This window comes from Carassius auratus, unplaced genomic scaffold, assembly GCF_003368295.1.
Source record: "Carassius auratus strain Wakin unplaced genomic scaffold, ASM336829v1 scaf_tig00217098, whole genome shotgun sequence".
Taxonomy (NCBI): domain Eukaryota; kingdom Metazoa; phylum Chordata; class Actinopteri; order Cypriniformes; family Cyprinidae; genus Carassius; species Carassius auratus.
In genome coordinates this window covers 118,066-262,244 of record NW_020528894.1, presented here as the reverse complement: position 1 = coordinate 262,244, position 144,179 = coordinate 118,066, and the positions used below count along the sequence as shown (strand labels likewise).

The 144,179-nt window shown below is 36.8% G+C and overlaps 6 protein-coding genes across 10 annotated transcripts in view; 3 read left to right on the top strand and 3 right to left on the bottom strand.

Moving 5' to 3' along the window:
- The window catches only part of LOC113099994 (integrin alpha-3-like), a 38,576-nt gene extending 6,692 nt beyond the window's left edge, over positions 1–31,884 (bottom strand). The window contains exons 1-20 of the mRNA XM_026264857.1: positions 31,457–31,884; positions 15,132–15,259; positions 14,411–14,508; positions 14,066–14,303; positions 13,883–13,975; positions 11,989–12,205; positions 11,702–11,898; positions 11,406–11,494; positions 10,639–10,775; positions 10,387–10,464; positions 9,970–10,037; positions 9,666–9,808; positions 9,402–9,551; positions 9,193–9,290; positions 8,785–8,953; positions 7,468–7,539; positions 7,137–7,216; positions 6,186–6,260; positions 3,246–3,348; positions 695–871 (exon numbers count right to left, since the gene is read on the bottom strand). Of these exons, the coding sequence (XP_026120642.1) occupies positions 695–871; positions 3,246–3,348; positions 6,186–6,260; positions 7,137–7,216; positions 7,468–7,539; positions 8,785–8,953; positions 9,193–9,290; positions 9,402–9,551; positions 9,666–9,808; positions 9,970–10,037; positions 10,387–10,464; positions 10,639–10,775; positions 11,406–11,494; positions 11,702–11,898; positions 11,989–12,205; positions 13,883–13,975; positions 14,066–14,303; positions 14,411–14,508; positions 15,132–15,259; positions 31,457–31,650 (2,604 nt within the window). The 5' untranslated portion in view covers positions 31,651–31,884. The remainder of the gene's footprint in view (positions 1–694; positions 872–3,245; positions 3,349–6,185; positions 6,261–7,136; positions 7,217–7,467; positions 7,540–8,784; positions 8,954–9,192; positions 9,291–9,401; positions 9,552–9,665; positions 9,809–9,969; positions 10,038–10,386; positions 10,465–10,638; positions 10,776–11,405; positions 11,495–11,701; positions 11,899–11,988; positions 12,206–13,882; positions 13,976–14,065; positions 14,304–14,410; positions 14,509–15,131; positions 15,260–31,456) is intronic.
- An 8,181-nt stretch (positions 31,885–40,065) lies between these two features.
- Positions 40,066–45,977, bottom strand: LOC113100001 (cyclin-dependent kinase 5 activator 1-like). The gene is made up of 2 exons (XM_026264870.1): positions 45,105–45,977; positions 40,066–44,416 (listed from the first exon to the last, which is right to left on the bottom strand). Exon 2 carries the CDS (start codon positions 44,377–44,379, stop codon positions 43,456–43,458), a length of 924 nt encoding a protein of 307 aa, XP_026120655.1. The 5' UTR covers positions 44,380–44,416; positions 45,105–45,977; the 3' UTR covers positions 40,066–43,455.
- A 1,421-nt stretch (positions 45,978–47,398) lies between these two features.
- Positions 47,399–54,901, top strand: LOC113099995 (26S proteasome non-ATPase regulatory subunit 11A). Its single transcript, XM_026264858.1, has 13 exons — positions 47,399–47,555; positions 48,805–48,906; positions 49,045–49,241; positions 50,661–50,718; positions 50,827–51,021; positions 51,957–52,101; positions 52,198–52,258; positions 52,685–52,747; positions 52,850–52,975; positions 53,063–53,098; positions 53,240–53,291; positions 53,913–54,055; positions 54,165–54,901. Exons 1-12 carry the CDS (start codon positions 47,468–47,470, stop codon positions 54,053–54,055), a joined length of 1,266 nt encoding a protein of 421 aa, XP_026120643.1. The 5' UTR covers positions 47,399–47,467; the 3' UTR covers positions 54,165–54,901.
- An 804-nt stretch (positions 54,902–55,705) lies between these two features.
- Positions 55,706–73,726, top strand: LOC113100003 (vesicle-fusing ATPase-like). Of its 2 annotated transcripts, XM_026264874.1 has the most exons (22): positions 55,730–55,762; positions 60,367–60,384; positions 63,031–63,116; positions 64,467–64,566; positions 64,862–64,901; positions 64,997–65,163; positions 65,248–65,355; positions 65,512–65,587; positions 65,684–65,839; positions 66,008–66,207; positions 66,326–66,491; positions 66,860–66,934; positions 67,043–67,230; positions 67,324–67,419; positions 67,543–67,699; positions 68,465–68,598; positions 68,733–68,799; positions 69,900–69,979; positions 70,125–70,259; positions 70,640–70,753; positions 71,087–71,142; positions 72,742–73,726. In XM_026264874.1, the coding sequence occupies exons 1-22, from the start codon at positions 55,751–55,753 to the stop codon at positions 72,761–72,763; spliced, it is 2,253 nt and encodes a 750-aa protein (XP_026120659.1). In that variant the 5' UTR covers positions 55,730–55,750; the 3' UTR covers positions 72,764–73,726. The 2 variants fall into 2 exon arrangements, with proteins under 2 accessions (XP_026120660.1, XP_026120659.1); XM_026264875.1 differs by lacking the exon at positions 60,367–60,384 and having other exon boundaries at positions 55,706–55,762; positions 72,742–72,806.
- A 6,829-nt stretch (positions 73,727–80,555) lies between these two features.
- On the top strand, positions 80,556–116,818 carry LOC113099998 (thyroid hormone receptor alpha-A). 4 transcript variants are annotated; one of them, XM_026264867.1, is made up of 9 exons: positions 80,556–81,262; positions 102,627–102,843; positions 107,848–107,909; positions 108,602–108,702; positions 108,784–108,931; positions 109,793–109,998; positions 112,028–112,171; positions 112,599–112,857; positions 114,758–116,818. In XM_026264867.1, the coding sequence occupies exons 2-9, from the start codon at positions 102,794–102,796 to the stop codon at positions 115,006–115,008; spliced, it is 1,221 nt and encodes a 406-aa protein (XP_026120652.1). In that variant the 5' UTR covers positions 80,556–81,262; positions 102,627–102,793; the 3' UTR covers positions 115,009–116,818. The 4 variants fall into 4 exon arrangements, with proteins under 4 accessions (XP_026120652.1, XP_026120650.1, XP_026120653.1 ...); XM_026264865.1 differs by having other exon boundaries at positions 108,581–108,702; XM_026264868.1 differs by lacking the exons at positions 80,556–81,262; positions 102,627–102,843 and adding an exon at positions 105,819–105,891.
- A 7,904-nt stretch (positions 116,819–124,722) lies between these two features.
- LOC113100004 (homeobox protein Dlx4a) lies at positions 124,723–130,390 on the bottom strand. Its single transcript, XM_026264876.1, has 3 exons — positions 129,908–130,390; positions 128,678–128,871; positions 124,723–125,294 (listed from the first exon to the last, which is right to left on the bottom strand). Exons 1-3 carry the CDS (start codon positions 130,209–130,211, stop codon positions 125,046–125,048), a joined length of 747 nt encoding a protein of 248 aa, XP_026120661.1. The 5' UTR covers positions 130,212–130,390; the 3' UTR covers positions 124,723–125,045.
- Between the last annotated feature and the right edge of the window lie 13,789 nt (positions 130,391–144,179).

Sequence of the window (144,179 nt, the reverse complement as noted above, 5' to 3'; positions counted from 1 at the left end):
CATTGTTTGTATAAAGCCTACGTTTAGTTTTTGACTTCTGGCAGTTGTTTTTTGGCTTCATAAAACAAATGTTTGCAAAGATCATCATTTTGTAAGAATCAAAAATGTGTGTTGGTCACAGAGTTTATTTTCTAATCCAAAAAAAAAAAAATGTTGTCGAGCGATCCAGGGAGATACTAACTTCCAAGTTGGCCAACAGAAATATGTAATTCCTGCAGCACTCTACTGGATTACTTTCCACTACATTATGGTTTTATATGCCATATTAATATGCCTAAATCACCTTGAATTAGAATATTTTGATTGACTTGCTTAGTATAACGTTAAACGTTTCTGTCTTAGTTCATTCTTTTTTGAGTTTTTGGATTTATTTGTAGAGCATCTAGACCTCCTAAGCACATGTCAAACTGACTTATAGGCACAGAGAGATAGATAGTCTCCAAACCACCCTCTATTTCATATTAGAAGATGGCCTTTTTCTGAAATAATTCCCACTCGGCTTTGTACACTGAACTAGACTGCAGTGCTAGCTGTGGGTAATATAGTTCTGGGAAAGGAGGAGGTCCCAGTCCCAGCATGATTTCTTCTGCTGCTTCTCACAACGATTCAAAGGCTGTATTGTGCTAAACTGCTCTGTCATCAACACCATGATGCAGAAAAACAATCAGTGACAATCAAACATCTAAGCACTTACATCCAGATTAAGGGGGTTTACAACGTTATTTTCAGGGACACAGAATGGCTTGGAGGTTCCCGTCATCTGAATCTCTGACAGATAAAGCAGCCACTTCTGATTAGCTACAGCATAAGGCCACTGAAAGACCACTTCCAGATACCCCAGATTTCCCAGAGGTTTTTCAGAAAGAGACACCTGCAGACAAAACAATAAACAAAACAATTACTTTGAGTAATTGCAAACTGATTGTGTCAAGAAAACTGATTATGCCTACTGACTTACGTAGTAAAGAACTTTAATTTTTATATTTTTTTTAAACCTAAAACGAGTCACCTAGCACCACAGCTAGGACAAGAACAGGTATCACACATAGGGCACATCACAATTAACAATGACCAAATTGCCAAACAATTTTACATTCTGGCAAAATGGTGCCTAGTTTGTGTGTAATTCATATTCTCATATATCTAACCTTTACATTTTCGTACATTCTACTTATGCCTCAATGACGATTAAAGGGATAATTCACCCAAAAATGGAAATTCTGTCATTATTACTCACCCTCACGTAATTCCCATAAGACCTTTGTTCATCTTTGGAAAACAAATAATTTTTTGATGAAATCTGAGAGTTGACTGACCCTCCATAGACAGCAATGAAACTGATGCATTTAAGGGTGTACTCACACTAGGCACGGTTGCCATGAACCGGGCCCGAGTACGATTGTCCCCCCTCACCACTCCCCCTCTGGCCTGCACTCACATATAGGGTTTCAGCATTCGTGCCGGAGCACGCTTACGTCATTATGGTGCGACGGTTTCGGGATAAACAGGAAGAGCGGCGCTCTCTGAACACAATGGAGTGCATCGTTCTGTTTTCTTTGTGGATAATTTTGTGTTGTTTGGTCCACAGCCTGTTGTTAAAGGGGGGGTGAAATGCTATTTCATGCATACTGAGTTTTTTACGCTGTTAAAGAGTTGGATTCCCATGCTAAACATGGACAAAGTTTCAAAAATTAAGTTGTACGTTTGAAGTAGTATTTCTGTTCCAAAAATACTCCTTCCGGTTTGTCACAAGTTTCGGAAAGTTTTTTTCAAGTATGGCTCTGTGTGACGTTAGATGGAGCGGAATTTCCTTATATGGGTCCTAAGGGCGCGTCTGGCGGAAGAGCGCGCGCTCCCGTATAGCAGAGCAGAGAGAGGCTGTGCACAGACAATAACTCATCACAGCGAGAGCGTCGCGAAATGTCACAAAAGAAGTGTGTTTTTGGTTGCCAGGGCAAGACAACCCTGCACAGATTACCAAAAGAGAAACAGCATTAAGGGACCAGTGGATGGAGTTTATTTTTACAGAGCATCAACAGAGTTGTGCAAGTGTTTGTGTTTGTTCCCCTGCATTTCGAAGATGCTTGTTTTACAAACAAGGCCCAGGTTGACGCTGGATTTGCACATCGTTTATTTCTTAAGGATAATGCAGTCCCAACGAAAAAGGGTCACGATCGTGTGTTGGAACCACAGGCGGTGAGTAAAACTGCTTCAAATATCTCTGTGTTATTAACTTAGCTATCAGCGCGTAAGCACATCAAGTAAACAACATGCGATGTTGTCATCAAACTGCACTTTCCACATGTACAGCTTAAAAAAAAAAAAAAGACGACAAAGTGGAACTTAGTCATTTTCCAAAACCGCTAAGCAAATATATACAGTTTCAGTACATACCACATAGAGAAGCCTTTGCTGATGCTGCTCTTGTTAAATTTCAGCCTCTGGATCTGTGTCACAGCTTCCAGACGCGCTCAACACAAAATCCTACTCGAGCTCGTGATTCTTTAGCTCCGCCCACACGTCATGCCTCAAGGCGCTCGTGTTTTTCCGGGAAAAATCGGTACAGACTATCTTTCTCTTATGAATATAATAAAACTAAAGACTTTTTGGAGTTATGAAGGATGCAGTACTACACTATAGGTACTCAAGATTAACAGGATATTGAGTGAAAACAAGCATTTCACCCCCCCTTTAAACAGATGTGTCGCCTTAGTGGCGCGAAAATTTTCACGTAATCGTGCTGCTCGTATGAGGATGTTTGCAATGTAAAAGGCTGAAGTGCAGCAAGGACTTTGCAGTTTTTAGTTTTTATGCGTTTTGCACCTCAGCCGTAGACCAAAGCGACCCTTTCCCTGCCATGTTGGTTTTGGAACGTCGCAAAACCGTGATGCAAAGCGTCCTTTTCCGTGCTCCGGCACGGTTAGCGCTCACACTGCATGCGAACCGCGCCCGAGTCCAACTGAACCGTGCCCTGGCCCACCTCTTCCAAGCGGGCCAGGGCCGGCTAATCGAGCCGCGCCCGGGCACGATTCAGAGCACTCACACTAGTCAAACGAACCGCGCTTTGGTGGTCAAACGCACTCGGGCACGGTTCAAACTGGCAGTGTGAGTACACCCTTCCGCTTGGAAGAGGTGGGCCAGGGCACGGTATTGTTTCTTTATGGTGTGGACAGACAAACTGTCCAACACTGGAGACTTGACACATCACAGCTAGTTAGAAATGTAGGCTGTAAAAAACATCTTACCGTCAAGTTGAATTCCACTGGGCTTCCAATGTCACTGGTACTTTTCATGGCTGATTCTGCTTTCACTTTCCCACTGAATTCTGTGTTAAACTGGTTTGAAAGGCTACAAGAAAAATAGAAATGTTCTGATTAATTTATTTGCAAAATGATTTGATTTTAATGTCAGACAAAAAAGAAAGTGAAATGTCTATAATACTGAAGTGTAACATGAGTCATTATTATGTTGGCTTGGCAACAATGTTATGCTATTTAAACTTCTTCTTCTTCTTCTTTTTCTTCTTATTATTTTTCTGACAGAAATTCTGAACGCTACTCCTCCTAGGGCTTTAAAGCCACAAGCCCCAAACTCGGCAGACACCTGCGGGATAGAGCGGTGCTGGTTGCTATATCTTTTCAGACTGATCAGACTTAAAGTTTTTTTTTATATTAATTTTTAAATGTAAAAATACATTACCCATAGACTTACATTATCTGAGAAAAATTGCGCCCCTAGTTGCAATACCCGAGATTAAGGGAGGAGTCGGGTTTCGTTTCACTTTTAAACCGGTTAAAAATACCGAGTAAATAATACAATTTCCCTCAAACTGACAAGCTAAACCAACATATCTAATTATTACAGGGGTCAGGGCTCATTAATAATTTATTTCTGGGCAGAGAGCAGTCAGAAAGATGAGAGAAGAATCAAGGCTGGTCAGCTCAGGCACTGTCTCCACGGAGCTCACAACAACAAGCGAATTCATTCTTATTTAAGACCTTTTTTAAACGGCGATAGCACGCAATCCACACGTTAGAACACACCAAGAGCTAAAATCAGATGTTTCTGAACTGTTTAAAGTAATAACATGATATATTCGCGGCAGCGCAACTGCCCGCGAGCTCGCGATGTATTTCTCTGAACACTTGAAGAGAATTTACAGCCTGTCACATTAAAACACTGCAGCGAAACGGCACAAAACAATTAGAAGAATACATTATACACATGAAAATGAGTGTTTATATGTGATTGTGAGATTTTATCTGTCAGGCTGAACCTCACATCAATTGCTATCCATCGTCACAATGGTAAAGTCATTTATATATATTTTTTAAGAGCTTCTTAAAATAAATATTCCTGCGAATGCACACAATCCACCCATTAGAACACACTAAGAGAAAAATCCAGGGGTTTTTGAGCCGTGTTTGTGTCCAAAATGCAATATTTGACATTGCAAAGGGAAAAAAAGTCACATGACAGCCGCATCCCTTAAGAAAATTAACCATGGTTTCACTACAAATAAAACCAAAAAACCATGGTTACTGTAGTTAAACCATGGTAACCACAAATTAACTATGGTTTTGCTATATTAACCATAGTTCAACCATGGTATTTGTAGTAAATCTGTGGTTTTACAAATGGCAGTCAATACGCCAAAAAACCATGGGTTACTACAGTTTTACTAGAATAAAACCATGGTTATTTTTCGTAAGGGATTTCGGGGCGAGATCAGACAAATAAATAGGCTACACATTTCATTCACACTGACAAGCTAAACCAACATATGTTATTATTACCGGGTAAGATATCTCATTAATAAATTATGTCTCTGACCAAAGAACAGAGAGAAAGACGAGAGAGAAATGATCACTTTATCAGCATTTTTTAAGAGCTTCCAAAAATAATATCACAGCCACCCATTAAAACACAAAAAGAGCAGAATTCAGGTGTTTTTGAGATGTTTATGTGTGCAAAATGAAATATAATTTGACAGCGTGATACAGCTTATGAATACTGGAAGGAAAAAAAATCACGACAGCCTTTTAACTCTGGAGTCGATGTTTTGAGTCATATTCTCCTGATAACCCCGACAATTAATTAAATTACACTTTCAGTTTTAATCGTACAGATAAGAGCAATACATCAATCGAAACATAATAACAACAAAACTTTGTGCACTTATAAAATAAAGATAACAAACAAGGTGTGCTGTCTTCAACCTTGTCTGCGCTGATCTTCATTTACAAACACGTCATTAAAATGAACTGTAACTCCATGAATACTCAACGAAGAGACATGAGAGAAAAGCGTTGAGATTTAAAGCGTTAAATACGTGTTGTTTACTCGTGAAAAATCAGCGTGTATTTAACGTGTATTTCACGTTTTAAATACACGTTATATACACGTGAAGTACACCTTAAAAATCAGTTTGAAGAGGTCAATGTCATTGGCTGCTGAGGACTTGGGTCAAACCACTTCTGTGAGCTTAGACAGGCAACCACCATTTAACATGCTATAGATCAGCTTATTCAGCCTTATTATTTAGTCTTTTTTCTTTTCTGTTTTGTATAGCCTATAGAAATAATATATTTAAGTTTCAGTTTTATGAAATATTTATTTTATAATAAATATGAATTAAAATTTTGTGGTGATAGTATAAAGTTTATAAAAGTTACAGTATTTTGTAATGAAACAGGACTTTTTGTTTAGCTCTTGACTCGCCGAAGTATACTATATATAGTGTCCCTTCTTTAATTTTTCAGTAATGTGTGATAACTTAAAATATGTTGTCAGTACTATTAAAATAAGATTACATTGAATGGTATTTAGGAGATTATGGTTTTTGCATGACTTATTTCGCATTCAACTAGACAACCCTGTCGTAGCTGTTATCATAGCCTAGGCTTTTTATTAAAAAAGAAAAAAGCAAGGGACCATGGAAAAAGACTGTTGCAGGTGTATTTTTTTATGGTATTATTATTTTATTTTTTTGCAGCGGGGCAACTCAAGAATGTTGGGCACACAAGTACTGTGGCTCTTTTGCCCCATGGCCAAGATGGCCAAGCCAACATCAAAGTTAGTTCACTAACTTTTAATTCTAGTTACATTCTGTAGCTTTGAAAAGCGGTAGAGAAAAGATCTGTTGAAATGCTCTAAGCCAAGGATAGAAATGGCACATAACTCACATAAAGAAGGGCTTTAGTTCGTAGTCCACCATCAGTACCCTCGACAGGGGCCGTAGATCATTCTGATCGCTCCGCCTGAGAAATAGTAGATGAAATCATCAGCCAGAGTCCAAATCTGATTCATACTCTTTGAACAAACCTCTTTTACAGACAATTGTTCTTTCCTATGCATATAAGCCATATGCTAGCGGTTAAATCTGCAGATCTGCATTCAGTGAATCACTGAATGCTTTTGACCCTGTTTTAATGAACTGGATTTCTTCCTGTGGGTGGGTTAATGATATTATTTCTATATACAGTTCTGCTCAACTTTACCTTCTCCTTACAGAATTGTGTTCCTGTAGCTCAATTGGTAGAGCATTGCGCTATCAAGTGCAAGGTTGGGGGTTCGATTCCCCGGGAACACATGATATGTAAAAATTGATAGCCTGAATGCACTATAAGTCACTTTGGATAAAAGCATCTGCTAAATGCATAAATTTAGAATTTGCCAGATGTTTATGTTTAAAAAGAAAAAAAAGAAACTTGAAAAATAAGACAGATTTGTATATAGTAGTTCCCAGAAGCTATATTTAATATAGTGACTGAAATTACACAGACTCATACAAATACAAGCTACATATAATGTTAAGAAAAAGGACATGTAAACCTTTGAACACCATAATTCAAGTGATTTTTTTGTATTTTGTATAATATATAAATACATTTTATTTAGCTTCTTTAGGGAATAGATTATCGAATAAGGTAACATTTCATTAGATTTTCTCTCTGTAATTTAAAAATGCTAATCATCTTAGAGATCCTGCACAGGTTATGTAACCGTCTGCACATAATATTTTATCTTCAGGATTCTGTGTCTTTAGAAGAGATATTGATTTTTTTGCACAGCATCTCTCCCCAAACGTTCAGTCTATTTATGAATCTGAAGAAAATCATGGAGATTTCTCATACGTTGAGAGCCGCAGTTCAGTCTGAATCTCCTGCATGCCTATTGTGATTCCTGTCGTTTCAAAGATGATCTCAAACTCCACCTGTGAATGACAGAAGTACCCACGAAAAATAAAGACATCCATCTTCAGATTCATTACATCTGCTTCTACAAATGCACTTCATTGCAACGCTGTTAATTAAATTCACCTCTTATTATTACATCCTGTATCCAATAAATAACCCTGAAGTCTCCCATTTAATATGGTTGTTGCAGTATGTCTGGTGTTAAATCCCAGGGTAAGTGTGCTTAAAACCTATGAATGTCAAGTCACTGATACCAATGAAGACTTACGCTCTGATGACTTTTGAAGGGGTCCCCCAGTGTACACAGAACCGCCCCATCAGACGGTTCACATATCAAGATCTACAAGAAACAAAAACAAGAACCAAACAAATTCAGTTTGCAGTATAAATTTACTTATGTACAAAATGTTGGGGTTTTCTAAGAAGTTCCTGAAAGTTCCTTATGCTCACAAAGGCTAGATATATTTTTATACTGTAAAACCAGCAATAATGTGAAATCATTTAAATCTAATGTAACTGTTTTTTATTTTCATTTATTTTAGTATATTGTAATTTATTTAAATGATGATAAAGCTTTTATTATTATTATTTTATTTTTTAGCATCATTACTTCAGTCTTCAGTGTGCACATGATCTTTTAGAAATCACCCTAATATGCTGATTTGCTGCTCAATTTTTAAAATCATCAATGTTGAAAACAGTTGTGCTGATTAATATTGTGACGAGTGGGGCAGGGCCGAGAGATGTGGGAACGAGCGAGGCCGGTAGAGTGATTGGAGATGAGCTACACCTGCGACCCACCACCGGTCTCGAGTCCCACGTAGGAGATGGAAGGATATAAAACTGGAGCGACGACCATGAAGGACGAGAGAGGACCAGGCCTGGGATTTTAGTTTATGTTTTGCTTTTTATTTATGCGCACCAGTCGTCCGTGAGGGGCTGGTGCGCTGTTTTATGTTTATTTTTGTCATTAAAGTTTCATTTTGATCACCTTCTTACCGATGATTATGGAGTTTTAATATTATTACAAATATTTTTGTGGAATCCGTGATACATTTTTTTTCAGGATTCTTTATTGAATAAAAAGTTCAACAGAACAGAATTTATTTGAAACAGAAATAGAAATATTCTGTAACATACAAATGTTACTTTTGATCAATTTAATGCAACCTTGTTGCACATCCATTAAATGAAATAAGCAATTTGTATGTAAGGAACACGTGTTGTAAATGTCTAAACTGATAACAGCAGTATCCTAAATAAATCCTAAATAGCCTCTTCACAAAATACTGCTTTGTTTAGTATACACTGCAAAAAGGAAAAAAAGGGTACAGTTGTTGCTTCAAGGAGCTATAATACAACTTTTGCCTATACAGAAACAAAAGATTAAGACTGCATATGCTTTGTTTTATGATTATATTAATTTATGAGAAACATTACCAGACATTATCAATTTAGGGTCTAGATCTGAGTCGTGGTCTGCTAATTGGTCATCTTTGATACAGACTATTACCTGAGAAACTGTCATGGACTGAACCGCAGAAGGAACTAAGATGACATTTCTGAGGACATCTATTGATCTTACCTTGGGGTTTACGCTGGAGAAGCTGAGCGAGGTGGGAAAGGTGACATTTAGAAAAGCACTGTAAGCATCTTCTGCTATCCTGTCCTGTGATGGGACATTGGACACATTCACCATCAACTTCAGCTTCTTCACATCAGTAGTGTAAAGGAAGATCTGCTGGCCATTCCTCCTGTAGAAACACATATTAGTAGTCCACATCACATCTATCACCATTTCCATTCAAGTCCAGTCCAGGTGATTGGATCATTGCTGAGGGTTCATGAGCAAAAATGGGTCATACTTGAAAGGACCTAAGAATTAAATTTGGTTAGATTCTTCCTTCGTAGCATGATGGGAAATATTCAATTAAAAATGTCTGCACTATTCAGTCATCTTTCCCTTTCACATGAAGAACGCTAGTGAGCTTACGTGGGAAACGGTGTGTTCTGCTCATCTGTGAATGCAGCCGTCATCTGAAGGTTGCTCTCACATTTGTTATCTGATCCACAGGCTTTCTGAATGTGAATCTAAAGAACGAGATGACATTGGTGCAAAAGAAGCGAGAATGTGAGCAGGTTCTGAAGGGCAATGAAAACATAATTTGTGTTTGAGCAAACATAATATGCCGTCAAATGTACCTCAGCTCTTTTAGGCTGAGCGTCTTTCTGGCTGATCACAGGAAAGGCATTGATGTCTTCTAGTTTCTGCCCGCTGGAGGGTACAGGCTCCACCAAAGACACGCTCAGCAAGAAAACTATCGGAGCAACCTTGTCTTGGATCGTCTTGGACTGTGAATACAATTAGCACAATCTGATCACAACCCAAATAACCCACTTAATAAATATGAGTCTTTCAGTCATAAAGAATAAAATGGCAATTGAAAGAATGGTCTTGTGTCTTACCACTAGCTTGAGTTTCAGAGAACGACAAACTTCAGAAGCAGCAACAGACATTTCGCCAGTGTGTTTGGAAACTTTGTCGTCAAGGAATTGAACACGAGGGCTCCGAGACGATTGCTGATCGGCTTCCACTGTATATTGAAAGGCTGAGGAAACAACAGATCTTTCTTACAGATACTTCGTGTCGGACCTGAAGTCTGACGGTCAGAATGTGGAACAGCACACTGAATCGTACATTTTGCATGACAATAATATCTAGAGAGTTTGCCTTTATATTTAGAGTAATAAAAGGAGATTCAGGACTTACTGATACTCTTCTGGGAACTGGCACTGGTAGTGCTGAATGTGTAGGACAAACAGACCTTTGCTTCAATACTGCAGGAGGAAAACAAAGCAGAATTGACTGATTTTGACATTACAAAAGATTTTCAAATACATAATCAGTATTACGATTAAAACTGTTGCGATTCAATTATGAAAACTAAAGATTTCAGCATTAAATTTAGATCTACTTTAATTATGCCAATGGTTTTTATTTACAGCCAGATTTTTTTGGACATGCAGTGATTAGTTTTTAAATTAGTCTATAAACAGTCAGTGTTGTCAACTGGTCCTATTGAGAGAGTCTGATCCATCTCAGATCCATCCATATTTTACATTTTGGGAAATAACTGACAGTTATTATATCATGAAAGTTGGAGTAAGATGTTGAAGGATTCATTACCAGTCATCACACTCCTCTGGTTTGATAACCTCCGGTGTCACAGTGAGATAACTCTTTAGGTGAATCACAGGACGTGCTCTTATAAGACCGAAATGAAAGAAAACAGAGTGAAATAAAGCTTTGCAGGTCTACAAAAAAGTACAATAATTTACAACTGTGATATAATAACTGTTTTATTAGTTTGTCTTGTACCTTGATGCTATAGAACTAAAATAACTAAAACAGTAAAATATTGTGACACGTTCAAATAACCTTAGCAAGACCACGCGGTCATCTAATGATCCAACCGCTATGTCTGGGTAACTGTTCCTGTCCACATCCACACCACCACTGATGGAATAACCAAACGTGTGGAATCCGCCACCGGGGATGTCTTTTCCATCAATGACCTGAGGAATTAATATCAGAGCAATGAACTGACTATCTACAAAACAATCATACAAACTGACAGTCAAATAATCAGTATTAACCTCTAAGAGTGTTAAACTTACACTGCAGTTTGTTTCAGTTTGAGGTAAGTACTATTTTTTAAAGGATTTAATACTTTTATTATTTTTATTTCAATACTTTTAATGCAAGGATGCATTGAAATGATTACATTTACAGTATAATGTTAAATGTTAAAATTGTATTTTCATTATTTTAACTGAATCATTCCTCCATCTTGAGAAAACCTCTTTAAAAGTAACAGCTCAAAAACATGGTGCATTACAAATCTCAAGCTGGTCGTGATGAAATGCTTATTAAATGGTTATTGGATGCTTATTATGATTATTAGAGTAATCTGCAGGCAGCGAAGACAAGATGTGTTTTTCTTTGAGTCTAATCAATGAGACTTCAGCAAGAACCCCATTTATTCATTCATTACTCACTTTTATTGATTTATTCATTCACATAAAGAGTTTCATTTTCTGCTTGAGAAAAAAATAACTTCTTAAGACTTTTAAGTGCTGCACTTAATTATTTTTAGTAATTGTACATCTTAACACACTAAATGCTTCTTTATATTTCCATCTCACCTGACTAGGTGTTTGGGAAATACCCAGTTTGCTGCCCATCCATATCGATACTCTGCCTGTACTATGATATGGAGCACCAACAGCAAAATCTGTTAAAGAACAGAGGATTGAGAAACGATCACTGGCAAATACTTCTCAGTAATGCCACAGGAAGGCAGCAGAGTAAAATATCCTTGACTGTTAACGCGCTGCTCAGATGAAGTGTTGCACACAAAAGCAAATTTTGCATATAGCCACAAATAACTACATGCATGTTATATTGTACAGAGTGCAAGCAAACAAACCCACAAACCTACCTTGAAAGCCATCCTGGTTAACATCACCAATAGCAACAACAGCCATGCCGAAAGCTGAGTCCTTTGGCCCAGTGAGCACCACGTCAGCTTTGTCACTAAAGGAGCCGCCCTGGTTCATATAGACATACACTGCCCCCCCTTTTCCATCGTTTCTCCGGTCGAAATAGAAAGGGGCTCCAACAATCAGATCCTTCCAACTACATGGATAATAATGAAGACAAGTTACATCTCCACTTTATTAGTGACCTCTAGTTGAGGGGAAACAAAAAGCCAAGAATTGTCTTTACCCATCATTGTTAAGGTCAACAATAGCAACGCTGCTGCCAAAATAGGACCCAACTTGTTCTCCCGTGACAGTGGCTTTTATTTTGACTTCTCCTTCAGGAGACCCTTTATGAACTTCACCCATCATCACAGATCCTCTGGCCTCATCTCTTGGAGCTCCTGTTACCACTGTTATTTTGTCTTTGCTCAACACACCTCGACCCACAGCTATAGAGTAACCTGAAGAGCAATCAGTCAACAATGACCCAGAGCAGTTTCCTATCTACATATTGACATAGTTGACAAAGGAAATGTAATATTAATTAATTAATTAAAAATAATTGTGTGTTTCGGGAAAAAGGTAAAACACAGGAATTCGTTATGTAAATCGGATAAAGGTCAGTCAACTGCTGACAACAAATGCTTTTAAATAAGAAAGCAACATAAATAGTACAACTGCATATAAATTAGGGCTGTCAATTAATTGTGAAATTTAATTGTCCAAAATAAAACTATGTGATTACATATGTGTGCGTATTGTTTCTTTTTATATACATATATAAATACACATACATATATATATATTTGTGTGTGTGTTTGTATATATATACACATATACATATATATATATATATATATATATATATATATATATATATATATATATATATATATATATATATAGACCGATATGGATATTCACACATGTACCACATTAATTCAACTTATTAGTTTAGGAAAAATAATGTGATTAAAATATCCCAACACAGTTCAGCCCGTTCTCATGAAAGTACAAACAGAAAATCGTGATACTGATACGCAGAAATGGACTTTGACATGATATGCACGTGTTTGACATGAATATAATACGCAATTTGTTGGCCTGGATAAACAAGTCAAGTCAAGTCACCTTTATTTATATAGCGCTTTAAACAAAATACATTGCGTCAAAGCAACTGAACAACATTCAGTAGGAAAACAGTGTGTCAATAATGTTAAATGACAGTTAAAGGCAGTTCTGGGTAACTGAAAAATGGGTAAACCTCACCTCACAATCCAAATCCTACCCACTGTGTATCATATGCACTTCAAAGTCCATTTCTACATTTAAATAGAACATAAAATCGAAAAACTTGTACTATTGATAAGCACTTTCATGAGATTGGGTAGTGCACTTAATGCACCTGCCCCGCCCCGCCCCCAGACCTGTACATCATCTTACATTTCATACAATAAATGTGAGTTATTGTCTTATATTTATATTATATGATAATTCTTATTCATAATTCTTATTCTTATTTATTAAATAATTTATCGTCGCCTACTGGCAGTTTTAATTTATTATTTAGAGTTTCATTTGATAAAAAAAAAAAAGAAGAAAAAAAAAAGTATATATATATATAGATAGATAGATAGATAGATAGATAGATAAATTATGTATATATTTATATATATTAATATATACATATGAATAAAAAACTAATTAAAGGGATAGTGCAAACAAAAAAAATTTATACATAAAATGAAATAAAAGATTCTTTCTGAAGCTATTTTTCATTATTTATATTTCATGCTTTTCTCATGTAACACAATAATGGCTTTAAATTATCTTTTGTGGCTAATTTCTCAGTCAAATTGGATTTGGCTGAGTAATTAATTAGATTTAAAAAAACATTATCGATTGACAGCCCTAAAACATGTATTACATATATATCATAAATACATGTATGTGTGTGTTTTTACATATGCATATAAATATATATGGTACATACAATTATATTACATATTTTGGCTGAGATGAATCGTGATAAATTGATTTGACAGCCCTGAACTAATAACCGTTTGATTGTTGCTGTTGTTTTGAAAACTGAGTAAATGCCAGAGAATCCAGAAAGCAAAGTTGTAGCACTGCCTCACCAATGTAAATATTCCGTCTGTCCAAGTCCCGAATCTTGTTCTTAATGTCATCATAATTATCTGCAGGGTTATGCCACTGTGAAATTGTGTTTCCTGCAAAATATTGAAAATGATTAGAGGGGAATTTAACATCATTCTTGCATGTAGAAACAAAATGATTACAAGTAAACAAATTCGCCTCACCTTGCCAGTCGAAGCATCCAGGTGCACCCAGGAAGATCTCGGTCTGAGTGATGGCAGCAGACATCCCAGCAAGACACATGCCTTCCCTCTCATGATTATTTGTGGGGTCACACACCTCCTTGTTTGACTGCCACTGATGGTCTGCCTGGTTATATTTTAAATCATTTCCACGAACATAGCACTTCCCAATCATCCGAAGGTTGGTTGACATTTTTCGTATATAACGATGGCCACAGGCCTAGTAAATAGAGCGATGAATACTATGTTAAGATGGTAGGAGGAATGCTTTTTATGCATGTATTATTTATAGACCCAACATAAGAGAGGTCATTATGATAAACTCACCAGGACACGTCCCCCTGGTTGACTCTGACTGGCTAACGACACACCTAGCCACATCCCATCCATCATATCATTTGCATGGTTTGGTATGCTATCAGGATCTGCATAAAACAAAGGAAAATACAGACATGTGGGACACAACAACAACAACAAATATCAATAGTAATAATACATGAATGAAAAAACAAACAAACAAAAAAACAAATTATTACTAATATTATTTATAGTTGTAAGGCATGTATTACGATCTATATAATTATAATAATAATACATATTATGCTATTATATTATTATAAATGACATATTTCTTAATACTTTAAATATTATTATGATTATTTTTTATACTATATTATTATTAATATTATTTATAAAGGGAGGAAATAAAGGCATGTAATTCACAAAAATCAATAGATAAATAAAAAAACATTTACCATTCATTTATTTAATTTATTTTTCTTTAATAAATTTCATAGATTTAATAATTTTTAATTCATCATTTTTTAATTTACTTTCTATTTTTCATACATTTCTATAAATTATATAAATGTAATATAACCCATCCTTTATTAAATATATGAAAGTAAATATATTCTCTCATATGTTTGTCATAACAACAACAACAATAGTATTTATAAATACTTTAAAAAGTGAAGCCACCCCCCCCCCCCCACACACACACACAAAAAAAAAAACGTATGTCTTGTATGAATTTCAGGAAAGTTACCTGAGCTGAGAAGGTTCAGTCTTTTGCAGTCTTTGGGGTCTATGGTGATTGGGCAGGCATACACATCTCCAGTCTCATTGGCTGACATTTGCGACTCTGCTTTCTCCTTCGGTGCTCCTACAAGAAGTCTGAAACATGTGTAAACTTGATTGAGCTCAAGTCTGTCTTGAAAAAGCATAAGGCCAAAATGCCAGGTATTGCTCATATTTTACCTTATCTTCAGAATTTATTGGACACTGTGTACATGTAATGTGAAACCCTTGTGCAACTCCTGCATGTGTGTAGGCTTGTGAATTTATTTGGACTGGAAGGACTTGTCAGAACCCATTACTTCCAGGACCCAGTTAAACATGGTACAGACAACATTGTTTAAAAAGCAACATGATTTTATCTATCTGCAGAACCCTGCTGGTAAAAGAGATTAACATAAAGCAACTGAAAACCACAAGAGATAGCGATCACATTTTACTCAAGTGTTCACTTTCAGACATTACGGTGAATGGATTTGCGCAATATGCTTCATGTGTTTCTCTTCCTCTCTTTCCACAGGAAAGCTATTATGATACATGCATTCTTTATCCCTTTCAGGGAAAATTGCTTACTCAAGCTCCACCTATGTAACCGATTTGATTTTGATCATAAAAATGAGGCAGCCGTAAAGATAAGAGTCAGGCCTAACATACCTACATCAGGCACAGATGAACAGATGTAATCCTCAAGAGCCATTGAGGAAGGTGAGCAGAATTAAAGCGGCATTTCATTAAACCCTAATCACAAAATCAATGGATTTTATTTCAATATTTGTGAGAGCACGACAGATATAATAATGACTAAAGCGGTGCTGCCTGCAAGCTCGATTCATTAATGTTTCATGATTTTTGGAGACACGCTCCCTAGTTGCGGTTTTATCCACCTTGCAGCCCGAGGCCTCATAAATATTCCACTCATGAGGGATGAGATCTCATCAGATCATGACTCGTGTCTAACGGGATTATGAATGGGCTTCAGTGGGCGATGCGGTCATTTCATCTTTAAAATTCTGTTTGGTGAATTTCAAGAGGAATGTATTATGTCTGACAGTCTAATCATTACAGGTTTCATTCCTAAACCAGAGAACTTGGGTTAGAAGTAACATATTTGCCACAGTGGGTGGTATTTTTTTTATTTTTTTATTTAGTGCCAGATCACTATGCAGAGACAGTTAGAAGTAAGCCATTTGTAATGCTGAGCTCACACAGATTTTAGCCCTGACTTCCACTCACCGACAGGTTTTGCATAGGGCTGGGGTAAACGATTATTTTTTAAACGATTAATCTAGCGATTATTTTTTCGATGCATCGATTAATCTAACGGTTCATTTTTTCAGACCGATTCGATTTCGATTATCTCCCCATTAACTGACTACTAACAATTTATACATGTTGATTTACATATCTGAATGAAAAAAACATGAATTCCTTAATATTGCAATATATGTTTATTGCTCTTAAAATTACAAAATAAAAGACTGACTAAGAATGCATTACTTTGCACTTGTATAGGGATAGCATTCAATAAAACCTCGAAGCCTTGAAAACACATAGCTTACTGAAACAAGCTTACTGAACACATAGGGCCTAGCTTACTGAAAAAAAGTTCTTCTTTCAGATGAAAATAACAACAACTTGATGTCTAGCATTCAATAAAAAAGGTCACCCAAAATACTTGTTTAGAGCAATTGAAAGAATACAGTAACCAATGTAAACTTGAAGGCTTTAATCTAATACAGAGAGTGCTTTTCCCAAAAAAAAAAAAAAAAAAAAAAAAAAAAATATTAACAGTGGGAGCCAGCAGCCTGTCATGGAGAAAAAAAATCTCTGAATGCTCCACGTGAAACTTTGGCGTTCCGCCCTTTTTCTATCATGTCTAATGATTTTGGTTAATATGCACGAGGGGGAGAGAGAGAGAGAGAGAGAGAGAGAGCAAGACAGCGCTTGTGTAGTTTGAAGACTGTGAGTGCGCGAGCGCGCGAGAAACTTTGGTGTTTCGCCCTTTTTCTATCGTTTTCATTGATTTTGATTAATATGCACAAGGGAGAGAGAGAGCAAGAAGCGCTCGTGTTGTTTGAAGACTGTTCAAGACTGTTGCGGGCAGCCGGGGCTCTCTCTCGTACGCGCCCTGTCAGGCGCAGCAGTCATTCTATTCTACATCACTCAGCGATCAAATAAGGCTTTGACAGCCGCCAAAAAAAAAGATCAATGCAGAAAACCCCCTGGATTGGTTATATAACGTTGGACAGAATGTTGATCCGGCCATCGCGTATATTCAGCACACACAAGGTAAACGTTTTGCAAACGAAAAAAACAGGTTGACGAATCTTTGCGCATATTTTGCGTCTACGTATTTTTTCATCGATGACCTCTACGCGTTGTCCCAGCCCGTTTGCAAAATCGCTGTGTGAAATGAGTTCGGACTGAAAAATACATCGACGATGACCTAAAGCCTATGAGAGAGCGAGACACGGGGCAGCCAGAAGTTCTGAGAGGAGTTATATGAAACATTATATGAAACAGAGGCAGTTCATGATCCCTTTAAGAAAATGGTAAAATAAAAAAAGTAAAGAATTGTGAGAAAATACACTGCATGTCAGATCTGTTCAGAAGAGGCAGCTCTTAAAGTCATAGGAGCCAAAATAACCTAACAAACCAGCTAATGTGATGTCTCTTAACCAAAGAACAAAAGAAAACAAGGGAATCAGTAACTTTTGTAGCTTTAAGGATTCATTTATATTTAATTTTCGAATTTACTGTTCACAATACATTATTATTTTTTTTATCAACTTACAGCACTCATTTCAACTTTTTTTGTCCATTTAGTGAAAGTCAGTGGGGTCTGTTTGGTTCCATTAAATTGACATGAAAATATATTTTAGAAAAAACAAAGTCATAGAGGATTTGAATGACATGGGTTTGAGTAATAATGTTTATTTTGGGTGAAAATCTCAACTGCATGCCTGTCATATAAACACAAATGCTACAGGTTAACATTTTTACTAAAATAAACTGGCCCAAGTGAACAACAAAGCACATTCTGAGGATTCCTTTGTGCTCGGAGTGACAACACTCCTTCCATTGCTGATTTGTTTTCATTTCTGTACTTGTTCATATGCATCACACACACATTGTGGTGAGGTAGACTGTGATGAGTCAATGGAGGGAGAGAGAGGGGGAAGACAAGGAGGGACAACGAAAGACATAAGGTGATGTGAAAGACGTCCCTCCCTCTCCCAATGATCGTGCCCCTCAAACCACCATCACAAACAATCAGTCATGTGACTCCAAATGTGCTTTCAGCAAGGACAAGACAGGATATGAGAAAGTCAAGAGAAGGTGAATGAACAAGAAGAATGTCAGACTCTTTCTTGTTGCTGCATGTCCACCACCTTTTACGGGGGTTGTTGCTCATTTTATATGCAAAAGGGCCTTTACTTCTGCTTAAGTCTTAAAGGTGCGGAAGCAACAAAATGATCTATTTGATTCTAAGCAGAAGTGAGAGGGTGCTCATTAAAATAGTGATTGAAGACCAAATTATAATATATGTGGTGCAAAAAAAAAAAGTGTGATTATCTTTATAAATAGACAACATGGTATAAGTCTGACTTCTAACATAGAACATCTGCAGAGAAGTGTAATTTGTTTGTATAGAGAATCATACTTCCAGTGCATTACGCCTGAGCTTGTTTATGCTTAAACAGTCACATGACAAGGATTTTACCACTACAATTATCTTCAGGTCTGGTGGTGAGCGGCACATACCTCAGGCAAGTTTATGAACCACAAGCTGGTTGGGGCTTCGCATTCACTGGTGCTTCATTTCATCAAAGCTGCTCTGTTTGAGAGCCTATGACTCAACCCGAATAGATTAATTTAATCTTTTCCACAGCATTAGTCTTCATTTTGCTTTTCAGTCAGATGGAAACATCCTGCAGCATGTTTGAACTGCAAATCACACTGAGATTTCACTTTTTTTTATTTCCTGGTCTAATGAATCTTTTGAAGATATATACACTGACATTTGCCATTTTCCTTAAGAAGTTTAGAAGCTGGAATACTTTAATAGAAGGACTCTTTTAGTTTTTAAAAACCTTTCCTGCCCTATTTAAACCTCTTTTTGATTCACATGATGATTGTGAATGTTTTTGACTTAGTTAAAAAACAGCTATAAGTCAGATCACAGGGTTCACCACTTCCTATAACCTGCTGAAGAAGGTGTGTTTATCAGCTTCGACTGTTTCACTGAATTCATATCAGTTCCAGAGTTCACATGTTGCACCTTTGTTTGATATGTGTGCCACCAAGCTGTTCTAAAGGCCAGAACTTTCACTAAATAGTCCTTATAGAAAAAGTTCAGGCAGGTGAAATTCACGTACCTCAACTCCCACATTGCTATGAATGGGAAAGCAACCAAAACAGAATCAGCAGTATGCTGCACAATAAATAACATGCCCATGCCTAGCTCATTACACCTTCAAGTGAGTGGGTGAGCAGAGATCATCATATTGAGGCATTATATTTGTTTCAAAACTTCATGAAGTCAACTAAGACACCTTCTCTAGGTAGCACTGCATGTCCTTTGTAGAGAAGTCAGTAAAATAATGCACTGCACTCAGTGCAAAAAACAAATCCATCATGGTGGATAAGAAAAAAAATGCAACAAACAAAACTGAAAAACATCAATAAAACAGTTGAGTCTCATTGAAATTGATTATTTTACCCCAAAATTTAAATGTATGTGATATGTATTAGTATTTGACTCTTAGTTTAGCAAATATGCTAACATTGTGTGATTTGCTATTTGTTTACAAACTGTTCACAATGCACATTATCATTCAAAAGGGGAAAGTTTTTTACTTTTTAATCAGTACAAATTAAAATAACCAAAAGTGACAGTAAAGACACTTTTTATATAGAATATCACAATCATTTCTTAAGGATCATGTGACACTGAAGCCAAGGTCATGACATTTTAAAATATACTAAAATAGAAAACCGTTATTTAAAATTGTACTAATATTGCACAACATTGCTGTTTTTACTGTACAAATAAATGCAGCCCAAGTATGCTTAAGAGACATTTTTCCAAAACATCACGAATCTTACCAACCCTAAACTTTCCAAAACCATTCCTTCCTTGTGTTCATGGTGTGTGTGTGTGTGTGTGAGCGTGTGTGTTCATTGCTGTGTGTGTGCACTTTGGATGAGATAAATGCAGAGCACTAATACAGAGTATGGGTCACCACACTTGGCCAAATGTCTAATAACTTTCACTTTATAATTTATCACACACACATTTAAGTCTTTCTTTACAGGAACCGCAAGAATCAGAGCTGCTACGGTCACTAAACTGACAATCGCCCTGCAACTAGAACATTCACAAGGTGACAAATCTCATTCCTGACACTCCAGCTGTTACAGATTAATGGATAATATCTAATCCAAAATCCCAGGATGCTCCACACGCACAGCAAGTCATTATCCCTCCATGCTTTTCAGCCCAGAGGTGAGACAAACCTACTCTACCTCAGCTGAAAGTGGTTTATGACGTGCTGTCTAGACCACTCAATGATCTCAAAGTTGTTGGAGCCCAAAGTTTTCACAGTGCCTACCCTACTCCATTGACACCTCAAGCACCACAATGACATTTTTAACTTATACTCAGACGTAACATTGTTTTGTTGATTAGTACTGGACTTTTAAAGACTTATCACAATTCACCCGTAGACAAGATGCAAGACTTGATGGACGGGCCTGCCCTGTTCACCATTGCCATTAACGATAACAATTAACGAGTGCAGTCAGTGTGTTCGATAGATTGTAATGTAGTTTAACAACATATAGGATGTTCAGCTGATGAAACATCTTTCTTAAAAAAAAAAAGTATTCAATAGACAACAACTCCATAAAACAATTTTGAAAGTTGCGAGTTGGGAACATAGCATGAGCTGACAACAGTGTGTGCCATTTTAAAGACACTAGGCATATTTAGTGTATTTTAGTGTGTTTAGTGCATTTAGTGTGTTTTGCTTCATGTGAAAGAGCACTTAATACCAATTCAGGCAAAGCTTTAAATACCCGTTAATCTGAGTTTAATCCATTTCACTGTGTTAAAGTGAATATAATTGCAACTTTGTTTACATTTACATTTATTCATTTAGCTGACGCTTTTATCCAAAGCGACTTACAGTTGCTACGGTATATATATTTTAGACAGACAGGTAATTTGTCTAACACCTAGTCATGACCCAGATCACCTCAGATGCTAACAGAGCAGATACCACACGCTAAAACAGACAGGAAGTCACACAGGAAATCCACATCATGTCTAGCTTAATTTTACACTAGACCCTGAAAACTCACCTACTGACAAAATCCAGAGTGCAACAGTTTTCACAGGGCCAGAACACTGTGATTACAAAATACATAAATTGAATATAATTATAGAGCTGTTAGTAGCACCCCTCTAATTTGAATGGCAAAGCAACACGTCAGTGAGCTAGTGTACTAACTGCAAGCTATCTAAAATGACTTTGCAGTTCTTGGAAATGTGAAAGAATTACTTGTTAAATGGCACATAGATTTATATTTCTCATTCATTAATTTCCATATGTGAATAATACCTGAATAAAAGCAGAACACTCACAGAGAACTACAAACTATGCAAGTTCTGTGTCTAGTTTTGAGTGATGGGAAAGAACAGTAACAGAGGAACTAGCTCAGAGAATGGTGAGAGACAGTGCTATTTCCTCAACAGCATATTACAACAAACAGTCTCTGTGGTCATTTTACACAAAACAGCACATCAGCTGATCAGACCAATGATATGACATATATCTACTCGTTAATCATTCAAATAAAAATGTTTTATTAAGTATTATATACTACTATTACATACAGTATGCTATGGTTTAAACATTTGGGGCTGTAAGGCTTTTTAATGCTTTTGAAAGATGTTTTATTTTTGTTTTATTTTCATGTGTTTTACAATGTAATTTATTCCCGTGATAGCAAACTAGAATTATGAGCAGCTTTTTCTCCAGTGTCTTCTTCAGTGCCACATGATGTTTCAGAAATCCTTCTAATATGCTGAATGTATGATCGGGAAAATTTCTTATTATTATCCATTTTCAAAACTTTTGCTTAATAGCAGTTTTTTTTTTCAGGATTCTAAGATTTTACAGCATTTATTTAACATTTTTTAGAGTCTTTACAGTTGCTTGAAAGAATGTATTTATTTATATTTATAATTTTACCACAAATATTTGAACGGTGGAGTGAGTATATTTTCAGCCATTATTCAGCACCAGCCATTGAGGTCAATAATGGTCAACAAACTAAAATAAACCATAAGACCATAAGACCATAGTTTCACATTTGTAGCATATTTTGTGAGAAGTTGAGGTGAGGAGCCAAGAGCGGCCGGTTTATTAAGAATGGGAAGCAAAACAGGGAAACACACAAAGAATCCGAGAGAATCAGATCAGTTTTATAAATTTGTAGACATTGTTAATGAAACATTTGTGTAACTTAAAGAGGAAATCTAATGCTATTTTATGCTTTTGTATTTACACTGCTAAAGCGTTGGATTCCATCATAAACATGGCCAAAGTCTCAAAAAATTAACTGGATGCATGACAGCGTATTTCTGTGCCAAAGATACTACGTCAGGGCTTTTTACAGAAAGTTTTTTGGAGTCTGGCCCTGTATGACATCATAAAAGTCAGATTTCCCTAAATGGGCACTTTCCCGGAGGAGTGCGTGCATATCAACCCGAGCAAGTGCACAAATGAGGATTAGAGCCTGTAGAAAAAGTTATAACGCTTTGACTTGGATAACTCGTTAAATCCATCAATTCAAAGAGATAGAAAATAATGAGTTGGTGTCCCACATATTTAATGGCTGCTACACGACAACGCGCTCTTCTCATACATCAGAGATTAACTCTTTCTTGGCTTACAAATAAAGACAAAATAATAACAAGGGGCAGAGTAAACTTATTCATACTGGTTCTCACGTAGTCCTTCTCTTAAAGACTGATCGCTTAATTTATAGCAAACACTATGACGCAGAAGGACTACGTCAGAACCACTATGGATGATAAATTTTCTCTGCCGCCCTTTAATGTGGTGCATGCAAAATACATAGTTTTGGCCGTTACAAAGTCTCCATCCACAAACAGATATACTGTACATCGTCTGCAGATATAAGGTATTCCATGGCACTTTACGAGTAATCTGAACAGCCTATATGTGCAATATATGAGCCCTCACTAACTAAGTTTAATTCTACAGTTATGTTAAAATGCATCTCTTTCTTGCTCTCTCTCATGCACCTGCAAGGTCTAAGACACAAAACAGTTATGCTATGACAAGAACAAGGAGTCTCTCTCTTGCTCCACCCATGCACGATAATATCGTGTATCGTCGATCTCACGGGCTGACGATATGACGATTAGAAAAATGATCATATCGCCCAACAATACCACGAAATCAACAATGTCACCAAAGAAGTATGTTTTTGGTTGTGTGGTAAAGATAACCTTGTTCAGCTTCCCAGAAAACCTAGCATTAAGGTATGAGTGGATGCAGTTTGTTTCTCTCGGCCAGCAATGGATTTGTGCAAGAGTGTTTGTTTGTTCATGACATTTCAGTGATGAATGTTTTATAAACAAGTTAACAAATTTTTTAAATCAATACGGTTTTTGTTACAGCTTGCAGACAATCACTATACAAAAGCTTTGCATGCTTGTAACTCTTTAGCTCTGCCCACAAGCATCTATCTTCAGTATTCATCTGATAAAACAAAATACTATTCAGAGATATGAAGGATGCGGTTCTACTCTATAGGTACTCTAGATTCACATGAGATTGACAGCAACTGTGTGTGTGTTACGTCCACTTAAGGAACATTTAAGTAGTAGTTAATAGTCTCTTATTGGCCAAGGCTTCTATAAAACAAACAGAACAAGCCCTGCAAATTAATAAAAGAACACATAAACAGACACTCCATATTTAAAGGTATCTGATGACATGTTAAATGCACTCAATAAATTAGGTACACTTTCTATAAAACATTAGCTTTAATAAGCTGTTTAACGCTTTTTCATAGATATATGTTAAACACGTCTGTACAGGAGCTGATGAGCTGATGATCAGATGAGAGAGAGAGAGACAGAGAGAGAGAGAGATGCAGAACATGGGACGCGAGGAACAGAATTAAAGTCATTTTACAACATTGATTTTGAAACTTGTGATTCTATTAGAATCGTTCGAAGACAGATATGCGATTCATATATGAATAGATTTTCATATATTCTCTTCCTCTACTCCAAAGCAGCGTGACATGGCCCAGCCTCCTATGTTGCATGTTTTTGGGGACGGGGTTTATCAGGGGTTTGTGACATCACAAACCTGGGAAATAACTTGTTGTAGTCCCTAAGAGACTACAGCAATGTAGGCATGAAACTGACATAATTTTAAAAGACATCTCCATTTGCATTGAACTTTCAGCATCGTAATTTTGTAGATACTGCTACAAAAAAACAACAACACAGTAAAAAAAAAACTAAGCAATATAAAAGGGCACTGTGCACCACCCACACTGACTATGTGTTTTCTCACATCATCACCACACAGGCTTTAAACATTTTTTAAACATTTGCTGCTGTTGTTCAGCCAGTAACTAGATCTCAGTCATGAGAGTTTTATCTTGTGAATTTGCAGAGAATTTACAGTAAGTATGATGAGAAGTTGTCTGTGGTCATGAAGACTTGAGAACCTTCAGCACATCGGCAGCACTATCTAATGCCATCACAGGAAGGAAACAAGTTTTAGTCTATGAGAGTGTGTGAGAGAGATGACCAAAGATCACAGAAACACAGGACGTCCTTGTGTGCCACTGGCCCAGTGCTCTATGGCTTCGACAAGATAATGAATGTCTAGCCAGTTTAATTAATATCATCATGACTAATCTTGTCTCTCAAGTTGTCGGCGCAGATAAGATCAGGAGGTCCTCTGAACAGTTTATGTGTACATAAAGCATAAATCAGGAGCAGGGACATTTTTTCTCAACATGAAAAGCACAAAACAAACACAAACTACAATTTACAACAGCAGCTTCCTAAACAACTTAGGAGTTTTCTTCAAAATGCAGGGAAGCAGATAACTGCAGTGCTCTTCCACTGAGGTTCAATCAGGAAGTCACCAGGAAATGTATTTAGCAACACAGACAGCCTCACATTAGCTTGGGACGACTCCTCTAGCACAATGACAAGGGCAGACGCAAACACTGAATCTGTTTTTCTTTTGCATGAACTTAGTTGCATGATATATGACAAACAGCAAGCATTCACAGACCCCTAAGAGATATGAGCCAGACCAGACACCACTACTCTTGTGGTACAGTTTCCTACATCTGATAATAATGAAAAGACATGTCTTATGATTAATTTAGTCTGCTTTATGTATACTCCATTCATTCTATGTCTGCAGTGTGTCCAGTACAGTCAAAACAAAGTGTTATCAGATCAAATCAAATCAAATTTCATTATCTCCATTGTGTTTGCAGAAATGACACATGAAACATGTCATAGTAGTGGTTTCATGGTGTATATAGCTTTAGGCCTTTACACATATATAAGGCCGTAATGTGTTTTTAACAGGTTTATAATAATGCTACCTTGTTGCTTCATCATGTGCTGAGGACCTGCATTGAAAAGTCAGGGTGTTTTGTTATGGCACGGTAAAGCTGTCAACAATTAACATGCTTCAGGAGTACCTCAGTTTTAAATTATTAAAACTTTAAAGTATTATGCTGGAGCAATCTGAAAACCAACTGCAAATTGTTATTTTGCGCTGTAATGGTCATATTTACTGGTTATACGCTCAAATGCTATTTCTCAATTAAAGTTGGGCTGTGTGTTGTGAAGGGCATCATATCCATTCATTATCAAAGAAAACAGCCTGCGTGAGTCAATGCAGTTACGCAGCTGGCTTTCAGTGTGAAATCTGTGGATCTCTAATTTCCTGGAAAGAAAAAAACAGCATTGTGTGCAAACCACAGACTGTATTAACATTGTGTTCAAACCAGTATCTACCTGCGTTATCATCCACACTCAAGATTCTCTGCAAAGCTGGTGTTTTTTTCTACGGCTATCTTTATGTCCCACTATAAAATAAATATATACATAGATAATATGATATTGTTGTTGAGCTCAGTCATCTTGCATACTAGTGACTTACTCTTTACTAGATTTTGCCTTAGGCTCCAATTCGTTTAGTTCGAATCATAAATAAGTGAACTACAAAGCAAAATCTACTGCTTCAGTCAGGAGCAAATGGTCCTCAGAAGAACTGACAGACTATTGTAAATGATCAGTTGGTTTATAGTAGGGGTGCTCCGATCACGATCGGCTGATCCTTATGCGCATCTCATCAGTAAAGCCGGTTTTCTAATCAGCCGCTAATTCCATCAGGTGCGTGATTTCACATAGAGCAGCTGTTACTACACAGAGCCGTTGTTAATAGAGAAGATGCGCAAATCCACTTCATTTTCAGCGTTTTTTGGCGCATCTTCTCAGTTAACAACGCCTCTGTGTAGTAACAGCTGCTCTATGTGAAATCACGCACCTGATGGAATTAACCGCTGATTAGAAAACCGGCTTTACTGACGAAATGCGCATTAATGATCGGCCGATCGTGATCGGAGCACCCCTAGTTTATAGAGATTTTTCACTGCGGCAGGGGGTGAGGGGTCAATGTGTACAGCTCAGAAGGCCTTAAGCAACTCTAGTTATTGTGCTTTGTTTATTCAGTTTCTATTTCCATTTCACAGCTGTTGTGCCTGACTCTTTAGCCAGCTGGACTTTTATTCGTCACTTTTGGTATTAAATCTCACACCCATTTGGACTACATCCCTTTAGTTCCTGCAGTAATGATGTCACTAAAACAGTTTTTTGACTAACCTCCGGCCACATAAAAAAGGGGGCGTGGCCTTGTTGTGTTTCGTCGGAAAGAGGAAGAGTTGCGTTTGTGTTTGTCGCCATGTCGTCGAAACTAGTCCAGTCATCTTTGTTTGGGCTCCCCAGGGACACTGTACTTAGAGATCAATGGTTACAATTTATGTTTAACTCGGTTCCAGAAAATTATAATCCACATGAAAAACTATGTGCAGCACATTTTGCTGTGGACAGCGAGCTTCCTCAATCTCAATAAGTTTAATGCCAGATTCGCACAAAGATTATTCCTGAAAGATGGAGCAGTTCCCTCTTTGTCTGGAGAAGGCGTTGTTTATGGACCACAACCGGTAAGTGTATTTTATTATTTAAGTTGGTGCATTTAACAGTTTCTGTAACTTACTACACAAAGGGCAATGCTGTTTAGCTTTGTTAACTAGATTTTAGGGCTGTGCAAAAAAACGAATGCGATTTTCATGTGCATCTCATCAGTAAAAACGCTCCTGTGATTATAAGTACATCTCCAGCACATGCTCCTGCCCACTTGCTTCTTAAAACTAGCCCAATCGTGTTTCCAGGAGGGCCGCGTGCTCTAAGCTGCTGTCAAATCACAACACAGGAACCGCTGGTCCAATCAGAAGTCGTTATGTATTTCTGAAGGAAGGACTTTATAGAACAAGGGAGTCATCAGTCCGTTTTTATGACAGTGAAAACAGCGGTATACAGATAGGTGAATTGTGTGAAAAATACTGTTTTTTTTTACACGCAAAACATGAACATGTTATATTGCACACTGTAAACACAATCAAATCTTCAAAAAAAGCACGAAGAATGGGACCTTTAATCATAAACCTGAATTAATCAAGTTAATTCAGCACCACTTTTAGCAGCTTAGTCGTTGTGAAAGTGAAACCGTAACGATGCATAGTGCATAAAGCCACATTACAATGACATGTTTGCGGCAACAAGCAGCTGTTAGAAAACATATAGATGAAGGATTTTTTAGAAGCAAGGATAAAATAACATTTAGTGTACTCACCCTAACAAAACGATAGCTGAAATGTGGCATGTTGTTCACTTAAATAAGTTTAATTTTACCATATCCAAAAACTCGCTTACTCTGCTGTTACTTAACAGTAAATGCACTTGAATTGAATTGAATAGTACGTGGAGACACGCTTTTAATCAAAGATTTACTTACTTTTAATGCGGCTTATTTCTAAATGTACAGAGATACATGCTTTCATATGTCATTTAGTTATGATTATATCATTTATTCACTATATTATTTATTATTAATGTCTCATTTCACTTTGGCTCTAGTTTTTTATTTATTCCAGTTAATATGAAAAGATTAATGTAGAGTGGATTATAGAGATTAATAAATATACAGACTAAATCCTTTTCACTGAACGTGTTAAAATAAGTTGAAGAAGTTGTGGGAAGTGTGGTTGTGGTTACACCGTGGTGCTGTAGTTTATTGCCTAAGTTTAGCTTTTCAGTTCTGGCACTTTTATTTAGGCGACAAAGTTTATAAACGTTATATTATTTTGTGAAGATTATCTTGATGCACAAAAAATCTAAGTTTCTTGAAGTATGATATGGAATAAACCTTGACACAAGACATGATGATGGTTTAAAGGTGTAGTCTTGAAGCTATCTGTCACTGTAAAAAGCTCTGAACAATTACACCGCCTTATTTTATATTTATTTGCACTTTTTGTACCATGGGCGTAGGTTTAGAGGGGGGGGGGGGGGGCGCTAGGTACTAGTCCCTATCAATATTTTGAGATGACAAATTTGTCCCCACCAATATTTAGCAAGCTCCTTTGAACTGCTATTTGGATCTTTGCACTGCTATTTGGATCGATTCTATCGGCCAGGACGACGACAGTACAAGAAACGCCGTAATTTGATTGGCGGCGGGGTATCTGACAGGCTACACGCGCGGGCCGGGACTACTTTTGTGCTTGCACTAGCAGCGAGCGGGTGGTTTGTGTGTGCGCGCATGTTGACGATGCCGAAGGTAAGTTACAAGGGCTGTCTCTCTGCCACATACAAAGGCCAGAGCACCGGCGGCGCCAGGGGGGGTCTTGGGGGGTCTCAAGACCCTGCCAAAAAATGCCTTGACCCCCCATTTGACCCCCCAGCCTCTTCCTGATTAAAAAATATATATTCGGGATACAGATCCAAAAATGTTTCTCTTCAAACTACGCAGAACAATAATAAATAATAATTATTTCGACATTTATTCATACACTGAACCGAGAACCGTTTCTGTCGGATGCGTCCGATTCGAGAACCGATGAGCTGATGATAACTGCGCATGCGTGATTCAGCGCGAAGCAGACTGACACAGAGCGCATCTGAACCGAACTGATTCTTTTAGTGATTGATTCTGAACTGATTCTGTGCTAATGTTATAAGCGCGGGTAAACCAAAGGCTTGAATGAAGGGCAATCATCGCCAATGACGGCATTACATCGAGCGCAAAAGAACCGGTGAACCATTTTTTTTTTTCAGCTGGTTTATTTGATCGAATTGTCCGAAAGAACCGGTTCACTTGAGCACCTGCTCCTTTGCCCCTTAAGTGCCCTTTTGTCAAAGCAAAATTTCCTCAAATTTTTTTTGTAATAACATAAACTTTTGTGAATGCCTGCCCACGCCCAATCATAATATTAGTACAATTTATTAATAATAATTTAGCCGTAAATAAAATGACCAACATGATGACAGTTCACCTGACTACGACCTCATCCAACCGGGAAGATTCCTCATGCTGCACGCGCATTTTTTAATTGCTAGAGGATATTTTCAACATCGTGGCAGCTGGTAAGTGGTGTTTCATTCTCAGCGAAGTGATTTTGGTGTTTATTTACTTATTATTATTTTACAAGAACGATGTGATGTGAGAACATGCAGATACGTTGTTTATATTGCTGTGTGTAGGCTGTAGTGTAGAAGTAACACAAGCGTGTTGTTTGAGGGAGAAAAGTTTCACAGGCATCGAGGGGTCTGGTCTTTTTTATGTTATTTGAATAAACTTTTATTATATTACAGTATTTATTTATTTTTAACACGTAAAAATAATTATCACAACACTGGTAAGGCTTATTCAGATTTTCTCATTCTCTGAATTATCATTATAAAAATAAAAACAATTCAGAAATGAATTAAAATATAATTATATTTTAAATGTGATGCAAATATTTTTTCTACAAAAGCAACAGTGTTTACAACAGCAAGACCACTTTAGCCTGTAAACTCAATAATATCTATCTGGAAATAAATGTAAAAATATCAATGTCAATAAAAATGCATAATATACCTGACATGAAAGTGCAGTGTGAAGGATATGAATAACAAATGTAGCCTGTCATTTGTTTACATTGCAAAGGTGTTTTTGTTGTTTAGTAGCAGAAATATGCAGTTATTAGCCATGTCCACTGTATGTTTTGTTGGTTTTCATGAGACCCCCCTTGAAAAGACCAGGAACCCCCATTGCCCCCCCAATCAAAATTGTCTGGAGCCGCCACTGGGCCAGAGTAAAAACATTTTAATATTCCGGGTTTTTTTTTGTTTTTTTTTTGCCCCTTTTTGTACTTTGTAGATGCCACCCGAGAAGAAGAAAGGGGACATAAGAAGCTTTTTCATAAAGCAGAGTCAGAGTGTGAGTAGGCAAAATAACTAGCTAGCCACAAAAATAAACTAGCAGTAGTGACTTTCAAATGCATATTCTGTGGAAAATAGTATTAACTGGTGATAGTAATACCCATGATGATAGAATGCTACGTTAGCAAGTAAATGAATGTCAATTAGCCTGTAAGTTACCTCAACTCCTTGTGGCAGAGTTATTTTTTGTTAGTGTAAATAATGTACATAATAATTTATCTTAATAAAACGTTTGGTTGTTCAGCATTACACAGTCTCAGATTTTTTTTTTTTTTTTGAGAGTGCATTTTTGAGATTATACAGTTATACTAAATCACCATTAAATAACTGGTATCTTTACCATTAAATCACTGGGGGGGTTATGGGGGTGTCCCCACCAAAGCTGAGACCAAACCTATGCCCATGTTTTGTACACTTTTAACTTATAAAAATAAGAAAACATCAAAATGACTTTCAAGTCAAAAAATGACAATGTGCTCATCATAGAAAAGGTCATATGAATTGCATTTGTGATGAATCGTTGACCCATATAAAAACAAACTGGATTATAAAACCTCGTCAGTGCAGAGGTAAAATGATCAACAGGTGCACAAACGTGAGAAGATCTTCTTTCGTGATTTCACCAGGGGTCAGGTAATAATAATACATAAAAAATAAATACTTACAGGTGTCTTTTCTCTCCTACGAGCTGCTCGTGTAGTGCAACGGAAAGTCCAAACAAACTGCCAGCTGTTTTTCCCTCTTTGACGACTGGAAACCTCACATCCAAGTTGAACGCTTGACAGCAGCGAGCGGCGCTCATCACGAGCAGCAGGACAACCGCGTTTTTACCGAGTCTTTGCCGGTGAAATTCGTTCATGTTTCACTCCAGTGTTTTTGTTAGGCGAGACAGAAACAGAGAGCGGGGGAAGATGAGTCCGCCAGCGTCTGGACAGGAGCGGATTTGTCAGACGCTCTGAACTGATTGCTCATTTTCGTCATTCTTTCTTCCGGGGTTCGCGCCAGTCATCGGTGAAAACATTAACTGGAGGACATTGAAATACAGAGAGCGCGCAAGAGCACCTTGATAGAAGACGGACTGGCTCACACTTGCATTCTGTTATAATAATGTCGACAAAAGGGCTTGTCTAACTTTTTTTGTGTGTGTGGTCCCTTGAGGAAGGCTTTCTGGAAGCAGTATATTGTCAAAATAGCCTATATTTTGTGTCAATAACTTTATAATATTGTAAAAGACAACATGCTTCTTTTTCAAATTAAATAATTAGCTTTTATATTTTCACTATAATAAAAATAAAAATTATTAATCTCCTAAAAACTATACTTAAATTGACAGTGTATCCGATTTGTATACTGTACGAACCAGAAGAAAAACATTTGAATGTCTATACTTACCTGTATAGTGCTTTTCAGAGTAGGATAAATATTCTTCAGAAGCAAGAACAAATGAAAAACTACCAAATGAAAACTATTCTTGAAAGGATGCACATTTGGAGGAAGGAGAGATAATAATTATTTGTTTATTTATTAATGAATTCATTTACATTTTATTGTAGCCTAAAATATAGTTATATATTTCATATATAGTTATATAGAAAATATATAATTATAGTTATATTTAAAAAAAAAAGAAAGTGAAAATTTGATTCAATTACAGTAATTGTTTGTTTTTGTTTTTAATTGAAGGTTAAATTGATCATTCACATCATCATGATATCATGTGTAATCTTAATCTTTAATCAGTAAATTACTTTGAATGTCTGCTTGAGCTGAATAACAAAACCTTTAGCTGTAAAACACTGAACTTCTTCTATTTCCCAGAATATTCCCAACTATTTTACATTTTGGTGGATTGGTGGCTAATTCATATAAATTTGTACAATCTCATTTCAAATCGGCATGTCGTAAAATAGTTAAAGGGCACCTATTATGCAAAATCCACTTTTAAATATTGTTTGGACAAAAATGTGTCTTGAACACAATCACCCTACAATGATAAAAATCCATCCATCCCTCATTTTTAAATACCCTTTAAACCAAGTCAGTCTGACTTGGCCAGCCTTTCTGATTCTCATGCAGTGTGACGTCACATTGCATGGGGCGGGGCCATGGGGGTTGATTGACAGCCCTGTGTTGTTAAAGTTTCCGCTCTCAGTGGTTATTCACCATCCTCAGCTGTAACATTAACAATGTCTTGCAAACAATCCTGCTCTGTGTTATGATGTAAGACTGAACAAAATAGTCTTCATTTTCTCCCAGCATCTGAGCTACGCTGTAGATAACTTTGATTTTTCAAGGTAATGCGCCTCAAAATTAAATTAAATTAATTTAAATTCAAGTTTATTTGTATAGTGCTTTTTACAATATGCAGCTCATTTGCATTTACACTACAAAACAGCTCTTTTATTGATTTATTCCTTTTATTTTTAGACACACTCCAAAAATGACATTTTCCAGCTGTTATAATAAATGATCTGTTGGGTATTTTGGGCTGAAACTTCACAGACACATTCTCAGGAAACCCAAGACCCAAGATGTGCCCTTTAAGAAAATGGTAGCTAGGTTCTATCTAAGCATAAACTGGTAAACCATTTATGACCAGCAACAAACCGGCTACCAGCTTAAGGTTGTCAGAGTGGTTTTTGGAACAGTTTTCTGGATTTTTCAGCATGATCACCAGCTTCTGTCGCATAATAAATGATTCATTATCTCTGTTTTGAAAGCTCTTTTGAAAAATAGAACTGATATGACAACAGATCAAAGCTTCCACAATAGTTGGTGGAAGAAGACAAACCATCCTAAATTGTTACTAAATTGCATTAAATCAATAAAACAGCCTTCGAAGCTGCAAATATACAGCTACTTGCAGTGCTTGGAGATCTTTAGGCCCGCTGAGAGTCACCAGCTGTCCAAAAAGTGTCAGAAAGGAGCCATTGGAGCCAATGCATTTCATTCATTGTTCATGTAGCCATTCTGAGTTATCAGCCCTCCACATTTGCTGACTTTGTCTAGCATGCTCCAGGCTACTGACCTAACGAGACCAATGTGCCCTGTGTCCTGGGAATCTATGACATTTGCACATTTTAAAGAATCAGTCATAGCTTGTGCTTCTCACTTGCCCTCTATTCGGATTCCTTCATGCTAAACAATAGATGTTGCCATAAAGGTATAGACAAAAATGTGGCCCTCGGTTTGCAATTCATGCAAAGACTTCTGTACTACTGGACATTTAATAAAGATTTGAGTTATAATTTCACCTGTATATTATGTTGAGTCCATTAAAATGTACAAGACAACAAGGCCCAGCAAAAAGACAGACACTGCACCTAGTGATGGGTACACTGCTTCATGAAGCTTTGAAACCTTAACTAATATTTTATTTTCAATAAGTAGCAGAAATAGTTAGAGTTGGAACTACAAAACAAAAAGTATAAAATAAAACTACAAACATGGTGATGTAAGACTATGCCGTATATTTAAACTGGTTTGAGCGTTTAATAATAAAAATAATCAAGATGATAAAAATATTATACAAAAAACAAAAAATACTTTTTTCAACAATTTCTTTTGTTCTGTGTCAAACAGTACCAGGACGCTTGCATGTGCGTTCCTCTGCTCGTAAACAAGGCGCAGCGCATCTGGGTTCTACATCAAAATTGCCGGCTCTTGCGTTAGCAGCACCACACGTATGCGCTCTGATACTCTTGAGAACGCGTGTTGACTGACACAGAAGAGAAGAGTTGTTGACTGATGTCACATGGACTGTTATATATGTTTTTTTCTGCTGTAAAGTTGGGCATTTTAACATTGGGAGTCTATGGGACTGACTCCCTTTTGCAGCCAGCCTCAAGTGGTCAGTCGATGGAATGCAGTTTTAGTCACTTCCTTATTGGCCTCACGAGAGAGAGCGGGAGGTTGGCGCTCGGTTCTCTTTTGAGAAACTGATGATAATAGCGTTCTGCTCTCGTACAAGGCTACTGTAGTGGAGTGCGACCAAGTAATCACATTATACGATAGACAGCTGGCTAAACTGGCCGGGCTTTCCAAGGTATTTGCAGGTTGTTTTGAACGTGCTGTAAAACGGGGACATTTCCAGGAACAGGACACCAAAATCGGGGATGTCCCCGGAAAATGGGTACGTCTGGTCACTTCATGTTATAGTGATCAGTGTGCTAAGAGCGCACATATACACGGTTCTTTTGCGAATCAATTATAATGGACACAAAGAACGCTTAATGCACGATCTGTCACTGTAAACATCTTTACCTTGATTACAATCATCGTCCATCAAAATTTTAGGCTGCTTTTGTGACACTGGCTTCATTTATTCAGCCGAGATCTGTAGTTTGCTTATCATATGCCGTGGTTTTGAGCTGCCATTCAGTCCGTTTTCACACAGCACGATGAGAAACTTCACATTTGACCAATCAGAATCAAGTATTCCAGAGAGCTGTGTAACGCAAACACTAAACAAAGAAAAAAAAATGATAAAGAGTATTATTAATTTTAGATTAAAAAACAGTCAACATTGAGTACTCGTGTGAAAATCTCTGCCTTTACCCTCTCTAAAATGCAACATCTCACCATGTTGACAGTAATTAGACTGTGAGGATTTTAATTTTCTTTATGTGTCCTCAGGATACAAAGTCAGGGATTAGAATCAATGCCGTGTAAAGGCTGCTTGATTTACTCACTTGTCCCAACATGCGAGATTGCATTGCAGTTGCCAACATGTTTTTGTGCATGCCAGATGTGTTCTGATATTTCCAAAGTCTGGTCTGGTCTTGAGTGTAAAATAACAGATACTGTACCTGCTTTTCCAAAATGTTTTAGTTTTCATGTTGAGATGAATGCAGAGCTAATAAGAAACACTTTATTCATAATCCTTCATTATTGTGACTATAGGCTAATATACAGTACAATATTTGAGTTTGTAAGAGAATTGATACTGTACTACTGCTTATTTTATTTTATAGGTGAAATACTTTGAACGTGTTAGCTTTGAGCACATGAGCTGGCCAAGTGTCAAAGTCTTTGTTTATTGTAGTTTCATTGTTTTTTATGATTTTGTCTTATAAAGGTTAACTTAAGGAGAAGAAACTGACAGCAACAGTAGGCCATAAAAATGTGAAACCCAGTATGAAAACACATTATATCTTAATAAATAAAAAATGTAGCAGATTTAGACAGGACACAATCAGAGTGTGCTGGGCCAAGCAATGACATCAGAGTAAAGCAAAAGATTTGACGTTGTCATAAATATTTGATTAATTAAGTTTGTCATTTCTTAAATGACAATACAATTAAACTTTGCCATTACTTAATGTAGCATACTTTCAGTGATGTTTTAACATTTCATCATTCTGGCAGAAAGAAAAGAAAATCAAGTTACAACTTGAGTATAGTGATAAAGGATGCTGTTTGTCTGAGGTAAAAGCACAGAGTCTGTCACATCCAAGGTTTTCTGGTATCGATCTCAGTCTATCTTTAAATTACTGTCATGCAAAGTTGAATAAACAACTGTGAGGACTCAGAGTAACAGACCACAGCCTGAATTAGACTGTACTGTGAAAATGACTTCCTCGTATTCATCTATTTTACATCTCACTCCTCTTGATAGTCTAGTGCTGTTGGATAATTGCGATGACAGGCTGGTGAATTAGTCAGTTTGTTTTGTGTGTGTTTAAAAGTCATGGCTAAAATATTAATTTTAATAAACAAAGTTGTTTTTGAGATATTACCAGAATAATCAGGACAGAATAATTAGAAAATGTTAATTACAGACAGTATTACTGAGCCCTGAAGTCAGCGACACACATTATTCACCAGTAATTTATCGGTTCAATAATTTAAAAAGTGATTACAGAATTGAGTAACGAGTAATATTTTTTCATTATGAGGGTTCGGCTTTTCTGTGAATCTCTCCAAAAGCACCCATACATGCAACAAATGAACAGACTTTCATCTTTTCAGTGACTATATTCGTCTCACTGACAAACTGACAGCCGGTTTAAATGTAAATGCAGTGTCATCAATGTTAGACTGAGTAAGATTTGACAATGAAGGTTCATTATATGTTATTATACAGCTATATTATAGTCCAGCGAAGACATGTTGAGTAATTTCTGATTATTTTAGGAGTACCATGTCTGTAAGTGTGAGGAAAACACTGCATGTTTGAGTGACACCTGCTGGCCACTGAATGCATTATACAGAAACGGGTCAACAAGGTACCTATTTTTTTTTTAAATAAATATGTTACATACATCCATATTATATAAACATGATTTTTAAAGCCTAATAAAATGAAGTTACCACTATTTTAAGAGAATGAGTCTGCCATGTGCCCGGTGTAGTGGCTGTGCATTGCCTGCTGTGACAGTTATTGCTCTATGACAGTGTTGTGTGTCTCTTTGATGTGGCTGCAGCTCCATCTGTGTTCTGCAGTGTGCACATGGTAGGAATATTCAGGAACAGCTGGTTGTTTTAACAGCTGGCTTACAGTGTCCATGCTCTTAGATTTTAAATGCACATTCTGCTTACTGCGACTTGGTCAACCTGTCATAAAGTGTGTGCATAAGCATGCAAGCTACATTAAGAAATATTTCTTAAAGGGGTCATAACTTTTCCTTTCTCTTTGGAGGGTTACAAGCTCTTGTGGCATAAAGAAGATCTGGAAAGTTGAAAAGACTAAAGTCTCAAATCCAAAGAGATATTCTTTATAAAAGTTAAGACTCGTCCATGTCCTCCTAAAACGCCTCTTTTAACACGGCCCCACATCTCTATGTCACTATGTGGGAAGATTTGTATAACGCTGCCCAGATGTTCAAGCAAAGAAAGAAGGTGTACCTTTTATTCTTGTTTTAGTATTGTTGTTGCCGCCGCTGCCATGTTGTGTAGACGTTGTGTGTTTCACTGTGAAAGTGAAACTATTTTGTTTGTCCTTCCAACAGAGGACGGTATCTGCTTCATCATGCCTGGAGCTGATCTTTGCTAGTAGCTGAGGAAATACATCAACTTTGTACTGTGGATCACTGGACTGGCTTTCTCCATGGACCAACCTGGGGTCGTCACATTCCTTTCGTAGAATCCAAGCTGGCCTCTGCTCACTCAAGACAGCGGTGTGTGACGCTGTTTCATTGAGAAAGTGGATCTACTTTGTTTGGCCTTCTAAAAGGTGACACGACTAGAAATCATGTTTATATCACGTTTATAATGGGTTTTGTGTCTTGTTGCTCTGGACGGACAGGGCATCACAGTATGTTAAGGGGCATAACATTTCCGTCACACGCTTGAGGTATTTGGCCAATCACAACACACTGGATAGCTGGCCAATCAGTGCACACCTTGCTTTTTAGACCGATGAGCTTTGTAAAAATCAATGCGTTTCAGAAGGTGGGGAATAGAGGAGAAACAATAATAAACAGTATGTGGAAAATAATGTGTTTTTTAACCGTAAACCACAAAAATATATTTAATTACACCAAATACACAAAATAATGTGTTTTTTTAGCAGCATCATATGACCCCTTTAATGTAGCTTGCATGCTTACACACATATTTTATGACTACTGACATTTCTTTGATGTTGATAGCTGATGTATGGTAAGAACAATGATGTCAATAAATGAATGTGAACCGAAATCAATATTTCTCTGTGTAAATTCTTGATAATATTTCTTTAATATTTTCTTTATTGATTTTTATTAATGTATTATTGTTTTTGACATTGTGTGCAACCATAAGTTACCTGAAATCAAAATAAAGAGAAATCACGTACAGCTATTAAGGTCCAATCAGAAAGAACAGAGAACCCGACCTTTGTTTTGAGAGACAAATTCAGAATATTACTGAATTTTAAGAGATCACTGATATCTGGCCATGTGTAATTTGGATACAAGTGTTACATGTGTTATTTGAATAACTGCTTTTGATGAAAGTTATTATAATTATTATAATTGATAATTTAATTAATTTAATTGTTTTATTTTAGTTTTATTTTACATTTTAATAATTTGGTTATTTGTTTTGTCATCAAAAAAAATCTAAATATAATATACATATATATTGCTGCATAGCTTTGACCTGTTTATTTCACTTCCCCGGGCGCCGCAGCATAAATGGCTGCCCACTACTCCGGGTGTGTGCTCACTGTGTGTGTGTGTGTGTGTGTTCACTGCTCTGTGTGTGTGCATTTCGCATGGTTTAAATGCAGAGCAGAAATTCTGAGTATGGGTCACCATACTTGGCTGAATGTCACTTCACTTTCACTTTCACTTTTTAGTTCTAGTAATTTTAGGCTACTTCATCTTTACCTTATTTCAGTTTATTGACAATGTATTATTTCAAATTTTCTTTTAGGTTTTAAGTTTTCATATATATTATTTATATTTAAGTTAAGCTGTATCTCAATTACCAAAAAACTTTTAGTTAATTTTAGTTAACAACAACACTGAACACTCTGGGGCGGGACAATCTCTTTGCAGACTAATGACATGCAGGGAATCTTCCTTCAGGAAACCTGTTTGTAAACAGTAGGCCTAATAATTTTGTGTTGGCACCATTAACTCGTCCTCACTGTGTGTCAATAGCGTTTGAAGTTTACAGATAAGCCACAGGACACTATGAACCTGGCAAATTAGACAGTATTTAAGTGAATGGAATACATTTAAGGCAGAATAACATATGCATTAACAGCGAATCCCTGATTAATTTCTAACGGGAGAAAGATGACCGGTAGCAGAAGGAGCCGGCGCTGAAAGCCCATACACACAAAAATACTGTACATAGCCTAAGCCTACTCATAGGAAAATCCTCTTCACTTAATCTGTGAAATATTCTCCAGCAGATGGCAGTGTAGCGCATTGTGAAGTGCACCCTATTGCATTACGTAATACTGCGGTTGCCCCTCATTACTAGTCAATGAAGTTCCCGTGCTTATGTCTTATACGTGTACACGTGTCCTTGAATTAATACAAAGAAAATGAAGAAAACAAATATATATATATATATATATATATATATATATATATATATATATATATATATATATATATATATATATATATATATATATATATATATATATAGGAGAAATATATTACAAAAATAATAGAAATGAAATTATATTCTGCAAATTTATAAAGCAGTTAGCCATTTTTATACATTTTAAATAAGTGTGTGTGTGTGTGTGTGTGTGTGTGTGTGAATACAGGAGATGCAAAGGTATATAATAAGCCATATGTAACTTAGAATCAGAAACATGACACATAATCAATGTTTTTGCTTGCAAATGCACATTTTTATATAAAGTAGATAGAAGAGTTGACCAAAGTCATTGCACAAACTCACATTCATACACACCCATATACTGTAAGAGATTGCTTCTTTAAATATATCAGTTACATATCATTTTTGTTTCATTTTGTTCAACAAAGTTCACACAACGTGAAACATAAAGAAAAGAGAAAATCATATTTCAGTCTTTTGTTGCTGTACAGTGTTTTTTTTTTCCTGTTGAAGGATGTTACATCAACCACAAAAATTGTATAAAACATAATAATACAACTTTGCCTCTTTCATTATCTATGACAAGAACAGAGTTGCTGTAATTAATGGTCTTTCTCCACCCCAATCTGTTGGTCCGTAATCATCACATCCAGTATCCTGTTCTAACAATGGAGCCATTGTAGTTGTAGCATCAATGCAAGTACAGTCTTTCTGCCCTATGTACAAAACTTAACTACATTCAGCTAACCAATGAGCAAGGTCTTGTTATGGGTAAACGTGATTTCTGCATTAATAGCACCAACAGAATGTTTTATCAGAATGAGGCCAGACACAAAGGGGGGACATGTAAATGCATTATCAGCAAATGATCAGAAATATGTAAATAGCATTGTGTTTAAATGATCCCATACATCAACTGAAAAAAAAAAAAAATTACAAGAGAATTTATGTAATGAAATAAATGGGTTTAAAGACTATGGTCTGACTGTGTTAACTTTTGTTTGCCATTGATCTTTAAAACTGCATATTGCGAAACTGCCATCTGAGTTGATTTGATCAGTTTTTGTGTGCTACAGATAATTCGTCTTAGTATCTAACATTTCATCAGTATATTTATCACTTGCATATTGAAAAGCTGCTGTACTTCTATAGAGGCCTGTTAAGACTCAAAAATCTATTCAAACGGCCCTTTGCAAATGTCAATATTATACCTGTGAACTTCTTCAAAGTCCCTCCTTCATCACTTTTCATCACCTTTAACAAAAACTGTGCTTGTCCTCATGTCACATACTGAAGCTTGGACAGTGAGAGAACAATGTAGCGAGAGAAAGCTGATGAAAATCTCTCATTCACAGAATGACTGCACCTCGTCCACAGGATGGTTACTGATTACATCACTTCAAAACATCTCATCAGCAACCAATCTACTAGCCTACTAACACTGGTTTGCAATGTGTGTCAAATTCTCGAAGTAAAATCAAATCAACCGTGCTGTCAAATTTGTTAATACTCTTTCTCAGATATGTGAGAGTGCATTACATTGCAGAAAAGAAGACTAAAAATGAGTGTTTGGGGCAAAATTAACGTATCATTTTTAACAGGCTGACTTAAAACTGTGAAATAACATGTTTCCAACTTTAGTAACAGTGGTTATTTATTTTACATGTGTCCCTTGCATTGTTATGTTTTTTAGAGTTTCTTGTATCTGATACAGGGCTTTTCAGTATTTAAAATAACTGCAGGGTTTGGTTTTTATGTATGCATAATTATGAAAATAGTACTCTGGGACCTGTAATGGACTGAAAACAATCAAAAAATTTTAACCATACAAGCCATTTTCCCTTTCTTTTCTAACAAAATATTTGTGTCATTGTATGTCTCCTACTCGGGTCTTTCTATAATGCCCCTTCTCCTTTGCTCCTTCAAAAATACCCCGTTCCTAATGAGGCTACAAAAACTTAGTGTACTTCTAGCTTTCTTTTATAACTTTTATGTCTTTATGGCACATCATTTTTGGAACAGTGTCCAAAAGAACGTCATAGAAAAATTGTGACCATCAAATCATAAACAAAGATCTTTTAAAAAGTGTGTGGTCAGTCAAAGAAGCATGCATTGACACCCGTATAAGAACATACAGTACTTGCTGTTGAAAATACATCAAATTTCTACCTCTCCATTTGTTTGTTCCCTATTAGATATTTCAGTTCTTTTCACGATGACAATAGGTAGCGCAACTTGGAAAACAAGTCTCCTTCTCTAGGTGAAAGTTGGAAGCAGTGTGGTCATTTCTTCCTAACAAATTGTGAATCATTTGAGCTCATAAAGCATAATAAATTTCCTTAATATAGAATGTCATTAACAACAACAACTGATGTATGTTTGGACAGGCCACGGCATCAAATGTCCTCGAACCTGCAGCAGTTTAAGACCCAGACCTTCTTTAAAGGCCACTGAGATATGCAAAACAAACATAACGTTGAAAACGTGATGCCATGCAAGAGCAGCAGTTCATGGTCCTCATATGTATCACTTCATCAGTGTATAGGATTTATGTGAATGTAGAAATCGCATAAGGTCAATCTAGAGTCTTTGGTTTGTATTATTTTGAAGTGTTGCTAACTTGGCTCTCGTTTTCAAACTACTTGGTCTGTTGTGAGCACGGCAAGCTGTAAGAATACAGCACAAGCTGAGGTTTTCAAGTCATGCCGTTCAGTCTTTTTTGTGAGTCAAGAAGCATTTTTTTTATTGGGAGTCATAAAGACTGCTGCTCATGTTTGTGTATGGGTGATCTGTATATCCTGCAGTTGATTCGTTGACCTCCGGAGCGCCACATGACCAGTCACTGAATACCTTGTTGGTTGGTAAGGTGTCATCCTGCGTCTTGGTCAGATCTTAAAGGAATAGTTTGCTCAAAAATAAAAATCTGCTGAACGTTTACTCACCCTCAGGCCATCCAAGATGTAGATGAATTTGTTTGTTCATCGAAACAGATTTGGAGAAATTTAGCATTACATCACTTGCTCACCAATAAATCCTCTGCGGTGAATGGAGTCCATAATGAGTCAAAATCTCACAGGAAAATCCCCCAAATCTTTGTTTAGAATGGTTTTGAACAGTTTTAGCTTGTATATGGTGCTTTATTTGTGTACGTTTCTCTCCTGATTGCTCTTTTGATCACTGGAGAAAGCAATAACATGGATAGAGGACTCGTATTTTAGACGAAACTCTTAATTTTTTTTATTATAAAACACACAGCTTTTTTCTTCACAAGGCATTAATTGATTTACTGGAATCTTGTGGATTACTGTGATGTCTTTATCAGCTGTTTGGACTTTCATTCAGACGGCACCCATTCACTGCAGAGAATCTATTTGTGAGCAAGGGAAACAAACTCGTCTCATCTTGTGTGGCCTGAGTAAAATGAGTAAAAATGTCCAAATTTGTATTTGTAGTTGAACTATTCCTTAGGATGGCCACTCTAGTCTCCTTCATTGCTACAAATAAGCTTCAAAACTATGCCCTGGAGCTTTTTAATACTAATGACACTAAAGTGTTTTTGTAAAAAAATAAAAATAAATAAAAAAAAAATAATAATAATAATAATTGTGCACAAGGTTTTTATGCACATTATTTTTCTGTTTATGCACAAGCGCCTTACTTATCGATCCAAGCCTATAAGAAGCTTGCTCTCCTCCTCCTTTTGACTTTCGTTTTTCAGGTCAGCGAAAACCTGCGTGAAGTAGTGTGGGTCAGAGTTAAGCTGGAGCATTTTGCTACTCATGCGATTGATGATCGCCAGACTGCGATTCCAGAAGGCATCCTTATCCGTCTCCACCAGGAAGGGCTTGAGCGGGTATGAGATCTCATTTCCCATGTAGGAGTAGGACAGGTAGAGGCAAGTAAGCAGCTCGGCCTGTAGCTCACGCTCACTGGACACCTCGCCCGAAATGACCTCACGACAGAGCATGTAGAGGAAGACCACGTTAGCTGGGGTGATGAAGCCCTGGTCCTGCCAGCCCTGGAGCAGAAGGGAGCGGTCCACGCTGCGTAGCCACAGAACGGGGTCGGCTGGGGAGAGGCGCTTCAGTCGGTAGCAGCGTCGGCACAGGAACTCACCCAGGCTCCTCAGGAGCTCGCTGGTGGAAGCCTGCACGATCACTCTTTTGGGTGTGCCTGCGTTGGTCGCTTGGCCCACCGATCCGGTGATGGAGGTCCTCTTCCCAGTGGAGGCCACATTGGTGGTGGTTTTGGATGTGGAAATGGAGCTCACGGCTGGCTCCTGGGTGAAGCCAGAGAGGTTGGCACAGGACTGGGTCTTCTTTAGATTTTGGCTGTTGAGGGTGCCCACGCTCTCTTCATCTTGACTGTCCCCAGAGGCCAGCTTCTTAGAACCTTTTCTCTTGGCTGAAGCTGCCACAATACGCTTCCATGGCAGGACATTGATGAGCGAGTGACGCTTCAAGCTCTTGTCCTTGGCGTTTTTACTGTTCTGCACAGCTGTATAATGTGCTAGAGGCGGTGGTACTTCATCAAACAGGCCTGCCTTTCGGTAGCTCGGGGAGACTGACAAAACAGTTCCCATGTCGCCTTGATTATTACAGGGTTTTTAGATACAGAATCTGCCCATAAAGGAAATAAATATGAATGATTAGAGACACAATACTGTTAAATAAGCTATGATTTTGATGAAACCACCATCACCACCTAAACATTACATTCACACACATGTGCAAAACATACATGAATTATATATATATATTGTGTAGTATGTCTAAAAAAACTAATGTAAAATATATATATATATATACATTCAAGTAGATTTCTACTTTTTACTGAACTGTACTGCTGGTATGGGATTCACCGGGAGATTCAGCAGAATATGCGAAAGCATCCATCTTAGCCTCAAAATGGAAGGTGAGAATGTAAACACATTCATTCCCAATTCAAATCCATTTGTAAGAAAAATTCCTCTGGATGCAAATTGGAAATTGTTAGCTGACTAAATAATAACATTTAAGCTTTAGCACGTATTGGAACTCGTGATTTATCGAGGTCTTTAAAATGTTTAGTGGATTACCACGAGGAAATGAGAACATCACGCTTCAGACAAAACGAGCAGTCGTAAATCAAGATAACATCTTTATGACGACGGACTCGTGTGCATGGTATAATTGAGTTTTTCACATTTTGCAAACTATTTTAGAGCGAACCCTTCAAAAGCGTTTTAGAAATTAATATAATTTGATGAAGAAAAAAATATCATAAATAGGTTCCATAGCTACATAAACTGTTGGTTAGCCTACTTACTTATCAATACGTCTTCCTCGCGGTGATAAATGTAGATAAAACAAGTAGAATAGGAAAATATATAAATATTCGTCGATTATCCTCTTTTTTCCTCGGCTTGTCGCACTGTGGAACGTGCTCGTCGTTGTCCAAGGTTCTGAAAATGGAACGTCAGCGATGAAATGATGCTTCTACGTAAACTAAGCGGGGTTCAGGATTCTCCGGTTGCTAAGGTTACTTCCCAGATGCCCGCCACGTCTTCCCACATAAACCCTCGTTACGGGGAAATTTTGTTGTTTCTCGTTCATCACAATCAATCTCGGGTCTGTTTCACATCTGCCCGTCTGTGATCTTATTGAACTGCGCAGGCGGAAGAATAGCACGACATGAATAACACGAAATGCGTAAAATTAAAGGTCCGTGCCGGACTAATCCTTAAATGAAGTCAATGAATCTCGTACATTAGCCGCTATTTTTCGAGAGAGAGGGCGGCCTTTGTGCTGTCTCGTGGAGATGCTGAATCTCAAATAGGTGTCTGGGCTCCCTCTGGTTCTCTGTCCATGCTTCATGTGTGCGCTGTCCACAGCACCAGCATCTGTTATAGCGCTTCCTGAGCTTCAACATGAAAGGTGGACTTTAACTAGTTAAGACGCCATGGTTTTGGATGACGGGAAAGCTGTTGACAGATTACAGTCTTTAATCAAGACCCAGAGAGTGTGGAAAGTCTCACACACAACGCTCGAGACAGATTAACTTAGATCCTGATGTGCAGTAATGTCGCCAGGGCTTTGTAGTGGCGCAGTGACATGAATGGGCAACCCCATCCCCCTCTGATCTCTCACTCACACCCACCCACACACTCTCTCCATCTCTCATGCTTATCCAATCATCCTGCTCTCACATTTTAATAATAAGCAATAGTTTTCTTAAATGACGATCCGAGTGTTTTACACCCTTATGTTAATGTTTTTAAGCTTATCCCATCCTCACCTATATTGATCGATTTTGGCATAATGCAAGTAAATTCTCAAAAAATATATTATTTACAGCATTCAATTTAATTTAAATTCAAGTCAATTTGTTTGATAAGTAAAAAAAAAAAAGTAAAAAAAAAACAAAACAATCACTAGGACACATTTTCAGTACTTCAGTTTTCCAAACTGTTTTCACATACTTTTTTGCTTGGCACAGCAGTACATTTCACATTCAAAATGCCCAAAAACTACCAAAACATTTCATACTATAAATGTCTCAAATCACGTAATTCTTTCATAACACTAGCAAAGGTCGTTGAAAAAAAAACAAAAACAAAAAAAACAAAACATTGTCACTCATAAAACAATTATTAAAAAAAACACTAACAATAGGTAGCCTAGTATTTTTTATTTTCTTTAAAAAACAGCTCTTTAGAATGTTTAATTCAGACATGTACACATGTTTAGAATTCACAGCAATGGTCTATGCTTACATTACAGTAACCTACAAAATGATTCTTAAGTTGACTAAAAACTAACAGCCCAGGTTCTACATCTAATTGTTTTGAGTGTATTTAATTTTGGGGGGATTTCGATATGGTATAAGGAATTAAACTTGAGTTTGAGGAATTTTAGTGGTGGCTGTGTCTGAGTGAGAAAAGCAAAGAATATGCTATACAGTGGTTGTGGCCAACTGACAGATCAGAAAATATGAAACATAATTTCATAATGTTCATGAAATATGCTCTGAACACATCAAATATCAGATAAAGTGAGTCATACTGTTTTTATCCACTTTCAACTTTAATATTTGGTTTGTCAACCTTTTTGCAGCAATTACAGCAGCATGTCTCTGGCACAGTGTCAATATATTTCCTATTTAACTTCAACACGAATGTCATCCCATGCCTTCTGAAACTCAAGGATTTCCTTTGAATGTACAATAGATCTGTTTTCCAGCTTGCCCCAATTTTGCTCGATGGGGGTGAGGTCCGGACTTTGAGGGGTCAGTCAATAATTAAAGTTCCAGCAGATTCCTTCCGTCGCAGGTCCAGCAACAGTTGGTTTCATGGATAGGCCTATTGTAGTGGCCAATTCAACAAAAACAGCTGAAACCTCCTAAATATGCCAAGTGTTCTAATTTTGGCCACCACTGTAAATGGAAAAATTTATTTAAAAATATTTGAAAATCATCCATATGTGAAGAAGTTATTTTTTAAAATGGGTCAAGATGGTGACAAAAACTGTATTTCTGATCAGCTAAATCCAAACCCAGCACAGCCCCCTGGCGTGAGTCATGCAGCCCCCCTGCCTCTGTGAACTCAATCTCCCAGCGTGCCTCGACGGCGCTTCCGGTGGCGTGTGCAGTGATGATTGTAATGTGAATCAGGCAATTGGTGAATCGGTAAGATGGCGGCTGCGGCGGTAGAGTTTCAGAGAGCACAGTCGCTGCTCAGCACGGACCGGAACGCGTCCATTGACATTCTTCATGCCATAGGTAAGCGCCTTCTGTCCCGCTCACTTCTGAACCGCTTGTGTTCTTTTAGCAGAAGAAACTGTGCTTTTACCACGCGGATCACGTCCCTCGTGTGATTTGTAGAGCAGCAGCTAAATGTGTTAGCCGGTTTCATGCTGCTGACTCACTGTGACAGCCGAGAGAAAGACTAGAGCTGGACAAATACACTGTACTCCTACTAACTGTTCACTTCATAAACGAGGTGATGCGATCTTTCAGACTTTGTCCTCGAAGTAGTTTTATTGTGTGTATTCTGTAGTGGAAGAAAATATCCTTTTCAGTGAACTGCCACCAGTATTAGCCAATCAGCTAGCTTAGTTCTCAATGAACGCAAATCCTCATGAAGTGATCATCTGAATGTATTAGGAAAACGAGGGATAAATAAAGTTTGTGTTCAGGTGATCGGCCTCCTAAGTCTGGTGAATTATGTACAATTAGAGACGTGAGTGGCGTTTTTTAAATTACGTTTGAAGGAGCTGACGTTACCACAACTTTGAACGACAGCTGAATTAGCTTCTCTAGCTAAAGTTAGTGACATTCTGTTTGCTCATTACAACTTTTAGGTATGAATTATCATAACTGAAAGACAATTGATGTCAAGAAAGTCGGTGAAAATTGCATTTCAACTACATTTTGGCAGATGAGTCATTAAAACACGACTGATATCTCTCTCTTAGTTATGATATAATATGTGAATGTCATTAAGTTTAGCTTGGCGTTAAGTTTGATATGTGTTCGTTTGTCTCGGGTAAATTGATAGCGTCCCACGCCGTTTCATTTTGTTTATCTGCCGCAGAATATCATTTTTCAAGCGTTTTAGCTTTTTTAAACTTCTTCGTATAGCAATAACGCAATCTTTGCTACAATAAGCCCAAGTAGTATGTACAGAAATAAAAATAAATATTTCAAAAAGACAAATATTATTTTATAAGCAAAACAAATTATAATCTAAATTAAATGAAACTTACATCAAGTAATTACATTAATTTAGACTTTAAAGGCATTCCTTTATCTGCTTTAATAAAGATTTAATTAAATTAATCTTGGAACAATTTAAGATTTAATTGATTTAATCTTGGATCAACTTGGAGCAAACACACACACACAAGTGTAACTACTCTGTCTTAAGGTGTCCATGTTCCCTTTCTGTTATTGACAGCTTTAAAAGCTCACAAGTCTTGCATTAATTTAGTTGAGGGTCATGCATTATCTGCTTTATATCCATTCACAGTCAAACGAGACATCCAAGACGATGACGAAGAGGCTGTGCGTGTCAAAGAGCAGAGTATCCTGGAGCTGGGCGGACTGCTGGCCAAGACTGGACAAGCTGCTGGTAATCATCTTTAACTTGTGGGTCATGGCCCAGACAGTGTACACACACATTAATGGATCTGAAGTTTTTGAAGGCCACTACTCTGTCAGCGGGCATGTTTCTCAAGGTTAGTGTTGTGCATATATTGGTATTTTGCAGAATTGGGAGGCTTGCTGAAGTATGTCCGACCATTCCTGAACTCCATCAGCAAGGCAAAGGCAGCACGGTTGGTGCGCTCTCTGCTCGATCTGTTCTTGGACATGGAGGCGGCTACAGGTCAGGAGGTGGAGTTATGTTTGGAGTGCATCGAATGGGCCAAATCAGAGAAGAGGACCTTTCTACGACAGGCCCTGGAGGTGAGCACACTTAGTTTTGTAAATCAGAGGCTTCAGAAAACATCATCATTACTTTTGCTGTATGTAGTTTTTTTTTCAGAAGGTGCACTCTTTAATTTTTTATTTTATGTTGAGTTTGGACAATATGTTACTGATGTTTGCACCAAAGTAAAGTGACTAGTGTGTGACTGGTCATGTGATCTTGACATGACTGTCACTAGTTCGCTGTATGAGGAAGGCTTGAGAGAACATGCGTGTATTCAAACAGAAATGCAGACAATATTGTGAATTTTTTGTGATGTTGTGTACACTACTGTTCAAAGGTTTTTTAAAAGAGGTCTTTTAAGTTGTAAAGGCTGTATTTATTTGATCAAGCACAGTAAAAGCATTAATATTGTGAAATACTATTGGAATTTAAAATAACTGTTTTCTGTTCAAATACTTGTATATTTGACCCAGCTGAATTTTCAGCATCATTACTCCAGTCATTGGTGTCACATGATCCTTCAGGAATCATTCTAATATGATGATTCATGTTATCAATGTATAAAAATGGATAATTTGATGAATAGAAGGTTTAGAAGAACAGCATTTATGTAATGTAGAAATCTTTTGTACATTATAAATGTCTTTACTGTCACTTCTGATTTTTAAGGCATCCCTGTTGAATAAGTATTAATTTCCTTACAAAAAAAAAAAACATATATATATTAGGGCTGCACGATATTGGGAAAAAATTACATTGCAATATTTTATTTTTCTGCGAAATATATTGCGATATGAAATCTAATCAAATTTTTTTTTACAAAAAAAATGGGGTGAGCACACTTACAACATCGTGTCAATTGATTAATGGGACATCGCTTATGTTGTTTGAAGACGGTGAGCGTGCGGCTGGGGCTCTCTCTAGCGCGCACGTGCTCTCTCTCTCTCTCTGCCCTTTTAAACTCACAGGACTTAAAATTTTAAAACTGCTGTGAAATTAATCCGCTAATCACATTCGCCAAAGGCCGTACAGTTAATGAATAACGCATCAACTACGACAGCCTACATCGCACATCCTACAATGTGACTATCGTGGATTCGTACATCACGATATCGATGCTTAAACGACACAGCAGCTCATATATATATATATATATATATATATATATATATTATATATATATATATATATATATATATATATTACTGACCCTGTAATTTTGAACTGTAGTGTACATGTTGACTGCAAATTGAATTAAAATCGCTAAAAAGGTGCTGTCAAGATCAGATTTTAAGCAGAATTATATATCAAAAAACCTATCCATTTTGGATAGTGCTTGCAAACATTGGACTCTATTTATTGCTTTGTTGTCAGTGCTGCTAAAAACTAAAAGGATTTGAGTTTTAAAAAAAATTATAATAATTTCTGATCACTGCCAATTTCCTATCCTTTAGGCCCGTCTGGTCTCTTTATATTTTGACACCAAACGTTACCAAGAGGCTCTACAGCTTGGTGAGTCCCTGACAATACCTTCCCTTGTTGTCGGTGCATTCATTTTTTTCAGCCCGAGCGATGTATTTGCGGTCTGTAACTGCTGTCCTCTTCTTCCTCGTCAATCAGGCTCTCAGCTCCTGCAAGAGCTGAAGAAGATGGATGATAAAGCTCTGCTGGTGGAGCTCCAGCTGCTGGAAAGCAAGACATATCATGCACTGAGCAACTTGCCCAAGGCCAGAGCAGCTCTCACCTCTGCCAGGACCACAGCAAATGCCATCTACTGTCCCCCAAAGCTGCAGGCTGCCCTAGACATGCAGTCAGGTACGTTTCCACAGAAGAACTCAGTATCACACCAAACCCTAACTAGGGAACCCTAACTCCACACTGAAAGCAAAAATTGCTGTGCAGCGTGATACAGTGGCAGCTAGTCAGAACATATTTGTGTGTATTGTAACAGTGAGACATTCACATGCAACGGTGTTAGCGCACACACATGCACAGTCTCAAATGCTTACTGCAATAACGGTGAATGTCCAATACAGTGGCAGAGCTCTGCTCCATGCCTCTCAGAAAGCTATATCACCTCCACTTAGTGTGTGTCAGGAGCATTTGTTTAATGACTCTTCTTAAACACGCAGTCAGATTATTCATCACATATGCACTCAATTACAGTTGGAAAGTTGCAACTTTACAGTGTCAGTTTCACTATGAAAGCATCCAAACTACAATAGTTAACATGTTTAACAAATGCAAAATGTCCAAGATGTAAACAATTTACACACTAACTCCAGCACAGACTGCATATTTAAAAACCTGTGACAAATGTCACTAACTGCTTCTGACAGCTTTGCTGCCACCCAACATACTAGCTTGATATTTGCATAAAATCAAGCATTTTCCAACCTTTTTGATTCTCTCAATGCTTTTTCCAGTGCACTGTAAATCATACAATTTACTGTGCAAGTGTGAATTCAACTCCCATAGGAAAGAATTGAAATGCTTGCTCTGTATCAGTGGGGACGCACCATTACAGTATTAGTAGCCATTCTTCATCCTGCATTATCGGGACTGAGCCATCTTCCTGCTAATGTTTAATTAATAGTTGTGTGCATTACTTAAGCTGAGCAAATGGAGGGGAAACATTTCATGCATACTATAACGATTTACCCGATTTGTCAATGTGGGAATTTCGGATTACCTACACATTGTTATTGTACTGAGTGCTTCACGACCTCTTTTTTCTTTTTTCTTTGCAGGCATTATTCACGCTGCTGAGGAGAAGGACTGGAAGACAGCGTATTCATACTTTTATGAGGCTTTTGAAGGCTATGACTCTATTGACAGTCCCCGTGCCATCACGGCACTCAAGTACATGCTCCTCTGCAAGATCATGCTCAACTCGTGAGTCCCGGGGTTTTCTAGTGTCTCTCACGTTTTTTTTTTTCTTTCTTCATTAAACACTTTGAAGGTGTTAAACCTGTATGTCTGTCTTCACAGGCCAGAGGATGTACAGGCCCTGACCAGTGGAAAGCTTGCCCTCAGATATGCTGGCAGACAGGTAGATGTCAGAGCTGAGCTCGTTTCATGGTGCAGCTGTGCAACACAGGGATACATAACATCTTATAATATATTCAAATAGATATAGTTATTTTTCAGTTGTAGTAATATTTCACAATATTACTGGTTTACTGTTTGTTTGTTTTTAAGCACAATAGACCTCTTTCAAATACATTTCAATTTTTTTTATTTTTTTAATTGAGGATTAAATCACAGCCTGTGGTGGAACTGACATTAAAATACTATCCCAGCCTGCTGCACACATTTCATAGTATCCAACCATTTTGACTTTCATATAGTGCCCTCTAATATGCTCTCAGTCAGAGCACCTGACCCCGTGTGCTGCATGACAAGGTGATGTTTTTCTGTTCTGTCTGTTGGCGGAGGATTATGTGGATTAACTTGTCCTGTCTCTCTCTTTCTGTAGACAGATGCACTTAAATGTGTGGCCCAAGCCAGCAAGAACAGGTCACTTGCAGACTTTGAGAAGGTGGGTCAGAGACCTAAAATGTTTTATTTTTTTGTCCCCTGCTGTTTTTTATTTTTATTTCTTTTCTTTTATTTAATGTTCTTTTCTCTGATCTGTATTCAGGCTTTAACAGAGTACAAAGCTGAGCTGCGGGAGGATCCCATCATCAGCACTCACCTGGCCAAACTCTACGACAATCTGCTGGAACAAAACCTCATAAGGGTCATCGAGCCCTTCTCCAGAGTGCAGGTAATGACATGGTTTACCTCAGTGTGAGGTTATGTGTGCTTTAAAACATGGACATTGTACACTAAAATTGTTCTTCAATGCCGACAGATTGAACACATTTCTGAGCTTATAAAACTCTCCAAGGTAAGGACTTTCCCTCGAATTTGCAATTATAACAAGCCTTAACCTCTTAAATGGCAAGCAAATTCTTACTGTTCCTTTATTGCCATGTGTGCAGTTTTGTTTTGAGCAATTCTCATCCTTTCTCTTGCATTGTCTTTTCAGGGGGATGTTGAAAGGAAACTGTCACAGATGATTTTAGACCAGAAATTCCACGGTACGCCAATCGTCCTTGTCTTTAACTTGATAAGTGTGCTGGGTGTAAATGCAGATTTACGTATTTGATTCTGATTTTCATTTGATTCTGTGATTTTATTTGGGTATAATTTCATTAGAAATGAAAAAGATTCTCTCTACTAATGCTGTGAATTATACTGTAAAACCCAGTGACTTGATTTTATTACTATTTATTTATAAAAATGATTTAATTACTGATGAATTAATGATTACTTTTGTTTCTCAATATAAAATGAAACCATACACTCTGCTTATATATCTGGTATAGATGAAACATTGCTGAATTAAAAACATTAATATATTAAGAAAAATAAAATTAACTCAAAACCGTATTAGTAACATTTAATTTGAACAAATTATTTTACAGTCTAAAGCGAAGCATGCAGGGAGTTAAAAATCTTCTGTAACTCATTCAGTTTGCATTCTGCTTGATATAATCAGTCACAGTTCACAAAACTGGGCTTCACTGGATGCACTACATGATGGTCTATATTTGTACCCAGCCCTAGTCAAACATGCATGTTATGTTATAAAATTAAATATTAGTGGTCCCTCCAGATGTTTTTACGGAGTTATAATGTGGCTTTCTCAATGCATTTAGGAATCCTTGACCAAGGGGAAGGTGTCCTGATTGTATTTGATGAACCTCCAGTAGACAAAACATATGAAGTCGCCCTTGAAACAATTCAGAACATGAGCAAAGTAGTGGACTCGCTCTACAACAAAGCCAAGAAATTGACATAGGCAAGTGCATATTGTGCTTTGTGCATATTCTTGATACATCTCAGAGTGACATGGCGTTACATTGAAAAATGACTCATCTCGGCTGATCTCAGCTCTGTCTTTTGTGCAGGTTGAGCAGTGGACCCTGCAGCTGAGAGCATGGCCAGTGCGGGGGACTCTGAGGGAAGGGGAGGGGGATGTGATGCAGACATCAAGTCAAAAAAAAAGTCTTAACACCCCAAAAATGGACTGACTCCTGCTTTTGTCCTCTCTGGCTTTCAGTTGGACATGTTTTTTTACCACCTTCCTCAATGGACAAACTACTTCTACTACTATGGGATCACTTTTTCCACCTTTTTTTTTCTGTTGGTAATGCATTTCTTTGTATCTTGGCTGTGCCTAATAGGCCATCAGGGAATCTTCAAAGAAATAAAAACTCACTTGCATTATAACTCTCATCTGAAATGTATTTACATAGATCTCTCATAGAACAAAGCTGATATGAGAGTGAATCAGTTCCTTTGCAAATCCAGGGGCCATTGTGTTGATCTGTTGACAAGATTCCCTGCATCACCAATCGAACGGTTTTAGGCCCAACTCCGGTCCGCTAAGGAAGCCCTTGGCCTCACTCCAGGCCTACCTCTCGTGTGGACAGCATACTTGGACTTTTTATGTTGGGTGGAAAAATTGTGATAAGATGCTGTCGTCAGGACAGGGTCGTGAGCTGTTGTCATTACCTGGCCTGTGCATTCCTGCCCGTCCTCCTCCTTCCTCTTTGTACATACCGTTGCCAAGCGCCTCTGTCTGGCCTGTCATGCAATTGCCCTTTTTTATAACGCTAAAAACATAATAAAGTCACCAAGAGAACAAGACTCTGAGTGCTTCTGTATGAGGTCCTAGGATTCAGAGCACCTGATTGGCATCTTTTGGGGATTTTGTTTGTGCTTGTGTAAATGATTGTAGTACTTTTTTCTTCTTCTCACAGCTTAATATGAAGTTGGCTGCAAGTAAGAGTGCTTGTTGATTTACCTGGAAAGTGTGAATGCCCCTGTTTTCACAGTCGTGAGGTCTGTTAATACCCTTTTACAACCAATTGTATGATTTTGAGACTGTTGATTACACACATAACCAGTTCACAAAACGAAATGATTTGATCTTGATTTGAATTGGATCATTTGCTCTATTCCATGTCCCATTCACAGTGAGCAGAGAGAATCAAATGAACTTTGGTCGCTTTGGTGTTTATTACGTTTACACAAACAAAAGGTCATCAGTTTTGTGACGCAAATTAATTGAAGTATTTCATGTAAATGATTGAGATTGTACGTATGAATTGGTATCAACAAAGAATAACATAGATTCTAGATTTGTAAATGAGCTAAGTCATCATGGCTGCAACAAACTAAACTAGGACCGTGAAATTGTAATAACCTAACAAACTTCAGTATGTTCTAATTATGACCTTAGAACGTTTAAGAACACTACGCCAATCCATGACATCATTAACTACACGATAACCTAAAGAACAACTGACTCATTTTTTAAACGATTCTCTGGAACGAAGTGTTCAAAAGACTCGATTCACAGAAGTGAGTCTCCATCAGCTGTGCGAGAATCGCGCATGCGCAGTTCTCTGGTGTGTCGCTGTCCGCTGCTGCAGTGCTGCTCTAGTACTGCTGTGTGGAGCTCTTCCGAGCAGCATCACCTAACGCAAACATGGCGACCCGGGTAAGATATTCTTCCATTTGAATTATTCAACGATTAAGCTTATACGACATTAATAATTAGCGCTGAGTTTAAATGTAACCTAATATTTCACAACAATCGCTTTGGAGAAGAACTTTAGTTTCTTCTTTTAAAATAAACAAGACAAAATCCTTTCCAGTTTGATGCCAGCCACTGGCATCTTTCCACAGTGTAACCAGCCTACAGCCAGAAGCAGGTGGCGATACGGTCACCTGAGAGCACAGACGCAGGTCTGCAGCGAATATTGCTGCTGTTTGGTGTGCATTATTATTCATAGCCTGCTATTATATGGCTTCCACACAAGCAAACGCGGGAAGCTTTGAACGGAAGCCTTATAATAATAAGCCCCAAGAATACTTAAATCTCGATGGTGGCATTTATTTCCCAGCGTTTGTGTGAACCGTGAAATATTGGTGACGGTTGTGATTGTTTCTAGCCCGAGCCCATCGGTAAACAGGCACAAGCCTTAATAGAACCGAGGTGGTTGTCCATTTGCTTTTAGGCCATCGATTCGGTACAACATGAACCAACCAGCAGGCGGTTGTCTCATTAATTTTTTAAGATGTGTGTTAATGTATGTGTACAGTAGGCTATCCATGGACCGTAGGCAACTGTGAGCTGCAGAACGCTGTCATGAAGAGTGAAACAACTGGACTGTGCTCGTTCAGCGGGTTTAACCTTGACATGGCCATCACTTCACACTGTTTCTGCTTCGAGAGCTCGCACTGAGCCAACTCTGCGATTTCCCGAGCAAAATCGTGCTTTCGCTTCAAAATATCCACAGAAATACATCGCCCCACTAATACGAAATAGATATATCATGTGCGCAAAGCTGCTGCAGGATGGAGCTCTGTAGAGCTCAGCGAGAGCACATGCTTTTATGAGTTTAATCTGTGGATAAACTGAGATTTCAGTTTTTCATGTCCTTATTTATTTATTTATTTACTTGCTTATTGACTCAATTCATTCAATATCATATTATTAATAAAGTAATATAAATAACATTTATAAATAACACTAATCTTAATTATGTAGTTATATAATATTTATTTATTAATGTTTTTTATATAATATATTTAGAGAGAGAGAGAGAGATGTTTGTTTGTCTTTTTAATTATCATTACAAATAAAATGGGAGAACATGTAGTTCATGTACTCTCTAAATGCACTGCAGTATACCGGGGATTTTAATTAAGCCAAATGTTATAGTGACATTAATAAAACACAATAGGTATTTGGGATGTAATGAGACAATTAGGCACAATCAAAATGCAATAAAAAGAAACAGCTATAATTTTTGGTAGACTAAATTATATATTTTTAATGCAGTCTGCCTACACACCATTATTGTTGTGTGTGTGTGTGTGTGTTATATACACATGCATAGCTGTAGTTGTCACTGTATTTAATGGCTTTAGTATGCTTAAGGTAGGAGAGGACATGCCAGTGAAAGAGCAGGTGAAAGCTGCTCAGAAATGTGTGAATGCCTGTCACACACCCACGAACAACTGTAGGAAAAGATGAGCATTTATGAGTCACACAGTATCAATTGTTTTATTAAGTCCAATATGTTCCCTGGTGTGATTTTACACAAGAAGAATAAATCAAGATGAGAATAGAGAGAGTAAACATTGGAAATGCAGAACAATTCATTCATTCTATTGGTTTTTATGATATATTTCATGTAAGCTTCACTGATCAAAACTAGACTAAGCCAGACAAACTTTGTGTGGGTATGTTCACCCACAGAGTTCAGCTCAGTGTTAAATGACTTAATACTTCACTGCCTTCACAGAAAGTGTATGAATGATACATAGTCTGGTTGTGTCTGTCATACTGCTCTCTACAGATATATGTGAGATACAGTGAGTTCTGCTCAATATCTATTATGATGAACCAAAGGAATATGAGATTTTCCTTTGTGAGTGTCTCCCATGAGTACTGGATGTCTCTTAAGAGTATTTCCTCTTTAATTTCCATTTCCTCTGCTTTAAATAAATGCTCCTGTAGTACTAATATACTGTACATCTATTTATTTAATAAAAAATGACTCCTAGGTAAAGCTTTTTAAATTAGTGTTCTGCATGTGGCACAGGCTCTAGAATAACTGCCAAGCTCTAAAGTATATTAAAACTAAATGAATAATGGATATTGTTGAGAAATCCTCCCCATCAGTTGCAGCTCAAATCAAAGGCCCTGCATGAAAGCTATGTTTTACTGTTGTGAATGCCACACAGCTAAATGACATCATACGAGGTTTCTTATCATCAATACATTTAAATCAGCATTTTGGCATTTCTTTCTTTCTTCAGTCTACATTTTACCCATTAAAGCCAGTCTTTGCAAACATTAAAGGCTTCTTACTTCAATTAACTCAAAAGCAGCAATCTTCATCATGCGATTATTTTACATCAAGCAGCTGAATGCATTCCACATGAGCAAAAAAAATTAAAAAATTAAAGATTAAAATGTTTCACTCTGCTCAGGAAATTATTTCAACTAGGATCTCCCTCTGGGGTAATTTAAAGCAATTGATGAATTAGAAAAAAAGCTTGAAATGTGTTTCAGGAATTGCAAGTCATGGCAGTGATATAACATTTACATCAGACTCATTTAATGTTCATTTTTTTATTCACCTTTTTAGGTTTTCTTTAATAAAATGCATTTTACTTATTTTCTGCTCTGACTGTAGTTTTTCTCAGAATTATTTTTATTTAAAGCCCGCCCAGTTTACACCAAAAACTATAATAATAACTCTAATCATAATAACATTAGTGTCCATACCAACACATGGATTCCTTGTTTATTATAAGCATGTTTTGCTAAAGTGCTCAAGCTCTTTAAAGTCAAGTGTATTCTGAAAGGGATTCCAATCATATCATTCCCCTTTGTTGTTATCGTTATAGTTTGCTATATTATCCTTGATGTTAACAGCCTTTAGCCTTTTGTGGTTGACCAATAAGGAAGCTCGATGAGCTGCATCATTTACATGATATGGAGGTTTAAGAGGAGAGATTTTCTCTGTGTTATTTGTCCTATATTAATCTTCATGTCTTGCATGCTATATGATATGATAAGGCTCATTCTCCATTAAGTGTGATATATCAGGGGTACAATCCATAAACCAAATGTAATACAAGCCACCCCTGCCTCCCGGTGTAATTCAGTAGTCTAGCTATTTGAAGTGTCTGAAATCTCTGCATAGGTTCAACCTTTAACTCTGTGATATGTGCTGCTTATGAAATGGCCATGGAAACTAATAATGCTTAACCAAACCCTCAGGGTAGATAAAGTCATTAGTTTGTTAGTGTGACAGGACGTGGTGTTTCTTCTCGACAGTATTGATCAGGCTTCTCCTCATTCCTCATTGAATATCTCTCCAGAGGCCCAGCCTCATTAAACACAGAGAGCAGTGCTGCTTGACTTAGATTTGTACTCAGTAGACTGACTGATGAAATAGCATGCAGCATTTTATTATGTTTATTCAGTGCTGAATTATACCACAGTTGTCCTTCTTTCAAAGCTTAATTTTTGCTCATGTATAGGCTGCAAAACTTAATTTAATACATAGTAAAAATAATTTAAAACAAGTTTTCTATTTTATATACTATAAATTATATATAATACATTTATTCTTGTGATGCAGAGCTGAATTGTCAGCATCATTACTCCAGTCTTCAGTGTCACATGACCTCTCACAAATCGTTCTTATATGCCTTATGCTAATATGCTAATATTGCTGCTCAAGAAACATTTCTTATAATTGTCAGTGGTGAAAAAGTTGTGCTGCTTCGCACTTATACATGTTTTTTTTTTCAGTATTATCTGATGAATAGATTAAAAAGATCACATTTCTGATGAAAAGTCAAAAAGAAGAAAATTTGAAACAGAACGCTTTTGAAACATTAGAATTGTCTTTACTGTCACTTTTGACTAAACGAAAGCATCCTTGTTGAAGTAATTATTTTTAACAAAATCTTACTAACCCCAAACGTTTTAATTATATTATATTATATTATATTATATTATATTATATTATATTATATTATATTATATTATATTATATTATATTATATTATATTATATTATATATTATATTATATTATATAATATTTTTATTTTTATTTTTATTTTTATTTTTATTTTTATTTTTTGTATTTTTCTTTTTTGTATTTTTATTTTTTGTAAGTACTGATTTTGGCCGCCAAAAACTTCTGCTATCTATTTCTGTTTTCCCACATGTTTTTGCTTTAATTTCTCCACTGACGTGATGAAGTGTGTTCACATGTGATGTACTTTTCAACACGTGCATTAAGTCTTATTAATGCAATTTTTCATATTTCAAATGACTGGTGAAAGTTCATACACATTCCTCTACCACATCAAGGTTTGGTTTGCCTGCGATTTGATTTCAAGCACACTTGCAGTTGATCCTGATTCTGCTCTGCATGCTGCCTCATGCTGCACACTCTGTTGTTTCTCAGCCACATGCTGTCTTCGGCTCAGTGTGGTGCTGGCTGTCTCAACTATTTGTTTTATGTCCTTCTGCCCTCCCTCTTGCTTGCGTGCATACATTGGCCCCCAAGGTTGTAATATTTTTCAAGGTATGTATGCTTTCCGAATGCCCTCTGCCGCTGCTTGTCTCGCTTGCTGGATTGAGCTGTATGCTTACTTGCACTAGCTTTCTGCATCGACCTTAGTGTCCTGAGAGCTGACAGGCTGTAACCCCTATTGCTATGACCCTTCTTGATAGCAATGACTCGAGGGAGCACTACAGCGGTTCAGTGCCATAGACACAAACCATTGACACAAACCATCCAACTCAAGATCATCCGCCTGTGTTTTCACTCTCAGGACAAATAAAGGTTGATTTGAGGTTGAGCACTAAAGGGCCAGCTGTAACGACTGAATGGTGCGAGGGCCTGTGGCGAGTTTATCATGTGTGCTGGCAGGGAGCCATGGATTATTGCTTTTCTGACCTGCAACTAAAATAGGTCTAATTGCTGGACCGCACTTCGTTAACTGGATTATGTCAGCCTGTTGAGTTAACATACACACCCAGGCTTTGAATCAGATACAAACCCTCAAATAGCCATTTACTGTCCTTTAGTTCTGTTTCCTGGCATCACACTGGAAAACATCCAGCAATCTTGCCTTTCAAGTCACCAAGTAATCATTTCTGTTGTTGTTTTTTTCCTTCAGCGGAATAGTGCATTGTTTACTTTTATCTGTGAACATCATTACTTTGTTGTTGTTTTTTTAATTGTTTATTTCATTACATCAACTTCCTCTTCCCATCCAGCAATCTGTCAATGTTTGCAATTCACAAGTGGTAAAGATCCAGTGATCAAATGAATTTCAGGTGGACCAAATCAAGTCCCGTCATGTTTACTTATTTGAAAAGCCATTTCGCTCAGATGTATGTCACAATAGGGAAGAAAGCACAATCGCAACTTTCACTGTGACTTTAATAACACTGACAGAAAAGAATTGTGCAAAAATTGTACCTTTAGGGGTAAAACAGGTTGTCACTCATCTAAACAAAACCTCTAAAAAGTATATATAAATGCCTAATATGTACTATCAAGGTACTACTCTAAATCTTAAATAAGGGATCAAGATTTGCGCTTTTTGTCTGAGCATGTTATTAACTTTCTCATACATTTGCTTTAGTACAGTGTTTATTTCTATTTTTCCATCTTGTGCTATTCTGTAGACAAGTGTTCCTCATTGTGAACAGAAAAAGCATAGTCATGTCTTCATTCATTGTTAAATCATTTTCATGTTTAATCTTTAATGCCAGAATCTTTAGCAGGATAATCAATACTTCAGGATGCTAAATTTCTCTTAAAATGTTCCAAGGATTGTGAAGCATTCGGAAGTAATTTTCTCTGTCTGTACTTTCTGACCGTCATTTGTTTCATTTTGTTAATTTAGTGAAAATTTGGCTTCTTGAAGATGTTTTTTGGTAATTGCATCATTAGTTGATTACCCTGTTGTTAAGATCAGCTAATTTAGCCAAATATTGTTTATGATTTTATCTAGTTAACAGTAACTAATGTTAACAGATTCAGCATTTTAAACTAAAAATGTATAGAAATTAGCAATAACTTTGAATACTAATAAATGCAGTGAAATTATTAATTTTAATTTGTGTGAACTATAGTTTTAACTACCTGGAAAAAAAAGCATTTAAAAATCTCACCTGTATGTTTTGTTCTCTTAATGTCTAATTGTTGTCACTGAAGCTTTGTTTTCTGGTTGAGTCATTCATTTTCTTTCTTTCGGTATTGTGAAGCTCTGCTTTTCAATTAGCTCTCCTTTGCATGTTCTTTTGTGGTCTGTGTTATTTATGTTTTTTTGGCTAGTGGTATCAAAAGGAACAAATAAAGCTAGAACACCCATGAACCTTCACGGTCAGTCTTTGGTTAAAATATTTTATTTGTCTTTCATGTTTCTCATTTACCCAGGTGAGACAGATTTATGATTGTGTTTTTATTACTGTTCCCTTGCCTTTTTTGTTTATCGCCTCATTTGTTGTTATCTAACACGCTTTATATCAAACCCCTGGTATTATTGGTTTGGGGTTTGTAGGATCTCTATTGCAGTAAAACACGATGCATGTGATCCTGGAAGGGATGATTACATGAGGTCTTTAAAACAACAATCTCACTGCTTCGAATGTTGGACCAGTTTTCATCTTGCACTGTAGAAAACAGCTTTCCATCTTGCTGTTTTGCACCACGGGTTTTTACATTTTTACAATTCTGCAGAGAATCATGGGAACTCCTTCGTATGGTGTGGTTTACTGTACATTTTTCATGAGGAGAAAGATCTTTTCATAAGAAATGACACCCAGTGAGCTAATCTAGCAAGATGGAAATATTAAAGCTGAAGTGTGTAATTTCTGTGCCACTGTCTCCACCAAGTAAAACTGCAAAGGTGATAGTTCTCAAACAGGTTTCACTGAATACTCCCCCTAACCCCCAGTCAGACAGATAGCCCCGCCCCCAACCCACGTCATTGGTTGAGCCCATTTTTTTCTGTCAAGTTGCTCAAATAAATTTGAGGATATTTCAAAACTAAGGGAAATTAACTGCTGAAAGGCTCATTTAACAAAACGTAAATTACACACATCACCTTTAAGCTTCAACATCTAGTTCAGACGTCTCATTCTCATATAAGGTAAACCTTTCTTCCGCCTCTCACTGTCTTACACTCTCTCTTCATTATTATCTGTCTTTCTGCAGACGATGCAAGCGGCTCGATGCCCAACAGATGAGCTGTCACTGACGAACTGTGCGGTCGTGAGTGAGAAAGACCTGCAGTCTGGACAGTGAGTGTTCACCCACACCACAGACTCATCACATTCATCACATTTGCACACAGAAGCCAGTTACATGTTAGAAAGGGCCAATACATGCTTTGACATCTGTTAGGAAGCAAATGAACAGTTAGTTCGTGAATTTCATACATTTGATACAGGAAAAACGAGCAAGTTAAAAAGGTCTGAGTGACTTTGACAAGTGGCAAATAGTGATGGTTAGATGACTGGGTCAGTCGTCAGTCAGGTCCCGGTTGGCAGCTGTCAAAAATGTTGCAAGGAAAGACAACAGATGAACCAGCGTCAAGTTCATTGGTCCTGAAGGATCAGTGTTGCTCGTGGGGAGCAATGTCTAGTCCAATAACACAAGAAAACTATTGTAGCTCAGACTGTTCAAAAACGTACTGGCCATGATAGAAAAGTGTCAGAACACACAGTGCATCCCACAGTTTGTGGCTGACGACCCTTGATGACCCCTGTCCAAAAGGGCTAAGAAATATAAGTTACCATAGTGTATCATGTATATAAAATGTGTGGCCAAAAATGTTCTCATAGATTTAATAGAAAGTTATATTCTTGAAAAAAGAAGAAGCTTGAATTACCCGTATAAGGGTTAAATTTACCCTTGGAAAATCACTTCTATGGGGCAAATACTGCCCCTTCATATAAATCTGTGGATACTTATTAATCACATGTAACATGTAGTACACAATATCTTCTTGCACGTGTATCATATAGGTATATCTAACACTGTAAGAAAATATTCATACATATAATTAGTGCTCCAGCAGCAGAGCTGATGGTTTTCCATAAATGTGTGTCCTTGGGATGCTGAATAAATCCAGACATGAACTCAGGTTACAGAGTCTGCCGCAATGCCTCCTGCTGATGCCTCATGTCCAAGAATATCACAGCATGAGGGCTGATTTGTGTGGGTTCCTGTTGTCATATTGATATATGGCATGTTAATGTGTGATGTAAATTGATGTATCATGTAATAAATAATACATATATATTTGGTGTATTTTTGGTGGAAATAACAATAAAGATAGTGGTCAATCCTACCTGTAAGACCCTTAGTATTTAGTCATCACATATATAAATATATATTATCCATGATTATGGTTAACTTGTGCTTTAACTGAATGAATTGTTGCACAATGTAAAGTTACTAAATAAAAGAACCACTGTCAGTGGTTCACACATATAATCCCATCTGCTAATCTCAGATTATCTAGGATTGGTGCAGTTATAAAGCAGTTCTCGATATAGTGATGTTTCCAGATAAATAAATAAAAAATCATAGTTTCTGTTGATCCTTGTGTCATTGTAGTTGAGTATTTTCTGCCTTTCTCTCTCCAGGCATGTGTCTGTGAGGACAACACCCGCCCACAAGTTTGTGTTCACAGTCAAGTCTCACCACTCTGTGCTTCCTGGGACCATCGCTTTCAGTTTGCCACAGGTGCAAGACTCCTGCCAACATCTTTCACTTCAGACACAAACACAACAGAAGACAAAAGAAAATCACAGTTTTGGTTACCACTGACTTACATTTAATAGATTAAAGCTTTGTTGAAAATACTTTATGTTCCACAGAAAAAAGAAATGATTGTAACGGCAACAATAGTGAATAAATTATGACATTATTTTCATTTTTGGGGCGAACTGTTCCTTTAAGTGCAGATAATGAGACGGTGCTTGTATTTTTAAGGACTTTTTTTCTGCTTTATTCATTCTCTTTTTACTTTTTCTTAAAGAGGAAATGGGCAGGCCTGTCCATCGGACAAGAAATAGAAGGTGTGTACATAGCCTCTAGCTGAACATTTGCAAACAAAATACACAGTTTTTAGATCAAATACTCAAAAAAACATTTTTTTTTCCTGTCATTTCAGTGGCCAACTACAACTTTGACAAATCCAAGCAGTGCATTGGTGCCATGACCATTGAGATTGACTTTCTGCAGAAGAAGAGCACCGACTCCAGTCCCTACGACTCGGACAATATGGCTACTGAGTTTATTCAGCATTTCAACAATCAGGCGTTCACTGTGGGGCAGCAGGTCAGGATCTCATCACAAAAAAGAAAACAGAATAAATGGCATCTGATGTTTAATTATACATTTATTTTTTATTTTTTGTCATAGCTGGTCTTCAGTTTCTGTGACAAGCTCTTCGGCCTAGTTATCAAGGACATTGAGGCGATGGACCCCAGCATACTGAGGGGCGAACCAGCATCTGGCAAAAAGCAAAAGGTATTGAAAAGTAAACAGAAATATGGAATTTGCAATTAAATGTCATTATATATATATATATATATATATATATATATATATATATATATATATATATATATATATATATAAATGCACACAGTTAATCATTCTTTGTTTTGACATCTAACTTCTCAGATTGAGACTGGTCTGTTGGTTGGAAACAGTCAAGTGATGTTTGAAAAATCAGAGAGCTCGTCTCTTACTCTAGTTGGTGAGTTTTTTCACACTTAAAAATACGTTTCTCTTGCCATACAAACTGCCTTGTAACTAATTTCTGAATTTTCCTCTTCGTCCTCATCCTCACCAGGCAAGGCCAAGACCAGAGAAGCCCGTCAGACCATCATTAACCCTGACTGGAACTTCGAGAAAATGGGCATCGGTGGTCTAGACAAGGAGTTCTCCGATATCTTCCGCAGGGCTTTCGCCTCTCGAGTTTTCCCGCCAGACATTGTGGAGCAGATGGGTTTGTGCCGTCTTCACTTTCCATTTTGTTGTGCAATCTCATAAAAAGCATCCTTTCACCAGAACGGTCCAGTCTTTGTAATCATTGTAAACTTATTACTCAGATGCATTGATTGTGGATAATGTGTGTGTTTTTTTTCTTTGTAAAAGTGAGTTGTTTTCTCTGCAGGTTGTAAGCATGTGAAAGGCATCCTGCTCTTTGGTCCTCCTGGCTGTGGTAAAACACTGATGGCAAGGCAGATCGGTAAGATGCTGAACGCCAGAGAGCCAAAGATAGTCAATGGACCAGAGATCCTCAACAAGTACGTAGGTGAATCTGAAGCCAACATTAGGAAACTGTTCGCAGATGCTGAGGAGGAACAGAAAAGGGTGAGATGACAAACTATCCTGTTATACTCACTTTCCTTATGATACCATTCGTTATTATACTATAGTATACTTTCTTCTCTGTATTTATTATACAGTAATATGGTGTTTTTCTCTGCAGTTGGGTGCTAACAGTGGCTTGCATATCATCATCTTTGATGAACTGGATGCTATCTGTAAGCAGCGTGGTACAGCTGCCGGCAGCACAGGTGTGCACGACACTGTGGTCAACCAGCTCCTGTCCAAGATCGATGGAGTGGAACAACTCAACAACATCCTCGTCATCGGTGAAGAACGGCAGCTAATATATGCTCTGCTGCTTTGCAATATTTAGTAGTCATAAAAGAACTCTAAATCTAAGATTGCAAAGAAAGTTTAATACTGCATACCAAGTTTTTCACAAATCTAATGTGATTTTTGAAGAAAAAAAAGAAAAAAGATTGAGTAATGTACATTTAATTAATATAATTATGCATATTATGTACACAGTTAATAAACCTTTGTTTTGACATTAACTTCGCAGATTGAAATTGGTATGTTGGTTTGAAACAGTCAAGTGATGTTTGAAAAATCACAGAAAAAACAGATTTTTCTCAAATACTGTCTGTTTTATTTCGTTTTTTTTCTAACCTGTGCCTTTGTCTTTGTCTGAAAGGCATGACCAACAGGCCTGACCTGATAGATGACGCTTTGATGAGACCTGGCCGATTTGAAGTAAAGATGGAAATTGGTAGGACCTCAGAGACTTGCCCTTTGTTTAGCAACAACAACAAGAAAGATTCAGCCCTCTCTCCATCACTGCTCATTCTTACGTCTCTGTCTTTGTCTCATCACCCAGGTCTGCCGGATGAAAAGGGCCGTGTTCAGATCCTGAACATTCACACAGCTAAGATGCGTGACTTTAACCTCCTGTCTGGTGATGTGGATGTTAAAGAACTGGCTGCTGAGACCAAGAACTACAGTGGAGCTGAACTGGAGGGCCTGGTCAGAGCCGCCCAGTCTACTGCCATGAACCGCCTCATTAAGGTACAAGTATAGTGATCTAAATATTCCTTATCAGGGATATACTTTCAAAACACTTCATGTGATAGGTCTAAACTGAATCGAATCGTATTCCAGGCCACATCTACTGTAGAGGTGGACATGGAGCGAGCGGAGAAGCTGAAAGTCACTCGAACAGATTTCATGGCGTCCTTGAATAATGACATTAAACCTGTAAGTTTCAGCCTTGTTGAATATTTAACAGCTTTCATCAGCAGAGGGATTGCAGAGTTTAGAGAGTCATTTGTAGTAGCTGAACCTATCAAGTGAAACCATGTTATCTTGAACTTTTGTAAGGCTTTTGGCACCAACCAGGAAGACTATTCCAGTTACATCATGAACGGCATCATTAAGTGGGGTGATCCAGTGACCCGAGTGCTGGAGGACGGAGAGCTGCTGGTGCAGCAGACCAAGAACAGTGACCGCACTCCACTCGTGTCCGTGCTTCTGGAGGGTGAGTCTTCATTTCTAACATCAAAGTATGAGGCTACGGGGCAACTTTTTGAGCAATGTTGCCGGGGCAAGCTTTGGGCAACACGATTGTAGATAGGCAACCAGGTGATACACAGAGCCCACGTCCGATCTAAAATATCCAGATAGAAATTTGTTCTCAGTGGTAAAGTGCCCAAGAAATATTGCTTAAAAATCTTTTCTCAGAAAGTTGCCCCATGTATCATCAGCTTGACTTTTCATCATAACACAGTAAGAATGCTCCATCAATGTCCTTCACACAGAATCTTATGCTAATATTAAGAAAACGTTCAGCAAAAATTTACGTTACTAGTATTAGCACCAGGCCCTAACATTATTAGAAAGTTCATCAAGTACATATAACAATACAAGGATGCTCCAAAAATGAAAACATTCAGTGTCATAATGACGTTCAGAGAATGTTCTAAGAATGTTGTTCTCTCATCATTATTGGAATGTTCATCAAGAATAAAAGAACACCATGAGAATGTTCTATGAATGCTAACATTGCAAAATATTTTATTTGGATATTATGAGAATGTTCAAGAATCCTCAAGGGAAAACAACATCATAAGAAGATTACACACATGTATCTAGTGTTATGAGAAAATTCCATAAACATTATTTTGAGAATGTTTTGCTTTAACATTTACAAAATGTTAGTGAGAGTGTCCCACCCTGTTAGGTAGATATACTCTGTGTTCGATGTAGACTATTTTCAGTCCTGATGCCATGTTTTTTGCCTCAGGATCTCCTCACAGTGGAAAGACAGCCCTGGCTGCCAAAATCTCAGAGGACTCGCAGTTCCCCTTCATTAAGATCTGCTCTCCAGACAAGATGATTGGCTTCTCAGAGATCTCCAAATGCCAGGCAATCAAGAAGGTTCGTGCTAACTTACTGTATGCTCATAAATTTCAATTTAATGTTAGATTTTTACACATATAATCAAAGTTAAATCAAAGCCAACGTTATTGTATTGCACACTATCATTAAAAATGTTCCATATTTCTTCTCAGGTCTTTGACGATGCTTACAAGTCTCAGCTCAGCTGTGTCGTGGTTGATGACATTGAGCGTCTGTTAGGTTAGACAGTTTTATTATTTCAATTGTTGATTTTGTTTTTTTAAATAGGGGGATATTCCCGCATCTAAATATTCCCTTCAACAGGGAAAACTGCCATATATATGCCCCTTCTAATGAACAGATTTGACTAATAATTTCCATGACAACAAATCTCAATGTTTAAGCATATATTGCTATTCTAGAGAACTGTGTGCTTCTAATTGTATAGCAACAGCTTGGGCAGGAACCTATTTTTATTCTAAGATGACAAAGGCAAGATTTATAATGAAAGGATTGATTGAGTCAGTGTGGAAGAACTTGAGTAGTCTGCAAAAAACTATCTTTATACCTTGCCCCAAAAACTAATCACCAAACACCAGGAATATCTTTATATGCTTTAACATTAAGATCTGTACTCATGGAAATTAGTCAAACCTGATTATTAGAAGGGGGTGCCCTAATACATACCATATAGTTTATTTAAAATGCATTTATTTCATACTAAGTATAGTTATAAAATATTTTAACATATTTACTGACATATCGCTCGAGACTTCCTGATAAAAGAAAATATATATTTTAATTTGGAGTACTACTTGTGCACAGCGCATATTTCTTAATATTAAGCTTCAAATGTGTTTTAATGTCACTATTGATGAGGATTGTATGAGCTTTGAATAATATCAGTCTCTGAATGCAAGATATTTTAAGAGTACCTGAAGTCTACGTGCAGTAATTTAACTTATATACTTCAGCATATCTTTAGTTTGACTTCAGCACAATTAAAAATGCATTAGTTGGTTAGTTGTATAGCAGATTTAAATATACCAGTGTAGTATACCATAAATACAATTTCAGGGTGTTTTTATGAAGCATATACAGTATATATATGTAAATGTATGTGTAGTATACTTAGAATTAACTATTCTATTCTGTTATAATTATTTTTCACTAGGTATCTTTAACTAAAGTCGACAAGCATGTCTTTCATTGACCCTCCCACCTTTAAATGTATTCGATAAAACTAATGCACAAGATATAACTCTGTACTTACAGTGGGGAACAAATCTGCTATATTACACTATTAATGGTATTCTAATAAATTATGTGTGGTGAAACAGATTACGTGCCGATTGGTCCTCGCTTCTCCAACCTGGTTCTTCAGGCCCTGCTGGTTTTGCTGAAGAAGATTCCTCCTCATGTAAATGCTGATGCTTCTACATATGGGTCATATTCGGTCATATGTGATGGTTTTTTAATCATTTTCTTAATCTTCTATCAACAAATGCATTTATCTTGTTAGATTTTGGCCATAAACTGTCCGGTGTTCTTCTGTTTACCATAAGGGCCGTAAGCTGCTGATCATCGGCACCACCAGCCGTAAAGACGTGTTGCAGGAGATGGAGATGCTGAATGCGTTCAGCACCACCATCCATGTGCACAATATCTCCAGCGGGGAACATCTGGTTGAAGCTCTAGAGGTGAGATGAAATCTATCTATCTATCTATCTATCCATCCATCCATCCATCCATCCATCTATCATCTATCTATCCATCTAACCATCTATCCATCTATCTATCTATCTATCTATCTATCTATCTATCTATCTATCTATCTATCTATCTATCTATCTATCTATCTATCTATCTATCTATCTATCTATCTATCTATCTATCTATCTATCTATCTATCTATGGCATAAAATCAGAAGACAGGATGTTATTTCAGCATTCTAGTTTATTTCATTATGTTGTTTCAGCATTAGCCGGTAGAGGGCGATACCACCCTTTCTCTCACTTCATTTACATGCACAAAATGTTATTATCATACTTACTATTTTTTGTTTCTGTTAATTACAAGCTCCTGGGCAGCTTCACAGATGCTGAGAGAACCACCATTGCCAAGCATATAAAAAGAAAAAGAGTGTCGATTGGCATTAAAAAGCTTCTCATGCTTATTGAGATGTCTCTGCAGGTAAGCTTTAGTCTATTGAGTCTCTCAAACCCATTCAACCTTTGGATTTATTTCTGCTAGACGTATTCACCTAGAAATTCTCCTGTAATTCATGGGGACTAGAAGTTTAATGAGCTCTGGCAGTTTTCTAACATGCTTCTTGATTTGTGGTCTAAATAATTGAATTTCTTTTCGGTGCTTTTTATAGTTGTTTCATGCGTAGAAGATTCATCTAAAGTGCTGTCTAGAAATTTCATGAGCGCACTTCAGCTCGTGACAGAGTCACATGCAGAGAACCATATACGAGAAAATGAACGTTTATTTATAGCATGTTGTGTTTGCCCTCGTCTCTAGATGGATCAGCCGTACAGAGTCAGCAAGTTCCTCTCTCTACTCAAAGACGAGGGAGCGTGAGTACACCTCTGGGTTCATCATATGTTGCATATTTGACACAACAAAGTCTAATAAAAGAGCTATATCCACAGACTCAATGGATCACAAACCTGATGATGGGGAGTTAAACAGGCATTAAGTCTGCTTTATATTTGATTTTGTTAATTGACAGGCTGTATGAAAACAAGCACATCTGAATTTAACTGTGCTGGTGAAAACTGATGGGAAGGTTGTCATGTTAACGATGTGTGCTGTATTTAAAGCCATGAGAGTAGCTGCTTCAAAATTTCTTGATCCTTAGTTTTTTCCCATTATTTAAGATACAGAACCTGAAAACTAGTGTCCAACAGAAATTACGAGCCAGACAGAACCCGACCTCTTCATGTGCTTTAGCTGCTTGCAAAAGTTTTGGGTCAGTAAGATTTTTTATTTATTTAGCAAGAATGCATTCAATTGATCAAAAACAACAGTAAAGACATTAATGATGTTAAAAAAATTTTTTTTTCAAATAAATGCTGTTCTTTTTAACTTTTTATTCACAGATGAATCCCTAAAAAAATATCATGTTTTCCAACAAAAATATTAAGCAAAAATATATCGACTGTTTTCAACACTAATAATGAGAATAAATATTTCCTCATTTGACATGACAGGAATAAATTACATTTTAAAATTTATGACAATAATATAAAGTAGTTTTAAATTGTTCTAATATATATATTTTTAAATATAAATGTTTTTCCTGTATTTTAATGCAGCTTTGGTGAGACATAAAAAAAAAATAATAGATAATTTTAATGCTGTGCTTATTAGATATGTTATAGCACACATTTAAATATTCAGTGAGATAACATAACATAAATCACATCCACATTGAGTGCACACATATTGTTATTTCAAGGGCTGCGGTTTTCACAACAAGGATCATTTTCACATGATGGTTTTACTAGAAGTTAATATGTTTAAATTAATACCTAAAATTATTTGGGTATTTGAATAGTGATTTTTTTTTTTTCATTTTGCCGTTTTGTGTCTAATGTTTTTTTTTTTTATCAATTAAGCCTCTATATACAGAGTAAAGTAGGCTAAAATTAACGAGTATAACAAGAATCATACTGTAAACAAAAATAAACAAAAATGAATCAAATTTAACAGTTGATACTGGACAGTGGGTGTTATATACCAGAATCAAGTCAGGTGTGTTAATCTTGCAACCGGATCAAGCTGTGACATTTACATTAAAGAGTTAAAAAATAATAATAATAAAAAAAGAAATATACATGTGTGAATTATTCACAATAAGATTATTAACATGCTTTTGGGAAAAAAACTTTTAATTTCATGCCAGCTTCAAAGGGAAGAATCTGAAGAACATGTGTAGAGATGTGCATTAATAAAGAAAGTATGGTTCTTTTTGAACTTTATCTCTTAGAGAAAGAGTCAATATTGGTAATGATTGACTTTCAGATGGAAGCCATCAAAGTCACAGAGTCTGTGTGCCAGCGCTTGTCTGTAAATTTGGACTGTACCCAAACACCAAGGGGCTGAGGTGAAACCCAAAACTCCCACAGAGTAAACTCTCTGCGCCTCCTCACGCTCCGTCCTTCTCTCTGCAGAGATCGTGGTTTTCTAGAGTAACTGAAGACAGGCCCAAGCTGTTCCTCCCGACTGCATGTTCCCCAGGAAACTACAAGCAAACTCCACCCAATACTGATAACCTGACGGAGATCACACAGCCGTCCCTCATATCAAACCAATATCAAAAATCGCCTTGTGCTGTGTGTAATATTTCTGTATGCTGTTTGTTTACATGAATATCCGTTTTGAGCTACACGAAGCCACTAAGATGTAAAAAATCTGATTAAAAATGTGTATATATGCTGCTGGATGCAGAACATATATCTATAAATCTATATCATGCAACATGTGAATCTCTAGGATATAAGAAAGATGTTGGTGTGTGTGTATAATGTGTATATATATATAACGCTGAGCTGTGCTGTTTGTGGTGTGAATACGCTGAACACTTCCTTTGTGATTGTGTTGTGGTAACACAAGAAGACATCATATATAGATCACAGTGTTATTTGATATTGTACAGAGGTTCAAAATATGCAGATTCAGTTTGTTTCATTTGCCTCAGTTTAATGTAGATTGGGTTTACAGTATCAAAGATGGTAATATACAGTACAGTATATCTATGTTAACTAGTGTTGGAGAAGCCAGCACTTTGAGAACAGCCTTGATCATTTCTACAGTGGATTGATAATCTGTTGTGGTCACTACATGAGTGTCTTTTAGTGTGTGTGTGTGTGTGTGTGTGTGTGTCAACAAGAGGCTACTGATCAGCTTTCGAGTGGACTTATTTGTGTGGCTGTATGTATCTGTGTAAGTGTAGTGTGGGTAGATATTGTTTTTTTTAAATGAATATTCATGATTATTCTTTGTTTTATGTACATATTTTTTTGCTTTCCCATTCATTCGTATGGTTTCTGTGACCAGTGTTCAATGTCCAGAGCTCTTTGATCTGTTATGACTACTGGAGATGCACGGCCTGATGCAAAAGTGTGTTACTGCAATAAAAAATAAAATCAAATACATAAAAAAAAAACTGGCTCTCAGTAAGAGTTCGCTTTTTTTTGTGCTCTTGAATATTCATTCCGTTGCTTTGCTAATGTCGCCGCCTCAAAAGTGATCTTCTAATGCTATTACTGTTTTAATAATGCATTTAAAAAAAGATAAATTAATGAATTATTATAAATATGTATAGTGAATTATTATATATATATATATATATATATATATATATATATATATATATATATATATATATATATATATTATATAACTTATTAATATTATTATTTATATATATATTAATATATCTAAATTAAATGATAAAACACAGTGTTTGTATTATTCCATGCCTTTTTATGAGTTGTTGAATCATTTAATCAACGGATTCATTTAAAACAGTGATTCATTAGGCATTAATGAATCTAATTTAAATTAATTAATTGATCTTAAAGTTGGATGTCTTTATCTGGCAACATAATACTGATGAGATATATGAAGAGCTACTCCATTGCTTAGGTCTTTGAGCTCACAGTTTTATTCAGCTGGTGGCAGCAGAGTCCATTTAGTGTAGCATTATACTGTCTGAGATGCTCTCCTAAATTATGAATAGTACAGTATATAGTATTGTTTTTATATAACTAAAAAATACATTTGGACGGATGGGTCTCTGTTTGTTTTTCATGAAGCATGTCACTGCAATGATAAAATATTAACCATCCAGGTTCCTCGTTTTAACATAATTATTTTGCTATACTAATCAAGTAAAGACAGTTTTGCTTTCTTTTCTCAGCTCATCTCTTCTCTTCCAAAGGAGCCCTGATCATTACATTGCATGTAACTCCCTGTAATGCAACCAGTAGAATACTAACAGTAATGGCTATTATTTAGTCACTCAATTGGCCAGGATCCACTTTCCTGCTAAGTTTAGCACTAAGTCTAATCAAACACACCTGGGCATGCCAATCTGTGTCTTCAGTATCTTTAGTAAATCACAGGTGATTGAGATTGATCAAAGTTGGAGCAAAACTCTGCAGCGTGAGTTTCATGAGCCAGATTTGAGGAGCTGTGATATGTGCCAATTTTCTTTTCAGAGCCTGTTTGAAAATACCCCTTTTAGCAAAGTCCTCCTGATTCTGAAGGTGTGCTTTCAGAATTCAAGAGACAGAGCGGGTGGATGAAAGGAGCTGACTGGTTGAGCAGAGACCTCAGGGGAAGATTGAGCTTCAGGGCTAGGCAAGTTCGGTTCTAGAGAGCCGCAGTCCTGCAGAGTTCAGCTTCAACCCTAACCAAACACACCTGAACAAGCTCATCGATGTCTTCAGGATTACTAAGGTACAGGCAGGTGAGGGGTTTTTCCAGGGATGGAGCTGAACGCTGCAGGACTGTGGCTCTCCAGGACCAAACTTGCCCATTCCCCATGGCTCAGACAATGAATACTTCAGCACATCAAAACATATTTTCAGCATCTTTTATTTTTATGTAAATTTGTAATATGTTTTTTATATTTGTGTGTAGATATTTAGTCCCTTTCAGAGTTTTAAATTGGCTGTATTAGCCTACCCTAAATTCAATGTTTTCTATTTTGTATTTAATAAATCCATTGATTTGATAGTAGCTAAAAAGTATTTAGTGAAACCTTTATTGTTGTAGCTCAATAGTGAGGGCTACCCCATGCAGGGCCAGTGCTAAAGGGCCAACGTTTTACCAGTGAGCAAAGTCTTACAGGCCCTGCTGGGGGCCCTTAGACGAGCCCTAAGGTCCTGTCCCAAATGGAACACTTCATGCTTGCATTTCAGCATTGCTATTAATGTTGTGGTAATTTTAGCAAATAGTTTGCTATATAATTCAAGTTCAACAGAAGAGGGTAAACTTTATTACTCGTCTGAATCTGCATTTTAGTTGGTGTTTTTGTAAATGCAATGTCTCTGAAAGAGAACAAGACCAAAGGCATGCACGTGCACGCACACATCAGGTGAATCACTGCACTCCCGACATGTAGAAATACCTACTTTGTGTTTGAAGGTTTTTGAATCTCCTTCAGAGTTTTTCGGTGAATTAGCTCTTTTTAAGTGTGCACGTTGTTGTCTTACCGATTTGGAGGATGTGGTATACTTTAAGCACAAGCAATAATAAATAAGAACATGAGGTGCAACTGGAAGATCATAACAATCTGCTGTTAAAAGCACTGCACGTCTACAGGAGCAGAAAGAACTTGAGCATGATAAAAAGCATTTCTAGAGTTACTAAATGGGTGTAATATTTGCAGTAATCCATGTGCAAGAGATTCATCTTTCAACAGAAGTGGAAGAAAGTGAAAGGTTGTCCTTGATTTGATGTTTGCTTCAATTCTATTTCACTTCAAGTACAAATGTGGGTGGTGGAACTGATCGTGACATTTCGCATTATTCTCTGGAATGCTTGATTCTGATTGGTCAATCGCAACATTCAGATATCTTGTTTTATAAAATGCAACCAGTTCCATCTCCGTTCATCGATTCTAATGTGTAAATGACCTCAGAAGACTTGAGCAGGTACTCGTTTACACACCGATTGTTTCACACTTTTTTTGTTTTTTTGTCTTAGCGGAAGCCTAGAGATAATTTAGGGATAATTATAAAAGAAAAAATTTGAAAAGCCTTCAATAAATTCAAACCCAGATCAACCTGTGGGAGTTTTCCGATAAACAGTCTGATATCTGTAACATCATTAGAACTGAAATGAAATTTTATCAAGAAAATTTTTTTTGTATAATTTGTATTTCAATTTATCAATACTAAGGAGTGGAGCCATAAAGTTAATGAAATGAAATCATATTTTTGACATGAATGGAAATGGAAAAGGTCTTGTTAACATTTCCGAAGCTGAAATGACTTCCAAACAATCTCTCTCTCTCTCTCTCTCTCTCTCTCTCTCTCTCTCTCACACACACACACACACACACACACAGTCCTCTTCAGAAGTGCATCTAACACTTTCATGTGCCTCATGTGCCCTTGCCCCAAGGTGATGACTTTGATATGTGCTTTTATGGGATCAGTGGGAATAGGATTTCTCATGGTTATTATGACAGAGACCTCCCCATCTCTCTGAACCACACTCCACTCCTCTTCTTCTGCATAATCCCCAGATGTTCTACTTCAGTCTTCATTTCCTTGCTGGTGGGAGGCCCGGAGAAACATGGGGAAAGCTGTCTTCAGCACCCAGTTCAACAGCAGATCAGATCAGATTCATAAACTTCATTGTAATTCTGGTTGCTCACCTTGTGTTCATCTGTGCAGTCAGATATTAAACTAGATAAATCTGTCCATCTTATTTTTAATGTAAGAATGGGTGCAGCCATTTCCATGTGCGAGGTTCCCAGAGTCATCCGGTTCCAGTTATTTGATCTGTACTAAAATAGTCCTTTATACTGCTTGATACTGCAAACTGCAATATCAAGGAGTTTGCAATCAAAAGCACTTTGTTATGCTTCTAGTTATTTACCTCAGAAACACTCTCAGGTTAAAAGGGACAAAACTAGCAGTAGCCTATAAGATACAAAAGCTAAAATGTAAATTGTTTAACTTATTTACCCCTAAATGGTACATATTAATACCTAAAGGCCGGTTTCACAGACATGGCTTAACTTAAGCCAGGACTAGACCTTAGTTAAATTAAGATATTAAATCAGAGTTTATAAAAATTCCTTAGACAAAAAACATTGGAGGTGTGCGTCTTGCGACAAAACAATGGCACTGACATATTTTAAGATATGTCAGAACAAGATATTTTCGGTTGAGACAGCTCAAACATGCATTTTAGTCCTGGACTATATCCTTAAGTCTCATCAGTGAAACCGGAGGAAAGTGTACATAATTAGCCCCTTCTGAAAGGGCACCACCCCAGTGATAGTTTTGTATCTTTTTTTTTTTTTTTTCTGAGAGTGTTGCAGCTAACTAATCTGAATGAAGTCTCACTTATTCACAGAAAACAGCAAAGTAAAGTGTATTATCTACTATTTTTGCAGATTTATTAAAGACTTGATTGGACTTTGGGGTTCAGTGCAGTAAATAACGGTTTAGGCTGATGCTATGATATTTATTAAGCCTTTTTTGGGATTTGTCTACTGAGGCTCGACAGCAATATTATTCATAAACATCATGTTCCCTTACTTCTGCAGTTGTGTTTGGCAGAACAGGTGACCAAGCAGAAAACAGTGTGTGGTGAACCTGTGTACTGTAAACTTTAGACAGCTGAGCACCTGTCTTATCTACTCAATACAGAGGATTTCAGATACACATCACAGCTCCCTGATGGGCGCATTTTATAAATGCTTCCACATTATGTGTTATTTCAATTCATAAACACTTAGAAATAAATGAAGACATTTATAGTATGTTGTGCAACATCTCAGCCTTCATTTCTTGTGGTTCAACAGAGTATTGGCAGAGAGAGATGTTTTAGAATAAATTAATGCATTACTGACCCAATTAGGTTTTGTTAGTAATATGACTGCAATGAGACAAATATCTTAAAGTGAAGAGTCTGTATACTGAAGACTTTTCAGCATAATGGAGTAAGATACCGCATTTTCAAAAGCAGCAGGGAAAATAGGTTCTGATTGAAAGAACGCACTGCTCAGCAGCAGTCCTGTTCTTGCTGTGAATTAATGTACAAACTAATACCAGTTCACCAAGAACTCTGTGCCGTTCCTATACACTAGCACACAGTGAGCTGGGGTCTTAAAAGAGAGACTGACAGAGAAGAGAATGGTCAGCCAGAGAGTTGATGGCGAGTAAATCAGCCGTGAAAGACGACGTCCCCAAAGATTCATTAAAGCTATTGGTTTAAAATAAAATCCATACCGTGGCACCGCGACTGCTACTCATAAAAGCAAGACTAATTATATGGCAATTTAGAGTGAAAGAGTGAGACAGGCCTGCTGTTTATTCTACTATTGATTATCATTCATAATGCATTTAATTAAATGAATATGCTACACTGTCCATAAACAACTGTCTCAGTGCTGTGTAACAGCCTGCAGTGATCATTTTCTCTGCTGTCTAATTTTCTTGTCACATGACAACAAAATGACTTCATGTATGTTCTATGCACTGTAAAAAAGGATTTGTTAATAATACAAAATGAAGTACATTTTACAAAATAAATAAATATCAACAGTAATTTTACTTCAAAATTTTCCATTTCATTCAGTGTTACTTACTAGCAGTTTCTCAGTAAAATGTTTACCATTTACTTTTTTTTTCTTCAGTGCACCACAGTTTATTTGTTATACAAAAAAATGTTGAAGTATGAAAATATTTAAAATGTTTTAAGATTTTTGGACTACAGAACTTTTGGTTATGCCAACAGTACATAATGATAAATAAGCCTTTACTTAAAGGCTTTATGTATAATGTTCTACCATAGATATTTATAACGTACATTGTATGCATTCTATCTTTTCATAGATAATTGTGACCAATGTTAAAATGCATAATATTTGAAGTTTTGTTTACCATGTGTTTTATACTTTCAAAAGGTGTAAGAAAGAAGAAATAAGCATTATAATATATTTGGATACAATTATTCATTACATCATACAATGCATTATTAGCTGCATTACAAGGCATAATTCATGCATTAAAACTACTTATAATGCATTATATAAAAAGGCTTTCAGTAAAGTATTACTGTTTTTTTTTTTACTCTAGTTACACCAATGAGACTGGAAACAATTAACCACACAGCCCTTGGTGTTTTTGTCAGCATGTATTTATTAATGCACATGTATTGACTCGCTGACTGAGACACAAGCCCCAGGGTATGGAGGTAATGTAAATGAAAAATGCATAATATGTGTGTGTTTATGTTTTACTGATGACTGCTGGACTAATGTCATTAAAATGTTTATATTGAGAAAGATGATCTCATATACTGAATTGAATACACCCTGTCTGCTGTCTAATCATTAATACTAGACATAATTTATTTCAGTTCAAGTTTATTTGTATAGCCCTATTAACAATACAAATCATTACAAAGCAACTTTACAGAAAATTAAGTTTCTACAATATTTAGTCGTAGCTTATCAGTGGTTACTGTCAGTTTGTGCACGTATGACAGGATTTTTCAGAAAAATTTATACAAGAGTTAGTCAGCCAGACTATGAATATTATTAACATCAATTATTATATGATGCAGTCACACATGTAGCAATATTTGTTAGTTCTGTTTGTTGATTCAGGGTCAGCATCATCTCTTCTCAGGTGTTCTGGATCCAGACTGGAGCTTAACTCCTAGTTACCACGGGATGTAAATCCATTTTCCTAAAAGTATAATCTCCGTATTCATGTTGGTTATGATTCTGTTCAAAAACGTTGTTTTGACAATTTATGCGTTAATTTTTAAATAAATGTTCTATAACACTTAACTTGCACACATATTAATCTTTATCAAAAATGTTTTCAAATATATTTTTCCAAATAAAAAATGTTTAATACAAAATCATTCAATTCTAGTCAAGGTTGCTTAATTTAACCCAAACAAAAAGTGCCATTTTTGTGTAAAAACAAAAATATCATTTTTTTTTTTTTTTTTTATATAAAGCGATGTTAGAAGTTTATAAGTGACGTGACATTCAGCCAAGTATGGTGACCCATACTCAGAATTCGTGTTCTGCATTTAATCCATCCAAAGTGCACACACACAGAGCAGTGAACACACACACTGTGAGCACACACCCGGAGCAGTGGGCAGTCATTTATGCCGGGGAGCAGTTGGGGGTTCAGTGCCTTGCTCAAGGGCACCTTAATCATGGTATGAGGGTGGAGAGAGCACTGAACATGCACTCCCCCCACCCTCAATTCCTGCCGGCCCAAGACTCGAACTCGAACTTCGATTGCGAGTCTGACTCTCTAACCATTAGGCCACGACTTCCCCTTTTGTTGTTGTTGTTGTTTTGTCACATGATAACAAAACGACTTTAGACATCTTGGTTACACCACTCTGACATTGATTGGACTGAATATAATTGAATTATAAATAAATAAATAAATACATAAATAAATAAATATATAGAACATATATATGCTACATGCTGTAAGATCAGAACGATTCAAGGACGAGATGTATAGATGTGGGGGCTCTGGCAACCACCCAGCTGTCTCGGGAAGTGCTTTTACACACAGGGTCATCCATCTCACACAGGGCTAAGAGGTTTAAGCGGCTGGGAACCTGTAGAGAGCAGCATTTGATATAATCACATACTTCTATACCATCAGCTCGTCCTTACCGTAAAGGGGGTGGAGCGATTATAGTAAAGCTCGTGTATTTTCTTGTTGTGGCAGCCGAGACCTAATCGTTTTCACTCACAGACAAACAAAATCTGTATTAACTGCCTCCAAGTGCATATATTCCGAATACAGGCTATTCATTTAACTAGTTCTTTTAGTTTGAAAGGGTATCGCAACCCGCCGAAAGGCGATTCTCGACGAAGACCGCTCGTCAAGAAGACTGGTGGTACTTCAGTGGACCATCTCGGCTTTTGGAAGCAGTTTGTCATTCTTCCCAAGGAAGCGGGTGAGTAATTGTCCTGCGGTCAGCTGTCCTGTTGAGCTTCTCACTTCAGAGGTGTCCACTTATAGAGCGCGCGAAGGCGCAGAGCTGAGACACATCTGCGGCGTCATCGCGTCGCTGCGCGTGGTTTGAGGCTTTGCACTTTGCACACGGCATACGAGGACACTAATGAGGGCTATTACCGAGTTCTGGGTTAGCAAACACAGCCAAAGACTAGTTAACTTAGTTCCCGCTCGTGTAAAGAGTGCATAACCATTATAATAAATGGAGAATTATAATTGCATTCGAGATGACTGGCGCTGGAGAGCAAGTTGTTTACACCCTACTGTCATGTAGAAACAATTACATCGTCATTTGTAAAGCGATATATACAGATAGGGTTTTGCGTTTGTATCAACCAAAAGTGTGTGTGTGTGTGTGTGTGTGTGTGTGTTTGTTTGCATGGAATTGAAATATTGATTGGTTTTATTAAATTACTTATAGAGAAAGAGCGACTGTGGCAAACATGGGGCAATACAATGTTTCCCTGGGAAATTAATTTCTAAGAAATATTTGACCCTGTAGCGACTGACCAATCAGAATCAATATATATATATATATATATATATATATATATATATATATATATATATATATATATATAATCTATCTATCTATCTGTCTGTCTATGGGTGTAAAATAATAATTTGATTGGTTTTATTAAGTTACTTGTAGATAAGGAACAACTGTGTGGGAAAATAATTTTTCAGAAATATTTGACCCTGCGGCGATTGACCAATCAGAATCAAGAATTGAACAGCAGTGTTCTTAAGATTCTTGTTGAATGACTTGTCCTTGGGTTTAATAATGTTAAATGTACATGTAGGTGTTTTTATGCCTTATGGTGGATTTTAGTGGATTATTTGTGGGTGGCAAGGAATCAGTCAATCATTTCACCTTGATACAGGTTCATCATTTATCAGGGCAGTTTTGTAATTCTTACATTTATAGGCCCCTTTGAAGAAAACTGTCAGTTTAATGGGCAGATAAAATACATCTACAACAGTTGTGTTGTAGCGACATTCAGCCAAGTATTCTGACCCATACTCAGAATTCATGCTCTGCATTTAACCCATCCAAAGTGCACGCTCACACACACACACACACACACACACACAGCAGCCATTTATGCTGCGGCGCCCGGGGAGTAGTTGGGGGTTCAGTGGCTTGCTCAAGGGCACCTCAGTCGTGGTATTACCAGCCCGCGACTTGAACCCACAACCCTAAGTTTAGGAGTCAAACTCTCTAACCACTAGGCCACGACTTCCCCTAAATCTAAAGATGTTGTCACAAAGTCAAATGAACACAAAATTACAAAAGACTAATTAGCAGGATATTGTTGCTAAGTTTCAACAGCTCGGTTGCAGTTATTACATAGTTGCCTGTTTTTGATCTAATTGTGATTCCAGTTGTATTCATTCATTGCCATACAAAAGAGGGAATTTGAAGTGAATTGAAGAGAAATTAAAATAAAATATTATTTGTAATATATAATTTCTTTCTCCGGTGCAGTAGTGTATTATGCGACCAAACCCAAACCAAACTTACATATGTAATGAAGTTCTGTTGTTCCGTACTCGAGGCCCGTTCACACTGAAGAGGTGTCCGGATGTTATTCACTTGCACTGAGAGTTGTCGATTTTTGGAAGCACAAGCAACAGAAGCATCAATTGTTGAGCAGATATTAACTTTTTGCAAATGAGGGATCTGCCTCGATACAGCTTGAAGCCAAGTAGACAGAGTATGAAACCAACAGTAAACCACCTGTGACCACATTTATTGCATTGCTGCCATTGTGAATGGGGCTTAACAGTGATGCTTTGCTTTTACTTTCTTGTAGATGTTCTTACTGTGCTGCGGTATCTTAACTGCATCAGGGTGTGTGTCACTGTCTCCTCTCCCACTGCTATTTGAAGCCTTGTGTTGTGACCCAGATAACATAAGGTGACACTGAAAATGATTGTTGCCAGGTTGCTTTTTTTGCTAAAGTTTGCAGTCAGTATGAATGAACAAAATGATTAACAAGGCATAACAAGCATTGTAAATGAAACATTTGGTGCTTTCTACTCACGTTATTTTAAAGTTGCAAGGTTTAAGTGTATTAAATGATTAAAGTCGTCCTGTAAACACCACTGGAGAGAAGTCATTTTCACTTTCACTGGAAGGGCCAGTCGTGGCACTTTGATTACAAGGTCAAAGCATCAAAAATGAAACATATACATGGTTGATTTGTTCACAATATTATTAACTGTTGTAGGTCGGGCAGTGAAAGGTAAGAACTTATGTTTTACAAATATATAATATTTACAACAAATAATAACAATTAACATTACACTGCTATAATAGTCAGTCTAAATGCAAAGTGGACCCCAAAAGCGAAATGGGCTATTGAAAACATTTGTTATCATTTAAATTTTGTATTAATCATTCAACCCTGTGGAATATTGGTTTACAAAGTGTTGCAGGAAATCTACTGTTTCTTGTGTATGTGAATGGTAGACTAAACTTGACCTAATTAAACCACCAGTCGAAATAATCTGAAATATCAGCCAAAATGTCATAATCGTGGCAGCCTCGGCGGATGCAGCACAGGGTTGAATAAAAGCACAAGAGCTGATCTTGGTTGTGAGGGGCTAAATAATTCAGAGCACGATGGGAACGCGCGTCCTTAAAGAACCTAGACTCTGGAACATATGCGATAAATAGTCCGCCAGCTCCAGTCTTCCTCAGGTTTCAGCTTCAGACAGCGAGGACGCTGTTTACGAGCATGGAAGCGCACTTCAGTGGGTCTCTATGGCCGATGCGACCCAACACGTCGTGTCCTGCATTTGGGGGTGAATCTCCACTGTGCGCTTGTCGGGGAAGTTAAATAGTTCGGTTGCATAACAGCGCTGACGTCCCGATCTGCATTCACTATATGTTGACGTCAGGCGGCAGTTCATATGAGGGAACCCTTGCTCTGTCTGAACACAATGTACAGAGAGTTATTCGTCCATGTGCAGAAACTCTGTGCCGTGTTTTCAACAGTCGTTGGCGCTTACGATGCCAAATGGTGCCCTGTTTGTGTTCTATTTTACAGTGCTTTATTTTTAGTGCTCTTTCTGGAGCGGGCTTCTGAGAGAACGGATTTAGCTTGATGATCGTTTATAGCTCAGCAGTCATGTCTTTACGTGCCTGAAGCATGTAGAACATGCATTACAAGAGACAGATAATGCCTGAAACTGTCAGGTGTTATAGTGGTCTGGACAAAAATAATCACAAGTATCCTAATATAAGGTGCAGTTATGCACAGTTTCATATGCTAGGCTTTATCATAGTTGTTTTGGAGAATCTTCCATTCAGTTATAAGTCAGATTTTTTGAATATATTCATCTGCATGTTTAAGTTTTTTTTATTTGTTTTATTTTTCATTTTATAATAGCCTATATATATTCATTTTCTTTTTTAATGACTGGATGGGTTGACATAAGTTTCTAGGCTAAAACCTCAAAACAGAAACAAGTTAACATTAGCACTTCTGTTTCCACTGCAAGTCAAATTTCAATTTCAATAAAAAAATGTAAGGTCTGAAATAATATTAAATAACACAGAGGTTGTCAGGAACATAGAGACAGATGCCTCTAAAGCTACTGTTTCTATTGGGACACATCTGGGCCATGAACACTGAAGAGCAAACTAACTGTGTGTCTGCATCCATATTAATATCTGCAATAGATGTCAGCAGGTGACTATGCTAAATTAACTCAGTACAACATTTTGAAGGTGTCAGCTAACACAACATTATAAAGTTAGAATATAAAAACATGTAGTATTTAATTAATACATATTTAAACACAAATAAACACATTCTCACCTGTGAAAGGTTATCCCATTTCTCAGGAAAGTCTTCAGTGGTTTTCAGGGACATTATTAAAGTAACTTCTCATGTTGTAAAGTTTGCCTGTAAAAAGCTGCTGTTGGAATTTCCAGATTTGATCCTGTCTTCTGTTAGTGAAGACATATTGTCTTGACAAATTTTACGTAAGTGTTACCTCAGTGTTACTCTGTTATCTAAGCCTAATCATTAATCATTAGAGTTTCACATTTAATTTTTGACCTACTGTATTGCATGCTCAGACAAATATTGTATTTCAAATGTTCTCTACATGTCATATGTTTACCCCCCCCCCCCCCCCAAATAAAATAACGTGCACTTAATTTTCACTTCATTTTGTACACATATTATATTGAATTCCAATGGTTGAGAATTTATACTTGGGAACATTTTAATTTCTGCTCATTTAAAAGCCAGTGTGCTACGCTGAGACTTAATTGCCTTTGAAAAAGTATGGTGCTGCATTTGATTTGCTGTTTAGTCCTTTTATTCTATTACTCTCTTATTTTCAGTTAGCAGTTTTAACACTATTAGCTAGAAAATAAGCTTCTGCAATTAATATTATAGCAGAGAAAAACATAAAAAAAGCTAGGCTATATATAGGCCTATATATGGAGATACCCCCTGACAATGTAAAACACTTTGATTAAAAAAAGCACTATATAAATGTAAAGAATTATTATTATTATTATTATTATTATTATAACAAATAAACAGGCCTACACGAGAAATATGTTTTTACTTAAATAATAAATTAAGAAAATGAACAAAAAACTGTGCAACAAGAAGCCTAGTATGCAGTTTCGGTTCATTTTTGTGCTGCGTGAAAGGAAACAGAGCTAGGCATCCTCTTTTTCTTTAGGCTTATATTACAAAAGCACAAAGAATTGTTTTTATTGTGAATGTACACATAGAGGCAATTCCTATTATCTTTATGACTAAAAGGAGTAGTTACTTCTAACCTACTTTAAAATAGCATGCGCTCACACAGTGAAGCTTTGCTACATTGACAATGCAGACTGTTCATTTTCATTATAAAATACAGTCAGTAAAACATATGTGAAAAAAGAGCACACTGCTGAGTTTAAATATGTAGCAAAATCTGTGCCGTTAAGTATGATCACAAATACAGAAATATTTCATTTTGTGTCGAATGAGAGACCCAACGTTGGTTTCAATTTCGTTTTAGCCTAAATGAGTTTGTTTTGGTTTGTCGTTTATATATCCATAGCTTTGTATATTTTAACTTCTTGTTCTTTTCTAAATACTGTTAACTGAAAGGCTTTGTTGTGGAGTGAGGGGAACTAATATATCCTAGCTATGTCAACATTGTTTTTTTATAATGTTTGTAAACATTTCGAGTCGGCATTAGACTTCTGAATTAAATAAAATGAAACTTATGTTTTGTTTTTTTTTACTATAAAACAGAATTTGTTTATACGTGTAGCATATTTAGACCATGCAGCAAACCTTTTTAAATATTTAGATAAATTACTGAAAATAAATAGAAATGTGTTTGTAACAATGTAAATGTCTTTAATGCCAGCTCCAGTCAATTTAACGCATTCTTACTGTATAAAAATAGATTTTTCTGTGGCACTGAAGTGTACAGTACTTTAATTCAAAATGTTCCCCAAAAAAACTAAAACAAAAAAATACATTAGGCCAATAAGTCCATTCTTCTGTATTTAGTGGTTTTATGTAGAAATATATTGATTATTTACACTGAGATATTATCTTCCGATTTTATAACAGTGAGAGCAGAAGAATCTAAGTACAAAAGCAGCCCAACATGTTCAGCAGCTTCCAGGTAAAAAATGCATGCAAATAAGACGTGATGACATTTAGAGGAAGTTTATGTAGTTGTTAACGTGGTGGAGATAAATGCACCGTAAACCGTAATCTATAATCATGAGATGTTATTAGGCTACTATGAAAGATCAAAGACATGAGGCCGCAGTGTTTTATGGGATAAAGCACTTATGGGATAGGATACTGTATCACTACACTGGTGGTAAAGTACAATGAAGTAACAGCACCCTGATCGACCATATTCAGGACAAAATCACATTTCTAAGATGATTGTAAGCTAAATTTCAAACATGAATAAATATTTTCGGTCACACTTTATTTTAGGGTCCAATTCTCACTATTAACTAACCATTAACTATGACTTTTGCCTCAATTAACTCCTTATTTGCTGCTTATTAATAGTTTATAAGGTAGTTGTTAAGTTTAGGGTATTGGGTAGGATTATGGATGTCATGCATAATATGTACTTTATAAGCACTAATAAACAGCCAATATGTTAATAATAGACATGCTAATAAGCAACTAGTTTTTAGTGTGAACTGGACCCTATACTTAAGTGTTACCATATTTTCCAATTAAGTCTTTCTTATATTTCTCAGATATTTAATAATGAAGAATGATTGGCTTTCTTTTCTAGATTTAATCATCCAAGCACCCTGAGGTTTTACCCTGTTCCTGCAACTTCAGTTCTCTTCATACAGTAGATCTAAAATTAATGATGTGGGATTATGGTTGTAAATACAGTTTGTGAAAAGGTTTTAGATTTACTTTCACAACCTTTTTTTTTAATGTAAGATGTCTGTAACTTTTCTTTGGAGATCTATGTTTATTTGATCCAATATTGTAGCACTCACTTGTCGTCAGTTGGCATCAGTGTTAGTACAGCAGACGCCTGTGACTGTGCCACTGGAGGAAGGAAGTGGTTGCAGAGAGAATTTTGAGTTCTGCAAAAAAATTCAAATAGCACAAAACAACAGAAGTTTGTGCTTCTTTGTATCTTACACATCAGTTGTTTTACAGTACATTGTTCTTCATGATTTGCTTCCCTCCATGTCTGCTCATTAATCATGTTATCAATATATGCCATGTGCGTATGCATTTGTGTGTGAATGCAGCTACATAATATACTTATTGTCTTGCAGTTGGATTATTAAAATATATTCTGACTTGTGGGCCTAATAAGCCAATATTAAAGTAACTTCTCACTTTCCCCTGAGCCCTGTATAACTAAGCAACCAATAAAAAACAAAAATGAGAGCAAGAAAGGGACATTAAAGTGCTATATTTTCAGGCCTACAATATTAAATCCACTAATCCAGTATGAAGCACAGATGACTTAAAAATGACCCCGAGTATGGGCTGTAGGTGGGGTTGCACGATATTATTTCTTGGCCATTTCTGGTTAGATAATATTAGAGATTTGTGTCAGTTTTCGTGACGAGTGGGGTGGGCCGACAGCCAGAAGAAGAGCGACACCTGCACGACTCGTCGGTCTCGAGTCCCACAGAGGAGCTCCGGAAGGATAAAAGGAGGAGTTACGACAATGAAAGGGCGAGAGAGGACTAGGCCTGGGTTTTATTTTGTGTTTTGATTTTGTTTGTGTGTGACAGTCATCGACGAGGGGCTGTCGCTCTGCTTTGTGTTTATTTTATTATTTAAGTTTTATTTAAAATGTTCGCCGGCACCAATGTAACAATGTAAAACGTTTTTAGTCACAGGGAAGAAGGAGGCAGGAACCGGCGAACCTTTTTTATTTAAAACGTCAATAATAAAATAAACGCAAAACAGTCGCGCACAAACAAGATTTTCAAATTTATCCTGATAGACATAGCGACAGTCATTCAGCCCAAAACTGCTGAAAGTGGCAGTCTATTGTAGGGCTGCACAATTATGATAAAAATTATGACATAATTGTCGATTATTCCCTTGAAATTCTAATTGCGATTATTAATTACAATTATAAAAATGTACATTGATTGATGTTTATACCATTGTTTCATGCAACTGCATGCTGCATTTATATATGAAAAAAACTGTAACTGAAATATTTTTTTATATTTTTTCTATATTATTGAGCCTCAAATATACATCAGATTGGTTTCTTTTTAAATGATAAGAAACGTTAAAATATTAAAGTTATTATAATGTTATACTGAAACTAAAACAATGGAAAAACCATTAAGATAACATGAAGAAAGAAAAAACGCATCTTAGGCATGCAGAATAACATAAGTGGACTTTGAGCAATTCATTGCTAATCTGTTGAAATGTTACATAACAAGAAATACATGTGTTGTATTTCATATTAAACTGCTGGAGGTCAGAGGGACTGGGGAATCCAGACAGGATGTAGTAGTTTGGCAGCTTGCTTGAGGAAACAGTTTAGTGATGTGAAGTATTTTGGCATGAATGGTTCCTAAACATTTTCCAGATGTAAGAAGTGTGAACAGACTGTATGATGGATTATAGCAACAAAACTTGGCCCACTGAACGGGGACATTTGGACACTCTTTTCAGGGTTTGAGGTTGGCTAATACTAGACCTTAGTTAGCACTTGAGTGTGGGTGAGTTACACGAAAAGTTTCTGCAAGGGCACATTAAGTTGATCAGGTCACAGACTTTTATAGGGTTACAGAGAAAATTATATTTCTTGACTGCATTGCACACAGATGGTGTCAGAATATTTGTATCAAACAGCTCTGTAAGCCTGCCAACAGATGACCTAATTTTACTAGTTTACTTCCATATTTCCTTGCGCAACATACATTCGGTTAATTTCATAATTCCTTGTTCAGTCTGCATGCAGAAATACCCCTCTTTTCCCAGAAAGGCTTACCAAGGATGCTTCAGTATATTAAACACACCAGTGGTACTGTGTACCATAAGTGTATGAAGTGTCAGTTTGTTTGTTTGTTTGTTTGTTTATTATTTGTATATTATTAGTTACTGTACAGAGTGGCAAGCTTATGTTAAAAGAGGCACAGGTGCAGTGGAAATGTCCCCAGGGTTGGGCTGTGACCCCTGCGTCTCCCCAAAAAGCCATTTTGCATTTCTGCAACAGCACTGTAACCAGAAGATTGAAGCAGATCAGGTTTCACTGGCCTCCGTCTGGCCTCTCATTCACCTCCTGTGCGAGTCTGCATGGATATGTGAAAGAGGACAGAGCATGTATATATATTCCAGCGCCGTGATTTACGTGTTGGTCAGGTTTGTTGTGCCCTCGCCTCCCTGTTTTCCCTTGCAGCTATGTGTTTGTCTTTCTGCTATAGTGTGACATGTGTCTGTATAAGTTGGCAACATAACTATGTGCTGCCACACTTACGATGGTGCCACACCTTTATGGAGCCAGAAGAGTCTCATAAAGATAAATGCACACACTACATTCACATATGCACACACATGATTCATAGATGCACACACATGATTCATAAATACACACACAAGATGCACAAATGCGCACAAAATTCACAAATGCACACACAAAATTTAAAAAGCACAGAAGATTCACAAATGCATACAAAATTCAGAAATGGACACAAAAATCAGAAATACACACACAATTCAGAAATGCAAACAACATTTACAAATGCACTCAAGATTCACAAATGCACAGGACAAGATTCAGAAATGTATTTCTGATGCACACACACATATATCTTGATTCACAAACTGCTTGCAGTCTGTGAACTTCACTGCATTTGTGTGTGAATTTTGAGACTCCCCTGACTTGACACTACAAACAAATGCTTTTTTTTAAACAGGGAATGATCAGCAACCAATCAGATATCTCCCTTCTTTTAGCCAATCACAAGAATGCACCCCATGTGGGGGGATTGTTTACTTATAAGCCAATCACATGAACGTGTTCACACAGCAATTGTATTAAATTGTATGAAAATACAGATGTTTAGATTACAATTCAGGTTTATTTTTATTATTTTTTACTAAATATAAATTTAAAAATATCTCAATACATTTAGCCCAGTGACTGCAGAAAAAAAAAATTAACCATGGATTCATAAATTTGCAATAGGCAATTATTTCATTTTATTGAAATATTTTAATGAAAGTAAAAAAAAAAAAAAATGTTTAAACCTTTTTGAATATTTAAATATATCTAAATATTCTTTTGGATGCAATATAGAAGTCACTTTAATTATAATATTCAGTCCCTACATGAAGAGAGAGTCAGTGGTCCGCTGCGAGAGGAAAGTGGCTCTCTGGCTGAGAAAAGTGGGTCTCCGGCTGTCGTTCGCTTAGGAAAGTGAGTTGATCGCTGCGTGAGGAAAGTGAATCGTTCGCTCAACTTCGCTGCTTGAGGAAAGTGAGTCGCTCGCTGGGTGAGGAAAGTGAGTCGTTCGCTGCGTGACTCGTGAGGAAAGTGAGTCGCTCGCTGGGTGAGGAAAGTGAGTCGTTCGCTGCGCAAAGTGGGTCGCTGGCTGCGCAAAGTGAGTCGCCGGCTGTGTGAGGTAAGTGAATCGTTCGCTGAGGAAAGTGAGTCGCTCGCTGGGTGAGGAAAGTGAGTCGTTCGCTGCGCAAAGTGGGTCGCTGGCTGCGCAAAGTGAGTCGCCGGCTGTGTGAGGTAAGTGAATCGTTCGCTGAGGAAAGTGAGTCGCTCGCTGGGTGAGGAAAGTGAGTCGCTCGCTGGGTGAGGAAAGTGAGTCGTTCGCTGCGCAAAGTGGGTCGCTGGCTGCGCAAAGTGAGTCGCCGGCTGTGTGAGGTAAGTGAATCGTTCGCTGAGGAAAGTGAGTCGCTCGCTGGGTGAGGAAAGTGAGTCGCTCGCTGGGTGAGGAAAGTGAGTCGTTCGCTGCGCAAAGTGGGTCGCTGGCTGCGCAAAGTGAGTCGCCGGCTGTGTGAGGTAAGTGAATCGTTCGCTGAGGAAAGTGAGTCGCTCGCTGGGTGAGGAAAGTGAGTCGTTCGCTGCGTGACTCGTGAGGAAAGTGAGTCGCTCGCTGGGTGAGGTAAGTGAGTCGTTCGCTGAGGAAAGTGAGTCGTTCGCTGCGTGAGGAAAGTGAGTCGTTCGCTGATTGGCTTATAAGTAAACAATCCCCCACGTGGGGTGCATTCTTGTGATTGGCTAAAACAAGGGAGATATCTGATTGGTTGCAGATCATTCCCTGTTTAAAAAAAGGCATTTGTGTGTCGAGCCAAGTCAAGGGAGTCTCAAAATTCACACACAAATGCAGTGAAGTTCACAGACCGCAAGCAGTTTGTAAATCAAGATATATGTGTGTGTGCATCAGAAATACATTTCTGAATCTTGTCCTGTGCATTTGTGAATCTTGAGTGCATTTGTAAATGTTGTTTGCATTTCTAAATTGTGTGTGTATTTCTGAATTTTGTGTGCATTTCTGAATTTTGTATGCATTTGTGAATCTTCTGTGCTTTTTAAATTGTGTGTGTGCATTTGTGAATTTTGTGTGCATTTGTGTATCCTGTGTGTGTATTTATGAATTATGTGTGTGCATGTATGAATCCTATGTGTGCATATGTGACTGTAGTGTGTGCATTTATCTTTATTGAGACTCTTCTGGCTCCATACACCTTGAGCGCCACAGAGACAAAGTAAAAAAAAAACTAGGTTGATAGTGATTTGGGCAAACACAGACATATATAGAAACATATGGAGTACTCATTCATTATGAGTAACACAACTCCTGTAGATTGAGTTAACAGCCATTTGTTTATATACGTGCTGTAACATAACAACAGATTGCCATTTTTAGCAGTTTTGGGCTGAATGACTGTGGCTATATGTCTGTCAGGATAAATCTGAAAATGCATGTCTTCTCTACGCACTGAGACATGGCAGTGCAGAGGGTTAAAAGACGTCGCATTCAAGTTTATCTTTAGACAGTAATTTTAGATTTGAAATTCAATATTGATTTTAGAACTGTTCAAATGATTTACTGAATGTAACGCAAGTAAGTAAATGTAATTAAATTACCTAAAAATTAGCATTAATCGCTTACTTTACTTTTTCAGTGGATAAGTAATTTAATTACAGTACTTTTAGTATAGACTGTTATAAAGAAGAAAATTAGTGGTGTTGCTTATATAAATGCTTATATAGGCTATTATTGAGTATTCATCAAAACTCGTTTTAATTTCCTTGCGTGAAATGAGGAATGAGGAAAGAATTCTCCCATAATAAATACAGCCGTTTGTCACTATGCACAACTGTTTTTAATTGTATTTAGTGTGAATTGATCTGCCCAAGCTTAGCGCTGTGACTGCAATTAAGATTCAGTCATTTAAAAAGCCTCATTGTTTTGACCCTGGGAAACAAAGCGCTGATTAAATTCTTAATTATTTTGTTGAAATCTTTTAGAGTATACATTGCCCTGTTTGTCTGGGGTTTGTAGGAGCTGTGCAGTATATAATAAGTGATGTTGGCTGTGAATCTGATGTTTACTGTGTAACCTAGGGTCTGTTGTTTTTTCTGTTTTTGTTTTATTACCTCTCGGGAGCTCTTGAGATATTGCCAGAGGACCTAAATCCAACTCCTGCCCATCTATACATTTGCCTAGAAATTTTTTAAGCATGAACCTATACTGCTAGATTATGTTCTCTAGGTTTTTCCCCAGGAACAACAGTCCTGCTAAGCCCCAGCTTACCTCTAAATCTAATACTTATCCTGCTGGTGCCATGGACCTCATGGACCTAATGCCTGTGTTTTGTAGACTTAGAGGGGATCAGGGGTTGTTGTAAGTCCACATTTTAACATTGGATTTATGTTGCATTACGGCCAAAAATCTGATTTGTCCTTTGCATCAAACAGAAACTCAGTGGCAGATTTACTTTAGGCTTAGTTGTCACTGCAGATCAAGGTAAGGATGTGTTCCTTTACATCACATGAAAACATGTGGGAGTCTTTTGCAATATTTATTTGAACTTAACATGATCTGACACAGACAAAAATGCAACACTTTGCATTTTCTTACACAAGCCTGTAACCTGATGGGAAATAAGGCCACACTGTACAGTATGTGTCAGGTTAAATATTTCTCTCTGTTTTTCAAACTAGGGGCTCGACAGCAAATTTGAGAGAAAAGTAGTAAAATATTGCAAATTCAAATGCAAAATGAAATGTAAATGTTTTCATTCTGCTTTCAAAAGACACAAGATTCTTCATTATTTTATTATTCTATTATATTGACAGCCATATACATTTATTTAACTCTAATGGTAAATATAAATGGAAAGATAAATATCAAATAAATATTTTTCATAATTCACTATTATGAAAAATATCATTTTGTATAATTCGCAGCATTAGCTTAAACATCCAGTGTTACATGATCCTTTAGAAAACATTCTAATATACTTATTTGCTCATGAAACAGTTTTGCTGCTTAATATTATAAATGTATAATAAATGTTTTTATTTATTTAAATTTATTTGAAAAGGGACCATGCACAATCTAAACATAAATGTTTACATTTCATGCATTGCACCAAATTAAGCCAATGGATAGTCTGCAGTCCTTAGTCAGGTAATCATAATCATAGGTAAACATAAAAACATAAGACAACAAACAATCTTATAATAAGATTCTCTGATTAGTATACATGTAAAAACCATTTATTTGAAATAGAAATCTTTTATCAATTTATAAATCTCTTTTACTGTTTCTTTTAATTAATTTTAAGCATAGTTTAAAAGCAGCTTTTAATAAAAAAAATCATACTGACCTCAAACTTTTGACTGACAGGGTTTTGTTCTCAAGTTCTTCATACAATTACGTAAATTGACCTTAGTTTCAATGCTATTGTGTGGTTATGACATTTCTCATTTGGGATTCAAATTATGATCCATATCCAGCTTGGTTCTATGACCTAATGCTAAAGGTCAATACAAGATGCTGTGATTATCATACACTCAGAAAATCATACGGGCTTGGAGCGCCATGAGGGTGGGCTGATGATTCAGTTCACAACATGATGGGATTTAGACATTTGAATTGGTGATTTCTTCCACAGCTTTTCCTCACCTTAAATCTCTTCTAGCTGTGCTACAGTACAGTATATGCATCAGCCACAATCATTTTGCAGAATGTATTATTTGACATCAGCATATATTTTCTTATACTGATCATACTGAAAGTTCTTTTCACCATGTGCTATGCAATTAAACGTGCAATCTTAAAGCGTGCAGTAGGTCTTAATATGAGGTGATCGAAGGTCATGAGGTGTTTCACAGTGAATGCATATATACTACAATCGCAAGTGTCTCATTGAGCTGCGGGGTTGTCAGCTCGGCTCTGCACTAGCAATTTAATGAATCACAATGTCAGGGATAAATCTGATTCTTCATCCGGCTCATCACATTGTCTCCTCGTGAGTGTTATGTGCTGCTCTGACTCATGCAAAGGTTCCTTTGCTCACAGCCACAGTGAAGAGACACAGTTGTTATCAGCAGCACATAGAGGGCATCGATCCTTTCATTCATTTGTTTTCAACCCTCTTGACCTCAGCTGCCAGCACCTGAAATAATCACTCTGAAAAACAACGATATTCTGTTCTTCACTTGCTGTTGAAGGCCAAATAGGACAGTTACCACAGTAACAAGCAGTAGATTATCTGATGGTTTAAGAAGGCCTCGTAAAGACTGTTTAACTCTGTAAAGAGTCTGTGAGGCACATTAGAAGCATTCACACTGAAAAAAAAAATACGGTAACACTTTAGTATAAGGTCCAATTCTCACTAATAACTAGTTGCTTATTAGCATGCCTATTATAAACATATTGGCTGTTTATTAGTGCTTATAAAGTACATATAATGCATGACATCTATAATCATACCCAATACCCTAAATTTAACAACTACCTTATAAACTATTAATAAGCAGAAAATTAGGAGTTAATTGAGGCAAAGGTCATAGTTAATGGTTAGTTAATAGTGAGAATTGGACCCTAAAATAAATTGTCACCAAAAATAAATTATTGATTTGGTCCCATAAAAAAAAATCTAAACATTATTAAAAGAAAAACTATGTTTTATAGCAAAACTATGTAAGATAAGACTTAATTAAAGGAATAGTTTGAGTATTCCACTTATTTATTTTCTTCTGTAAATTGATTTGTAATTTTGAAAATGTATCTTGTTTAAAAGATGCTTTATAAAAAAACAATACAAATTATTATTTTATTTTTTTTATTCAAAAGGTAAATGTAATAAATAATGTCATTTTCAGCTCCGGTCTTACTTTTGAAATATATTAAATCAAGACAGAAATGTAGGGCCCTATGATTTCTGTGAGGTGGACTGGAATAAAAGCAGAATTTACTGTATAATGCAGAATGTCATGAAATGTATTGAATACGATGAATACGTCAAAGTAAGTGTTACACTTCAATCAAAACATAGTGTCTGTGAATATTAAGCAGCAAAAAATAATATTTAAATATGAATCTGCATGTCTCTGTGTGAATGAATGGCGCAGACACGCGGTTTCCTTTACTCCACAGATACTGAAAAGCATAAATGTAATTAGCAGAAAAATTTAAATACTCAATATTTTCTGGAAAAAAAATATATAAAAAACAGAATTATATCTATATATTTTTTTATTAAATCAATTAATTAGAGTTGCTTTTGGAAACAAAAAATTATTTTAGAAAAAATAAAACACATTTCACAGGGCCATTTTTGATTAATACAGTTTTATTTAACCATTAAAAGAGTGTAGAAAAATTCTAACTAATAATAACAATAATAAAAAAACAAAAACAAAGAGACACTACACAGGATCTGTTAAAGCAAAGTTATGGGTTCAATACAAGGTAAGCACTAGCAAATGTTATTTGTGGCATAATGCTGATTACCACAAAATGTGATATAATAATACTAAATATAAATATACTACAAAATAATAATAATAATGATAATAACAATACTTTTTTCATTTTTTTTCAAAAACAGCTATAGCTGTTAACTTTAATCAAACATATTCACAATAAACCATGAAAAATATTTCACATATGTATACGAATCAAAACATTTAAAACAAACAAAATAATAATAGTAATTTGGGCAAAAATAAAACCTACAAATGTCACCCTTTATTAAGATTTGCTATCAAGCTCTTGTGGTTCTGATTGGGAAAGGAGTCTTTTTCTCCTTTGTGTTGCATGTACCCCTGCCCAGCTTACCTGGACTTTAAAAACAATACTGGTCCACACTACACTACTACACTACTTCAGAGACGATGACTTGTTTGTTTTACATTTCAGTTTGACAGGCACATTTACATCTCAGACTGAATGTCACCAGACCAGCTGCACTCTATGAACTGATGAGGAACTGAGCCATTGAAGGCACATGACACACACATCAGCATGCTCTTTCACAAAAAAAGGACAGTGTACATTAATCTACATTCGTCAATGTAAATGTACCCAAATCAGCCCAAAGGCTAGTTTTCATTTTTTAGCTTCATTTCCTGCTGTTTCACATAGGCATCATTGCCAGATCCTTAAAAAGTCATTCAGTAAGTTTTGAGACAAAATCAGGCATGCCTTAAAATGAAAACAAGCCCTTAATGGCTTTAACTGGTCATTGATTTCAGTTAGATACAGAGTTATTTATAAATATTGGTATGTTTTAATAGATTGTTTACTTCATTTTTAAGATATGAATGAATGGAGCCGCTGACTCCATATTCTTCTTTGTCTACAAAAAAAACAATCATGACTGATATATTTCCTAGCTGTTTCTTTAGTTCTTTAGTAGTTTCTTTATGTCTTAGATAACATTTAAACCTTAGTTTGTATATGTAAATATTTTATCAAATCGTCCCCTTGGGATTATAAGGTTGTATCTGAGATTTTTGTCAAAATTGAGTTATTCTCACATTCTTATTCTGTGTCAACGTATTTACATCATGTGATAGATTTTTATAATGTTGTGTACACTATGGGACTTTTAATTTAAAAAACGATAAGGTTCTATCTACACAGTCAAATGGAATACTAAAACTTTGAAGCTCAATATCTCAAAACTACTCGGAACGCAGATAGAACCTTATAATTCCAAGGTGTATTTGTTTTTTCCATTTTTTTTTTATTTTTTTTTACAGAAAGAAGGATACTGCTTCAGTATTTCAGTGAAATATAATGTAAATTGTAGTAATTTTTGGAATATCTCCTCTTCTTTTATATAGAAGGGTTGCTATAACACATCAAAGTATGTAGAAAAATATGTGTGACAGGAAGGAAAGATAAATAAAAAAGGGATAAGGGAAAAAAATAGAAGTTAATTATACACCGACATCAATCCTTGTACATACGATCCCATTTCTTTACAAAGGGACATTTTGCACTCAATGTTGTTATTGTAATGACTTAACCATTAAAGAACCTACTCAAAAATACCCCTTAAAAACCATGGCCAGTTACAACTTAATAAAAGTGCCTTTATATGTGAGATCACATGCTGATCAAAAGGCTGTCATCATATCTCCTGGCAGAGTCGAGAAGCTTTTGTTCTGATATCTGATTTTCAGCAGATTAGATGCAAAGTGTTTGTCATGCAGTGTATTCACCATAGTAGACAGTGTTTGTTAACTGTAATATAGCATAAATGAGGATTTTGGTGGTCCCTATATGCACAATACACCGCTCACTTTTGGGAAATTCCCATAGCCTCCTTTCTGGCAGTGACTTCTCTCATTTGTTAAGGGCTTTGGTTTGCCAGCGTCTCAAAGAATGTCTTAAGCAGTGTGATCTCATTTCATCTGCTTTTGTAAATAGATAGTCATTTTTATTTTTTTTCTTCTTACCACAAGTAGTTTTTGAGGTGTCTCAAACAATTCAGTTGCAACCACACAGGAAAGGAAACAGCTGACAGCTTTCACGTTTTCTCCTTTTATCATACTTAAACATCGTGAGGGATGTAAAGTTATAGCTGACCTCAAGATATCTGTAAATTTCATACCAAGTGTGAGTGTGAATCAGTTCCACAACATAATCTTTTGTGGGCTATTTTAGGACTGTCTTCACTTGCATTGGGGAAAAATTAAGATGAAACAGTTTTAGGTGTTCAGAGTTTCAGTTTAAATGTCTTGTCTTCAGTTAACTATAGTGAAAGACACATCCACATTCATCCTAGACTTTTGAGAGAGGGAGTGTCCCAGTCAGTGTTTGACTTTGCTTTTTTAATCATTCAGTGCTTTAAGACATGAAGTGTAGAGTTTAAAAACATCTTCTTAAAGTGTATTGACAAATCTGCCACTTCACTGACATGGTTTTAGCTTTTCAACTAAACAATCTGCCCAGACATGCATTTCCTGACTAATACACACAGTATCATAGCGAAAGAAGCAGACTCGGTGCTCAAGGCACTTATTTGAGTTTCTGTTATTTAATTCTAAACACACAAGGCTGGTTTCCTGTTTCTGCTCGCTTTATTTCCCCATTACAAAAATAAATGAGAGATGGAAAATGGGGCGAGCGGTCCACTTCACCAGGGAGGAAATGAGAGAGGTCAATTTTGTTTTGGAAATCCAGTCATTTTCTTGGCATCCCAAGAGTCCTCTTCTGCCAAAATCTGTTTTAGCCATATGGACACTGTGCATGTGCTGTATACAAATGTATGTCCTCTGTCTGTACTTGAATGGTTTCAGAAAGCAACAGAATTTAAAGGGATACTCCACCCCAAAATGAACATCTTGTCATTAATCATTTACCCCCATGTCCTCTCAAACTCGTAAAAACTGTTTGTCTTCGGAACACAATTTAAGATATTTTGAATGAAAAGCGGGAGGCTTGTGACTGTCCCATTGACTGCAAAGTAAGTTACACTGTCAAGGTCCAGAAAAGTATGAAAATCATCGTCAGAATAGTCCGTCTGCCATCAGTGATTCAACCGTAACAATATGAAGCGTCGAGAATACTTTTTGTACAAGAAGAAAACATAAATAATGACTTTATTCAACTATTTCTTTTTCTTAAATTGTGTCCTGAAGACAAATGAACCTTTTACGGGTTTGGAACGACATGGGGCTAAATGATTAATGACAAAATTTTCATTTTGCAGTGGAGTATCCCTGATTGAACCAGGAGTTTGTGGTCATCTGAAATACTGTAACAGGTATTTTTTTATTTTTTTTTGAGTTGTTTCTGAATATTTAGAGTGTGTTCAAGGCTCTATGGTTGAACAATCAGATTTAAAGAATATATTTCCTGAGGGAAGGTTATGTATGCGGCCAAGGCTGTTGCGATGCCTGCTACACACACACACACACACACACACAATCCGATTGTTCCATTAGAGTGACAATAGAAGCTATTGACCAGAACTATTGAATTGGAAAAGTTCAACTACAGTAGCTTGTTGAATAAAATTATAGCATTCAAGTTGATTCTTTAATTCTTTACAATATGCGTGTAATGGCTAAATGAAATAAAACGATATGTCCTATAGCCTAACAATAAAAATTGTTTTGTCTAAACAAAAGCTTGTTTCTGCCACGTGATTTAAAAAAGGAATTGCAACTTTTTTATAGAGATATAAACACCCAATTCAGTCTTTTCTTTTTCTCAGAATTGCAAGAATATATGTTGCATTTTTATATTATTTATTTATTTTATATTTATATGTATATTAAAGATGTTGTACCTGGCCCAAGAATTGCTCACAAATTTCATGATTAGTGATATTTTATAATTAATCAAAAAAATTTATTGTTATTCTTAATAACATTTATAAAATAATGATTCATATTCATAATGAATATTTATGGCCCTATGAAATCAATTTTATTTATTCTGTTTAATAAATAAATTTTTGGATTCTGTTTTTTTTTTTTTTTTTTACTCCATTTTAATGGTTAAATTAAAGCGTATTAATCAAAAAAGCATGTCTTGAAATCATGAAAAGTGATTTAATAGTAATTTATTACAAGTTTTTTATATGTCATTTTAGGGCCCTACGAAATACTTTTATTTTACAATTTTTTTTCTGGTAATCAAATGAAAGCATAAAATATTCAGAACAGAACATGCAAGATTCGGATTTAAATGGGTCATATGATGCGATTTCAAGTTTTCCTTTGTCTCTGGAGTGCTGCAAGCTGTTCATGCATATAAGATCTGTAAAGTCTCAAACCCAAAGAGATATTCTTTCTAAAAGTTCAGACTCATCCATGCCTTCCTAAAGCACCTCATATAAACATTCCCCCACATGTCTATGTCACTGTGTTAGATGTTTTGCATAACACAGTCCAAATGTTTACTCAAAGAAAGAAGGCCTAGCTTTTATTCTTGCTGTAGTATTGTTTGTAGTATTGTTGGGGCACCGCCATTTCGTGGAGAAGCTGTGTGTTTCCAAATATAGTAAGGGGTGTAACACTTTCATCACATGCTTGAGGCATTCAGCCAATCACAACGCACTGGATAGCTAGCCAATCAGAGCAAACCTCAGACAGATGAGCTTTTGTAAAAATGTATGTGTTTCAGAAAGGCAGGGCATAAAGGAAAAACAATAATATACAGTATGTGGAAAATAATTTTACTTTTACCAAATACACAAAATAATGTTCTTTTTAGCAACATCATATGACCCATTTAAAAGCTTTTTTGCAGCTTAATATTCACAGACACTAGCCTATTTCAAGATCTGAATATAAGTGTACTGACGTACTTTCGATTTATCCGTACAAAGTTTGGCGAATTCCATGACACTAAGAATCATTCAGTAAATTCAATTTTTATGACTGGATTCCACAATTCCGTCCACGTTTTCCACATCGCAGGGCATCATAGGGCCCTACATATTGTTTGTATTTATGTATACAATAATTATTTATTAGTGTCAGAAAGCTAAAAAAGTTCACACAAAAGTTATTAGACAATAGACACTTACATAATAAATAATATTTAATAAAAAATACAAATAAAAAAAGCAACATCTCTGCTTACTTTATTGTAGACTTACTAATCTAAAGCCAGAGTCTCTAAAATAAGAGAATCAGCAGGTCATTGTGTTTGTGTTCAGGGGGCGCCTCGTGTCTGATCTTGTCTTGGGTGCCGTCACGTGAGTCACGACTTCATATATCACACTGATTCAGACTGAGGTGCTTTTATTGGCTGTTTAAGAACGTGAGATGCTAAGGTGTGAAACGCAGGTGATAATGCATGTCAGTGCAGAGAAAGGGAGAAGAACAGAAAGTGTGACATGCTTCACAAACCTAATCTCTAAGATATTTTTAAGAAATGATTAAATTAATCCCAAGATGGAATGATCTGATGAATTATTAAACACCGAGGTCAGCCATTATGGAATAACCCAGTTCAGCTTTCCTATAATAAGATAGAGGCCGAGTGGTTGCCTTGGAAACGGCAGATTTATTGACCTTGCATGGCGAAGCTATGTCGGATTCAGAGCAAGAATGGAAAAATAACACACAGGCGTGAGGGATGCATGTTTATCAGCTAGCCTTTTCCCTCTAATGAGAGCAGCTTGGCCTGAGCTCCGGGGGCAAGAGGTCAGACACAGTGATCTGGTGCACATGTGCACCACCGTGTGTGCAAACTGAGTCACCGCTGCTTTACAAATGAAGTTTGGTGCAGCCTCTAGGGGACTGGAGCATGGACTCTCTTTGTGCTAATTCAAGATGAATGATGTGTGTCTTTCTAACAGGTGTAAAGGCGTTTGATCCAGAGGCAGAAGTACATGCGGGGGTATGTCACCATGAGCCGTCCTATAGCAGCCGACGGATACTCACCCTGCGAATGCTGAGCGAAGCGGGTCGAGGGTCGGGTCCGCCTCAGTCTCCTGTGATTGGTCGCTGGATGGAATCAAGGTGAATGGAACACAAAGAGCAGGAGCTGAACCTGCCAGAGGGAGACGAGGCATGGTGAGCTGTCCTGTGTGTTTTTAGAAAATACTGTATGTCCGCTCTTAAAGCGGTAGCTCAGCCAAAAACAAAAATTCTGTCATCATTTACTCCTGATACAAACCTGTATGACTTTCTTTCTTCTGTGGAAGATAAAAGAAGATATTTTGAGAAATCTTTTAATGTTTCTTGTTTGTTTGATGACGCTGAGAGTCAATTGTAACCAACACTGTTTGGTTACTAACATTTCTTTTATGTTTAACAGAAGAGAGAAAATCATACAGATTTGAAATGACATGAGGGTGATTGTTGATGACAGAATTTTCATTTTAGGATGAACTGAGTGACTTGGTTGACTAATGTGCTTGTATTTGGACAGGTTGAGACGACCAATAACTGGATCTGCTTTGATCAAATAACTGACGTTTTAGAAAAACTATATTTTTTTCGAAAGGATTTATTATTTAATAATGTAATTTTTTTTATTAAATTCTACCCCAACAAGGTGCTTCATAAAAATAAAAATATAAAAAATGTGTGTATATATATATATATATATATATATATATATATATATATATATATATATATGTAAAATAAAAAAAGATACATAGTCTATAATCTTATTTAAAGTGCTGTTTTGATTAACCCTGTGTATATAATAATGAAGAGTTACATTTTACCAAATTAAGTAATAGATAATTGTACACTAATTTGACATCCTTCTAGACCTTTTTTGTACTTTCACAAAATGTATATAATAAAGCTTTCCACTCTTATTCCGACACATTCATAATAATAATCTTACAATAAATATAATCACCTCAAACATTATTATTATTATTTTTTTTTTTATTGTTTATAGTATTTATTATATTCATATTTATTGTTATTATATAAATCAGAATAACAATTTGAGTGGAATAATAATAATAATACGTATTATTATTATTATTATTATTATTGTTGTTGTTGTTGTATTATGTATAAAATAATATAATTTAAATATGAATAATAGTGTTTATTTAATTATTTATTAATGTCTATATAATTATGAAATATTAAATTTCTCTAATTGTCACTCTAACGACTTATCATGTATGGGCACGAAATGCTGTTTTGGGTTTAAATTATTTCATCATGTGATATGAAAGAGGCCTCGGAGTGTAAAGAGAGACATAAAGCTAGATTGTCTACCAGGAGCAATGGTCAATAATAGAGTGTCAGTATCTGTCACGCCCCTGGACTGTCTGTGTTTCTCTCCCCATGTGCTCGCCATGACCTCGTTTACCCTCTTGATAATCATGTCGTTTAGTTCAGGCGTATCTTGTTAATTGTTCTCATTTCCCCGTGCATTTAATGTGCTGTCTGTCTTTGTTCGGGTCTCAAATCGTCATGTTTGTGTGTCACCAGCCACTCCTTGCTGTGGATATCCCCTGTGTTTAGATTTATTTTTTGATCCACATCTCCGAGTTCATTCCCTCCTACACAGTTCGTGACAGTATCGTCAATATACAAACATATTTAACCACTCAGTGCTTTGACTGATCAATCAGACTCAAGTATATAATAAAATCAAACATAAAGGATTATGATAACATTTAAATCAGTGACTGCATCACACATGTGCAAGAAGTCTTTAACATCACCTAACCGAATGCAATTGTAATGCAGAGTGCTTGATGATTCATCGAAGTGTGTGAAATGTTTTACGATGAGATGATATGATTAGATATGGAATAAGACAAATAGAGAGTGAGATTATAGTGCAGGAGAGAGAGAGGTACATAAGCCAGATGCGGCCACTGTGTAGCAAGGGACAATTCAGGACACTGAATCATTACGACAGTCGGTGGATTGTCTGTGATCAGTGTGTGTGTGTGTGTGTGTGTTTATATGGAGCATCCAAGCACGTGTCTCTCACATGTGCTGTCTCACGGTCGCGCCCTCCCCCAGACGTTCAGTTAGTTACTGCATGCGCACCACCACACACACACATGCGCACACACACACACACACACACAAACACACACACGCACACACACAAACACACACACTCACTCACACACACACACACACACACACACACGCACACACACAAACACACACACTCTCACTCAGTTCCAGGGGCCCTGTGGGTCAGTTGTGGGATTATTATGCAGCTAGAGAAGTTTCAGATGGTTCCCTGAAAGGCAGATTTGTCCTGCATCGCCTCGATCCGCCATTTAATTACGCCTCTGTAATTTGATTAGCAGAAAGTGCGCGTGAGTGAGCATTTAAAGGCTTATTCACTCTGAGTGTGTGTGCGTCTGTGTGTATGCACTCGTCTCTCGGCTCCTCTCTCCTCGGAAGCATGTGCGGGAATTAAAAAGGAGGAAGTGGAACTTTGACGTGGATTTTGCTTTGATGTGTCATCCTCTCACGTGTAGCTTTAGCCACGAGATCCAAGAGGATAGAAACCCTCATTTTTAACTTGTTCATGCTCAAAGAAATGCAGCAGCTGTTAATAATAATAGATGGTTTAATTTTTTAATTTTTGTTTTTAGATGTAGATGACTGCTAAAAATGTGCGGTGAGGTGCAAAAACCAGAGGAAATCTGGGAATAAAAGCATATCTTTGATTTAAAATGTTGAAAATCATATAACTTCTTTTAATAAAATGCTGCTGTCATTTGTTTCCACTGTATATTTGCATGCATAAAAAGGTAAACCAAAAAAGAACATTAAGGCTATTATCAAATGTGTTGGCAAAATTAATAAGAAATATAACACGATTTTTCACATTCTCATATTCACGTCAAAAGACAACAGTGCAGATGGCAGAGGAGCGAGAGAGTGAAGAGGAAGATGAGAGTGGAGGGTTAGTGATGCAGGAGAGGTGGGGCTCACAGGAGGAGGAGTGTGAAGAGAGGGGGAGAGGAACGGGATGGGGTGAGAGAGAGAGAGAGAGAGAGAGAAGTGTCATCCTACCAGCTCAGAATCCCTGTTACCGCAGATAGATTGCGGACAGCTTTGCGAGAGGAGGGAGACGGCAATCATGCACATTTTACAGCCCCATTATGTCAACAGGTTAGAACATAAATGTTTTTTTCTCCATGCATCCCATTCCCTCTGTTTGTTCAGTCTTGTCTTTTGATGCACGGGCAGATTGTCAGTTGGACTTAATACTGTGCTATCCAATAGAGAGAAGACATTTCATTAGTGTCAGTGGTTGGATATCTTGTGTGTGCATGTGTGTTTAATGAAACTCAGATCCCATGTGAGTGATAAAGTGGGATTGCATTTGAATATGTTGCATTTCAGTTGTTTGCAATGTTGAAGGCTTAGCAGATTTGTCATGCTTTGGTAATTTGTGATATAGCGCTATCTTCATGCAGTGAGTGAACTAATAACGTAACACTGGTGTATATACTAGGCTGTGTGTTGTTGTGTTGAGCTCTATACACACAAGCATTGCCTCACATCATCTGGACTCTGTGCTGGTTCATGGAGGTGTGTCGGGTTCATTTGTTGTACATCGCTTCTGAGTTCATAACCTCCACACGCAGACAGAGTCTTCTGTTGTTGTTCACTGAGGAGCTTGCCTGAAAGTGTTGCTTATGTATTTGATTGTGGTTTTGGAGTCATGAAGACAGTCACATGAGTTTAACATATGAAACCGGTTTGTGGTTTGGTCTGTTGCTGATCCTTTAGTTTTACATGGTCATGCCACACTGTTGATAAACAAACTACAGAGATCAGCTGAGGTGAATAATGCAGTGTGAAATTATTTTAAACAGTGCCACCATGTGGTCACCACATGCATTTATTCTGCACACTTAAAGGGATTGTTCACCTAAACTGAGAATGCTGTCAGCATGTATTCACCCTCCTGTCATTTCAACCATTTACATGTATTCATTTAGCAGAAGCTTTTAACCAAAGCGACTTACAATTAACAAATACATAAAACGATTCTTCTTAAAGAGGCAAACAGACACAGGAAGTGCTCGTAATACCAAGTTCAGGAATTGTTCAAATAAGTACAAGCTAGAAAGGGAAGGAATAAATAAAGAGAAAGAGAAAGTTTATATATATATTTATGATGAAGTCAAGTAGCATCGAAAGAGATGAGTTTCCAGCTGTTGCTCAGACCTTTATGAAAGACTTTCTTACGTGGAACACAAAAGATGTTCTCAAGAATGTTGCCAGCTGAACAGTTTTGGTTACTGTTGACTTCCTCTCACAAAAAAAAGACACATTTCTCAAAATATCCTAATTTATGTTCCACTGAAGAAAGAAAGTGTTTGAATGGTTTGATGTATTAAAATAGTCTTAAAATGTCCATTCTGTGCTTAATATGCAGACCAGCTGTAGAAAGTCTCTCGTTATTGTGTTTGTTTGAAGGGCAACAGTAGCTCAAGCATTGGTGTGAGTGTCTGACCAGTGACAGACACGTGGAGTGTTTTTGCATTGTTGCATTTGATGATTTCTATCTTTACTGTTAATCCTTACGATATGTACTGTAGAACAATGGAATAAATAACTAAATGCATGTTACACTACCTTTCAATAGTTAAGGGTCAGCTTTTTTATTTTATTTTTTAAAGAAATAAATACTTTTATTTAGCAATGATGCATTAAATTGATCAAAAGTAATAGTAAAGACATTTATAATGTTACAAAAGATTTCTGTTTCTCTTTTGAAATTTCTATTCAAAGAATCCTGTGTCATAGTTTTCCACAAAATATTAAGCATTGATTGATATTATTATGAAAACATGTTAAATTCTAATATGTTAAAACAAGTTATTTTTAATTCTAATAATATTTTAGAGTATTTAATAAATTAAAGAAATAATTATTTATCAAATAAATGCAGCCTTGGTGAGAATAAGAGACTTCTTTCTGTAAAGAATATCAAAAATCATACCAACCCCAAACTTTCAACGATATTTAACAATGCCAATCTTGTGAAATAGAAATAGAAAAATAGTTTCTGATTTTAATGTACACTTTTTTTTCCCCTCTCCTCTTTTTCTCCAGGTGGCCGGATGGAGTGAAGAGAAAAAGAAAGAATAGTCAATGCTCTCTGAAGAGCACGTCTGGTGAGATTGATTTTACATACGGTGTCTCTGCAGTCTAAACCCCAGCATTTTGCCCAAACATCATTACCCCCTCTGTGTTTTGAGACAAACAGATTTTGAATGCAGCTATCAAAAATAACTATTAATATCTTTGAGAATTGTTAAGAATGATAACAATATATGTATATGTTTATTCAATTTTTTTCAGTATTTTTCTGAAACAGACAACGTGTCTGTATTTGGTCAGATTAATTCAGTTCACAGTTCAACATCGCCCACAGATCTTTTTGGAATAAACTAAAAATACTGTTACCATCTCCTCACCCTTGTAATTCTCGAAACACTTATGACTTCCCAGAACACAACAGGAGTTATTAACGATATGACAGTCACTGGACTGGTGAAATGATATCACGTAGTGTGTGTGTGTGTGTGGTCCTGGTATTCCCTACATTATGGGGATCAAATGTCCCCTCAAGGATGTTAATACCAGTCATTTATGACATTTTTTTGGTCCCAATGAGAAAAATAGTTTAAAGTGAAGTTTGTTTTTATAAAAATGTGGGAAGTTTTGTGTGAGGGGTATGTTTGGACAGTATAAAAACCATTACGTCTATGAAATGTCCCCAGTAAACATGGCATGGGTGTGAATGTGTGTGTTCTGCTGTAACAACCATCTCCTCCTCTTCTAGTGAAGATCATCTCTGTTCCAGGGTATGTTCCCAGCTACCTGGAGAAAGACGAGCCATGTGTGGTATGTGGGGACAAGGCCACCGGCTACCATTACCGCTGCATCACATGTGAGGGCTGCAAGGTGAGATTTCCAAGCCCTGAACCGCTTGATAATCAGAATCCGTCTGTACTCACGCATTAATCTGCTTTCTTTTACTGTCAGGGTTTCTTTAGGAGGACAATACAGAAGAATCTTCACCCTTCCTATTCCTGCAAATATGACAGCTGTTGCATCATTGATAAAGTCACCCGCAACCAGTGCCAGCTGTGCCGCTTCAAGAAGTGCATCTCGGTGGGCATGGCCATGGACTGTGAGTGTTCACACACACACACACACACGCACACACACACACGTTTGCTTGGCTAAATAAAGACATACTCTAGATTAAGTTTTTTTTATATTAAGCTAATAAAAATGACTACAGACTAACCCAAACCCACATTTTATTTTATTAAGGATATTTATATTTAATATTTATTTAGTATTGGGACCAATTCTCACCATTAACTAGTTGCTTATTAGGATACATATTACTAGCAAAGGGCTGTTTATTAGTAGCTACAAAGTGTATATTCTGCATGATCATATTCCTGTTCAATGCCTAAACTTAACATCTACCTTACTAACTATTAAAAAGCAGTAATTAGGAGTTTGAGGCAAAAGTCATTGTTAATAGTTAGTCAATAGTGACAACTGGACCTTAAAATACAGCGTGACCATTTTATTTTATTTTATTTTATTTACCGGCATGTATTATATATATATATACATACATATATATTTATATATTTATATATTTATATATTTATATATTTATTTATTTATTTATTTTCCAATTTTATTTTATTTTAGAAAATAATTTAGTGTCTGAAGACTACAGAAAATGTTTTCCTAATGTTTAAAATTTGTATATTATAAAGTATAAAAATATACATGTATATATGTATGTATTTTATTAATATATAAGACCTGCTGATTTTTTTTTTCAAAGTATTAATTCAGTACAATCTGATGGTAGGATTGTCTTTACATGACATGGTCTCTAAAAAAATAAATATATAAATCCAGCCTTTAAAAAAAACCCTGCTATAATCTTCTTACACATAATAACATTACATAACATTGCTTGTCATTTCCTGAGTATTAAATGAGTGATTCATGTCCCTGGCAGTGGTGCTGGATGATTCAAAGCGTGTGGCCAAGAGGCGCCTGATCGAGGAAAACCGGGAACGGAAGAAGAAAGAGGAGATTGTGAAAACTCTGCACAATCGTCCTGAGCCCACCGTCTCAGAGTGGGAGCTGATTCGTATGGTGACGGAGGCTCATCGCCACACCAATGCCCAGGGCCCTCACTGGAAACAGAAACGCAAGTTCCTAGTAAGAGTCCTGGTTGTGTCTGTATGTCTGTGATCATGTGAAGTCACTTCTTCATCATGGCAACTGTGTTTGAATGTCAGAGGTCAAAAAATAAACAACGACTGTTGTTACACAGAGTGGTCTGTCAGGATTTGAGAGTAGCTGATAATGACCAAAGAGCACTGGATTGGCCCTCAGACAATCAGACAAATCAGTTTGAGGAGAGATGGACTGATTCTTTAGTGATCAGAGTTTGGTTTGCTTGTCTGGTCGGTGCTCTAGTGGATCATACTGAGTTTGCATGAGCTCAGTCTAACCAGATGTGAAAACGGCATTCGGTCCTGTTTACACTACTCCATTTTCGTTTTCATCTACGTGCTTGGAGCGGTCGAATGACTGTATCGGCCTCTACATATCCATGGGTACAACAATGAGCATGATGTTACTGTTAACATGGTCATCAAGGATATGCAGAGAGAATGTGGGCAGCCACACCATCGTTTTCAAAAGTCTCAGGTTTCGACCTGGAAAACGGCAGAATAGTGTAAATGACAGGTGTAACCGTAGCAAAATGAATGCGTTTTAAATCGAAAAATCCCTAGTGTAAACGTAGCCTTAGAATGGGTTAAGAAATATAAACAAATTAAAAAGAAAAAAGTCAGGGGTCATTTTGTGATTGTTTTTTAAAGAAATATTCTATAAGCAAAATACGAGGAAATACAGTAAAAACAATAACACTGTGAAATATAAAAATGTAATAATTTCTGTTTTAGTATATTTAAAAAAGTCTTGTATTCGTGTGACGATAAAGCTAAATGTTCAGCATCTTCAGTGTCATATGATCCTTCAGAAATCTTTACATTTTGTGGAAACGGTTTTAATTTTTCAGGATTCTTTGATGAATAGAAAATTAAAAAGAACAATATGTATTTGATGTTTTTGTAACATTATTAATGTCAACAGTGTCATGTCTTTTGATGCAACATCCTTACTGAATAAAATACAAAATTATTTCACATAAAAAGTAACTGACCCCAAACTTGTTGCTTTGATACAAAATGCATACAGTTAACAGCAATTTAAAAAGCTTGAACTTCTTTTACACACAAACTCGACCAAGACCAAAACTAATTTTACAGTCAAATTTACAAAGGCTTTAACACTGTATGTCAGAACAGATAACATTGTGGTCTAAGTCTAACTTACAGTTAACTTACAAACGTAGAAGTTTGGGCAGATTAGATCACATTTATTTATTTACTTTTTATTCTACTATGGCTTTTTCTGTTCTGTAAATGTAGTATTTTCACATAATGACATAAATTATAAATAAATAAAAGCTATATTGCATTTTTTTATTGTATTTTTGTTTTCTAATGTCCTGATGCAAATAAAGTCTTTACTGCAGCAATTCTGTGTCTGTTTTTTTTTTTTTTTTACATAAACTGTACATTTTATAAAGCTACTCTGAGATTCAGCTACACTGCAGATGAGATTCATTCATTTTTTGTATTGAATTTCTGCAGCAAAAGAAACAAAATGCATCATTTACTAAACCCAACAAAACAAAAATGTACAGAGGCTGCAAAAGACACTACAGTGCAAAACACGATCTATGATCAATACAATACACTGTCTATTGTATAAGGGCAGACCTCACATATAAAATAACGCAGTTTCTGTAATTTCAGCTTATGATAGTGTTTTTATTTTGTCATTGTGGTATGATTGATTAAATGTTCCTATTGGAAGAGAACATGTGTTAGTGTTTTGATTCTGAAACATGTTTGCAGTGTTTTGTTAGACATAGTGTATTGTGTTCGTTTATCATTGTTTTTTGAAAAGCAGTTTTGGGGTTTAGTTTACAATGTGTGATTTTGAGCATGAAATGGAAAGCGATTGTAAAAAACGAAATAAATGCTGGTAAAATGAAATGTATTTCTTATGGTGCGGGCTGTAAATAAGCCGGAAAAAGAGTCAATAGCAACATCTGTCAGGTTTATTATTTATTTTTTCTCAATCCAAACCTCTATGTTGGTCTGTCTTTCAGCCAGAAGACATCGGGCAGTCTCCGGCCCCCACATCAGACAACGACAAGGTGGACCTGGAGGCCTTCAGTGAGTTCACCAAGATCATCACCCCTGCCATCACACGAGTTGTGGACTTTGCCAAAAAGCTGCCCATGTTCTCCGAGGTCAGTGTCGGTGTTTCCAAATACTGCCCTCCACCGCTGTGAAAGAGCAATTGTGTGCTCCGCTCCAGCTGTCACTGTACTTCCTGAACCTAAACTACACATCTGTGTTTGTGTGTCAATGAAAAAGGCTGGCCTTAATTAAAACATTGGCTTTGATTACAGGCTGTTGCTGTGCTTTGAATCACGTGTTATTTTGCCACTCTAATCGCTCTTGTGAACACATAATGATCACAAATCATCAGTTGTTGACTTGCTACATTGGAGGACATTGAAGCCTCTAGTTAGAGGCCTTTGATTGCGCTAGGAATCTCAAAAAAACGATTTAAAAGACATCAATCAAATAGTGGTTCGTCCTTGTTTTTGAGCCTTGATTAGTATCACGCAAACAATAGTGATTTGTGCTTTCCTGTCTTCCTCTGGTGTCCAGCTGCCCTGTGAAGACCAGATCATCCTGCTGAAAGGCTGCTGTATGGAGATCATGTCCTTGCGCGCAGCGGTGCGGTACGACCCCGAGAGCGAGACGCTGACCCTGAGCGGGGAGATGGCTGTCAGTCGAGAGCAGCTGAAGAACGGAGGGTTAGGAGTGGTGTCTGATGCCATCTTTGATTTGGGCAAGAGCCTGTCACAGTTCAACCTGGATGACTCGGAGGTGGCGCTGCTGCAGGCCGTCCTGCTCATGAGTTCAGGTGAGGGGTCTTAGGAAGATCCTGGCATCATTTACTCACCGTTGTGTTGTTTCAAACCTGGATGATTTGTTCCTTTTCTCTCACTGAACACAAATGAAGAATTTTACTTATTTCTTTTTTATTGTTCACTGATCATCTTGTGCTCCGCTGCAGCTTTCAGATCAAAAGATTTGATGTAAGGCACACAAACGAATGATGTTTGAACTGGGAAGGAGGTTTATCAGTGAATCATTACTTTCTGTTGGTTCCTCTCATAATTCGTCTGTATAATAAGTATTTCATTATCAAGTGCTTAGAATATAGTTCCATTCAAACGTTTGGGGTCAGTAAGATTTTTTTATGAAGAAATCACAATTTTATTCAGCAAGGATACATTAAACTGATCAAAAGTGACAGTAAAGACTTTTATAATGTTTAAATATCTATTTAATTTAAAATTTATTTTATTTTAAATTATTTATTTTATAATATTTGTTTTTGTTTGTTTATATGTGTGTGTGTGTGTGTGTGTGTGTGTGTGTGTGTGTGTGTGTGTGTGTGTGTGTGTGTGTGTGTGTGTGTGTGACCCTGGACCACAAAACCGTCATAAGGGTCAATTTTTTTTTACATTTATTTAGATATTAAGCTGAATAAATAAGCTTACAATTGATGTACATGGTTTGTTAAGATATACAATATTTGCAGAAGATACTAAGATACTACAAAAATCTAAATATTGAGAAAATCAAGTTGTACAAATTAAGTTCTTAGCAATGCATATTACTAATGAATAACTAAGTTTTGATTTATTTATGGTAAGAAATTTACAAAATATCTTTATGGAACATGATCTTTACTTAATATCCTGATGATTTTTTAGCCTGACTACGTCAGACTTCGTACTTCCGCTCAATTTCAGTTCGCTTCTGTACTCAGAGAAGTAGCAGAGTTTGGTATTACCAGGCTAATGATTTTTAGCATAAAAGAAAAATCAATCATTTTGACCCATACTATGTATTGTTGGCTATTGCTACAAATGAACCTGTGATACTTATGGCCAGGGTCACATGTTTATTTCAAATAAATGCCATTCTTTTGAACTTTCTATTTATCAAGGAATTTTGAATAAATATATTACCGTTTCCACAAAAATATTAAACAGCACGACTATTTTCATAGATAGATAGATAGATAGATAGATAGATTGCAATTGTAATAAATAAAAAGTTAAATCAGTTACAATTAAAATACAGTATGTTACATTAGAAAAGTCATTTATAATTTAAGTCATAGTTCACAATATGTTTGTTTTTCTGAATTTTGGATCAAATAAATGCTGCCTTGGTGAGCATAAGAGACTTTATTTTGAAACTTGAAAAAACCCAAACCTTTGAACTGTTCTGTAATATGCAATCAGTTAAATTTCTTTAAATATTGCGTTTACTGCTAAATGGCACCATCTCGTGGATAAATAAATCACAGCTAATATGGCATTACAGCTATCTTATTAATTATAAATTATATATCATAATTATTAACCTTTTTATGTTACCTCCATTCATGCGCAAGTGAGATGCATTACAGATATGCCTGATGTAAAATATTTGAACTATAACAGTAGTCTGTAATCCAATGATTATTTACTTACCACTGCACATAAAAAACATTAATACAACCCTTGTTAAATACTGATTCTGCATGTCATTTATCAGGCAACAAAAATAACCGGCAAGGAATTTTCCTTTTGTGTTCAATGGGAAAAATGACAACATCTGGGTTTGAATCCGCATGAGAAGGAGTAAATGATGATTTTTCATTTTGTGGTGAACAAGTCCTGTCTCCTTCCTTTAACTTCCCTGTTATGACCTCTGATAGCATCTTGACAGTCACTTTAACATTAGCTTGGTCTTCCATTGCACAGATCGTTCCGGACTCACGTGTGTGGAGAAGATCGAGAAGTGTCAGGAGATGTACCTGCTAGCATTCGAGCACTACATCAACCATCGCAAGCACAACATCTCCCACTTCTGGCCCAAGCTGCTGATGAAGGTGACGAACCTGCGCATGATCGGCGCCTGCCACGCCAGCCGCTTCCTGCACATGAAAGTGGAGTGTCCCACAGAACTCTTCCCCCCGCTCTTCCTCGAGGTCTTCGAGGATCAGGAGGTGTGACCGAGAGCCACAGGGGAACCTGGGGAGGGAAAACTGATCGTCAATTTGTTTTCGCAAAGCTTTTGTATTTTTTGCATCCTCCTCATGCAACGCCGAGCCGGGACATGCACTTAATTTTGCACCGTCAGCTTTGTCTAGGATATGTTTTGGGTTGTCGGCCTCCACATCTTTCGACAGTCACCTGCCATTCAGATTCCTCCCACAGACGGACAGAAAGCAAGCATGCATCAACCTACCTCTCATACCTCGACATACCTCCCAACCTCAGAAGGAGCTTATTTTAAAAGCCTGACGAAGAAATCCACACATTCAAAAGCCATTTCCTAACCTGTTTTGGAAACGCTAGCTGCTGTTGTAAGTACAGAGGGAACGTCTGTGAGCAACATCGAACACCTACAGTTGGGCTCTACACGATTAACCTAATTTTCCTCTTATTACAGTAGTATTTCAGCATTTATCTTCCTCTTTGCACACATAGAATATCTCCTGTGTGAACATAACTAACTGTGTGCATTCGTACACATACATAAATATGAAGTGTGAACTTCTCATACCTCATATGCACCAGCATACAGACATACATGTAGCGACATGTCCATGCATGTATGTATGCGTACTATTCTGCCTGCATTAACACATTTAACTTCTCTTCTTACAATGCAGCGTCTACAGTCCTCACATAACTACTTATCTTCCATATCCACTTGTATGTTACTTAAGCTAAACATTTTGTGACCTCGTTTTCTGAATAGCCTCTTGTCGCTTTCCGGCGTGTGACCCATATAGCTGTGGTGAGGTATTTCCTCCTGTATTCATCTGTCCTAGTGTTGTCCGTTTGGGCAGACAGATAGATGTACAGATGTATAAAGCCATATGCTGTGGTTTGAGACACATGCATCTCCATGTTATGGCCTTCAGATCGCTCATTGTGCTCCCACTGACCTGGCTCATCAGACGGCTGTACCATACGGTATTACACAGAACTTCAGACACATGGTAGTGCTATGGTATTTATTTTAGGGGAATATTACCCCTGAAATCCATCCATCATGCCATTTATGTGGAGAAATTAGAAGCACAGGGTCGTGAATGATTCCTGAATATCTGAATTCGACAGATGATGACAAAAATAGAAACTAAGGGTTAGATCATAAGAGTGAGAGAGGTTACATTGGGGCTAAACATCAAAATAACCACTTCACCAAAAAGGTGTTGAGCAATTTTCTATTTATTAAATTGTGTTATATGGAAATATGATTAGATACTAAAATTATTTTAGTATAGTACTTAAAAATGTGTTCTTGCTACATTGTTTCACACATTAATCTCCATTGTTATTGGAGCAGTCAATTCAAAACTCAAAATTTGAAAACTCTGTCAACATTTACTTATGCACAAGTTGTTCCTGTTGAGCACAAAACAAGGGCCCTCATATATCAGCAGTGCGTACGCACAGTTTCAAACTTTTCTACACACTGTTAATAAAAGAGGCCACAGATATTTTGGAGAATGTTAGTAACCAAACAGTTGACGGTACCCATTGACTTCTATAGTATGGGGGGAGGGGGATATCCTGGGCCATCAACTGTTTGGATACCAGCATTCTCCAAAATATCTTCTTGTGTGTTTGACAAAGTAAAGAAACTCATACAGGTTTTGAACAAATGGACGGTGAGTAAATGATGACTGAATTTAATTTTTTGTGTGAACTGTCTGTTTAAATCAAACAAATAAGCTTCATTTCAACATTTCAAGCTGCAGTTTCATCAGTTAATTACATCAGAGCTCATTCTCGGTTTGTTGTGAAATGTTTATACATAATTACAGTTAGCATGAAATGAATATTCACAACATCAGTTTTCTAAATGCACGTTATTTATGGTTTTGTGAACTATTCATTTGTTCAGATATGCATTTTCAGCACTGTTATGTTTAATCAAAATCATATAGACTCAGATGTATGTCACAATACAGAAGGAAAGATAAGTTACATACACGAAAATTTTCCCAATTACAGATTCATTCATTTACAAATTGCTAGTTTTATGACTTAATCACTTTCAACAAAACTGAAAATCAAGTTTTTATTGCTAAATATATTATATAATTTCAGGGGTTCTCATTAGCTACATCTCCAACATTTACAATAATAATAAAAAAAAAACTTACAATAAATGGCTTCAAATAATAAACCTTATTTATAGGTCCTCAGGGAAGTTCTGTAGTTGTGTCCGGAGAGGTCAATTAAACATAGAAAGGACTTTTAGCCCCATTGTACCCTACATCTTTGCTGACTTTGAAAGTAGAGAACGTACAATCTCCACAACCTTCTTGCAGGAGGAAATGAAATGAGTGTCACTTACCTCTCCATGTCTTCAAACAGACTCTACCTCATCCCTCATCTGTGTATCTCAGTCTACAAAGCACTTTTTGCCATTCACCTGCTCATGCACATATATTCCTGCTTAAACCTGTACATAAACATGCACACATGCACACTAAAAAGTCACATACCTCTCTCATGTGTGTGTGTAGTGCTTTCCCTTTCACTTGTGATGTGGGACCAAGTCTCAGTCTTGTTCCCTGTTTCTGAGGACAGTAAGAATGTGCCGGACTGAATGAATTTCACTGTGCTGCTGTGACAGAGCTAAACGATTGCTTAGCAGATTATTTTGCTTTAGAGAAGCAGCACAGGAAGATGGCTCCTGAGTAACATGAACCTCATTTTTTGTCAGCCCAGTTCTGTGGTCCCTGAGCTGTTCATGTGCGCACGTACATCTCACACAAGAACTTTACATGAACTCTTCCCCAGCAAAGGACACAGCCAGACTCCCATTGTAGTTTAACCAGTTGAATTTTTCTGGTTCAGACGCATAGCAGGGTTTCAATGTCCTTTTTGACTGATACTGTGTCAGTATGGCTCCAGGAAGTGACACAGAGGAACAAAAGAGCAAAAAGGACAGACTCACTGTGACTAGCTAAACTCAGGCACGGAGCTCCCATGAGGCCATGCACCTGACTCAGGCTCAATCTAAGCCACCAGCACTGCAGACACGCACTGCCCACAGTCACAAACTACTGCACCAGCACGGCTCAGTTCGGCTGAGCCCTGCCCACACACCCTGTTCTTGAGGACGGGGAATCAGGAAGCCATTTGTTTTGCTGGACGTCCAAACCTGGTTTACAGCACTTTCATTAGAGCAGAATTCAGTCCTTTACACCTAGCCAGATCATGACTATGTTGATTGAGACTTGGACTCTTAAAGGAGTCATATCATGGTATTTTGAAATAAAAGTTCATTGTACCCTGAAATCAGACTGTAACTTTCAGAACTTCTTCCCTTGTGCAAATTTAAAGGGCATTTACTGAAACTATGCAGAAAAAATGTATTTTTCTCAATAGTAACACGACCATAAACATTTACATAGCAATTCATATTGGTGTCCACTCACAATTACAAAGAAGGATAGGTAATATTATTGCTAAATCACCAGAATGAGTTTAATTTTTGATACTGTGTCAAACTTTGTGCTTTTCCTGGCTGTGTGTAGCACCTACAGCTCTGCAGATCCCAGTGTTGAAGGAATAGTTCACTCAAAAATGACAATTCTGTCATCATTTACTCTTTACTCATGTTATTCCAGGTCCTAAGACTTTTGGATTTGTCTTTAAACACACATGAAATATTTTTAATATATTCTCCTATTTGTCTCTTAAAGTCCACTCAATCTAAGGTTTGATGCATCAAAAAGAACAGAGAACAGTAATCTATATGAATCAAGCTGTTTAAATTGTCTTCTAGAGACTCATATTGCTTTATACAGAGAACCGCACATGACATCCAAGAAAAAATAGTAGGCTAAATTGTGCGCACAATTTACTAATTCATTCCCTCAATGTACTAAAATGTGCACGCGATTACTATTTCGTTCACTCGATTTATAAATTGTGTGCAAGATTTATTAATTCATTCACTCGATTTGTTAAATCATGTGCATGATTTAGCAAATCGAGGGAATGCAATAGTAATCATGTGCATGTTTTAGTACACTGAGGGAACGAATTAGTAAATTGTGCGCACAATTTATTTATTTTTTCTTGCATGTCATGTCTGGGGCTACATAGCTTTATATGTTAATTTAGGATGTTATTTTTCAAATACGAACATATATATATTTCGGACTATAAGTCGCACCTGAGTATAAGTCACATCAGTCCAAAAATACGTCATGATGAGGAAAAAAACATATATAAGTCGCACTGGACTATAAGTCGCATTTATTTAGACCCAAGAACCAAGAGAAAACATTACCGTCTCCAGCCGCGAGAGGGCGCTCTATGATTTCAGTGTAGACTACAGGAGAACTATGAGATGGTAATGTTTTCTCTTGATTTATTTTTAATTCATTTCTCTTGGTTCATGTCGAATTAATTTTGATAAATAAGTCGCACCTGTCTATAAGTCGCAGGACCAGCCAAACTATGAAAAAAAAGTGCGACTTATAGTCCGGAAAAAACGGTATATCATCAAATTTGTTTATTTATTTATTTTGCCATTTTCTGTAAGAAAAAATAAATGGTAAAATAAAAAGGATGGGAAAGGGAAAAATACTGCCAGGACAATATCCCTAAAATTATATTTATGATCACATGATTTTCATTTTTGGGTGAAATATTCCTTTACAGATGTGTACACAACAGCGAAGCCCTGTTGCTAATTTCACATGCAAATAAACTGTTTATGACTTATATATTTAGTGTTGAAGATCAGCAACAAGATGTAAAAAACAGTTATTAGAAACTACATTTTGACTATTGTCAGAGCAAAAGATTATAAGTGGACCTCATGGGAAAATTGTAAACAATAAAAATAATAATAAAATGTATGATATGACTCCTTTAATAGATCTTAAGAAGGGCATAGTCTTCTCAACAGCCCTCTGGAAAATTCACACGCACCAAGAAACCCCATGTCAACTACATGTCCACAGTCTGCAATGTACAGTAGCAAGCCATATCTGAGGTCCGAGATTTCAAGTGTGAAAAGAAGACTTGCCATTCCTTTAGAAAAAAAATACCCTGTCCATCTTCTGATGAGGAATGTAAAAACAACAACAAAGCACTCATTCTTTAGTCAGAATACTTGCTGTTTTTATGCTGAGTGGAAATAACACGTCTGCAGGCCGTACATTTAAAGTGAGCAGATCGTGATAAGAAATTGTTCAAACAATTTTAAAACTAAAGTTCATTTCATACACTGTGCTTTGCTGTACATGTTTTTGAATCTGAACTGTACTGTGTGTGTGTAAGTGCTCAGTGTGGACAGCCATTGTGCTTCTCGTGTGTTTAGTTGGTTTGACACACTTCATTACTATTTACTCTGTCTCCCATATCAAGATTCTCTTGTAGTGATTTGATGATGAGCACTTCTGTTATTACAAACCTTCATACCTCAGTGAACCATATAAGAGGATGAGTTCAACATAGACTTATTAATGTCACACTTGTCAAATACACAGCCGTTTTCACTTCTCCAGTATCTTAAGACTGCCATAATGTGACCAGGCCGGAATGAATGTAGTTGTAGGTCTTGAACAGTGCTTTATCCAATCAGAAAGAGACGCATCTGCAGCAGATCTGTGTTTCTTTGAGAGGTAATCCATCTTCACCAGTACCTCAATCTCCAGTATTCAACAGGGTCTAACACACAACAGGACCTCACGCACTTACTTTAAGAAACCATCCTCATCCTCAGCGCAGGCACCTCACTGACTATTGTTTTGTGAACCCATTCAGTGCAATAGACCAGGGGTACAGAACTCAGTTTAGTTTCCAACCCTGCACCTACAATGCAGTTTTCAAATATGCCTGAAGGACTTGATCGGCTGGATCAGGTGTGTTTAATTGAAGCTTAACTCTGCAGGGCTGTGGACCTCCAGAAACCTGAGTTCTGCACCCCTGCAACAGACCGTAATTTTATGTTTGATAAGTGATATATAGCTATAGTTTTCTTCTTTAAAAGTCGAACACAAATGGCTCTGTATAGTGACAAAGACAATGATGCTGGCACAAATGTTAGTCTGTGTCATTTTCTTGCTTGTAAAGCAAAATCTGTGTGCTTTTACTCGATTTCGAACACTATGCTTATATGGGAAGTTTTTAAGGTGCCCTCTCCTTTATGGGTCGGTGATACACCATCTATTCCAGTGATGCAGAATTGCTGTTAAATCATCCTTTGTAGCATTGTACATTATCCTTCTATGAAACTGTCCTAGTACCAACCTGTAATGGATGTGAAAGGCCTGTGAAGGTTTTTCCCCTACAATGGCTCTGTTCAGTGGGTGCAATGCAGACTATTTTTATTTTTTTCTTCTTTTTTAATATTTCAGCTTTATTGAAGAAAAATTCAACAAATTTAACTGATTCTCAAACTGCTGACCATCACTGGACTTTGGCTTGGTCAATATACATATATATTTTTTAAGATGTTTGCTTTGAGCCATTATATTCGCATGTTGTAAAATTTTACAAATAAGGTCATTTTCACATACAGGAACCAAGTGAAAATGATTAATAAAAAATGTCCTATTTGCAGCTATACAATCAATATATAATGTGTGTATGTGTTCAATACTGAAAGCTAAATGTGTGGGAGGGGTTTAACAGTAACTCAGGTATGTGTGAAACTTTTCACTTTAAAAATGTTTAATAAATGATTGTTGTCTGTTGTAAAGACTTCTTGTGTTTGATTATTTGTGACAAAGCTGCAATTATGATTGGCTACTCAAAAAGGGATCACTGTAACGATATCACAGCACAAAACAAGTAGCTATACCCTGGAAGAATTGTTAGATTTTATAGCAAATAAATACCAGGAATTTATATGTGTCAGAGCAGCTATGCTTATGTGTATAGAGAGTGAAGGGCAATATACGTTTTTAAAGGAATAGTTCACCTAATAATTAACATTTTGTCATCATTTACTCACCCTCATGTCATTTCTTTTTATATGCTGAACACAAAAGAAGATATTTTGAAGAATTCTGGTAATCAAACAGTTGATGGTCCCCATTGGCTTCCATATATTTTTATCACTGCTATCAAAGTCAATTGGGGACCAACAGCTTTTTGATTCTTCAAAATATCTTCTGTTGTGTTCAACATAAAAAAGAAACAATTACAGTTTTTGGGTGAACTATTCCTTAAATTTGACACTTTGTAAGCAACTGTATAAACTACGATCACCAGTACCACTAGGGCAGGATATACTAAAAAGATGATGAAAACCGTCATTCAAAAGACAAGCCAAACTCACCGGAATCGACTTGTCAGCTAACTGTTAACATTTAGATGATAAATACAGATTAACTGAAAATTGTAAACATTTATTTAGCTATAATCACTTCAAATTAATGTATTTAGGTATTATCTACACACTGATGTCCCGTTTCTCTCTCACTGTGGCCACAGCAGCTCGTACATCCATCCTGTGCTGAGGTGTGCGGAAACTAGCCTTTCTGACAGTACCTACAGAAAAATGAGATTGTGACTATTTTATTGGATAACACTGAGGGCGACATGGGCCTAATCAATTTTCAAAGCAGCTGTCAAGGTTTTACGGTTGACACACTGCTGAAAGAAACAAAAACAAAAGAAACCATCAGAAAAATACAAATGGTTTCTTCTACAAATACCATTACAGACATTACTTTTAACTTTTAACCATTAAAACCATTTCATTTTGTGTGTTTTGGTTTTGGGACAGGCTTTAACAAGCCACCAATAGAGGGGTGACCAATTTAGGCTAACACTAAAGACCAACAGGGTTCACAGTTTGCATTAAAACCAACAGGCTACCATTTCAATAACCAGTAAAACCATTATGGAAAAAATGGAAATGGAAAAAGCAACAACAAAAAACGTAAGTATTTTATGAGTTTACGATTTTGTGTGGATATTAATTTATAGAATTGATGTGCATGAAAAGGTAAGATTTCTGGAAACCTACCCTCAAACCGATCCTTCGAATACGTACGATTTCACAAAAAGCAAATAGTGACAAATCGCCATGAGAGTGTTGGAAAAACTAAAAGAAAAAAAAACATATTTTTAATTTGTATTCTAATCTTGAATTATAAGTAATCCTCACGATTCTGATTGGTCGAACGGCGTTAGAAGACTACTGAGACTTTTCACTGTCTGTATCACTCCGCTTGTATCACTCCTCTACAGCATTGGTGATTTTTCCGCGAATCTCTTCAGGTCACAAATTACTTCAGTAGGTGGCAAGATGTTTCTTCATGAGCGAAGCGCATTCATTCAAAAACACTGCTTCATTCAAGCAAGAAACTTTTCTGAATGAGTTATTGAATAATTCACAAAATATTAGTCGAAACACTGATTCATTCAGGAAGTAGCCTACTGTGTGTGGCTTGGAAATGCGCGGCGGTTATAGGCTACTTGAGCATCTAGCTCTGAAGAACCAAATGCAATACCACTTCCACTGAATGAGGGATGAGAAAAAGATATTCATTTTAAGTAGTTCTTTCAATGAAATCAGAAGACTTCAAAATATACACTGAAGTCAAAAATAGTCCGTGTCAAAAGCTGGTATCTCATGATAGATGACCCCAATGTCTGAACAGAACTCCACATCCGTGTTTACGTGCATGTCCTATTGGCCTTCTGCAGCATTGAGGATGTGTGTCACACCAGCTGATGCAAACATGTTACATTTGTAGCTGCAGACCTGTAATATAACAGCTACATCAATACAATGGTCTTTTTCACTCTCTCAGTCAGTGTGTGAAAGCATCAAGCTTTAGAGGGCGTCCTTCACACATGAAATCAGACCATGTTTATTAAGGCTTGCCCTTGAGAATTTGCCACAGGATACATGAACATGTTTTGAATCTCAATTTATCAGATAAGAGAGGCTAAACCTATGATTGCAAAATGTAAATGTTTGTTGAGAACTGCTACTTTAATACTTATAATTATGGGTATGAAAGAAAATAATCCACCCACTATATATGTGGAGGCTATGTGAGCACTTACTCATTTCCTAGGAGTATCCCCCGGAGAAGACTTCATTCAAATGTTTGGATTGCATACAGAGGACTCAGTTTTCATTTGTCAACAGACCATTGAGCTGCTGAACAGACACTTCATAGTCTGTCATGTTCAGCTCAAGATAACTTGTCTTTCAAGTAGAAAACTCAGTGCCTCAATGCTGCTGTGATTTTCTGTAATCCAGTTCTATCTTCATTGTGGTGCCTTTTAGAGTAATAAATAATGGTCTAGTGTTTTCAGTCCAATGGCCAGTACTCAACTCAACATAATTCTAAAGCGGTTCACATTCATCTGTTAATTATTTTGTGTGTGTTAGGCCTAGAGAAAGTTAACTACAGCCAAACACTCAAAAGCTGATACCCTCTTTGTGTGTTTAAGACCACTAGGTGGCATCAGAAAGTCAACATACTTAACATGAACATAAATATAGCTTTTTTTTTTTTTTTTTACTTTCGAGACTTTTAGATTAAATCCATTTGACGTGTTTACATGTCCTGTGGCTTGACACGCTATACTGCATCATTTTTTTAAACATTCAGTTAATTATTTTAAAATTATTATGCATGCAACTTTATTTAAAAAATTGCAATAGACTGATAAATGGTCAGAAAGAATGACAGAGGTTGCAGGCTTTGAAATACAAGATAGACATAAATGGCAATCAGACAATGGCATTTTATTCAGATTTACAAGAGTTTACAAAATCCACATTTAGGTTAGGTTGCTTATTCAGTCTTTTAAAAAAACAAACAAACAAACAAACAAACAAAACAAAAAACAAAAACCTGCCAGCAAAAATGTCAGCATTTTAAATCTTCATGAAGAAAATACTGGGGAGGAACTTGAAGAACGTTTGACTGTGAGTAAACCGTGCTAAAAAGGGCTGGTGTGATCTGAAACAGAGCGAAATGGTTGGATCAGTAGAGGGTATGCCGATACACTGCAGAGAGTCCTAAACATCCCATCACATCATCTGAGTTCTGGCCATTGGGTCTTGATGATGACCAGGGTACCAGTGTCCAAAAGAGTTCATATATCCTCCAGAGTGGATGGGGGCACCTTTGCTTGACATGGAAACATCCCACAGGGGTGGCATTCCTGGTGAACATGGTGTTGCAGAAGCTGCTTGAAGGTGTTCTCCTTCTGGTCCACTTGAGCCATGCTTCATGATCTTTTTGTACTTGGAACGTTTGTTCTGGAACCATATCTTCACCTGCAACATTTGCACTTGGATTAGCATTAGTTATTTAAACACATGTTTTCATCAGTTGACAAGTATGTGATGAACTTTAATTTTTATTATTCATTAAACAAATGTTGAGCAAGATTGGAAGGAATTATAAAAATGCAGAACAGTAAGCATTTTTTGTAGTAATAATACATTTGTAGTTTAATAATAAAATGCCAATGAAAAACATCAAAACTGCATGATGATGCTGTATAAAGTTATCACCAAAATCAGCCATTCAAAGAAACGGACTTTCTTCTTTTTTTGTTTTTTTCAGCCATCTCGTGAAACTGAAGAATTAGTAAAGGGCATTGACATGGGCATCTTGATTCTGACAGAGGAGGAGCAATGGGAAGTGCTTCCAAAAGAAACCATTGATGTTGCTATCATTTTGGAAGAGCATCTTGTCCTCACCGATATCACCGATAACTTTTACACTATTAACCACTGGGAAGTTTTTCTTGTCTTTTTGTATTCTGTAAAGCTCTACAAACCCTGATTTTCAGTATCAGAAGAATTTCTGCCAGCTTTGAGTCAGCATGACTTGTTTTTATTTTCTTTCTCTTTTTTTGACACAAACTTCTGCCAACACCAGCTTGAGCTGGCTGTTAGTGAGAAGGGGGAAAAGCTTGACAGATTTTTGGATGAAACAAAACTCCAAACGTTGTTGCTGTTATTTAATCACTCCACAATTTTACCCAGAACTCTCCCTTGCACAAACTTGTGCATGCTTTTTTTTCAAGAATATATGACATAAACAACCCATGATATTATACTTATGGTGTTTTTAATTTCTTTATTGTGTGACCTAGGTGGAAAATTCATACTAATTGTGAATTTACAATCAAAGTGACACCCACAGAGCTGTAAAATCTTCTATAATGAAACAATTAAAGTGATGTTTTCCAAGAGACTTTAAAGCTGGATAAAAGTCCAATTACCCTTACCGTTTTCTTTGATACACAAAATAATTATTCTAATTTAGGCTTTCATGTTTTTATTTTAATGTGATTTTCATATTGCCGCTTTTCAGAACATTTCTGTTATGTGGTGATACTTTCATTTTTATCACTAAAATGATATCTGCATGTATCATAAAATAGATTAAATGAGCCGCCTGCACTAAAAAGCAGGAACAAGAGCCAGAGGCAACATTCAACACTTTTTGACGGCAGTGATGACAGAATCTCAACTGCTTATAAAAGAGTATTTGGCTCTGCAAACTGGCCACACACACTATCACGCAAACATCTTTTTGATATATTTTGATATGTGTGTCAGTTCTGCTGAATATTTGTGCTGAATATCTGAACAGATTATTATCTGTAAATGTCCCCAAGAGAAAACAATAACACTAGTCAATGAAAAATGTGTTTCCAAACCACAGAGTATTTATAATGTAATTGTATTGGAGATTTAATATAGGCTACACACACACACACACACACACACACACAAAAACTGTTAATTTACAGTTGTTATGATAATAAGAGCAATTAGTAGGAATTAAGGTCATGATGTGTTTAAAATAATGTATAAATTATTTCCAGACCATTAATATTGAAAGTTTCAGAAACCAGAAAGTTTCACTTTTACTCTTTGTTTAGTTTTAAAAATGTAACAATTCCACTGATCTATACATAATCTCTATTACAGATCAGTGAAGAATTCATATTTCTGTATTTTTAGCACTCCTAGACCCAGACTTTCAATCTATATAAAAAATAAAATGAAAACATTTGAAAAGCTAAATAAAATGAAAATAAATGAAAAGCTTTAATACAAATCATCTAAGAGTAACTTTAATTATATATATATATATGACTTTAATATATATATATGATTTTCTAAATTGCTTTCTGAGTTCGGTAAGTTTTCATTGTTTGGAAGTTAGACGTTGTGTGTGGGTGGATGGTTTGTAATCTTTCTAGAAGCTTCAGTGTGTCCTTTCATTAGTTACTGAAGTGTAGGGTGAAGTCAGGTGGGCCACCGTAAGGTTGGATTAGAGAGGAGCTGAGTGGAAAGGTTAAATGGGAGGGAAAGATGAGTATACTTTTTAATAAGATGTTCGTATTGCAAGTTTGATATTTGATTTATTTTTGAAAATGTTTAGTTTTAGACAAGTTTTTAAACAAGTTTTAGTATGTTATTTAATGTTGCTGAATATAAAGCAAGAAATAATTAGGAGTTTATTTAATCAGGGTTTCAGAAATATTGCTGCTCTAAAGATTTTAACTCTGCATGCTTGGGAAGAAAATAGAATGCATTATTTCTAAAAACACTGTCATGAGAATGAAGTAATTTAGAATAAATGTGTGTGCCTAACAAAGTCTTGTATAGGGGAACTGTTACTGCAATAAATATTCAGTAAATTATTTAGATACAATCCTCAGCTGTAAATGACAGTTGGATATTTACTTTTTTATATAAATCTGAACAAAAAAGTTGACCTGTTCTACATATGGGGATTTATTCGTACAGTTTCCCTTTTATCTAGCCTACTGTGCAGTATCAACTTTTGACTGCAATTATGCAATAAAATGTGGCTGCCACGATTTTAATTATAGAAGCATTAATTATAATTATTAGAACCTGCCAATGAAGGAGGAAGAGACTCGTGCTCACATTTATTTATTTATTTATTTATTTTGTCTTGTTTGATTGCGAAAAGTACGGTGAAAAGCTTTTGCATGGTTCATGTAGGCCTATTAATTGTATAAGAAATAATAAGAACAGCCCATCACACCTCGAAATTGTGCTTATCAACGTGAGCCTATGAATTTCTTTACTTGCCTGTCATTCCGTGGAAGGCACAGCTCATTAATTATCGTTTTTACAAAACTGTGTGTGTGTGTGTGTGTGTGTGTGTGTGTGCGTGCTATATTTACAAAACACTTAAATATACGTTAGTATAAGACATGTTTTTTTAAATAATATGACTAATGCAAAATAGGCCTCGATTATTATGGTTTATTTTTCGTTCCATTGTCCCTGATAAGGTTTCGATAGGCTAAGTGATTTTTATATTTGACAAACATTTTTACTCAATATTTAGATAACGCTGTAGGCTATTTTGGGAGCGAGCTAAGGACGAACCGCCCTTTATGCGCTAAACGTTCAACTTTCTCCCAAACAGTCCTATAAAACACAGACCTACACATCTTCACCTGTTGAAGGCTTCGCGTTGGTTTGTATTGTTCTTAGACTAGACCCAGCCTTCTGATATTCAAAGAAAATTTCTTATTCTTATTATCAGCCATTTTTCTTTTTAGACTGGACCCTACACACAGATAATACACACATCGTGGTGCACAGACGGAATTGTTTGTTGATGTTTGATTCAGTGTTTCTCGTATGTTCCTGTGTACCTGTGTTTGCGTCAGCCCCAGTTTGGCCGCCAGGTCAGCGCGCTCCGGCAGCGCGAGGTACTGGGTCTGCTGGAAGCGCTGGTTGAGCGCCTGAAGCTGCAGGCTCGAGTAGATCGTGCGGGGCTTGCGGATCTTCTTCCCCTTCCCGTTCAGACGGATCTCTCCACTTTCAATGGAACTTTGCTTCTCGGAATCTTGAGCAGAAGTTTAAATATTAAACAACAATTAGCTAAAATAATAAAAATAATAAGGTAGGCTACTAATAACTGTATAATGAATCAAAATTTCTCAAAAATGTGTAGGCCATTCTGTCAGAAGAAAACGTTTGTTAAAAATGCATATAAGGCATTAGGGTTAAAATAGACATTTTCACTATGAAATATCTGAAAAGGCAGTTCCTGTGTTTTAGTCCATATTAATACTTTGTAACTTTATTGTCAAATCTCAGTTTAATAAAAAAAGAAAAGAAAAAAAAAGAAAGAAAGGGTAGGTAAATGGGCTAAATATTCGGGCCTATATAATTATTAAAAGTGTGTAATAGTTAGTCTAAAACAAGCCAGTAATTATTTATTCAATTTTTTGATCTTGTAATCTAAAGACAAGTTTCAAAGACAGGCGCGCGCGTGTGTGTGTGTGAGCGGGGTCCAACAATTGGGCCACTTGATTTTTTAATTGGAGTCATCAGGTTCAGCCATATTCATTCATATTGCGATGACATTAAGGTTAATATGGCATTAGAAAAAAATAGCAACGTAGCCTATCAATTTGAGTAAAACTAAAGCAAATATCCTCTCTCTTAAAATAATCGTTAAATCCACAATTAGCTTTTGACAGTGATTTCATGATTTACCGTGTTTTTTCAATCTCCTGTCTTTATTCTGAGCTTTAAATGAGCATTTCTATTTCTTCAGGATATTTTACGCGCTCAGACAGTTTTTAAAAATATTGTGAAGATATAAAACTTTGCAATAGGCTATTTCTTGCCCCATCGGGGGCTTTAAACGTTTTGGCACGTTATTAATTAGAATTGTGTCAGTAATTAAATGAAACAAATTTCAGGAGCAATAATCGTTCATGTCAAACCAAAATTCAGTATTTCTGTCTTCGGAAAACAATCACAAATGCTGCGACCCGTGGCTATAACTAATTTTCTCAGCCATAGCATAACTTTGGCGCAACACGGAATTTAGTAATAGGTTTTTAATCTAGGTGATGGAAAGCGCTCTTTACCTGCATCCTCTACTCTTGAATGTCCGACTGCGCTGTTGTGTTGATAGGGCAGGTACGCGGGGTGGTGATGGGCTGTGGGATAGTGGTAAGTGAGCGGACGGCCGTGGTACGAAGCAGCGCCCGAGGAGAAGGCCGCGTCGTACTGCGAATGTGCGCCTTGATGCAAACCGTGCACCGGATAGTGCGCGTGGGACACACCGGGCGAATGCTGCTGCTGAGACTGGTAACCGTGACTGAACTCCAGAAAAGCCGATTTTGAGGGGTCTGAAGCCACCAAACTTTCAGACAGTGAAGTCATAGTCATTTTTTTGAGTTATGTCCATTAGACCGATGCATCATAAAAAAGCAGCATCTATTTAAAAGTCATGTGATTTCCATCGCTTAAAGAGGTCCATTAGAAAGATCCATGTCCGTGAAAACGCGAAGCTCGTGTGTTTGCTTTCGTTTTGGCTGTGTATGAGGTCTGTGAAGTTCATCTCTGCAGTCTCGTCACATACTGGAGTTAATTCCAGCAGTGAGAACGCGCTCTCTTATTGGCTGCACGCGCCGTCCTCGTCATTCCTTTAGACGCAATGACGTCACCAGTGTAATATGTACGGAAAAAATCCACAAGTTTTCAGGTTTTGATGTAACAACACAATTTAAAAACATTCGTTTGATTCGTTGTATTAATACCGAGAAATAAAAACAGGGCATTTAGGAAATCTCAAAAACGTTAAAGTCTTCTAAACGATAAGATTTACAAAGGTTGACAAATAAGATTAATCAGTGGGCCATATGCAAATAGCCTACATAAAATTGTCAACCTAAATGTGTGAGTGACAACTGTGGTTGCAATATCTATTTATTGTAAGTGTTTCGAGCATTACGGAGGATTTTTGTGAATCACTGCTATTATAGCCTTGTAGACTATAATGTCATGTACTGCTTTCAAGCCTTTTCAATGAGGAGAATAACCTAGACCTAGACCTAAGTGATATGGAAATCACATGATTAGTTATGACAATTTGTTATCAAAATTATATGAAAATACGAGAACATAACGACGAAACACTATGAACACGAACTAAAATAGGCTAATGCAGTAACTAAACAACATTAAACAATCTTTTAGACAAAGGAAGAAACGAACTTGTTAATTTATTAAATAAAATTAAACTAAACGTGATGTATAATTAAGCGAAGGGAATTTTGGAAACATTACATTTCGAAATATTTACTTCTAAAACATGTAAGAGCAGCTCATACACAAATTTTACTTAGGTTAAATAAAACAGCTAGGCCTAATTGAAATAAAATCATAGCCTATACGGCCTTATTAATTTTAACCTCCAAACAATATAGCCCATTTTTGTTATAGATTTTATACACAAAATGTACAATAGCTAACGTACGACTATCACCTTTAGAAATATATAGGCTCGGCCTATTTATTTACCTATTTTTATTTATTTTTATTTTTTTATGATTAGCTATTCTATGATAATATTCTAAGGTATTTTGCCGTTTTCTCTTTAAAGTTAATATTATGAGGACACAGGAATTTTTCGACAGAAATCCGGTTTAGTTATTTTAGGCAAACGGTTTAGCTCTCAAGCAAATTATAAATGAATAACGAAGTGAGACAAGACGAGGTGATTTGCAGCAGCCCACGGCTTAATTAATCCGCCTGGTTTGATTTCCGTCAAACTCATTTCATCTCGGATGAGAGGAGGAGCAATGAAAGAGCCGCTATAGATGCGCGAGGCTGTTACATGTTTTGGTTGAAGGACACGTGTTATTAAACCAAAATAGTGACGTGACGAGATAATTACACAAATTATAGGTGCTTTTATCTTATGCCAATATGCCTATTCCTCAACACACAGGTACAAGCAACCCGTCACGACCCGCCCAGCCTCGATGCGCAGTCCTGAAGCCTGCCTGTCCGGACTGAAACCTCACCTTTAAAGTCTGTGGAGAGTGAAACTCTAGTTGTGTTAAGAACATGACGACATTGTTTGCATGTTATTTTATATTCATATAGACACATTTTAACCCGTTTGTTCATAATGCACTTATCTTGTATAGTACACTGCACAGTTGAAAAGAGAATAAACATAACCAAAATATTTCCCTGACATTTGGTGCTATTTGAGCTAAACCGTATAGGCCTATAATCCTCTATGACTGACTAAGCTAGCAAATGTGACACAGAAAGGCAGAGAAGGAGAGTGAGATAACGAAGAAGGAGAAAGTCTGACAGCAATAAGTGCGATAAGTCCATGGGCCAAAATAAGAGAGAAAGCGAGGATTGCGCGAGAGACACAAAGAAAGAAAGCGTTTCTCCATCCCATCCTGTAATTACGTGTACATTATAGAGGAGGAGAACAAAGCAGGCCCCTGAAGTCATAACACAAGGATATACCCTCACTTTGGTTTTCATTCACACTGGGGGAAAAGAGGTTAATAACAATACTTCTCGTCTCAGGCCAGACTAGCTGGCGTCGTCACAGTGTGTGTGTCTCTCTTCTGGTGTGTATGCATGTAGATTTCTGCACTCTGTTGCTCAGATACTGTGTATTGTGTAGGTGTGTTTATGTCACCTATGATTTGAGGGCAGGTGATAATGCTATGGCACGTGTTTCACTGACTAAAGCTGAAGCCTGCTGACAAGTGCTCTCGTGATGTAGGTGAACTCCAGTGGATGAGGAAGGCATAGCCTATAGGTCTATCATAAAGCCTGTGAAATCAATACAAAAAGAGTTGAGGAGAAATCTAAATAGAATATGGAACATAAGTAATATGTGAGATAATGGTATGGTATGACAATTGAGATAGTTTGTTAAATTGACAGGCAATCCAAGTTCTTTGAAGCAGGCTACATTGTAATTAGCTTAGGTGTGGATAAGTTATCAAATGGCTTATAATGTCTTGTGTAGCAGATCCACAAGTGATACACAAATATGACATCCAGCGCAAAAGTACCTAAAAGTCCGTTCATTGCCAGTAAGGTGAATATAGTCGTCAGTTATGAATTATTAATTTAATCCCATCCTTATGTTAACCTATTTTTAAAAAGTGTATTTTTTTATTTTTATTTTTTATTTTTTATTTTTGTAGAAAGAGAGCTAATTGAAACCGCTATGAAATGTATAGCCTATTTATTCATTCAAATATTTTTAATATAAATTATTTCTGGGCCAGAAATGTCCTCTGCATACGGAATCATTTAAATATGCGGACCATAAATGGATTTAAACACAAACCACTTCTGATAACAGCTAGCTATTTCGGTTAATCTATAATATTAGATGTTTCCAAACATTTTAAAATAAAATTCACTCAAAGGCGACTTCATGTGCGCTTTAGTTCTGGTTTTGCAAATAATAAAATGATCCTGCTCAGTGAAGAGACGCGATTTACCCATTAACATCCCGAAGATTCATCCTCTTATCCATCTTATGGAAGGTAATCACAATTTTAATGCAGACGTGGCAGCCCACGTCTAGAATAAACATATCATATAATTATAATGCACGACACGTCTTCGTTAATGTAATATTTCATGATTCTGTCAAATATTCCTATTAACTGTAGCCAAACTTTGTTTTCAAGACAGATGTTCTTGTGGACGAATTCATTTCAGAATTATGTTTTATAAAACAATCAAACATCTTTTAACTTAAATGATCTAATTAAATCCATTATAAAGACGTGAATTATATTTGGTCAAACCCTATTATTATTCTTTTCTTTACTTGAAAATGAACTTCAGTGTTTTCTACTACATTTTACATCCATCCAAAATATTGCTAATATATATTTTAATATAATATTTATACTTTAAATATATTTCAAAAAGTTTGTTACACACACTGATAGATATAATACCGACACACACACACACACACACACACACACTCACGTCAACATTTGAAGTGGATATATACACATAGGCCTACACACACACACACACACACACACACACACACACATGGGTTCCACATACAGATGGAAACACTGGAAACAGAGTGGTGGAGTATCAGAGTTAAGGAGTCAGGTAAATATTTCAAAGCAAACTGTAGACCAGACAATGTGTCAGAGGGGAGAGTGCAAGGATATAGTGAGCCTGATGGGCTGTGACAGGTGCTGGGAACTAGAAATCAGGTGATCGGGATCTGGTGAGCACTGTGGACGGTGATTGTGACACGTGTGTGTGTCAGGTCCATATATATTTGGACACAGGCACAGTTTTTGTTATTTACACTGCTGACCAAAACATATTCAATTCGATAATGAATATGGGCTTAAAATGCACATTGTGAGCTTTAATTTTAGAGTATTCTCATCACAATTGGAGGAAAGCTTAAGGAATTCAATCTCTTTAATATGGACCCCCCCCTCCCCCTTTTTTTTCAAGGGACCACAAGTAATTGGACAGTTGACTCAAAAGCCATTACATGACAGATGTGGGCTATTCCTTCACACTGGTGAGCTCAGCAACATAAAACATCCTGGATGTCCACGGAGGACAACAGTGGAGGATGATCGAAGGATCCTCTCCATGGGAAAAAAACCAAAAAAACACATTCACAACGTCCAGCAAAGAGAAGAACACTCTCCAGGACGTAGGAGTGTCACTGTCAAAGTCTGCAAACAAGAGAAGGCTTCACCAGAGCAATTATAGAGGGTTCACCACAAGGTACAGACAAGGCCAGATCAGACTCTGCCAAAAAACATTTAAAAAAAAAAGCCATGAAGATGTCTTCCAGTGGCACGGGGTTACTGCTGTTTAGTGATGACATGACAGAAGACAGAAGCAGCCGGATGAATTCTGAAGTGTTTAGGGATATACTCTCTGCCCAGATTCAGCCGAATGCAGCAAAATCTTTGGGCGCTGCTTCATAGTACAAACGGACAATGATCCAAAACATGCAGCTAAAGCAACCCAGGAGTTTTGAAGTGGAATATTCTGCAATGGCCAAGTCAGTCTCCTGATATCAACCTGATTAATCATCCATTTCAATTGCTGAAGACAAAACTAAAGGCAGAAAGATCCTCACACAACAACTTAAGTCAGCTGCAGTAAAAGCCTGGCAAAGCATCAGAAAGAAGGAAACCCAGTCTCTGGTGATGAACATGAGATCTAGACTTGAGGCAGTTATTGCCTGCAAAGGATTCCAATAATATATAAAAAATGTACATTTTATTTTTGATTATTTTTATTTGTCAATTACGTTTCTGTCCCTGAAAATGGGGAGCTGTGTATGAAAATTGCTGTAATTTTTAAGCATTTTATATATTTAATTTATATTTTTTCAACCCCTTGAATTAAAACTTAAAGTCTGCATTTCAATCACATCTTGATTTTATAAAAACAAATCAAATCCATTGTAGAGGTTTATAAAGGCAAAAGCACAAAATCTCAGTCAGTGTCTGAATACTTCTGGACCTGACTGTATGTATATGTATATGTATATGTATATGTATATGTATATGTATATGTATATGTATATGTATATGTATATGTATATGTATATGTATATGTGTGTGTGTGTGTGTGTGTGTGTGTGTGTGTGTGTGTGTGTGTGTGTGTGTGTACATGAAGTGTGCTTAAGGGGGAATACATAAATTGTATACATACATATACATCTATCATCCCTGTGGCAATCAAGTGACAACCTTGAAAAGGCTTGCATATATTCTAGCAACTTCTGCTAAGACAATTGTCAAAGTATTGTGTAAGTGGTAATTACTTAAACGTGATTAGAGATAAAAGCCTAGCATGTATATTGTCTGGAAGCCTAACATGTAATTTATTGATGACAACATGTTTGTTCATTCATTGATTGTTCCTCTATTTAAATGCTTACAAAAAATTTAAAAATAAAATTTGAATTTCTGCATTGCTCTTTTGCCACTCTGACCAGGAACAGTGCTGTTTAATATGATTAATGACCTAAATTATATGATATCAATTGTTGTTATTTCCACAAGCATTCAATGTGTCTAGTAAATGTCAGATTGCTTGGGTAGAGTAAACACTCACAGTTTGAGTTTGCTGAACTGCTGTTACTCCTATTGGGGAATTCAAATGCTGTTTAAAGGTTTTGAATGATATCCAAGAGCCACATCTCTGTAACACTCTGCTGCTCCACACAAGTCTCACAAATAATCAGCCAGAGGAATGTAGCCCAGCTACTCCGGCCCCTTAGCCAAATCCTCTTTCAGCAGCGGGTGTGTCCGTGCCCCGAGGCTCCAGAGAGGAGACTCAAAAATGTAGCTGATTCAGAGATGGAAGATTCACACCTCTGCCAGGAGGAAACACCCTAGTAGCCACCGTGCTGGTGGTAAGAACTTAATCTCCCAGTACACACCCTCTCGCATACTCACTTTTAAGGTCATCAATCATTTAGGAGCTAACATTACAGCCGAGTGTCAAAACAAAAACGTCATGTAAGAGGATAAGAGCAGAGGAGAGGAAGATGAACTCAAAGCTTCAGTTCTAGACATTTCATGATCATTTATTGTACAATAATCAGTTCTTTTTCATTTGATCAGTCTGTTTTAACCCTTTTTGCTGAATAGGCAATATAGGCCAGATTTTGTTGTTATAACCAGGCTTTACAATAAAGTCATGAATGTCTAACATTTTCTTATCTCTGATTTCAGTCTGACGTTTGGGTTCCCCAAAGAACCATTTGGGTTCCCCAAAGAACCTTTCAATGAATGAGAAATATTTTTTCTCAGTATGAAGAACATTTTAGAAATCTAAAGAAACTTTTGCCTCTATTAAGAACCCTTTGTGTAATGGAAATATTCCATGAAAGTTAAAGTTACTTCATGGAACTGTAGATGCAAATAAGACTTTTTATCATAATGATCATAATGATATTACATCTAATGGGATATTTCATTTCAATTACTGCAATTTATTTCCATGCATTTATTTATTGTTAATCGTATTATTTGATTATTTTATCTATTTATTCTTTTATTTTTTATTTTTGGAAATGATAAAGAACGTCATCTAATTTTCAGTGGAAAACTGAATTGACATTCCCAGAATTCCCTGCAGTGGCACTTCACATTTTATGGTTTTTCATTTAAATAACTATAGGCCATAGTTTTAACAGAATTAATTGCCTTTATGTATTTATTTATTTATTTGACATTTTCTGGAGTTAATAAATGTAAAAAAAACTCATATGCTTTCAGAAGTCAAATATTTAGATGTAAATGTAAAGTGTAAATGAATTTCATTACCAAGAATCAAATGTACTTTGGTACATCTGAATAAATGTAAAGTAATTAAATTAAAAACAACTTACAGGCAAGTAAATATGTTACATTAAAGGTAAACCTGTGTACAAGGCTAGAAATCGGCAGAAACACTAACATTATAAATGTAAAAATTTTTAAACTAAACTAAACCTGTCCTTTACAGATTTACATTCAAGTAACTTGTTTACTAGACTGTTGTTAGTGATAAGGCTGGTATATATTTATCCCAAATAAATAATTATTTGCAGACAAGTGTCACTCATTCAGAAGATGAGACTCTCCAGTGTTAGCTTTGGTGCAGTTTGCAGCGGTTAGCCAAGTCTGGACCCGGATCTATGGGGATCAAACCAAAGTAAAAGCACCTTGACTTAAAGCTGTAATAATAATAGCATGCAGGAGAAAGAGATCTGGAAAACTATCACTGGAACTTCTCCAAGCTCTGGTTCATCACACTCTCTTTAATAAATGAGAAGGAGATATTAATCACAAACCAATCCATAGTTAATTTTAGGATTCATCTCGCAGATTCAGCAGAAAGTTAAGTGTGTGCTAGTCATAAACAGTTGTAAAGTCATTTTAATTTTGTTTAGGCCAGATAACAAGGTAAATAATTAGACATTTTTAACAGGTGATCTTATCATGATCTTGATATCAAAATCAAACACTTTGCACTTGTTTACTAAGAAAAATGGTCCACTTCATATTAATCAAACAGTCATTTCCCAAACTAAACGCCAGTGAAAAAATAATTGAAGTTGTAATATTATTTCACCGTATTACTGTCTGACTATATATATGTGATCAAATAAATGCAGCCTTGGTGAACAGAAGAGATAATGTACTACACGCATGGTAGAAAACCATGTGTGAACTGTTGCCATTGTTGTGGTTTACAGCAGAGAGAGAGGAAGCATGTGCTGGAGGTGGCATAATCTAGAAAAAAATAAAACTTAACACAACTTACACTGCCAAAACTGGCGCCCACAACCTAAGGGCAAGAAAAGATGACAAAGTTTGATCCAAAGATTAAAATGAAGCATCACTATTGATTACTCCCCCTGCAAATCACTGGTTGTGTCTAAAAACTGAGACTTGGGTATGATCTGGATGGAGGCAGATCAGTTGAATGTGAGCTTGCAGTCGATTGTAGGAAAGGGATTGGATTTAACTGGACTAAATGTTTTGAGAAATCAGTGCCAGAGAAAAGTCTGTAATTAAAACCGATTTCTGACATTTCGATTAAAAATTATGAGGTAAAAAAGTTTGTTAAAAATAAGAAAGATGTATGAATCAATCACTGATCAATTACATGTATTTAGAAAATAGACTGGATAAATTTTCATTTCACACTGGCTTTAAAGCCTTGCCTTAACCATGCATGGGGTTACAGGGACTATGGGTTTAGTGTCTATGCTTTTATGGTCGCAGTGATTTTGTCAGGTCCAACCCAATCTCACGGCAATTCGTACATATTTTACAAGGTGGCTTATTCGTACGAATTCGTATGACCACACTTGTACAAATTCATAAATTCTTTTGCCAAATTTTACGTATTTTACGAGTTGCACAATTTGTGTGAATTTGTACGAATGAACTACACCTAACCCTGCCCCTAAACCTAACTGTCACTGGGGTTTAGACAAATCGTATAAAAATCGAGTGAGGTCGTACAAATTCGTATGAATAAGCCACCACGTAAAATACGTACGAATTGGTCGTGAGATAGCGTTGGCCAGGTCAGACAATGTCCTGGATCAACATCTTCTGATGATCCTGGATCAACATTACTGTCCAAAAATATAGACTTAACCCAATCCCTACCCATAAACCGAAACCTACTCATAATTTTTTCCTAAAATTAGTGTGAAATGATAGCTGATTAACAAGGGCATAGAAGCACCTAACCTACATCATGAGCCTAAATCACATATTTCCTGAAAAGTTAGCCCTCAATTCTGATTGGTTGATTGGGCTTTTGTTCTTGTTGTACTTGGTGAAATCACACAGAGCATCTTGTTAACCCATGTTGCAATAAGCAATGCTACAACACATCAATACATTACAGCTTAAATGTAGACTAGTCTTGCAACAACTGAGTCTGCCAAAAAGTGTTTATTTTGACAGCAATTTTACTCAAATGTTTGTCACATTATAGTTTTATATAGTTGATTAAAATCAAATGGGCATAGTTAAAGTGTAATCATTCATCAAAGCACAATGGATTGTGGGTAATATTAGCCATTAGAGTGTGAACAGATCCATACTTCATACTAGACCTTCCGAGGACTTTTGGCATACTCTTTTCAACTATGCATTGGGACACACATACTGTTCACATGCTATTCAGGATGGATAGTATGAACACTGGGACGTAGGGCTAGTCACAGTTTCAGACGTCAGGCCGACAGACCATCTGTCTGACATTTTGACATCATTTTGTGTGCATTGCTCCATTCTTGTGCGATAAGACACGAGGAAGAACTGAATTCAGTTCTCATGCACTGTCTAAAAGAGGTGCTTTTCTGTAGATTTTTGACATAGTTTTTTATTTTGTTATGAAAGTTATGATGAAAATTATTTGTCAGTGAAATGAACACCGCTGCCAAACACAATAACATGAAAATAATGAAACTCATGAAACAGTACAAAAAAGGACCAAGTCCATTTTTAGATAAGGAGGTGAAAGATACCTGCTTCTGCATAAAGATTTCAGGTTTCTTCAGGTTTTCCTGAAACCTCTAAAAAATAAAAATAAAAATGTCTCAATTTAAATACAATATAACATCCGACTTAATTAAGCAACTGCCCTGCCAAACATCTTCTTTAGAAAGTTTCATTTTCATTTATTTTATACTGACAACACACTGCAAGCTTTACAAAACTATCTGTTTAAGAGTCAAGTGTCTTTGTTCCAGAGTATGTCATAGTGTCATCAGTCAGAGTATCTTCAAGCTGGGTAACTTTATCAAAGGAAGCGATCATGCATGGCTAAAAATATTAGTACGACAACTCTTATCTTAAACAGGATTACTTTACAAGCGGCTACTTCAAGAGGCAATTCACATACTCAGGTTACCAAGAAAGCAATTTTAAAAATTGAGTCTTTCTGGGTTCTCAGTTGGAGTTTTCTTACATTAATGGTTAAAAAAAATCACATTGAAAATTTCAATTTGCATTTGCAGAGATGAGCATTTGCATAAAAGACTTTAAAAGCACATTTATATGATTTGAAGACTCTCAGTTAACAAAGGCATGTTGATTAGGCCTAGTGTGAGAATGCTGCCTCTCACACCCTTGGAAAAGAACCAAAACAACACAGACAGATACATGATGTACCTTAAGTAGCCCACGGGCTGAACTGGCATTGCATTTATCAGGCGTCACTGCCCTATATAATTCACACCTGAAAAACTAGGTGTCACAGTCTGCTAAACACAGTGATTTGTGACATGCATCTAACATTTATCATCTCCAAACAATTAATGTGACAGGACGCAGCACCTTGAGTCTGATTTTCTAAGAGTTTGCGTGCTTTGCCACCACAATTTTAGAATATCTGTGATCTTTTTGGCCTGATGTCAAATCCTCACCCATAAAAGACATGTAGATGGCAAAAGGGAGACCGTGCAATAAACAGAGGTACTACCTGTCAAAGTAAAATGCCCTGCTTGCATTATCATTTAACCTCTGGAAAAGGGACAGGATGACGAAGCATTCTGGTTACTTACAAAAACTACTGATTTGTTATTATTTACCCTCATGTTCTTCCAAATCTGCATGACTTCATTTCTTTTGTAGAAAAGTACCAAATATAGCAGAATGCTTGAGTTGCTGTTTTCCATGCAGTGAACATGAAAAAGGATGTAAAAAGTAAAAACCTGTAAAAGCATGATAACATTATCCATATACAATATGTGTCTTTTGAAGTCTTTCAGTTCCTTTATGTGAGAAACAGATTGAAATGTGAGCCATTATTGACTGAAAAACGTTTTTGTTTTTTTTTTATTACTTGCTTTATGTAGCATGAAAGACAGAAATCATACTGTTTTCATGAAAGACATGACGGGGTGATTAAATGTTGACAGATTTTTCATTTGGGAGTGAACATACCTTTAAAATAAATAATTGGCATCAGAGGACACACACGTGATATAAAAAAATGACACTACTATTTACAATTTTGGGGTAATATATATCTTATGGTCATCAAGACTGCATTAATTTAATCACAAAAACAGTAAAAACTGTAATATTGTGAAATGTTATTACAATTCAAAATTACTCTTTTCTATTTTAATTTATTCCTATGATGTCAAAGCTGAATTTTCAGCATCATTACTCCAGTCTTCAGTGATCCTTCAGAAATATATATAATATACTAATTTCCTGCTCAAAAAACATTTCTTAACATCATAAATTTGGAAAACACTTGTGAATTTATGATTTTTTCCCCCACAATTCTTTGGATGAATAGAAACGTTCGACAGAACAGCATTAATTTAAAATGGAAATCTTTGTTGTCATACTTAGGGACATGCATAGACATTTTGAGGGGCAGGGGCTCAAGTGCAAAAAAAGGGCACTTCTCATGCTTATTTAAATTTTTTTCTAACCAAAATGTTAAATATATTTAACAACTATATATCTTTACACAATTCTGACTTAGTAATTTATTTCAATTCCCTCACATTCACCCAATGCAGTTTCATGCAGTCAAATTTTTCAACAGATGTCTACAAAATAATCAGTTCACAATTGTATAATTACACTTACTGTACCATGCACACACACAAACTGATGGTGACAAGAACTTTGTTTCATATTTGAGGGAGGGATCTTTAGATCTATCAGCAAACAACATACTAATAGGATGTATAGTTATTAGATGAGGAGCCTGAGATGGAAATGATGAAGTTATTGTTTAAGGCAGGACACTTCATGTACTGTTCAATTTTGGTCTTTTTTGCTTCCATGTCTTCTTTTTGCTCTAATGGAAAGGACATTTCCAAAATACACATTAGGCGTTTGTTTAGGCCTGCTTCCCTCATCTGTTTAAAAAAGGTTCTAAATTAACCAAAACAAGTTCACGAGTTCACCCTTACATCTAATCTGAAGGCAAATAGTAGGCATATTTTGGCGTGCTGTCCTGGGGGAGGGGTCTGGGCCCGGAGCATAGCCCGAACCCAAATAACTCCCCCTATCCCTAATTTGGGATAAATAGATTAGAAGTGAGGAGTTGGGGTGGAGGAGGGTTGCCGAAAAACTGTCGTGGGACAGGAGGTAGGAAGACTGGATATATATACGCTTGCGTGCTATTTAAGATTATTAGCTAAACGAGATGCACCTGTGCCAAATTGGATGATTATCTGATCGTGCTTCTCCCGAACTTTGTTAATAAAACCACATTTCACGAGTTCACCCTTACATCTAATCTGAAGGCAAATAGTAGGCATATTTTGGCGTGCTGTCCTGGGGGAGGGGTCTGGGCCCGGAGCATAGCCCGAACCCAAATAACTCCCTAAAAGAAGCTTAAAGACATAGGACAGCAGCCAGAGACCTAAAATTTAGTCGCCCCCCAAAATATGCGTGTTGGGAAGAAAATGCAGAGCGACCGGCAGAGCCCGTGCAGTGTTCGACGAGAGCTGCGGCTCGCAACGTCTTACCAGCGAGCCCTCCGTGCCGCTTATGGGAGGAGCACGATGCCTGATATCAAGAAATGAGGGACTCTTGCTGCCTCCGAAGGGAGCTGCGGCTCTGCTGCACCGGAAGGGAGAGTCCCTCTTGCGGCTGAGTACGAGGCGCAGTTTGTTGCATCTGATGGAGGGCTCTCACTGCGACTGAAGGGAGCCAGCGACTGTATCCCATCGGGAGGGAGATCCCTGGCCGCCATAGAGTATGCAACATAACTCGGACGGGGGGTTCACACTGCGACCGAAGGGAGCCGTGGGTCTGCTGCACCAGAAGGGAGAGCCCCGTCAGATGCTGAATAGGCAATGAGATTCGAGCCGCGGTTTGGCGCGTCGGATGAAGGGCTCCTAATGCAACCGAAGGGAGCCAGCGGCTGTACCCCATCGGGAGGGAGATCCCTAGCCATCGTTGAGCATGCAACATAACTCAGATGGGGGGTTCACACTGCGACCGAAGGGAGCTGTGGGTCTGCTGCACCGGAAGAGGAGCCCTAGTCCGATGCTGAGAAGGCAAAGAGACGCGACTGTTGGAGGGACTCCCGCTGCATCCGAAGGGAGCTGCGGCTCTGCTGCACCGGAAGGGGGAGTCCCCCATTGCGGGTTTATGGAGGCACGTTTTTTTGCCTCTGAGGGTTTTCCCAGCCTCCGTAGGGGGTTCGCAACTCTGCAGCAGGAGTGCTGCCCCGGAGGGGAGAGCCCTGATTGACGCTAACTGGAATACGACTGTTGGAGGGACTTTTGCTGCGTCCGAAGGGAGCTGCTGCTCTGCTGCACCGGAAAGGCGAGTCCCCCTTGCGATGCGAGGCATGGCTTGATGCGTCTGATGGAGGGCTCTCACTGCGACCGAAGGGAGCCAGCAGCTCTTTTCCCCCAGGAGGGAGAACGCTGTCCGCCCTTGAGCATGCAACATAACTCAGATGGGGGGTTCAACCTGCGACCGAAGGGAGCCGTGGGTCTGCTGCACCGGAAGGGAGAGCCCCATCAGATGCAGAATAGGCAAGAAGATTCGAGGCACGGTTTGATGCATCGGATGGAGGGCTCCTGCTGCGACCGAAGGGAGCCAGCGGCTGTGTTCCCCCGGGAGGGAGATCCCGGTCCGCCATTGAGCATGCAACATAACTCAGACGGGGGGGTTCACCCTGCGACCGAAGGGAGCCGTGGGTCTGCTGCACCGGTAGGGGAGCCCCGTCCGATACGGAGTAGGCAAGAAAACGCGACTGATGGAGGGACTCTCGCTGCGTCCGAAGGGAGCTGCGGCTCTGCTGCACCGGAAGGGAGAGTCCCCCTTGCGACTGTATACGAGGCTTAATTTGATGCAT

Excerpts from the sequence above, each read along its gene's own strand:
- LOC113100001 (XM_026264870.1), bottom strand. The coding sequence starts at position 44,379 with ATGGGAACTGTTTTGTCAGTCTCCCCGAGCTACCGAAAGGCAGGCCTG.
- LOC113099995 (XM_026264858.1), top strand. The coding sequence starts at position 47,468 with ATGGCGGCTGCGGCGGTAGAGTTTCAGAGAGCACAGTCGCTGCTCAGC. Across the intron at positions 48,907-49,044 it reads CAAGACTGGACAAGCTGCTG|AATTGGGAGGCTTGCTGAAG; the intron begins GTAATCATCTTT and ends GGTATTTTGCAG. Across the intron at positions 52,748-52,849 it reads CACTTGCAGACTTTGAGAAG|GCTTTAACAGAGTACAAAGC; the intron begins GTGGGTCAGAGA and ends ATCTGTATTCAG.
- LOC113100003 (XM_026264874.1), top strand. Across the intron at positions 66,208-66,325 it reads CTGAGGAGGAACAGAAAAGG|TTGGGTGCTAACAGTGGCTT; the intron begins GTGAGATGACAA and ends TTTTCTCTGCAG. Across the intron at positions 70,260-70,639 it reads ATCTGGTTGAAGCTCTAGAG|CTCCTGGGCAGCTTCACAGA; the intron begins GTGAGATGAAAT and ends GTTAATTACAAG.
- LOC113099998 (XM_026264865.1), top strand. The coding sequence starts at position 102,794 with ATGGAACACAAAGAGCAGGAGCTGAACCTGCCAGAGGGAGACGAGGCA. Across the intron at positions 102,844-107,847 it reads CCAGAGGGAGACGAGGCATG|GTGGCCGGATGGAGTGAAGA; the intron begins GTGAGCTGTCCT and ends CTTTTTCTCCAG. Across the intron at positions 108,932-109,792 it reads GGTGGGCATGGCCATGGACT|TGGTGCTGGATGATTCAAAG; the intron begins GTGAGTGTTCAC and ends TGTCCCTGGCAG.
- LOC113100004 (XM_026264876.1), bottom strand. The coding sequence starts at position 130,211 with ATGACTATGACTTCACTGTCTGAAAGTTTGGTGGCTTCAGACCCCTCA. Across the intron at positions 128,872-129,907 it reads TTCAAGAGTAGAGGATGCAG|ATTCCGAGAAGCAAAGTTCC; the intron begins GTAAAGAGCGCT and ends CTTCTGCTCAAG. Across the intron at positions 125,295-128,677 it reads TGGGGCTGACGCAAACACAG|GTGAAGATATGGTTCCAGAA; the intron begins GTACACAGGAAC and ends CAAATGTTGCAG.